At 41.2% G+C, this 124,344-nt stretch overlaps 2 protein-coding genes and 1 long non-coding RNA gene across 5 annotated transcripts; 2 read left to right on the top strand and 1 right to left on the bottom strand.

Annotated features, from left to right (window-relative positions):
* Positions 1–42,626: 42,626 nt before the first annotated feature.
* Positions 42,627–62,937, top strand: LOC124336921 (GATA-binding factor 2-like). Of its 3 annotated transcripts, none has more exons than XM_046790851.1 (6): positions 42,627–43,395; positions 46,083–47,270; positions 48,839–48,984; positions 51,562–51,687; positions 61,090–61,581; positions 61,818–62,937. In XM_046790851.1, the coding sequence occupies exons 1-6, from the start codon at positions 43,077–43,079 to the stop codon at positions 61,845–61,847; spliced, it is 2,301 nt and encodes a 766-aa protein (XP_046646807.1). In that variant the 5' UTR covers positions 42,627–43,076; the 3' UTR covers positions 61,848–62,937. The 3 variants fall into 3 exon arrangements, with proteins under 3 accessions (XP_046646807.1, XP_046646806.1, XP_046646808.1); XM_046790850.1 differs by having other exon boundaries at positions 48,839–48,990; XM_046790852.1 differs by having other exon boundaries at positions 42,628–43,395; positions 46,083–46,829; positions 48,839–48,990.
* Positions 62,938–81,968: 19,031 nt separating this feature from the next.
* Positions 81,969–83,644, top strand: LOC124337464. The gene is made up of 2 exons (XR_006917392.1): positions 81,969–82,296; positions 82,738–83,644. It is a non-coding gene; the product is annotated as an uncharacterized LOC124337464 (long non-coding RNA).
* Positions 83,518–85,428, bottom strand: LOC124337049 (O-glucosyltransferase rumi homolog). The gene is made up of 5 exons (XM_046791066.1): positions 85,135–85,428; positions 84,850–85,021; positions 84,428–84,629; positions 84,081–84,359; positions 83,518–83,992 (listed from the first exon to the last, which is right to left on the bottom strand). The coding sequence occupies exons 1-5, from the start codon at positions 85,307–85,309 to the stop codon at positions 83,573–83,575; spliced, it is 1,248 nt and encodes a 415-aa protein (XP_046647022.1). The 5' UTR covers positions 85,310–85,428; the 3' UTR covers positions 83,518–83,572.
* Between the last annotated feature and the right edge of the window lie 38,916 nt (positions 85,429–124,344).

The raw sequence follows: 124,344 nt of genomic DNA, 5'->3' as shown, positions 1-124,344 counted from the left end.
ACATTTTGTGATCATTTAGAAAAGTTGAGACCAACAACAACCAACAAAAAATTGAACCGCTTTTAAGTAATGACCTAAACATTTAATACGGACCTTTAGTTTACCGAAAACTAATTTCTTTCTTGGTTTTTGCAGTGTCGAACTTCACTAGCAAAAAAGGCCCAAGTACCCACGTTGTGCGCGACCCTCCTGTTAGATTGAAGGAATCGATAGCCAACATCCGTGTCCAAGATGAAACGGTTCCAGTTGTTCACGATAAAACGGTTCCAGTCGTCCAAGATGCAACTGTTCCAGTCGTCCAAGATGAAACTCATCCAGTCGTCGAAGAGGAAACTGTACCAGTCGTCCAAGATGAAACGGTTCCTGTTTTCCAAGATGAAACTGTACCAGTCGTCCAAGATGAAACTCATCCAGTCATCGAAGAGGAAACTGTACCGGTCTTCCAAAATGAAACGGTTCCTGTTTTCCAAGATGAAAATGAACCAGTCGTCCAAGAAGAAACGGTTCCAGTCGTCCAAGATGAAACGGTTCCAGTCGTCCAAGATGCAACTGTTCCTTTCGTCGAAGAGGAAACTGCACCAGAAGAAAAAGTTAAAAAAAAAAAAAGTGGAAAAAAAGAAGGGTAAATGCATAACTTGCAATTCCAAAACTCCCCACATTCGAGATTGCCCGGAACCACGTAAGAAAAAGAAGAAAATTGATGTAATGTCGAAGAGGAAACTGTTCCAGTCGTCCAAGAGGAAACTGTTCTAGTTATTCAAGAGAAAACTGTACCAGTCGTCCAAGATGAAACGGTTCCAGTCGTCCAAGATACAACTGTTCCTGTCGTCGAAGAGGAAACTGTACCAGAAGAAAAAGGAAAAAAAAAGTGGAAAAAAAGAAGAGTAAATGCATAACTTGCAATTCCAAAACTTACCACATTCGAGATTGCCCGGAACCACGTAAGAAAAAGAAAAATAAGTTCTCGGGTTGATATTTGTTCAACAACGATCGTCTCTGAAAAATTCAAATATTTGCGATTAAGTTTTGCCAGTAAGAATGGAAATAAAAGAAAAGTACCATAGTCTGAATCAATTTGAGCTTGGCGACGAGCTGCGCATTCTTCTATTTTCAGTTTGGGCAAGCCAGAAGCTACAGCTTTTGCCATACCACCCATTTGCTCCACTTCATCCACAATTCGTTTTACTTTGTGGTAAACCTCGTCAGTTAGGTTCTCCATCATATAACTTCCGGTCCATGGATCGATGATCTATTGAGAGAACTTTCGATGTATATTTAAAACAATGTTTAACAATAATAGGTCTCACCTTTGGTATTCCTGTTTCTTCTTGCAGAATGATTTGTATGTTACGAGCGACGCAGGAAGAAAACTTGAAAGGTAAATTCAAAGCTTCATCAAGTAAGTTGGCTCCCAGCTTCCACATTTGATGTATGGAAACTTCTTCTTCCCCGTCCTTATAATTTTTTTAAAATCTCGAAAGAGTGCTCTGATCCTCTCTAATTTATAATGTTATAATAGTGGTTGCTCCTTATAAAGGCGCTTATCAAGCTATTTCTCAAGATGAACACGTATTTAAAAGAAATGGGCAATGCAGAGAGGAAATGCTGAAATATCGATTGTTTATGAAGGGAGAAAAAAATACGAAATTTCACAATTGTTTATACATCACTGTACAAAAGGAGGGTTGGAGAAAAGTGAATGGTCAAATTATATAGTAATGAATTAATTTCTGAATTTTTTCATTTAAAATTGTCTTATTATTTTCTTATCTTTTAAAAGAAGAACTTGAACTCGTCATCCCAACTAACTTTCTTGACCCGTCTCGGTAATAAGGCGTCGCTCGGCCGAACAATTATTGGAAGGTTGTGGACAACTTGAGGCCTAATAGAATCCTTAGGCAAATTCTGCCGGGAAGAATGGTTGGCAAAATGCTGTCCACTTATGCGGTCCACTTATGCGGTCCACTTAAAGAGGATATCTTGCATCCAGCTGGAGGAACATCCAGCTTCATTACGTGATAGCTGTCGAGTGCAGGTGTTATAAATGTAGGCTCTTTGTCCATTGCCTCGCGCATGACTAATGCTTTACTGCAACATGCCGCCAAGCTCGTGAGCGACTACGAAAAGAGGAGATCGAGGACGGAATGAGAAAGGGCTGGCATTTGCTTAGAACTCTGTTTCCCACTCGAGTTCTTCACCTTGACGAGTGCCACACCACCCTTGGCTTTGCAGAAGGCAAAGCCTAAAAAACAAAGTGTGAGATTTGGCAGCGAAGCTCGAAAGAGACGCGTTAGCTCTCTTAACCCCGGAGCAAAGAGCCAAGATCGACGAGGACGAGGTCAAGATCCAAAAGGACAAAGAGGACGATACGAGGTTCACGTAGCTAAAAAGAGGAAGCGTGACACGATAGAGGAGGCTAAAGTAAAGATAGTTGAGTAAAACGCCAAGGATCAGCGCAAAGAGTTCGAGCGAAAGCGTCCACGGGTTGAAACTTCGCAGCGGGTCGTGCAGTGTAACACGGCAGCACTAAGTACCGTTTGTAACAGCAATCGGAAGCCCGACACTACCCGATGACCCCCTCCATCAACTGCAAGCGGCAAACGCCGAAGGAAAGTTTGCGATAGCAGGCACGTCAAGTGACCCGGTTACCTCAAAGTTACTGGCATTAATCTCTTGACACGCGAACCCAGGAACTCATCCCTCGCCACCGGCCTCGAAGAGCCATACACCAACACCGAAAGCGGCTCCCAAGCAACAAACGGCCAGTAGGAAAAAGACAGCGGCTTCCAAAGAAGTTGACGTTCAGTCCCTGAACGTACCGGCTCTGCTGAGCCCAATCCGGCCGAAGCCGACAAAAGGCAATGTGCTAGTCCGGCCGAAGCCCGTGACGAAATCCCATTCGCAGGGGCTCGACGAAGTAGCAGCTGCCGAAACAGAGAGGACATTGAAAGTGATTCTCGAGGGGTGCGACGAGAAAGCAACTTTTGCCACGCCAGCAAAAACTCCGAATCCCGGAAAGAAGTCAGTTTTCAACCCTCCGTCAAAAGACATAGTGAAAGCAGCGTCGGCGAGCCATCAGTTTCAAGGCAAAATCGCGAGAGTGATGATGTATGAGCTCAGCCACCCGTGGAACCGATTGAATCAACATTGGAAGTAAGGAATTTTTGATGAAAATTTATAACAGTATTTCTGCATTCAGTTTTCTTCTGTCAGCAATCTTCATTTGAAGAACCAAAGGAGCCAGTGTACAAAATTCACATTGGCGGATCTAACAAAGGAAAAGTCAAATTAACAAATTGATTAGGTAACCAATTATACCAAAAGTGATGATGTGATAACTTACTTTTGATGCCCCCTAGGTTATTTATACACTAAAAAAACGTATTAATTGTAAATCCTTCACTTGGCGTTGCTCATCCCGACGGCCTCAAGACCCATGCAAAGCGATAATAACTAAAAAAATTCGGTTGGGAAGAAATTACCTTGTTGACTACAGCCAAGAAGACCTTCAGGAAAAGTTATACAATCAAGACAGTGGAGTCCATCATTATCATCCGCCAGACCATGGGAATCACGAGCGAGTAAGCCTGTAAATTTCAACCAATCAATGAACTGATAATTAATTAAATTTCTATTTTCTTTGAAAGATTCCGATTTTTAAGAACGCTAACAAGGAAGCCTTACTAGAGAAGTTTAAGACTCCTAAAAAGATTATTTTTTACGAATTGAAGAAGAACAAGGAGATGGCAGGGCTAGATTTAAAAATGTGACTAGGCTGTTAAGGGAATGCTTTTTCCTATCATTGCAATCATTGATATAGTGAATTATAACATTTTTACCTATTGCTGATATTTGAGATCCAAATCTATGCCTCCTAATCCTAGGAAAGACGAGCCATTTTTTTAGATCCACGTAGAGTTCTTTACTCCTAACAATTTTCAAGGAGCGGTCTTCGCTGGCCATGGCACAAATAAAGCTCGCCATCTTCTGTTTTTCACACAAGTATGGAAGAGACCGTTGGAGGACTGCAAGACGTGGTTCCTAGATGCGACATTCAACTTCATCAGGGATCCCATAAAACAGGCATTTTAAAATTCGTCTTTTAAAGTGAATCATCTAAAAATGTTTTTTCTAACCTAGTTACTCTCTATCAACGGAATAATAAAGAACTAGGAAGGAGATTTAAAGCAAGTGCCGCTTCTTTTCTGTTGCATGTCTCGAAGAAGATCTATTGACTACATAGCGGTGTTCCAAAAACTAAAGGTACAATCAATTTATTTCAATTTATTTCTCAACGCATTAACTTATTTTGTTTACCTTATTCAGGTAATCATGCCCTTCCCAAGAGTTCAACGGATTGTGACAGATTTTGAACGCGCAGTTTTTGTCGCAGTCCGAAAACTGTTTCCTTCTTGCCTTTAGAAAATTTGATTTGTTTTAGAAAAGTTGAGACCAACAACAACCCAGCTGAGCATTTGGCCCGTTTAATGAAATTTTCAACATTAGCAGAAATGGTTAGCTTTGACCCCATCCAATGAATTTGACTTTTGACCCATTATATGAATTGATCATCTTTCATAACCCTTCTGGTAATTATTTCCCTTTTAAATTATTGCAAGTACACTGACATTGGAACTTGTACTAGACTTGTTGAGATTGGTATCTCCAAAAATTCAGAGATCTCGTGCTACATCACTTGTGACCGGATTGAGAAATCCATAAAAAAATAAATTGTTGCAAGTCTTTGACAGTCGTACTTTCCAAGTAGCTGGAAAAAAAATCTGACTTATTTAAAAAATGGTACTTAAATTTTAATCTAAATTTATAAACAGACCACTTATTAAATATTTACACCTTTTCCTGTAGAGATCACAAGTATATGAAGTTTATTGACAGCATTTATGTTATTACATGCTGTTCACCATATCTCTCTCTCTCCAACCACGTTGGCGTACGATTGTCTCGCACTCGTTCCTCTTCCCTCGCTCCTCGCACTCGTCCACGACTTTCATAGTTTTGACAATTTTATCTTTGTTGGCTAGTAATGAGTTCCCAGTTATCAGAAAGTGATTTTTGTCACGAAATTGCAAACTGGGGCCTTTACATGGCTGAAGGTGTGCTTGAATTGGCAGCTGTTGCGGTAGCCAAAATTACCATTTGGCCACCTTTGCAATACTACTTGATTGAGAAGTGGGACTGGCCAAGTCGATCCAAGGGTAACAAGAAGCCTCCGCATGATGAGGAAGGGGCACGTGTTCAAAGCTCTTCGGACGAAGCTGGTGGGCCAGCAGCTGGGGTACACTGTACTCGCTGTTTCTGCGAGCATGAGAGCGCCCCAATTGGGTTTAAAAAACCAATGAACCCTCGGCCATCATCCACAAGCGAATTTAATCACGACGAAACAGTTTCAGAAGAATTCTCAGTTATTCTGGATAGGAAAGAAGTCGCAGTGTTGGTCAAGGTGAACCAAAAAATTAAGAAAAAGAAAAGGGATCTGGCCGGCAGCCATTCATCAATTGGGCCATCAATTGATGAGTAGAAGAAAGCAGGGAATTAGTTCAAAAATCAGAATTTAATCTTCATCGCCATAAAAAAATAATAATAATATAAATGGAAAACTAACAGAATACACCAAGAAGAAGAAACACGATACTCTTGAAAATAAATCAAGGGAACGCATCAAAGTTTGAACCACTTTTAAGTAATGACCTAACCATTTAATTAGATTACATTTCAAAATTACAAATTTTCTCTGGGTCAAATCTTGGAATTAAGGGATAAACTGGGCTGTCTGGCCCTTCTTGTACTTCTTTGAATCTTAGAATTTTTTTCAAACATTTCCATGAATGTGCTTCGCTTGACTTGAGTCACTCGACTGCTTCCAGTGTTTTGTTTCAGTGTTTCTCCCACATGTAAGGGGTGGGAATTCCCTAGTTTTCTCACGAATACCTGCGCCACCTGTTGGACATCTTCGATCTATCGGGGCGGGATTGCTTTCAAATGGCTCAACATCATCAGATTCCAAGTATCCGAGTTCCAGCTTTTAAACCCTTTAGAGGTATAAAGAAAAATTAGTCTTCATAAACTTTAACTACAATTAAATGATAATTAATCCATTAGCGTAATACTAAACTGGGTCCGACCATCGAGACCATATACGCTATGACCGAGAACTCGCTAGGTGGCGTAGACGACGTAGTTTTGACGTTTGATCCAAAAGCGTTTGGGGTAGGCCTTTTTTTTCCCCTCTTGGCTTCCAAGAGGGTCCTGTGGGGTGTTATTAGGGCGGGTTTTCGGCGGGTTTTCGGACAATTTGCGGGTTTCGTGCAAATTGCCCTTGGATCCTGTCTGTGGTGGGCAGGTGAAGTCAGGCTTGATGAGACGGACAAGTTGACACAAAATAATCACTATCCGTTCAGCGGATCGTGAGCGCTGTCGATTAAACCGCTTTTTTTCATTTTTGCGGTTCGGATTGGGGGAAGGGGTCGATTTTTGTGGGGTGGGGGGTAGGCCCAATCCTTTGTTCGAGAACCGTCTGCTTGTCGATCAAAGGATTGGGCCTACGCTAAGTGTCAAGCGTAATAACAATCTTAGTTCTGTTATCGGCCGCTGTGGTGCGCATCGGCGTAAACTGCGCACGACTTTTTGGCATGTCTACTACTTTTTCATTGGAATAACATCTATACAATACACCTCATTTAAAAAAAAAAATACCTCAGATAAGAATGCTACATTCCGTTCCAAAATTGGTGGGAAATCACTCTGATCAGGGGTTACTCAGAAAAAAAAATTTCATAGTGTTTATTTGTAAACAAACGGAAACAAAGATTTTTTAGATTGTTTTCAATTGTATAACTTTCGAGCATGAACACTAGGTGGCTGGTGGCCAAAGCTTCCTTCTTTTTAAAAATTTCTAAACCGACTTTAGGCAGCGCTAGTCCGCCGCAAGGTACTAAATGCAACGTAAGAAAAACTTTTTCAATTTTCTACTCTTTAGTAGTAGTCGTAAGATTGAACGATGTGAACATGAAAAACAATAAATGTTTGTCCGCATGTTTTTGTTTTGTTTTTATGTTGCTTAACGTTTATTTAGGTGTGGCGGCGGGAATTTTACGAAATTTTCATTTTGGTGATTCAAACTCATTGCTTGATCTAAATCTGTGCTTTGGACTAAATCTAAAATTTATTGCACTAATTAAGGAAATCATTTTTAATTTGGCGATTATTTGACTTTTTATTTTCTTATGTTAGAATGAGCTAAATTTGTTGCCTATAAATCCGCAGCCAATCCGTAGAAACAAACGTCTAAACTTATTAAAAATGAAAAAACTATTGCTTATAAAACTTTAAGCTATCCTACTCTTGCGCTTTGACTTTGAACTGAATTGCGACGAACTGATGACTACGACCACAGCCAATAATTGATTAATTGTCATTAACGGATGCAGTGATGATGGTCATTGGTCAATTCTGCTCACTAATTCTCTCTCTACTCTCGTTCTAGTAAACTTGAAAAGAAAGAATAATCAACATATTAGAATCTGAAAATAAATTAGGCTACGCATTTCTGTAAAGACAGCAGAAAACTAGTGGGCGTTTCATTCCAACAGCACATTTCGCGCTAGAAAAAGAAATGGCACGATTTGTTCGGTCTGCCCGGGTCTGCCATCACAGCGTTCAATTTATTAAGCATTCATGAAGTATCCCATTGTGTATGGGTTGATACAATTAATGACAATGACAAAAGAACTCAACGTAGCTAATAGTGCGTATACAAAGCAATGACATTCAAGCATCGTCAATATTGGCCAATCGAGATAGGCATCGGTATTGCGAAAAACAACGAGAGAGTGAAAGCTAGCTCTGCTTTTTCTCCGTTTTTTAACTCCAAAATTTAAAAAATAAATAAAAAGGCAATTTGACAACGAGGTACATCGCAGAGCGTTTTATTATGAGTAGCCAACAGCAAATGGTTTGCTCTAGCACAGCCTAAAGTCTTTTTTGGCAGCGGCAGGAACATCACGGACCGATGCAAACGTCAACGAAATAATAAATTGAAGTAAAAAAAAAAGTCGAAAAGAGACACGAGCCATGTGAAGTGAAACTAGTTTTCCTCCGTCAATTCTTGACTATAGTTCGCTGCGTATTTTTACGTATTTTTATATAGAGGACGATACAACCGACGACGCGACACTACTATATACGGCTGACGGGCAATTTGCCGTTGGTTGGTTATATTCTCATCGGAATTCCGAAATGATATGATACTATCTATATATCTTTATTGCGCTGGAAGGAAATATGTGGCGCGTGTATAAATAACTTGTGCTCTCTACCCTCTCATCTTTCAGTCTCTCTCTCTCTCTCTCTCTATTTCGTTTTTTATGATATTGTAATGATACGTGGGGCATATAATTTTGTTTTCAAACCATGACCCGTGGTCAAGCGTTGGCACCAATTAGTCCAATCGCATCTATATTCTGGAAAATAGATAGAAAATTAATTTTTTTCTTAAATCCGACGAGAAAATATAGGTCGTAAAAATGTTGGCCGACTTGTATAGTGTTCATTATGATCCATAAGCTGCATGATCAAATATTACAATAACACCGCCATCCACGATAGTCATCTGTTGGTCCAGCAAGATGACACAGTCCCCCTCCGCCCAACGAATGGCCCCAATTCATTTGTATTCCACGTTCTATAGCTACAGCCAATTTGCGGAAAAAAACCAACAAACACAAGACCAGCACGCAGTGACTTTTGCTCCAAGTGTGAGACAGCTTTTTTTTTCTTTTGTTTTCTTTTCTTTCTATAGTTCCGGCGCAAAGTGGATTGACTAGTTAATTAATTTTCCCAGCCACGAACGCGCTTTTTCCCCCCGCCTTATTTGAAATTCACACTTTGATGACAAACGAGGTTTAGCGTGCTGGGCAACCAATTATTTTTCTCCTCCGCTGTCCATCGGGGATCGTCTCTCGTCCTCGATTCAAATTGTATCAATCTTAATTGCAAACTGGTTTAGGCTATGCTGACGTCTCCCATCAAGTGGTGTACACATGTTCAAATGGTCGAGTGTACAAGCCCTTAGAGCACAGCACCGGGTTATTTCAACGATTCCGAATAGATATCTTCTGCTGCCTACTCTCGCGTAATAACTCAGCCATCGTTTGACGTCTAACGTAGAATGGCCAGAATGAAAAAATGTAACAGAATTATATTTTTTAAATGAATTGAAACAATCAGAACGAGTCTAAAAAGGCCAGCACCTGTGCATATATTATCTACTAGCTCCGTTGAACGGCTGGACAGCTATATCGTCAAGATTCCATCACCATCGCAAGAAACCAGCTCAACGGTAATCGAAAAGCTTATCGTCGTCTCGGCTGCTGCTGCTGCTGTTGTTATAGTCGAAATCGCGGGCTGTTATTGGGCCGGCGGTGCAATGATTTCAAATCTCCCAATCGTCTCTTTCTGCGCTATGATGACTCGATGTATGTACTATGTCCCGCGCTCGTATGTGTATATATGGGCAGGCGACAATGGCGACATAGTCCCATCACATTGAGGCTCCGCTTACTTATGTAGTAGCGCGCATCAATCATCGTTCAGAACATGCCAACGGAATAACAGAAAGAATAACACGACGACGATCACATCGAAGAATGAAAAGAACTTTGAACTCCCAGCAGTTCTGAGGCATTTTTATTATTTAACGTTAGAGAAAGTGGCGGTGGTCACGACCGCCACATATTTAAAGGGTTATAACCGTTGGCCAACTATATATTATTGCCACAACCAGCAAACGGCTATAGCAATTCGGAAATGATATTCATGCTCCCGCCTATGCGTTTTTTGATCCGGAAATCTCCCAACATGCATACAGACTACGCAGCACAATGTGCAAATGATATTCTGAAAAAAGAAATGATATTAATCTGCATTATTTCCTTAGTTTCCAGCAGATATCGTTGGTCTCCATCGCTGATTTCGCGACCCAAGGACAGACAAAAAAAAGAAAATTATTCAATATTCATATAAAACATAGTGTCCATTGTGAATATTAAAAAAATGAAATGTGCATACATCCAGTGTTTATAAATGCACACACTTGGCAATCGATCACAAACTAATCGCTAGATGAAGACAGCTGATTGTCGCTTTTTTTTCCTCTCTCTCTCTATTATACTCTTCTCCCCCGTTATCGTTTTATAAATGCGCCGGTCTGCACACGTACCATACTATACAGCCTGTATTTTCGTGTTGATCTCGCTGAACGATGAAGCAGCGAATCTAAAAGAAAAAAAATGAAATTATACATGTAGGATACAGCACCCAAAAAAAGAGAGCAGAGTGTACGCGTATTAGAACGGCGGCGGGCGGAATCGAAGCGCCGGATAAGCATCGTCCATTGTGGAAGTGTGTGTGAACGCCATTGACACGCTGTCTCTTTTTTTTTCTTCTTTTCTCCTCTGCGGATGCTGTGTGTGCTGGCTGGGCTCACAGTCTCTCTGATGTATGGGGTTGGCTCTGACTCCGAGCTCTAGCACCGACTTGATGTTATGCGTGCGCATATCTTTTCCTAGTGATCTGCGCGCCATTTCTCCGTCACCCGGGTCCCGGGGGTCACGTGTTGGATAAATACGTCGCGGCTCTGCGTATGTGTGTATACGTGTGTATATATACCTTACGTCACACGTCGGTCGCGTGACCCCACGACAGTCAACTCTCCTCCCCCCTCCTTCTCATCCGACATCTCTCCCCCACCCGTCCTCTCAATGCCCTCATTGTGTAAGTGTAATCGAATTGGAATCATTTCCTATATACCACCGACACCCCATCCGCATCCATTCTCTTCTCACCAACAACGACATCAGCACAATAATAGCCCCGTCGTGTTTCCATTTCGAAATGTGCGGTGGCGTCGGTTTGACGTCATTTTTGTATTACATAAGGAAACAGGATTGCTTTGAGCTATAGTTATAGGCCTAACACCGGAATTGAATTGTTAAATGCCAATTTTTCTATAAAATCACAAAAAGGTTCATAGACATTTTTAATTTAGACAATCAATTATTGAAATGTCAATTACGTAATATAAGTCCAAAAGAAGAATGTAAATCGGTCCGCATAATAATTGACAGTCTAAAGATGAGTTCATTAGCGAGCGAGAGAGACGAGTTGATTGTGTGTGTCGTCCGTGTTTAATGGCTACCGGTCACAAAGTTCCAGAATGAATCTACCATTTAATGATCTTACGGCTATCGATTTCCCAGTCACTTCTCGTGTATGCTCAACTGCTACTTCTGCAGGCTGGGCCAGCCTCGCCTGTTGTGTCTCTCCTCTCTGTGTGTGTGCGTATATAGCCTTAATCAGAGACTTTGATTGATAGGATTTCCGTGCGATTAGCTCACTGCTCGACTGGATATAATCCGTCACCCTCTCTGCTCTTTCTCTCACACACACACACACATCAGCACTGCGCTGTGTGTGTGTGTCTCTGTGTGTTTGGTTATACATAAAACCAGGCGAGACGGGTCCTTCAGCAGCTCTTCGTTATGGTTTTGTGTGTTGACTCTTGACTCGACTCTCTCTCTCTCTCTCTCTCGTCTCTATATAGGCTGAGAAAACCAAGAGAGAGTGAGAGAGAGAGGAGAATCTAAGCTTATCAGCTCGTTGCAGGCCCGTCGCCGACGACGGCCCTCTATGCGCACCCATCGCCTTGCGCGCGGTCTCGCCATTAGATTGACTTGCTAATTCACAGCCACTCACGACACAAGATGGTGACAGTCTGGACTTTGAGTAGTTGCCTGCCTATTTTGTTATCGGCTAGACGTTGAACATCGCTGTATAGTATATGGAATCAAATGATATTCTATCCGCTGCTGGTCGTCAAATGAGTCAAAGATCTGATTCCAATTCCCATCATGTATGTTATCTTTTTTTTTCCATTTTCACTTTGAAAAAGAACGAAACCAGAAACTTTATTATCAGCCAGTCAAAACAAAAAGTGATTCTTTCGAAAATAAAAAATAAAAGAGATGGTCGATGTCAAAGTGGCGAGAGAATTTCTAACGCGCGGTGGGGGCGATCGGCGGATCTAATTGCGTTTTCCAGATCAGCGGAGCGAGTAGGTAACAAAGTTCGCACGCTCGGGATTTCATCTCATCGCCGACACCCCGCCCTCCCATCTATGGAGAGACACTTCCGCCATACATCCGACCCTCCCTCTCCCCCCCACAACCTCCCCCTTCTTATATATAAATATAGTGTGCGCTGTATGACACACGGAGCGAATCCGTGGTACCTTATACAGTTCTACTGTACGTCTAACAGACGTGAAAAAGCCCTTTTATCCGCTAGACAGCATCAACAAAACGCCAGAAATAATCATCATAAAAAGATAACCGAGCAGAACAAAAGACATGTCGTCGTCGTCGTCGTCGTCGGGGGGTTGGCTGCGTGGGATGGCACCGTGCGATATCCATTTAGAACGCCTGTTAGACGACTGCCAAACGCAAAAAAAGAATTTAGAAAGAGAGAAAGAAAGAACAAAAAAAGAGACACACGATTTCCACATTCGATCCAGCAGCCAGCGGGAAAGTTGCGAATACGTGTGGTGGCCTCATTGCTGTTTTTGGGTTGTTTTTTTATTAAACTAAAATCAATAGATGGCTCTGTCTTCCTTTTTTGTGTGTCAAAACATTTAATTTAATCAGGGAAACATTTTATTTTAGTAAGAGAGAGAGAAAAAAAAGAAGTTTCATGTTAATTCGGTTGCCAGAAGCTTTATAGTCCTACACACAGCAGAGACAGGCAGTTGAAACGACATTCCTCGATAGTGGACGACCCAAGCCTTCCGGGTTGATATATCGGGCGAGGGATTCTTCTTTCCTATTACATCTAGGCCTATATATATCCTTGAGATATTTAGATGTCACCCTCTCGAACAGGATAAGGACATGTTAGGCCTCGTCTCTCTTTCTCTCTCGCCTATAACAATAATAAAACTCGGATGGTTGTATATTATCAAGTATGCATTTAACGTATAGTTTAACCATATCATTCTCGAGTATTTGACCCCCTTGACATGCATTCAGACGTTGACTCTTTTGCGGCTGTGCTGCTGGCAGGTTTTTTGGCCATTCCGTATATAGTAAATACACATATACGAGCGCGGGGAATTCAAAGAATTTTCCCGATTCCTATAACATTCATGCCCGAATGTTTTCCCCTCTCAATAAATTACTTAGACCGTACGGGTGAAATGCTTGGAGTGTGTGTGTGTGTTCCTCGGTGATGGCCAAGCAGAATGAACATCCAAAAATATACTGTATATAAGCTCCTGGAGGTATAATAGCGGAAACAGCTGTTTGATAATATAACCCTGTCTCTCTTATTTTTATTTTTTATTTTGTATTTTTCTTGAATGTCCGATTCTTTCGTCGAACATCTTCATTCATGTTCATAGAGAGCTGATTTGCCGCAATGCCAGTTATGTCTAACCCACCGGGACTCAGCCCCGGCAGCGGCACGGACTGCACCCGCTCCCAGTGAAAAATGCCACGGGAAAAAATTCTTCCGCGTCCAGAATTAACAAAAAAACCAAACAAAAATTTCGTTGAGTGATCGGAAGAAACAAATCGTGAGAGAGAGAGAAAGAAGCTTAACCAAATTACATTCATCCCGTTCATCCCCCTCTCCCTATATGGTGTATAGTATAAAAAAGGAGACCATGATGGCGGCCGTTTTTGCGGATGATGGACGCGATTCTCCTCTAAATCTTTTTTCCCTTTCGTTGATGCTGGGGATGTTGGTGGGGGTTGATGGGAAAGCGACGGTGGCGCAAGTTCGACGGGGCTATACAACGTCACAGGCTGGCTGGTTGGGCTGGGCTGGGCTGTTGGTCGGTTTGTTTTTATCCGTTGAACACACATTATAAGCAGCTTAAGTGTTATGATAGGGATAGAATAGATACACAATGGCGGCCAAGTTGACGTTTGGTTGCTGGCCCCCGCACGGGTGTCCCCTCCATCCACCCCCTCGGTAATGGTGTCTTGTCTATAAGAGCCGCTGTTTCGCTGTGTGGGAGTCGTCGCCCCAAGGACGATGCACCGAGAGTTGTTGGGCTCCTCGGCGCGGCGATGATGATGCTGATGGCGCATCGGTCGAGCGAGCGGACAAAAGCAGGATTTGCACCAGCAGATCCTCTCTTATATATTTTTCCTTTTTTTTCTTTTATTTTTCGGAAGAGAACGCGCGTTAACTCGGGTCGTGTGCCCGTCGCCGATAAGCTCCTATCTCTCGCTCCATCCTTCCTCATTCGCCCTCATCTCCATCAACTTGTACTGCGATACACAACAGCCCAGCTCATTTATTATACACAACAACGTCGTCGTCGTCGTGAAAGTCTATTCCTTAAATCAAGGCATTTAGCCATTGTGGGCCTATAGAGGCCTAAGAAGACTCTCTCCCTTTTCATGCCGAAAAAAGTTTGTGCGCTTATAATACCCCCGACACGTGAGCCGTCGGGATCGTATGGGGGGAGAGAGTCAAGGAACACACACACTGTTATGTGTCTTTGAATATTGTATATAGTTATATACATATCAATGAATGATATATTTCCACGATATCGATTGATTCGACGCTCGAGCAACTCTCTCCATCGGACCGATTCTCTCCGTCGGGATCTTTAGGGGCGTCCCTATCTATCTACAAGGTTTCGATCCTGCTGCCTAGTGCAGATATCACAGCGCCAACAGCTTCCATGTTGTTGTTTTTTTTCTCTCTTTTCCTTTCTATCATATTTGTTGTTATAGGCCTACAAACATAGGGCCAGTATATATATATATCTCGCGCTTGTGTGTGTGTGTGTGCACATAATATCGAGAGGAGTATAGGTTTGATGTCGGCCATATAAGAGGCGAAAAGAGAAGAACCTTAAGGGAGAGAGATGGTCGGGAAAAGGAGTTTGGCTGCTGGCTGGTGCTGCTGCTGGGATGGCAAGCATGGCATGGCTGGTACTTGACTGATAAGAGAGGAAACGGGGGGAAAAGCCCAGGCATTTAGTGCCGAATGGCTGCCGTCGTCCAAAACGACAAGGAACGCGATTCGACGGGGTCTCTCTCTCTCTTTCCTCGGGTGAACGCGTGAATATCATTCCTCGTCCCCTCCTTTCTCTCTCCGGCAGCACCTCCCACGCTTCTCTAGAAGCGACACCACCATCATCTTTTGCCTATAGCGCTATACAGCTCTCGCTTTCCCCATCATCATCTCATCGTTCTAGTATTGTTGGCTGAATAGATGTCTGCTGCCTTTGTGTGTCAGACATCACAGCCAGCTAGAGGACTATCCAGCACACAACTCCGTGAGGGGGTATAGTAGGCTATATATTGCGCCATTCGATTCGGCTGTGTGTATATTACTATAGCCCTCCCCCCTCTGATTCGATCCCCCCAAACAACAGCAGCAGCATCACACTTATAGACATCACGTATAGTTATTTTATAGATTTACATCGAGAGATCTTCTTACCACCATTTTTCCCATGTTTTTTTCTCAGGATAATGAAGGCGATCCAAATGTGTTCAATATGCATATCGTATAAATTGTATAGTTCAACTTTGGCTGCTTTGGGAATTACATAATTGGGATGATATGCCCAAATTTCAAATAACCCGCGTTGGTTGTGGTTTAAGGACGAGAGCGGGCTCCTTGTTTTCCCGGGGTCCGCCCGAAATAAAATTCGATCCGGGTGGGAAAAAACTCTCGCCCGTCCCTCATTAGACAGCTCGCACTTGAATTCCAATAGATTCAATGCACACATACGTTTGATATGTGTATGTGTGTGTTGTGTGTGTACACACAAACGGGAGAGAATCGAATCAATATTGAATGAATAGGATCCGCAGCAGAGAAGAAAAGAAATCAAAAAGTTTGTGAAGGAGAAGAAAGAATCAAAATGTTTGGCTTTTGTTCCGATCACGGACGGAAACTTGATGCCAAAGAAAAGAGGAGGGGGAGACAGGCTTTTATTAATTATACGACAATAACCTTATTATATCCTCCCTTCCCCCCTTGTCTTCACGTTGCTGCTGGCGTGTGAAGGAGCTCAAGTTTGAGCGGTGCTCCAGAGGTCAAAACGGCCAAGGTTTGTTGATTTTCCAACCAATCCTTATTACTACTGGCCTTTTATTAGACGATGATGAATAATAGAATAATAACATCATTTCCATTTTGGAAATCTTTCTCACAGTCATCGAAGCTGCGCCAACTCGGAACCGAACGGAAGAGAATCGGCGCACATATAATATCAGCGGCTGGGCCGGCCGCGGCGTTATCGATCCTAGACGCGGGATTGGTGGCGCGCTGCCCAGTGTGAATCTCATATAACAGCAGCAGCAGCGGTGGTGGATGGAAGGATTCACGCATGTGCGGGGCGGGATATTTTCCAACAAGATGGCGACCGCTTCAATGACTTTTTGCTGTGTGTGTGTGTGTGTGCGTGAGTCACAGAGCTATACTCAATTTCCCGAGATGCCGAATATATATAAAAGAGACGAGCCAACATCAGACGAGTTACACGTAGGCGATTCTTATCCAATCTCTTTCGGCTCTCAATGATACATCCTCCCCTTTTTATTCAGCCCCCCGTTGAAGAAGAAGATCGTGCCATTTTCTCTCCAATAATACAAGGGAAAAAAATAGAGAAAATAAAATAAGTGCGCCGCACACATACACACACATTTATATATAGAGCGTAGTATATACTGTATACAGCCAAACGGCGAGCTCTCTTTCTTCCCATGGATCAAAAATCAAGATGGCGACAAATATACACACGTAGTATAGAGCCGCTATATACTGTCGCGAGTCTATATATCTCTTCGAGTTGATGGGCTTCATAGTTCATAGCGGAGTCGTTTAGATGCACATTGTTTTTCCCAGCGACAGTATTAAAAAGACGAAGAAGAGGGGGGTGTTCATATCCTGCATTGTTCTCCTAGATGTTTTGGCTTCCGGATGATGTATATTATACGGAGAACCAAAGAAAAGAATATAAAAGGAATATATAACACAGAGGGCCCCCGCCCTTATATTGTCTGTGCTTTTCTGCTCCTGCTGTCTGGGTTAGAATATCCTTATTATGCCAGTGGCTTCTGATGACTATTATATAGTTTCTTAATATATTATTGTGCGTATAATAAGTGTCTATGCAACTTCTATCTCGTCGACATCTTTTTGTTTATTTCCTTTTTTCATAGTTACAATTCTTCTGTCAAATAGACGTGGATCATTCCGGCACTTAGGGGCCCCGCTCTATGACGTGATCCTCCGTAAGACATTGACACTTCCGTCCGCGAGGCTGTGGCCATCATCGTCGACTCGCCCATCACTCAGCCTTATCATTTCCATTCTCATTCAAGCGTAGGGCGGTTTTATTTTCTTTCGTTCATTAAAGAATGTCGTGCAAAATGTGACTGCCATCATCTCTGAAAACTATATCGATATATCTGCTTTCGTCATTTGCATTTTCAATAATCACGAATGTGATGTGGTTGTGCTGCTGCAGCTGCGCTTTGATTGTGGCCTCATTACCACCATTTTTGGGGGATGGGTTTTTGTTTTTTATTTTTTTCGCCCGGCGCATTCGTGTCAACACGAGCAGAACTAATCGATTTTTCAAGTTTTTTCTCGATTTCGATGACGCAATTGCTTGGCCGTATGTACAGCAGCTGCTGAGTCTTGTGATATTCCCGCACGACCGATCCATTTTCCAAGCCATTTTCTTCTTGGCGTTGACCGTTGCCCAGCTATATAATACTATACATCCCGCAACTGTGCCCGGCTGCCGTTTTTTGACGCAAATGAGATGCTGGACGAAAAGGCTAGTTTATAGTTTTTTGGTGAGGTTTATTCATTAGCTCTACACCATCATGGCGGGGCAGGGTATATGGCAGGCAGGCAGTGCTGTGTGTGTGATGTGGAAATCACCTGAAACTGGCCGGAATTATCGGCCATCCGCGTGTTGTTCGCAGCAATCGGGAAACACGATAAGGAAACATCTCTCCCCACAATCCTGCGGCTGATTCGAACAGCACGTCCCCGGCTGATTGATGATTCCCGTCCGCCGTCCGTCTCTCTCTTCTCTTTTCTATATGCACAGTCCGTTTGCTGACTGTGTGCTGGACACACTGGCTTGGCTATAGAGCTTGTGTTTTCTTTTTTCTGCTTTTTACCTTTTGTTTCGACATTGAAAACTTCCGCTTTTGGCTAAACACAAAACGGAATTCGGTCGATTTACAACTCGGACACAAAATCGTCTCTCGAGAAACAAAACTAAAAGAAAAGAAAACACAGAATAATACAACCACGCAGAGAATAAGTCTAGTCACATAAGTCTTTATTAAGCTTGAATGTTTTCTTTTTTACTTGATCTTTTCACATGTCGAAGCTTTTCAGCTGTCGCAACGCCGTGTTGGATCACGATAATCAAACGAATAAAACTAGGAATATTGTAATAGAAGAAACAATAAAAGCGAATTTAAATTTCGGTTATAACCCCACCGAGTTGTGTGTGCATGGAGACTATATAGCAATCGATGGTGGACTGCTGATTTGTGTGTGAGATTAAATAGGATAGTTCGCATTAAAACCCCCCATTCCGTGCAACACGAAATATTCTATAATAGAACACCGTTTGTACTACATTTCGTGATATTAGGCCTAATTGATTTCAATTGGGTGCAAGCCTTTCGAAGCCTTTTGGAAATTGTAAGTGCATGACGTGAAAAGTTACGAGATATGCCCATAGGCTTAACGTATCACTTTTTCCTGTCGAATGGGAAAATTTCTCGGTATTATTATAAGGTGGTAGTATATCCGTGTGTTGGGAAATTGTGAGGCGATAGCCATCAGTTATGGAGTCGGTACGTTCATCTTTATCTCTGTATAGAGCACACACACACACACACGGGATATATATCGGCGTTGTGTGTATGAAGTCGACATGCCGCCGCTCGGTTCACACGCATCAGTCAGCGATTCGGATCAGAGTCGATTTATATTTTTAACTTGTTTCTTTTTCTTTTTTTCTTCTTCTTTTTTTCAAGTTTGTTATTGTTATTCATTTTGTTCCTTTCGGACCGGCAACATACACACACACACAAGACTGGCTGGTTGGCTCTACGACAGTCTATATAGTCGCTGCTATGAGGTCGAATATGGAACCGCGACGGCTCGTTATCGAACTATTGTGTCGGCAACCCGCACACACACACACACACACACGAGAATAAATACGGGAAAAATAAAAGAGGGGGAGGGGAATCGAAAAAAATAATAATTTAATCGAGGACGGGATTTCTCTCACTAGCTCTTTGATATAAAAGAAAAACACAAAATAAATAAATTTGGGGGTATTATACGTTTTACTTTGACAAAAGAGAATTCAACTGTTTGACACGTGCGAGTAAGCGCGCGACTCTCAAATCCGGTTTTAAAAATTTATCGGAAACGATTTTTTTGGGGGGGTTGGGGGCGGAGTATGAGTAAAGTTGATGGTGGAAATGGATCAAAAGAAATCTATATACATTTGCTGCTCATGTCGTTTGTAGATCAGGAAATAACCGGGGTCGTTATAGATTTTACTGCAGGGATTTTGAAATTCTTTTATGTGGTGGGGGTATAATACTAACAGAAAAAAATTTCACAAAAGAAATTTGAAAATGAATGAAAATATTTCGAGCGCGCGCTTTTTCGCTTTTTCGAAATTGTTATTTTTTTCTTGGAAAATAAAAGAATAAAAAAAAACTTTGTTTCGGCTTTTTTTATTCCTGCGACATTTAAACAAATCGAGTCGAAATAAATTAACAAGTCTCCTTTTCCCTCCCCCCACTTCTTGCCTATATATTCTTCTAACACAGAGCAAAACACACACACACAAATTTATGTCACCGCGGTCCCCCCCCCCTCTTCATTCTCTCCGGGCGGCGTGCCGCCGCGATGCCGCCCATTTTCCAAACCAACAAAAACTAAAAACTAAACAAAAAAAAAACCTTGAAAATGTGTATTTTATTTTTATTTGTATTTTTTCAAGTCTTCCCCCTTTTCTTATATAATATACACGGTAATATATCTATACGCGACTCATATGTTGTTGTTGTTTTTTCCCCTTTTTTGTGTGTGTGCTGTGTTGCACCGTGTGTGCCTTGTGTGTGTGTTTGAATTCAGTTTTCCGACCATTAAAAATAAATTCAGCCGGAGAAGAGAAAAGGAAAAAGAAAAGGAAAAAAAGAAAAAAAACTTTGGGGGGCTTGTGTTGCGCAGCGGAGGTTGTTTGGTCGAAGAAATAAATGACCAGTCAGAAGCTTCCAAAAAATAATAAAAAAAAGAAGTCGAGGAATAGAGAGAGAAGGGAAAATGTCACCCCCTATTTATACACATATATATATATATACATTTTTGTTTAAGAGGGAAAAAATAAAATAAGAAAAAAAAAGGGACGCATTTTCTTCTTCTTTTTCTTTACCTTGTGTGTATATTTTTTTATTTTCTCCCGGTATTTATATCGCTTGTCACTTGGGCTCGAGACCGGTTTTTTTTCCTTTTTTTCTTCTTTTTTGGGCTCTGCCTGTTTTATATATTCTCGGCTGTCCCCTTGTCTCTCGCTCGTTTCTTAGCCGGGTATATTAGCGTATGTGTTTTGTTTTAGATCTATGTCCTCCTGTAGCTCTTTTGCCCTGCACACACAAGAGAGAGACCCACCTTTGAGAACTAAACTCTGAAGACAAAAAAAGAAAAGAAAAGAAAAGAAAAGAAAAGAAAAGAAAAGAGAGAAATGTTTTCTTGTTTTCCCTGTGACTCGTTTATTTTTATAGCAGGTCGTTTTTGTTTTGGTTCCATCACCGGGATTCTTCTTCATCTCACAAGTCTCTCTCTGCTGGCGTCCAAACGTGAAGCGCCGGCTCATGGACGTCAGTCGGACCGCGCGTCATTCTCGTTCGGTATTAGTCATCGTTAGACGGCCCAAAAGAGTCTGGGCTGTTGCGCTTCAATCTCGGGAAATGATAAGTTGATAAGCTTTTAACCAGATGTCGCGGTGTCGCCCTATCAGGCTATCACACACGACGAGTTTGTCCCATAAGGATGAAAGCCTCTTACATAATGGCCTCCGAAGAAAAAAAATAAAACTGATAAGAACAACTGGACGGGTTCATTATCAAACAGCAACTGCTACACATACGCGCTACTCAATAGTTTAGCAGCAGCTCGACTGCTGCTGATCTATCATTCATGGCCCGGTGCTGGTTCATTTTGAAATTCATTTTGAAATGGAATGTCGATATAGTAGAGAGAGAGCCCCAGACGTATAGACAACGTCATAATGGGAGACCTGCCAATGACGTCCCATATATAACCGACGAATGCAGCTAGCCAGGAGAAAACTATTTCGCCCACTTGACATACCTGAGATCTGCTGTCCTTTTCTCCACTTACTATTAGGGGCCCCCTTAGATTGCCAGACGTCAGGAGCATTTTTCGACTGTATATGTGTGCACAGGTCTTTTTTTTTACTCTACACACCTACACCAATTTCGCTTCATATATACCTAGATGTTATAGGTTCGGTCCTTTTATTTGTTGACCTTTTTGTCAAAAGTCTTTTTCTCTTCTCTCACAAAGTCTGGATGGACCCTTCATCGTCGCATTGCTGACCGGACAGGTTTTTCTTCTTCTTCTTTTTTTTGGGAAATTTTTTCCAGAGTTTTTCCCACAGACATTCCCCCCTCGTCCTTCTTCTTTTTTTTTGTTTCTGCTGCCCCTCTCTCGCCATCAGCAACACAAATGCAAGCAACTCTCAAATGAAAATTTGGCGCGACAGTTCATTTGGAACGGTGTCACAGTGTCGCAAGCACGCAGCGCAACAGCAAGAGACGAAATGGATCACCTACCGTACATCATTCCGAGAACGCCCGTTCACTCGCCTTTCTAATTCTTCTCCTTCACCGATTTATCTTCTCATTTCCCTTTGTTTTCGCTCCTTTTCTTTTTGTCTTATTTTCTTTTTGGTTTGGTTCAGGATTTTATTTTCTTCTTTTTTTTTTGTTCAAATTTGCGCTGGCGATGATGGCCATCAAATGTGTACACACACACGCGCGTTGTTGGCAATGCAGCCGTTCCAGCGCCCGCATGCTGGCCGGTTTTGACTGGCTCCCTCCAATTATTAAAAAAAAAAAAAAACGAGATATCAAAGACAAACGCCCAAACGAATTGAATATGCTTGACAAACTCATCGCTTTATTATCAAGTGAATTCCTTTGTTTTTATTCCGTGTTCCAGTTCTTGTTGTCTTTTCTTTTCTTTTTTTTTCTATTGTTGTTTTATTCCAGACGACATAATAATAATCACAAGACATTTTGGAAACCTCCTGTCTGTCTCTAGTCGCAGTTCAACGACACCGAAATCAATTTGATGAATTGAAACGCCCCACCAAAAACCTGCCTATATACATTATTTATAATAGGCTTTTAGAAACAGAAAATATGTTGTCCTTTTTTATTTATTTATTTTATTTCGAAAGACACATTCTTGTTATTTTTCTTTGGGTGGACAATAGGCACTGGATAGGAAAGAAGAGCTCGCGCGACATGAGGGGGATGTTTGTTTGCTGTTGTTATGCAGCTCTAGAGTGTATACACACAGAGGACTATATAGGCCTGTTGTATATGCACACCCGAAACCAATAAGATGGAACCGAACCCCACACTCATCGAAAAGCGGTGGCAATATAAACCCTATAGACATACATACAATGAAGTGTGTTGCCTATTGTAATACATGGCCATGGCTGTGTGCTGTACACACTGTGCGAGGACACAGAATAGGCCAAAAATAACACGGGCGACCATCACACAAAATGTTACAAAGAACTCGCTCAATTCGTCGGCCCTTTTTTTATTTTTATTATTATTTATTTTCGACACTTCATGTAATAATCCGGACGCATGCACGGACATTCAACGGGCCCTGTGGCAAGTGTTGGCACACACCGCCGATTGGGGCTATTCAGTTTTTCATGACTATTATTATGTAATCGTCATTACGTCTATAATTGCGACGCCATTAGCACCACCCGCCATAGGCCTATAGATGAGGAGAGCCATTTGGAAACGAATCAAGTCGCCATATGTATAATAATTTGAAATGGATGTCTAAATAAATTCCCCCCTTTTGAGAAAATAAATAAATGGCCCGTCACGAAAACGAGTTGAGTCCGAAAGGTGACCATAGAGCCGACAGTTGGCGCTACAATATTTTATATTGCTGGACGTCTGTCCGCGCGCGTCCAAACAATTCCACGTATTCTATATATACCAAGTGTATAGGTGTACATCGAGCGCGGGATATCTATAACAGCTCAAACCGCTGTGTGTAACATTTATTATCCCGACGGAGGAGGAAGAATAAAGAGCATCACTATCAACCGCACCTATATACATGTATATTTATACGCATCTACATATTATATGTACTACTCTCGATTGCCAGCTGTTATCTTTTTTCTTTTCTTTCTTTTCTTTTTTTAACAGACTGGCTGGCCACTTTTGCCTTGTGCTGCTCTATAGTCCGTTCCTCTCTGACACGCAGAAACCCCGGCAGAAAAACCGCAGATGCTGTAATCTAAACGCTCGGGAATAAACACGTTGCTCTCTGTCGCCCATCAGCATGCAAGCTCGGCAGCTCGGCTATATTCCTGCCATTAAACACGTCCGCTGCGGAGACAGGCTCCATAAGAGAAGAGTCGACAGAGAGAGAGTCAAACTGCTGCTGTTAAAAAGAGCCGTAGAGCCAATATATATAGACAGCGGGCCCCCAAAACTATTGTACTAGACATCGTTTGAACGTTGAAAGGTACAGAGACTCTCAACTTATATATATGCGCGCGGTCCCAACTGGTACATCCATCTCCCATCCTCTTTCGTCCCCACAGCACCATGTTTCCTTTTGGTATGTATCGACACGAAAATATATAACGCACGAGGAATACATTTAAAATGCAGAGATTGGCTTGCGCTTTTGATTCCAGCCAATGTTCTTCTATTATATAAACACACACATATCCCAGCGATGCTTGTATGTGCTGCTGCTGTGTATGTGGTGGTGTAGTGGCTCCCGTGGGGCCATCAGTTAACCATTGGTTGGAGCTTTTGCCAGTTGCCTTTTACCATCGAGAGAGGACATCAGGGAGAAAGAAGAAGAAGAAGAATAAATAAATAGTAGTATAAATACACTATAGCTACACTCTATAGAGACACTGGGCTCGCTCTATTGTCTAGTCGTATCTCTCCGGAGACACGATGGTGCATTGCGTCATTTGACTGTGAGAGAGAGAGTCTCGGGACCCGGCAAGCTCTATAGCACCGTGGCTCTTTTGCTCATTTGCATTCAGAGTGTTCATCGCCAACAGATCGACAAGAGAGTGTACATATATATCCAGCAGTCGATCTTTTCGAAAGAAAAATTTCCGTCTGACTTTTGAAAAAAAATAATGTAATCACACAACCAGTTGAGGTTTTTCTCTAGCTGTTATTGTACGTGTGTGACACCGGTAGCCCTAACGTGGTGTCGGCAGCGCGAAAAACATCAGAAAAGAAAATGAATACATTACAAAATGAACAGAAAAAGGGAGGGATAAACATGCGAAAATTGACTGTTGCCTCCCGTATTATGGAAATTTCTTTTTTTTTTGTCAGAAAAATAATAAAAGGGGAGAATTTAGAAGAAAAAAAACAAAACAGGAGTGTCGCTAGTGTTATAGGAATAGGCCTACTCCAGAAGCGCAACCCTCCTTTTATTTTCGACACACAAAAAAATGTATATATATATGTGGGGGTGGTGCCCAGCTCGCAGTGGGCGGTATAGGCCTGCATAAAAAGGGAGACCCAACATTTCCATTCTTCTCTTTATATTCACCTTTTTTTTTCTTTCTTATACAGTATTTTATTTGGTTATTTTTTGGGGTGGCTGTTGTTATACTGGCCGTGGCTGGGGAGATTAGTAGGCCTATATGCCGGAGCACTCTGAATTGTTCAGCTGCTCATCGGGACGACACAATAGGCGCGTGGCTTGATGGCCATTTTCTTCTTTGGCCAATTTTTTTCTTTTCTTTTTTTGTTTGTTCTCGTCTTTTTTTTTTTTTCTTTATTCCTTGGAGGGAAGCCCAAAAAGGTGAAAGTATCTAACCTCTACGATGTCGATCGTGCTGTGCGGAATTGTTATTATTTCCCTAGATGCGAGTTGCAACAATGGGGCACCTCTCTGTTGACCTCTGTGCTGCCGAGTGAAGCGATTCGAAGAAGAAACGCTGGCTGCTCGGTGGGCGCCATCATTTTGACGCCAGCTTTATTTTTTTTATTTCTAATGTATAACGACAGAAATGAAAAGAATCCGTAAGGACCAATGCCCTTTTTTTTCTTCTTCTTCTCTCTCCTTTGAGAGTTGGAGGACCCCTCCGTGATGTTTTGATTATCGATCAATGACTGAACTTTTGGCCCTTTTTTTTTTCTCCCTCTCTCCCATTCATTGGGAATTTTGTTCAACAATTTGTTTGCGATGTCAACTCACCTGAATACAACAAGGCAGCGGTGTGCAATGTAACAATGATTCACCCATTTTTCCCTCGTTAGATTCCTCAACCCAAACATTAACAAACACAAACATTTTTCAACCGGTTGCCCGGCTCACAAAGCGGCAGGCCGGCAGCCGTCATAACACGGGTTATATTATTCCTTTTTTTCTTATTGTCTGCCGAGAAATAACGGATAGGCCTACACATTTTTGGTTTTACAAAAAAATAAAAATAGAAATCAGAATTTTGATTTGGCGCTGAGATTGGCAAACAAACGGCCCGCACGAAACCGTTGCCCGGGCAGTAGCCCGGCAGCAGACGGTTGTAACAAGATCTGTGCGCTGATGATGCGCTTAGACGTAACAACGTTAAATAGACCTGAATTAGATGGTATTAGATGTCTATACATAATGCGCTCGTCTATATAACACAGAAGAATAATATCTAACTATCGATTTCCTCTGGTGCTCTGTGCCCGTCTTTAATTCCTCGCTGAGCCTATACAGCACACCCCGTGGGCCAAAGTAAAGTACAGCATAATTGAAGGACGGAATCTAAAACGGGCCAGAGAGAAGCAGCGGAGCGGATGTAAACCCATTAGGCGGCCCTGTGATCTTATTCGGATTTGTTGCTGTTTGCGCTGCTGGCTGCTGGTGCCGGGCGGCGCAATATCTTTCGACTCACTCCCTCAGCAGCAGAACTAGTTGTTGCTATCTATCTCTTACCAAGCGTGTATAGTAGGGAGAGAGACGGATGACGGCCCATATTATTACGGGCAAGGCCCCAGCTATATAATACAATGAAGCTTGCTGGTCTCATCAAGACAAGTAAAGGAGGATCGCTAACGAGCCCCATTAGAAGTGTAACATCAGCGCTGGCTACTTGAAAAAATGTGATAGCCCCCCTCTCGTCCGTCGCCCATCTATATAGGAGAGGGTGGAGACACGGAGAATATAAGCGCAACAGCAGCAGTGGCTGTCTAGGATTTTGTCGGGGGGTGGACGAGAGGCTCATGCCCACAAGAGGAGAAACATAATAAGAAACTCTCGTGTTTGTATTTATAAGAGAAAACTTTTTTTTTTTATTTTTCCGCCGACTTTGATCCGAATGGCCGCAAATGGGATTTAAAAAAGATTCTTATAATCTACAAAAGAGAAATAGAGTTAAGAGAAGCGGAAGAAAATGGCGAGACTTGTGCCCCGCAGTCGATGGTCGGGGTCGAGATGAGAGAGAGTCGAACGCACTTACACACAGGGCAAGCGACAATATGCTGCTCAACATGCTGTACAGTCTAAATAATCTCAACTCTTATAGACTCTATTCAGCGACACAATGCCACCACCACCACCACCACCAAGTGCTCCCTGACATTTCCCCCCCATTGGAAATCCTCATCTCCATTCTTGTTTCACTTTTCTTCTTCTGGTTTATTTTCCACGAATCTATAAGAGTTCCCCTTCGGAAAAAGGTGTGTGCATACGTGGGCACGTATAGAAAACTATACGGCAGTACTGCTACATGTGCCAGTGGTGCGCTGTGTAAGTTTGTGCTGTGCGTGTCATTGTCGGGGTTGTAATCGCCGTCGATCGCATCTTTTTTTTTTGGGAACCCTCGAGCAGCTCGTCCATTGTCGACGTTTTTTCTCCATCAGAGGACAGCAGACAGGACTCGGAGCAGCCAGCGAGAGAGAGAGAAAAGGTCCGTATAGATTCGTATAGCTGAGCGTATAGCTGCATGAGAGAAAAATAGAAGAGCAAAGGCCAGTAGTTCATCTCTCTATCAGAGATCTTCAATCCTGATACATTCACACATATGGCTCTCTCTCTCGACTATACGAGACGACGGCCAAGGGTTTCTGCGTCTATCTATTTCCTTCTTCTTAGACATTTGATGGTTTCCCAATAGCTCTTGTATTTTATTTTTTTTCCTCATTCTTCCACACAGAGCAGATCAGCCGAGAGACACTAGAAAGGGGGAGGCCGAGAGAATAGACCAAAGAAAAGAAAAAAAAAAGTCGAACATAATAGAGTGACAACACACAACTGCAGCCATAGCGACACACAATCTAAAAAAAGAAACAAAATGGAAATAGAAAATCAGGAAGGAAGGAATATATGTATGTAGTTTTGAGTTGTATATGGACTCACCACTCCATCTGCTCCGTGCAAAGTCTTTTGATTGAATATAGAGGATCTTATATATGTAGTGTGGGCAGTATAATACAATGAATGAAGAGAGAGACCTATACTATTTGATGGTAAATAGACACCACAATCTGATTGCCATCGCGCCTCTGTGCTGTTGGCCTCCAAATAGAATCCGTCGCGCGCCCAGCACAACACCGTATACTACAATTCCAGCGGAACCTTCGTCGTTCCGGCTTTAATACATCAAATCTATGCTGCGATGTAGATCTTTTTCACCAGTCGCATTGGCTGTGCTGTGCTTGGCGGGCGTATTATTTGCAGACTCACTCGCTCGGCCGTCCAACAGTTGTGCATCCTGCGATTCCATTGGAGAGATGCGAGTTGATTACGACGAATTCATCTCTTTTTTTACTTGCTGGAAAAATTCATAGACCACGAAAAAAGGACAACGAACAAAAATCCATACAGCGGCCACAGCATCTGCCACACGACATCTCCGGCTCTCCCAAAATGTAATGACGAGTCATTATCCCTGGAATGTCTTCAACCTATAACAGGGCCGGGGGACCAGAAGAAAAGAATGAAAAAAATAAAAATAAAACGATAGTCCCATATGTTCCATCGAGAATAGGAGACGCAGAATCTCTACTAATGTTGGACAGTTGGTGAAAATCCCCCCCAAATTGGCCAGAAAACAACCCATACTAAACTTTTAAATAAAATACCGGAAATTTCGATTGTCATGGGACAAACACATCGTCAACTACTTAGTTTTGAGACGTAAAAATGGTGCCCACCGGTTATTATTAGCCAATGGGCTGCTATATAGGACTTGCGACTGGAATATTCCCACTCTCCTTGGGCGGCCTCCTTGGGATGTAACCAGCAGAAGGAGATTCTCAAAGGCGTAACATTTCGTGCGGGACCGAGCGACACAGGAAAGAGCTCAGAGAAGAACGAAATAGCGAGATGCGCTCGGCTGGGCATCCCGTTTCCGTCTCTCTCTCTTTCTCTCTCTCCACTTGGATTGAAACTCTACACACATCATCTCATCATCATCATCCAGTCGGTATATTGTTCGGTATTATTGCACGCTTGGCGGGCGCGGCGGCACAACGGCGGTCGGTCCCGCTTGGCTGAACTCCGCAATGCCAAGCACGACGACATTTCGCCCGAAAAAAAAACCCCAAAAAAGAAATAAATAAGAAATAAAACAAATGCCTAACCTATAACAGCTCAGATATTCCCGCTTCAATTTTTGTGTTCAAAATAAATTTTTTTATATTTTTATTTTTTTGAAAGTATTATTATGCGCTATGGAAGAAGAAGAAAAAAGAGAAAATAAGAATCAAATGGAATGAAAAAAAAGAAAAAGAAAAGAAAAAAGAAGAAGTAAAGAAAAGAGAAGGTTTGATAGCATCGCTATTTTGGCTTAAGCTATTGGCCCATAAGACAAGAGGGAGTGCTGCTGCTGCTGCTGTTGGGAAAGGGAAAATAAAAGACGCAGAGCACAACACACACATATATATATCGCTCTGTTGCTGGTCTCTCCCCCCATGTGCCCTTCAAGTCTGGCCGGCCCGTCGCGTCGGGCGAACGCCAGCATAGTCCCAGCACACAACACATCCACAGTATAGAGAGACAGCTAAGAGAGCACAGCACACACACAGGTTTCTCTCAATGGTTTTTAATCCCCCGTCGAGTGTCTTTTCGCCAAGAAAACCACGCACTATAACGCCCCATTGTGCGCCCCTGTCTCTTTATTGATGGCCACACGGCCACAGCAGCTATAGCTCAAGTTCTTAAAACAATCAATGGAATTGCTCGGCACCAGACTCCTCTATCTCGGAGAGTTGGCGACGGACCTTTCCACACACACACACACAAAAAAAATGAAAATACCCTGGCCGTCTTATAAAGATCTTTTTCTCTCTCTCTCTCTTTCAATCCTCTTTCCCTTATTCCCGGCCAACTTCCGATTTTCCCTTTTTTTATTTTATATTTGCAGGTTCCAAGTTGTGCTAGACTTTATTTAACCCCCCAATCACCGCCGAGACCAATGCACCCCATAAATACAAATAGTAGTCGACTCGAGTAGATTTCTTTCTATATGGACTTGTGTCCATCATCCGTGTAAAGTGACAGTTTCACTCACTGGTCATCACACAGCTAGGATCTTTTATAGATTGAGTCTCTGCCCAGTTATATGGTCTGAGACTACGCTATGCGGGATATGCGCAGCAGCATAAATCTATTTCCTTATCAAATCGGAGATTCTCTAAGCGGGACATTTGCTGCATCATATACTGCCGCAGTCGGATGACTCTTGATCCGCTCGACTTTATTGTCGCCTTATTTTTATAAGTCGGACTCTCTAACCTTATATATCGTATCATTGTGTCTTTGTCTATATAATAACGTAATATGTCTGTATTATATAAAGCCCCCGCATGGATTCTTGACTCTTTGAGCCCCGGCATCTCTCGCCATTCCTTTTTTCTTTCCGATTTTTACATCGGGAAAATACTCTTGGGCGCCATAGTATGGAAAAAAAGAAAGAGATGGATATCGCCGGCCAGCTCTCTATTTTATAGGCTATTTATTTATATAATATAAGATACACATATACACGCTGGGAAAGAACGTATGGCAAAACATCGGAGGAAGAAAATCATCCGCGCTTTTCATGGTCGAGTGTTTTATATGGACCCACACAGAGCCAGGCCAGCAGTGGAGAGTCAGTCGGACAAATTGAGTTGCTTGATGGAGCGGCGATATATTCCGTCCGGTCGCTTTCGCAAACGGCCGATAAAAGAAGAAGAAAAAGGAAGGAATGTGATCCAATCTCTCCTCTCGGGACGTGCCGAACTGATGCCGGCCAGCAGAGTTGGCGTGTGCATTTAACCCTCATCTAGGCTTCACCCAACTCTAAAAAAGAGAAGAAGAAGAAGTCAAAAAAGAAGAAAAGAAGAAGTAAAAAAAAGTCTTATGATGGACAATATAGGGACGACAGTTGAGACAACTTCCTCCGACTGGCCGAGTCGACCTCTGTCATTCCATGACCATATAAAGACATTAAGGCAGAGATCCCAGCAGCAGCAGCAGCGCATAACAAAGAAACGACATCAGAGAAATAGCGTATATAATATATTATTATTACTCAATAGCTGGATGGAGGGGACAAGTGTGGAGCAAGACACGGAAAGTTGACAGCCGTTACCGGTGCTGGACCTGGACCGGTTGGAGAGCGAGAGACACGACACTCCAATCGGCCGTCGTCTGTCCTCCTGTCACGACACAAAATCAAACAATGGAACAAGTCAAAACCCCCGGGATCCAGCAACTTCTTCCACAAAACAAAACAAAACAAAACAAAACAAAGAAGAGAAATTCTTGATCTTGTTGTTCATTCTTCTATCGAAAAGGATTCGTGATCAATTGACGACCACACACGAAGCTCCCGAAAACAAAATCTTCTTCTTCCTTTTCCTTTAGATATTATAATAAAAACACTCGCCTTCTTCTTCTTCTTCTTCTTTTCTCTTCAACATCACAAGCGGATCGATATTATATAAAGCCAAAACGAAATAAAAGAAGAAAAAAATTCGATTTTCCGTTCTTGTTCAAAACCTCTCCAAAGCTTTTCGTATAGGATAATACTTGGCACCGGGGCGGTATACCAACACTCGACTACACAGTCGAGAGGGTCTTCTTTTTTGATCCAAATCAAAAACTCTGAGCTTTATATTATTATGTTAAGTTTGATATTTACAAGAGGGTGAGAGGGATATAGAAGAAGAAAAAAAGAATGTTTCTTATTTCTCCTCAGTCCCCCCACCCAAAGGATTCTATTTGGTGCGGTTTATTTCTGTCGTTTTCCTTTCTCCTTTTCCCTTTTCATAGCAACACATTGTTCGGGTCACGAAGCGGGACGTGCTCTATCAGACGATCGGCGACGAACAAGCGCCCGTGTTTGCGTCCGTAGTGGTTGTGTGTGTGTGCGCTCAGCGTCGCCTTTGACTAAGATTCTTCTGTTTCTTCTTCTTCTTCTTCTTTCTGCTCTTGTTAATACAAACTTTTCGATTGTCTCCTAGGAGCACAGCAGCTCTACGCGTGTGCACGGTTGCGTCAATGGGCCGTCAATTGTTTGGTGGTGGTGGTGAGGTTTGGCTTCGAGTGCTGCGCTCCGATCCTTCAGAAAAAATCCCCCCGCAACGGCATCATCGGTATACGAGTCGTGGCTTTGACGGGATCCCCAATATAGCGCAGCAGCACCAATCGAGAAATGAAAAAGATGGAGAGCGACTGATTTCATTTGACTGGGCAAAAGAAACTGGGATTTTATATTTTTCTCGATTAATTTTTGCACGGATCCAAAAGGTGAGATGAGTGAAAAAACTAAAAAGAAGAACAACACACAAGAGCTAGCTGCTGCGCAAAAAGATTTTGACTTTAGGTCTTGGCGCTAACAAGAGCCAGTGTGTTTCTTGAAAGGCCTTTTTTTTTTCTCTGCCATTGTGTGCTATACTATAATCCAGCGTTTGTGTGTTTAGTATTACAATTTAGGCAAGAAGTAGCGCAAAAAAAGGCTCGGGGGTGGAAAAAGATAAAGGTATATAATAAAAGAAGAAGAAGAAGTTGTGAGAGCGTGCTTGGTGGTGGTTTTCTTTTCTTTTCAAATGTGTGTCTCCTGCTCGGGGTCTTTATGCACCAATATAGAGCCGAGGCCCTCTGCTGCGCTCCGTGACAGCAGAGTTGGCAGGAGGAAGCGAAGAATGGGGGTTGGACGAGACGAGGTTTCTCACCAGGGGGGGCTGGCTCCTTGTCACAATTCGCCCTCCCTCTCTCTTCACCCCCATCAACCCGATGTTATATAGTCGCTGCCAAACGTGTCCTGACGCTCCCTCTCTCTCTCTCTCTCTCTCACCAGGCCTATGTAGCCTCCGTTTATCTCTTTTTCTCTTCCAAAAACTTCGCCTTATAGGCCTCCCTGTTTTTGGACATGTCCGGCATGTAGGCACGGGAACGGACCCTAACATACATAGAAAAAAGGGAAAAAAACAAATAAAAAGAGAAAACAATGGGTCAGGAGTCTCAGGACCAGCAGGGCCATTAGTCACTATGGTTACCTCATGTGGTGTGTGGGAGAGTTTAAAACAGAAAATAAAAGAAACCAACAGTGGGAAATGGGCAGGAAATAAGACAAACAAACATACAAACATTTCACGGCAGAAATTGACCACCGACTATTTTTTCCCCCAACGGCTGTGTGTATAACTTATATAGGCCTTTATATGAGGTCTAATGTTTCTATTACTACAAATCTATGCATTTTACACCCAGAATTGCGCAATAATTGGAGGGTTTGTTTGATTAGAGCCCGAGACATATATATAAGCCGGCGAAGACCCGTGGGCAGGTGCTTTGGGGGTCGAGATGGACAAGATTCCTTGGAAATCATTTCCCCTCATCTCCTTGATCAGGGACAACTCATCGTCGTGTTTCGTCGAGGGGGAATAATACACTAGTAGAATTGCTATTAAAATCTAATCGATGAACATCGCACTTTTGGCATGGTCGATATCGCCAAGGATAAATGTTCATAATCAACCTCATCGTCACACATCGAGGGATTAAGAAAAGAGAGTCATCAGATATATTCGGCTCTCATCTTAATTGAAGCGGGGGACATCAACAGATCGCGGCGCGTTTTCCCTCCTGGATTTCCTAATCTCGACGTTCAATAAATCAAGTCGAAAGAGTGTCTAACACACACAACAACCATCAAGATCACCGGGCGAATATGGATTTACGACACGCTGTAAAAACAATCCAAACACGAATGGAGATACGCCAATTCAATTAGCAACAACAAATTCAAAGATAAAATAAAAAATAACACAGCCGGCCGGTTTGTTATTTGATTTTCAATTGAATTTATTGTTTCGATCGTTTATTATACTAGGAATTGATGGAATGAAATGGCGGTTGATCTTGATTATAGTGGATGACGTCTCCCAATCAATATAAAAGCCGACGAATTGCAAATGACAACGCGCAGCTCAGTGCTGTCTCAACATAAAAGTCAACGGGGTTTTAGTTTGGAGCTGGAGCGAACTGGCGGACGACGGCGACGACGAGAACGAAAGGGCCTTGATCAATAGCAGCGTGACTCATGATTAATTCATTCCTGTCCGGCCGTTCATTATGGAGTATAGACGGCGACGCGGTCTCTGCGCGCCCCGATGCGGTTTTTTCTGCGTTCGATATATTTATTAGATATTGCTAAATCCTAGAAACTATAGACCTGACTTTTCGATAGACGTGCGGTCTTGGAATAACGTAGTACGTGACTGGAAACAAAAGACAATCCCGCGCTCTGTGTGTCTGTGCCAAATAGAAAAATAAAATAACAAATAAAACAAAACAAAACTTGGGATGACTCATTTTCTAAAGGCGTTAAGGTCTAAGGGCGTTATATTTTATCCTTGTGTAAAAATGTGTCAACATTTTTTTCGGGAAATCAAGCGACTTGATTGAGCCGCGCGAAATTATACAGCCGGGAATGTCGTCATTTCTGTATTATATTCTCGCGACTCTCCCCCATTGAAATGTCTAAGTGACACGCGGCGATGACGTTTGGATATGATAAGACTTAATTGATATACGGGAACACATTGTGTCGACGACAGCGGTAGCTTCGGCAACAGCGCACCCTGTCCTCTGCAAGGCCAGCCGGAGAGAAAGAGAGAATAGACAACAGGAAAATATACTATAGCCCGTTCACATGTACTCGGCCGTCCATATCAACGTTCTAGAGAGCCTCGTAACAGCAGAGCTGGCCGAGAAGGCTCTAACTATATAGAGAGGCGACGGGCGAGCATTTTGGTCAGCATTGGCACGTTTCCATCAAGATAACGTTCGGCGGGCATCACCTCAAAATCCCGGAGCTGACGCTGCTGCTGCTGCTGCCGCTGCCGCACCGGAGCCCGCCCGCTGTTAGATACACCAGTGAGTGTTATAATACGCTGGCTGGACAAACGAATAACATAAGCTGCCGGCCTCTTCTTTAGTAATAGGCTACATTATAAAGAGAGAAGAAAGGTCGACTGAAAAGCGAACATCATTGGGAATTCATCATCGTGCTCACGAGGGCATGACAGCCAGCTGAGCGGAATATTCAATATCCAGTTGCTGGGCATATACGACCAGCAGCAGCAGCAGCAGTAGCCGGTCAAGAGCAATCATTATAAGTCGTCTCCTGCAGTGCTTTTCTCTTTTTTTTCTCTTATCTCTTTTTACAATTTTAATTACGGCCGCAGCCTTAGAATGCTGCTGTCTCTCTCTTTTCATCTAGCTCTTTATCTCTTGTTTCTCTGCGAGATCCCCGGGGTCGCTGCTTGTCTTCAACACCTTTCCACTCCAAATATTGACAGTGCGACTATCAAAGTATAAAGCGCAGGCAGCACAATCCCCACAGCGCCCGGTCCAGCCATCTAGAAACTGATTATAACTGTAAAGCTGTAGCAACGCAGACCCATACAACTCTATATATCCTCATCTGCTTTGATTCTTTTTTTTTTCTTTCCCCAATTGAATGTGAGGTTCAAGAGATGAAGAACACGGGCGCGACGAGAGACAAGACGGAAGTGATGGCTGCCAATATATATATCCAGCTATAGAGGAGGGTTTGTCCCTTGCCCATCTCCAGCCAAGAGCAAAAACACGGCAGCTAGGAGTAGCGACGTGGCAGCCAGCAGGAGAAGATATAGGCCCCCCCTTTTTTCCATCATCATCGTTGGGTTTCTCTTCGACTTGGTGGGGGGCTAATGCCCAGTGTCGCCGGGTTATATTTTCCCTGACACACTCGGCTGTGTGCATACATTCACCTGGAAAAGTGAGTTGAGAGGCCTATATAGACGGGCTCTCCTCTCTCTATGTATGCACAATTGTGCACAGTGTATACCTTGGAGACTGTATAGTCCTTGCCTATATCATTGGACACTGTAGTCTATATCCATTTGGATTTGCGAGAGTCTATGGCCTTTTATTGTAGTGATATTATAGGTCATAGACAACTATTGAAGGGTGTATAGAGAGAGATCCTTTTTGGCATCATATAGTACATAAATAGTGCATTTGAACAGACAATTCAAATGTTTTCCATGTTGGTTTTCGAGACTGACTTAAATCTGACTCTAATCCTTTTGTTTAGACCGTTTCTGGACAAGGTAAAACCAATAAGGCCCAGGTTATACACCTATATACACTGATATATAGACTCCTAATGCGCATATATAGCTGGCCAGTAACATCACAGACCCCCAATACATTGAACTGAAAAAAGCTGAAATATAATTTTTAAGTCTATATCCAGATTAATTAAAAAAATAACAAAACTTTGGGTCCACCCCCGAATGACTATATTATACGCCCTAAATGAATGTGCGTGGAGAGCAGTCTCGATGTATTATTCTCTACAGAAAAAAAAAACCATTCATTATTTGAAAGATTTATTCACGTTGGGAAAAAAAGCGATTGTCTTTTATCGACGACTCCCATCTCGACCCGAGTCGTACCATCACCGATCTACAAGATACACAGAGGGCGATAGAGGGGGTGCAAGTTGGGGTATTTAATGTAGACGAGAATAAACGTGCATTTGGATTTGATAGAAAAAGTGATTCAAAAATCACCCCCACCAAGCCCGCGATGCTCTATAAGGAGCCAAAGGAGCGTCAAAACAGCAGCACCACCAGCAGCAGCAGCAGCAGCTCAAAATGCTGGGAGCGAGGTGGAAGAGGATCCGGCGTTATCTCTCTCCCAGGACCTATATAATAGAAGTGGGAGACAAGGGCCGATGTAGGGAGAGAGAGAGAGAATTGTCGCAGTTTTATAGATCCGTGGTGCTCCACGTCCGACGAGTAATAGCTGCGTGCTGCTGGCCCTGCTCCTATTCTCCTCGCCAAACTGTTGAAAATTCAGGGACGAGGGAGCCAAAGTTCTCTTTTGATAGCCCAAAAGCATTTCATGCATCTAGCTGCCGTTTGATCCTATCTGATGGTCACTATCTTAGATAGATATATTCAAACTGCAGCCTATTATAGGCCTATGTATGTGCTAGCTCTGCTCCTCAACTGTTCTTCTTCCCTTTTATTTTTTTTATTTCTTATTATATTCCAGTTTTTCTTTTCTCTCTAGAAAGACCGGGGGTTGCACGCAGAACCCCGTGCAGCATATAGATTCTAATACGCGTTTTAGATTATATTTTCCATCCTGTATGGAACACCAGCTGCTCCTAGCAAACGTATTATTCAGCAGTACCAAGCTCTTTTAGAGATAGTTTAATTCGAAAAGAGACTTTCAACTTGACTGTGTGAGGGGGTTCAACACAGCCAAATACACACACACACACACGATATATACTATAATAGTGTCTGGAATATATAGAAGCGAAAGAATACAAAAAAAGTAAAAAGTAAAATAAAGTAAAAAAGAATATACATACAAGAATAAGATGAGAGAATGAGGGAGAATGAGAAAGGTAGGGGGAAACAGGGAAACGGGGAACTTTATCAAGGTTCGGGATCGGTGCTGCTCCGTCTTTTTCTCTCGGACAGACGGGCCAGCAAAGAGCTGGAACGACGAGAGAGAGAGAGAGGGAGAGAGAGAGAAAAAAAAAACGTGGAACATGTGCCATCTTTCTCCCTCATTCACCCACCACCCTCTTCTGTATATCCCTGCTGTAGCCTTCAACAGTAAACAGCTACGTGTATACGTTCCACAGGACATGTGATAAATGTTTTCTAGCTGTAACGTTCGAAATAACATTCGAGTTCTTCTTTTTCTTCTTTTTCTGACATGCTGCTGCCCTTTTGCCTTCGTCTTATATATTTTTGTAGATTTCCGTTTTTCTTTTTTCATTTTCTTTTCCTTATAGCCGGGGCTCTGCTGGGGCTGGCTGACACTGGTGCTATTCGATACAGCTTTCTCTTCCGCCTGACCGCTAATATTAATCGATTGCAATTGGGTTCAAACTGCTGATTACCTTCGCGATTAGATTAGGTCTTCGTAATAGATCAATCTGTCTCCGGGGTCCCAGTGTTCAGTCCCAATTCCAGCAGAGCAGGCTCGACACACAGAAACAATAGAAAATATATATGGAGCTTAAATAAATATAGACACCATACATATATAACACTATAGACAAAGACGTATGTTTTTTCAAAATCTATTTCAATAACTATGGGCGACTATATTTTCTTAAATCTATCCACTTTCCGTGCACTTTTATTTTTTTAAATAACATTTTGGAATTTGTCTTTAAATCTTTTTCTTTTTCCAGAGTCCATTTTCCATGATTTCCGTGCATATATAATGCTAATACTGATGAGGGGGTTGAGGAGGAAGGAGGGGGGGTTGAGTCAGAGAAGGATGGACCCGACGGATGGATGGATGGATTGAAACTCTGGAAGAGTGAAATGCCGCCGCCTTGGGGTTGACGTCACTCTCTTTCTCAAAGTCATACAAATGTAACGTAGCAGCGCCCAGCAGCAGCCCAGCAGCCCTATACTTCTCGCTCGACTTTCGGAATGGAACTTTTCCTCTTAATGGACGTTTAACCTTCTTCTTCTTCTTCTTCTTCTCTCCTTTTGAAAGAAAAAAAAGATCAACTGTATTGAAGAAAAGAAAAAAATGTTATACCTCCATTGGATAGAGGGAGCGGAGCCGGAAAGACGGGCCGAAAAGAAGAGTGTGTGTGCTCATCATTCTATACATTCAACCAAAGTATATGTGTACATCTTCTCAAAAGATGCGAGAGGAGGCCAATACAACACAATAGCAGCAGAAAAGCCGAGAGAGCAGAGAGAGAGAGATGGCCACTTTGTGACTGTGACTGCGTGTGCTTGTGCCTCATAAGCGCATGCATATATACGAGGGCCGGCCATGTATAAGAGTCAGCAGGACGAGTGGCACATCCACATTGACCTTGTGACCTGGCGGCGGCATCGGTCTGCCAACTGAGAGAAAAGAAAATAAGAAGTCGGACCGTTTAAGAAAGAAGAAAAAGAGCCAAGGGGTTTTGGTGGATATGTCGAAAAAAAAGAGAAAATGATGGGCGAGGAGGAGAGCACTTACTTGCCAATCATTCCAGCGGTGCAACATGTCAAAAGGCTACATATTTCTTCATTTCGACTTATATATTTTCTATGTAGCCCCACATACATGTGTGTATGTATAAAGGGGCCTATAGGCTACTGACAACAATTTTGACAAGAGGAAATACTCTCTCTCTTATTTCTCATAGGTTTATCTCTAAATATCCCCTCCGAGTTGATTTCCCGGTCAGATAAAGACGTTATATATCTTCCACCTCATCAACGTCTTTGCCCATTTGCCCATTTCGACATGACCTTTTCCCCATTTTCCCAAATTTCATATTTGTGTATACTGTACAGCCTATATATATACTAAGCTATACATCGGCCATTTAGACGGCTATATATATAGCCGGGCGGATTATTTATATCTATATAGACTGCTGGCAGATTGGGGTATAAATCGATTGCCGAACAGTTTGGGCTAGATAGAAAGCGCGGCAAGTCGCAGCAAGGGCCATAATATCCATCAAAGTGTTTGGTAATATACTGGCTGCTTAGCTATTATATAACCGGAACACAGCCCAAGCGCAGCAGCAACTGTTCTCTCTTATACACTACGGGAAAAAAACAAAATAAAAATAAAAATAAACCGCCGCATTCTTTGCGGGTCTATACCGGCCACTGCGCAATGACATTTACTGCCCTTATAGGCGGGATATCATCATGATGGATGTCAACTCTTCATCGTCGTCCTCTATATAGACGCGCTATATTTATATACATCTAAGCTATACGCAGCCCATGCGGAGGCCTTATATACAAGTAAACATCTAGCCGACTGATTTTGATTACAGATAATTCCGGCCATACACACAGAGAACGACCGACCGACTGCGTGCAGTACGTTTTATAATGCATGTAGTATAAGACTATGAAGAGAGCTAGCTGCTAGCTGGAGACGCGCTTGCATGGCAAGGAGCTAGCGCATATATACAGCGGAGAGGCGCTGGTTGGCGATATGCGATTCCTACCGCCAGATAAGAGATAATATAACATCCGTATTAAATTTTATGTGATGTTGTCGTTTCCTCCTAGAAACCCCCCCCCCCCTCTCTCTCTCTCTTCATTCCCCATCGTTCTTCTCTCTACTATAGCCTCTCGGTTGGATATGTGCGCGCTGCTACGGCTCCTGCTGCTGCCGTTGTTTCTGCTCTTTTGGCTGTTGCAGCTCCTGCTATGTCGCCTGATGGAACGTTGACATGATGCATGAGCCAGAGTTCGTCTTCTTTCCCCCTTCGTTATCAAGACGAGATATCGCCGTTTGCTTTGCTCTCTGTGTCTTCTTGCTATATAGCCAGAAGTTTCTTCTTCTTTTTTCGTTATTTCTTCTTTTTTCTGCTTCCCAGAGTTTGGCTGCTTTCCTTTATTTTTTTTCTCGCCCTCTTCTTCTTCTTCTGCCTCTCTTTCATGTTGTGTTGCTGCTGGACGCGACGAGAACTTTTTGGGCGGTGAGGTCCTCTCCTCTCTATCTCGCGTTTCTCTGGAACTCCGTGACACGCGGTGCTGGGTTGTTGTTGCTGTGGTTATAGTGGATCGGCTAGCACGCAAATCAACGGAGCCCGACAGTTTGATTGTATCCTGCTTAGCATCAGAGATGAGACAAGAAAACGAAAGAAAAAACAAAAGAATAATAACGAAATACAAATCTAAATATTTAAAAACACACAACAAAAACAAAAAAACAAAAATCGAAAAATAAAAAACACACACAGGAGAAATAACCGAGCGCGTCCCTGTTGGTTTCGACCCCCTCTGATCCTACCGACGCAACCACGACACATGGCGACGTGAACCAAGACGGAATATAAGCTATATTATAGACCACAGAGTAAATGGACTGATGTATATGCAACACAGCACCAGGAAAAAAAGAAATTCACTATCCAAAGAAGAAGAAGAAGAAGAAGAAAAAAACAGAAGAGAAACGCGGACAGGACTCGACAGTTTCTTCTCACGATCCCACCATGGTAAAATAGATGAAGCGCAAAGATTACGAGCGACAAAAACATTTGACAATCCACCACAAACCACAAAAGGGAGAGAGATAGAGAGAAAAAAAGAACGTCACATTCTCAAAAGTCCAGGATTAGTGATGTGTACAATATATAAACAGGCCAATCTTCTCTATGTATTTCAGCGATTCAATAACATACGAATCGAAAGGAATAACCAAATAAAGTTCTTTGAATGAATTGTTAATGTATAACCAGTCTTCTCTGTGGCTACATAGTCTTTATAAGGAAATATTTAAATGACGCAATCTAAAGGAAATGTTAAGGGTCGCATACTACTTAATATTATTTATATGGTACACGGTTCGTTTTGTCACTATGACAACCGTTTCTATACAGCAGGTAAGTTGAGCTTGTTCCTTTAGTTTTGTACAGTTCGTTGATTGTTCTGATCGATTCATATCAAAGCAACACCTTTCTTTGCACTATGTCGTTGTGTTTTATCTGGATTCAACGTTGGTTGTGTTGACAAAACAGGAATAGGATAGGCATTTAATGAAGCGCGACTTGTGTGTGTTAATATCAGATGGACCCAAAATAAGTCACCAACCAGGACACATTGATGAATCTTTTAATTTATTATCCGGATCGTCCATATAGATCTTACACGCCATTTATCACTTTAGGCCTATATTTGTGTGTGTAAAACAGAGATAAATCAATGAATGAAACCCAAAGTTATTATTAGATTGACTACTATACATTCACTTGATGCTACTGCGTGTATATATGAACTTGTGTCATTTCATTTCTGATGTTCATTTCTTGATGGATATCCCCGAGTGTCTTAAAGAGATCATCCCAAGATAGATATCCTTTTTTATTTCAGCTTGGAGTGTTTTGTCGACTGGAATCTCCAAACAGTTTTTTGTGTGCGGCTATATAGACTCCATAAAGCGGCTGTATATCCAGCACAGAGCGTAATGGAGGCTTTATTATCGAGCATTCAATCGGGCTCTGCTCTTGTTTGTGTGTGTGTTTGCTCTTCATATTGATCGACACATCGCGGGGGCTATAGGGCCGCGCACAGTGCAGTTCAGCGCATCAGAAGTCCACACGAAAGAGAAAAAAATAAATGGAAGAACCATCAGAATGAGAATGGAGAGAAGAAGAAGAAATCAGATGTGTTTGTATGAATCTTCCGGGAAAACCCGACGGAATCGAATGGCAGAATCTGTAACGATGCAGATAAGAACCGCTGCTGCTGCTGGTTCTCTTCTCCCCTCTCCATCTCTTCAGCTCTATATAGCAAAAGACTCGACTCGTCGTTCTTCTAGTTCTAAGCAGCACTGAAACTTCTTTTTTTTTCCTATCCCTTTTCCAAGGGATGAAGGATGGATAATATCCGTCCCGCTCCGTAGGAAGAAGGAGAAGAAGAAAAGCACCAGCTACGAAAGGGGAAGTAGAGAGGAAGGAAAATAAAAATAAATAAAGAGAGAAAAGTATAACCAACATGATGGGTCCCTCTTGTGTATAACGGAGAAGGAAGGAAGGCAAAAAAAAAATAAAAAAAAAATAAAATAAAATAAGAAAAACAGTAGGGACGACGGAGCGTTGCCATTGGGTAGGAGCGAAGCGAGTGGGTGTGACTTGGAGACTGATTGGGAGCCGGAGTAGGATAGTGGGGTTGGTTGTCTAGCCAAATCAGCCCCGCCCGGTGGTCAGGGTTAGGGCCAATGGCGGGAGGGCCGTCCATGGCCGTGCCAGGAGGCCGACTTGGTCCGATGGAGGCTGATCTGAGCTGGTCTCATCAGTTCGGCCATCGCTTCCGACAGCCGAGGAACGCACCGAAAGGAGCTCTCCCCATATTCTATCTCTCTCGACATATCCCAACAACAACATCAGCGCACAGTTAACCCTCTTGTTATCTCTCTCACCGCCACTCTTTTTTTTCACATCGTTTGACTTGATTCCATCATCTCCACATCTTGGAGCAGTTACTCGATTTTGTGGCTCATTTTCAAATCGCTGCAGTTTATTGACATCTCTCAAATCTGGTGACTTACTCTGGTGACTCCCGACCGACAAAATCGTGGTGATTCGCGCGAATTTTGATTACTCGACGATCGTTGGGTTTTGAGTTTGTTTTTTTGTTCCGACTCGCCCGTCACCGCGCGGCAATATGGAGATGAACGCTGTGGACCAGCGTTCGTGGTACGAATTGGCGGCCTCGCAGTCGCGCCACCAACAGCAACAGCAAGACAGCGGGGCCAACGGAGGTGCTGGCAGTCTCCAGTCGCAGCAGCAACAGCAACAGGAGCAGCAGGAAGTGCAGGATATGTTTTTCCCGGTTGCTCTCGATTCGTCCGGGGCGGTCGGCTCGTCCGGCGCCAACAACGGCTCGCCGCAGCAGCGCGCCCGCCAACAATACTACCAGCAGGTTCACCATCACGCCGCACAGATGCATTCCGCCTACAACTCGGCAGCGGCCGCTTCTCACGGTACGTTCGTTCCCCTCCAACCAGCCGACAGCCCATCTTGCGTCATATTTCCTTTAAAAAAAGAAAACTGAAATCATTTTTAAGGTTTTTTGGTTCATTCTTTCTCATATGATCGATGTGTCTTGACGTGACTGATGTGCGCAACGTCCCCCCTTCTCCCCTCCCCCACTCTATATAACTCACGTATCTAATTATAATGGGTTACATATTGATATGTGGACCACATCAAAAAAAGGAAGAGGAGGAATTCAGGGGGAGTCATGACACTTTGCGTTCACGTTTTGTTTTTTTCCTCCCCTGAAGGATTTGGGGAAGACACAAACACATCACGGTTTAGTGTTACTAGGCATCTCCACTACAAGGGCCTGCTAGACCAGTTCGGTTCGGTTTATATAGTGTATAGAGTAATATATAGCCTATGGTCTTCACCCGACTTTTTCATTAGTGAATGGTACAAAAATGAAATAGAATTTTGACGCTCTATAATATAAGGCAGTTGAGGGAATTATAGAGGTTGCGTGTCGTTCGACATTCAACGAATAAAATGCGAGAGGAAAACAGAAAAGAAAAGAAAAAAAATACCCTAACCGAATAACCGGGACTGCGTTTTTTGGGTTGATGTCCGCGAGCTTTCAGCAGCCCAACGTTGGGTATCACGCACTCATAAAACCATGGCACCGTGTCTCTTATTCTCTTCGACGTTAGCCCCATCGTCAGTATAGACGAGAGAGAGACCATCACCCCGTGGATGATGACCGGGAGTTAAAAATGGGGGGACGACGAGGAAAGAAACTCGACCAAACAGCAACGCAACAAAATATTATACAAGAATAAAATAAAATAGTGGGCATGTATATAATATAAATGAAAAAGAAGAAGAAAATATCGAGAGCCAGAGGAGAGATGTCGTATAAGTGTTTTTGTTTTGTTCCCCCCCCCCCCCCTTCTTATTCTTCTTCCGAAAAAAGGAAAAAATATTACGACGATGGCGGACGAGAGCAATTCCGTCGGAGCGCCGCCGGCCGGTCTATTCTATGTCCTTCTCTCGGTTGCGCGTTGAGAGTCCCCACACATCTCTAAAGCCTATAAAAACATTATAAAAATTCCCTGTGCACCGCCGCCGCGCGCTTATATTCTCCGCTGTATGACATGGGAGAGAGAGCCTCTTTTTCTCCTATAGCTAGAGAAATAAGAGAGAGGACAACGCGCGATCAGTTTATATTATAGGGTTCGTCTCCGTCCGTCCGTCTCTCTCTCTAGACCTCCTAATAGATTAGATCTAACAGTCTATCAAATTGAAATGACAATGGAATTGAAATGCTCGTTTCATTATTTATTTCTCACCATCAAACAATTTGGCAACGCAACCTTGAAACTGCTGAAACGCTCAATACACATCAATTACAAAATAACGTGAAACGCTGGACAGGGAAAACAAAAACCAACAAACAAAAAACAATACCAAAAAACCAGTTTTTTGTTTTTTTGTTTTTTTTAGCTCAACAACTTTAGACGATGGCCAAACGCGAGCAAAACATATATAGACTATAGGCTATACGTACAGTGTCACAGGGCTATAACGATGATGAATAATCCAATGTCGCCCATTGGTGTCCAGTCCATTCGTCAATTCGTGATACAAATCATCAGACCATAAACTGCAACATCTCCAATCCCTTTCTGGTGTTTCTATCCCAACAACAACAACAAACAAAACGAAACAAAACGAAAAATCAAGTTGAATGTTCGAGACTCGCCCCGGTTTTCTTTATTTCTTGTTTTTTTTCTTGTGAGACCAAAATGAATTGTAAAGAAGAAAAACGTATTAGGCAACGCGTATATATAGAGCTAGGTTGCTCTAGTATATAAGTGCTGGGAGAGGGAAACAAAATAGGAGAGAAATTGAGAGCGAGGGAAATGCGGGCGCCTGTTGGTTCCGGCGGCGTCGTCATCGTCCGCTGCCGCCGTCAGTGTGTCACACGTTGTGTGTGTGTGTGTGTGAGTGTTGTCTCCGGCAGCAGCATTTCACATCGTGCAAGTCTACATGCAAGTGAAAGGGGGGAGTGAGACTCTTTTCCGGATAGAAGGGTGGATTGTATATGCATGGGACTATGTGTGTGACATAATAGCCCGGCTGTATAAATTGTTGTTCCTCTTACTGCCGTTCAAAAGTGCGGAACAAAAAACACAAAATAAATCAACCTTAGTTCTTTCTCTCCATCTATGATATATACCACACAATACATATGTATCAGTAGTATATATAGGACTCGCATCATATCTAATACACAGAGTAGATACGCGTTGAATATCACGAGGAAGTTGAGAGGAAATCAAACTTCATTCCCAGCCGGAGATTCCATTTCCGCTCACGTCTCAGGCGCGGGGCTTTATAGCAACGGCATCTGTTCCATCTCAATCCTCATTCATTTCCAAAATGCCCAGCTCTCTCCCTCTCTCATCCAGAAAGATCAGATGATCTTATATATAAACGGCCATTCGCCGATATAGTTCAGTCAGTCGTTCAGATTAATCTTAAAACATTTATTTGCGATGCGATAGTCAATTGGTTATCTGTACCATATTTAGTTTTAAATCTTATTGTCACTATTATGTGCTCTAATTATTGTGTGTGTGTGTGTGTGTGTGTCTATTTGTGATGTTCATCGTTTATTATCAACATCCAGCCGCCCGGATGTCGAGCAGCCAGATGTGCCGGCCACACTTTGGCGTGCCGGTGCCGACCCTGCCGTGGCTCACGCCACACCCGTCGCAAGCCGACGCCAAGTCCATGATGGCGCCACATCATCCGCATCACGCCCACCATCACCACCACCATCCAGCCCATCATCCGTCGGCCTGGTCGCCGTTCGCGGCCAGCGCCGTGGCCGCTCAGGCCGCCCAGCAGCAGCAGCAGCAGCAATCGTCGACCTCCGGCGGATCCTCCTCTTCGTCGTCGAGCGGAACAGCCAAGCATCCGCACTCTAGTCCACACTTGCTGACCTTCCCGCCGACTCCGCCCGAAGACGCGGCCACCGAGTCGGCGGCCGCCGCTGCCGCCGCCGCCGCAGCCGCCGCAACGGCCGCTGCCAACCAGGAATTCCAGCAGCAGCAACAGCAGCAGCAGCAAGAGCGAAACGGCAACCATTCCGGTGCCGTGGCCATGGACCTGGCCGGCGGATCGGCCAGCCCGGTGGACAACAAATCCTCGTTGTCCAGCTCGTTCTCCTGTTTCTCGTCGCCCAGCGACTTGAAAATGATGAGCGGATTCAACAATTCCGGCAGCGGTGACAACCACAAGTCGTCGGGTCAGCACGGAAGCGGCGGAAGCGGAGCCAACGCTAGCAGCGTTTCGGGACTGATGTTCGCCGCGGCCGGATTCGCCGCCGGATCTTCCTTTCCGGCCTGTTCGGTGGCCGGAAAGCCCCGCGAAGGTAGCCACAGTCCGGTCAATAGTAACAACAACAACAACAACGGCAACGCGTTCGCTATCCCGGCGTCTGCCTCCCCGGCCTCGTCCACCTCATCCGCCTCCTCTTCCTCCTGTTCCACTCCCGCCTTGCCCACCTCTTCGGCCTACGGTAGTTTGCCGCCGCCTCCACTGACTCCGCACCAATCCGGCGGAGGTCAGCAGCAGGGCTCCGGCGGCGCCAATAGCGCCGGCTCGTACTCGTACGGCGGATCGACGCCGACGGCGGCCGACTACTCCGCCGCTGCGGTGGCGGCCTACGGCGCCGCCGGATTCCATTCGGCCGTCCATCACCACTCGCATGCACACCACCAACAGTCCGGCTCCGTGTTCAGCGCCAAATCGCTCCACCACCACCACCACCACCAGTCGGCCCGTCCAAGAACCAAAACGCGTTCGTCCGCCGGTAAAAAATCAAACCAAAATCAAAACCCAAAAAGCTAACACAAAAGATGACCGCCAAAGTCAATCAAAAAAATTATTTTAACCAACCAACTAATTTCACTCACTCCCAGCAATAGGCCTAAAATCATCATAATAACAATAACACACATGGGCTCGTTGGCTTATTGATTTGGCTGATTCCGGCTGTTATCTATATTAGGCCTTTGATATTTGTCTATACATTCCTGGTGGTGGATCGGTGCATGATGGCCTAACTCTTTGCCTTTTTTATTCCCGTAACTTTTATTTGTGCTCATATCTCCACTGCTAACACATTTACACTTATATAGCATCTCATTTAGGCCAGCTTATATCCGGAATAGCTAGTTTCTTCTTTCTCGCGCTTCCGGGGAATTTTCTCTCTTTCTCTTTCCGTTTGAGTCGCATCCATCGTTAACTTCCAGATGGATGACCGAGAATATATATCTGCAGTATTTCTTTCTTCTTTTTCTTTCTTTTTTGTGATGTTATTATTCGTTCAGCCCAGCGAGACAGAGCAGAAAACGAAGGGAGGGAGGGGAAGCCTGGCTTGCGCCTCGCTCAATCGAGCCGAACGCCCCTGTTTTTGTTTCAAGCTATTGCGCAGTGCACTAGACATTGTGTGTATAAGATACACACATTCGAGAGAGAGAGAGAGAGACAATGAGAAAATACAAGACAGACAGGCAGAGAGGGTTTAACTTCCCCTCCTCCCCCTCTTTCCTTCACGTCGTATAAACATCCAGAAAAAAGAGAGAAGCAAATCATCCGCATCTCCCGCACGAAAATCCGAGCTATGCGCGGCCCCGTTATATAATTCCATCTTAATACCTATTTATTCCTTCTCTTTTTTCTTTTGTTTTCCCTAAATATTCTCATCAAAAATTCCCATTTTCTATATAATCGCGCACACGCATCAGGCCTAATAGGAATGTTCGAACTCGAATCATTTGGCATAGAATGAATCGAATTTTGATTGGCGTCTTTTCAGCTTTCTTTCGACATAGATCTTAATTCTTAACTATACGTAGCTTCTTGTATGAAATGCTTTCCAGAAGATGGAAGTGCTTCACTGCGCAATTTTACCTGATATTCCAGGGTGGGCTAAGTAAAACAGAGCTGGATAATACTTGACAGCAGCAAGCTATAAGGCAAATTTGCGCACGCGAGAGTTAGCAGCAGTGGCTCTCCTCTAACCCTTGATCCCCTGAACTCTATCTTGTCTGCTCTTCTAACCTGAGAGTGTGTCTGTGCTGGGACCCTTTTGGCCTCTCTCTCTCTCGTCTCTCTCCTAACTGTGATGGCATCATAACCTTCCGCTTTGTGCATGGCCTTTGGAGTGTGCGTCCTGTGCTGTGTGTGGTCTCGGCTGTGTGTCGTACATCGTCTCTTTACATCTCCTTCTTTTCTATTTTATTGCTGCGTCCGCGCCATCATTGAAAGTGGTTTCGTGTTCTCCTCTTCTGGCTCGCATTTCAATTCTCTTATGGATTTTAATTTGGTTTTCTTTTCTTGTTTTTTTTTTTCTTGTTTGGTTGGGAAAAACAAAAGAGGGTCGCGAGTGCGTCAACTGCGGAGCGACGTCGACGCCCCTGTGGAGGAGAGACGGCACCGGCCACTACTTGTGTAACGCTTGCGGACTTTACTACAAGATGAACGGGCAGAATCGACCCCTCATCAAGCCCAAGCGCAGACTGGTAAGTGTAAGTCAAGTCCATTACTTATTCTCTTTTTTTTTAGTTAATAGTTAAATAGTTAAGTTCATATCTTCTATCTGTCGCCTTCTTTTTTCTGATAGTAGCCTATCTCCTCCTACTAGTGCTCCTATCTCTTGTCGTTGTTGTTCAATTCAATTCCTCTTTATACATCAGATCGCGCCCACTCCAAATGAATTGCGTCGACACTTTGGATTTTCCATTCAATTCCGATGGCAATGCGACTGCTTAATGGGTCGAGCAAACCCACGAATGCAAATGGGCAAAATCTGTGCACGCATAGCTAGGAGAAGAAAAAAAAGAAAATGAAATAAGCTAAAATATATATGTAGAAAGACGAAGCAAGTAGTAGAAAAACAGCAAGGATATAGCAGCAGCCGTGGCCTGGTTGTGATCGTTTCGACCTGATAAGCACATCCGCCGTGACAAGGCAACCAAAACTCTCAATCCCCCCTCCCTCCCTCCATGTCTCTGTCGTTTTTAAGTCTTTGGCAACGTTGTCGTTCATTCCCGTTGCCGTAATTCACGACGCTACGTTTGCTCGAACCGAAAAAAAGAGGAAATCAGATGAAATGGGAAAGAAGAAGAAGAAAAAAGAGAACGAGGTATAAGCCAAACTAGACAACGGGAATGAGAAATACAAAAAACTTGGCTTGGTCACAGACATCAGCAGCAGACAGCTCGAAAACCCCAGTTAAGAACTCTTTTTTTTTCTCTCCGACTATTTAGCTGTCTGTCCGGCAACAAAGCCACCATTAAGGGCCGAGAGTTTGTTTATATTCCTGATTCCATATTCTGCACCTTTATATAAAACCGCCCACCTTTTCTTTGGCCGTGTAACCACTTGGCCGGTCCATATAGCAGAGAGCCCAACAACTCGATACGTATATAGAGCCATCTGTTACGGACTTGTCAAATGCGTGATGGTCTCCTATAGTGGGAACGGGAGTTGCGCTGCCATGTTTGTCGCGTCTACCTTAAAAAAAAAAAAAAAAAACTCAACCAAAGCCTTTAACATGACAAACGCCCAACATGTGCGTAGCTAGTTAACAAAAACCCAACCAAAAAATGTGTTTGGAAGGGGCGGAACGAGACAATTTAAATATATAAAAGAAAAACAAAAAACCTGGCACCCGGAAAAAAAAACCAAATCCAAAATCATTGTCTCCTTTTTATTTTGAAATTTATTTGAAAGTTGCCGGGCGACCGTAGCGAAACTTGTCCAGTAGGAAGGCGAAGGTCGGAGCGATTGCCGAATGACGGGCGAGCAGACGTGGAAACCGGAAAATAAAAACAAGAGGGGGGTTTGGCTGCTGTGTCAATGTATATTATGCCGTTTGTGTTTCAGCGGGAGGTATAGGTCAGGGGTCAAGTGACGTTAACGATATGCCCAGGCTCCAACCCCCGTCTACCTCCCCCCCTCTCAGTGGCCTATGCGCGGAGTCAAATGTTTCAACTATTTTCTAGTAGTTCCAACCCGTCCAGCAGAAGTGACTACCTGTACGTATATATGCCAGCATAGCTCACTTCTTTGGCTGTTTACCATATAGTATAGCTCCTTTCTCGTACACCTTTCGGGTGAGATTTGTGGGGGGGATTTGCCACTCTAGGCCGGCTGGACCCAGTGAGTTGTGTCAATATTCTTCCAGGTGGGTGGCGCTTGACTCTCACAGCAGAGCCCCAAAAAACGACCCCCCATCATCTATGCCAGCGCTTGAGACGTTTGTTCCATGACCCTCTTGCTTGTTGTTTCTATTATACAGTCTCAGGAGAAAAGTCAAATTCAAACGCATTGAAACACAGCAGAAATCGACACGAAAAAGCGATGGACGTAATAATAAAAACGAAAATAAAACAGGGGAAATTTTTTAGATACATTGAAGAACACCGGGGATATGTGTGTCGAGTTTTCCCGACGGGTTCCAACGATCAGATCCCCCCCTCCGAGCTTATATATATTTTCTATTTCCACAACTGACTTGTTATGTTTATACAGCATTTGATTTCTTTTATTTGATATTCTATATATCGGTATTACCCAAAACAACATCTTTCCGTTATTATTTGGCAATTGATATCATTCCAAATGCTGTCGAAAAACATAACAGGGCAAACCACCAAACTACTAGTTTGAGCCTATATCCCATTCCAACTTATTCCAGCATCATCGTCATTGTTTTGACGAGGGCATCAAGCTTTTTATACTGGGATAATACTTTGCCGGGCAAGCGGTGCTAATTGGATCGACACTGGCGACGCTTAACATCCCCATTGTTCCCCCTCCAGGGTGGACCATTCAATTTCCCTTAAACGCCTTTCGTGTTTTTATATCTAACATGTGTGATTAAACTAATTCGTTTGAATCGATAACGACTATGACTGATGCGGAGAGGCTTCAGGCGTGACTCTATCGCGTTCGTCTTCTACGAACCGGACCCGCGCTCTCCTCCTCCTTCAGACCTTCACTGTCGTAATCGATTAGTTTTTGTGAGCGCAATCATCTATTTTTAACTAACTAGAAAATGTTTTTTCTTTTCCTATTTTTCCTTTTCATTATAGTCGGCGGCCAGGAGAGCGGGTACAACATGCGCTAACTGCAAGACGACCATGACGACGCTCTGGCGACGCAACCACAACGGCGAACCCGTCTGCAACGCCTGTGGACTCTACTACAAACTCCACAACGTGAGTCTCCTCCGCAATCATTTCGTCATATCTCTTTTATTCCTTTTTTTTTCCTTTTTTCTTTTTCAAATTCTGTACGTACTGGTTTTTATAGAAGAGACACACAATCGGAATTCAATTGACAGTAGACAGTATAACTCGCTATAGAGTTATCGTTAATGCGCATTAGAGATAGCGGCTAGATATCGCAGTCTATAACATCTCGGTAGTAGTAGTCGAAAGAATAGTCTACACAGCAGCGCTACTCTTGTCAATGCTGTATTTATTTATTTATTTGTAGTTAGAAAAAAAAAGAACGAAAGAATTGTACACACAAGAGTAGCCTCTCTCTAACGTCCTTATCTCATTTCGATAGAGATCGAGAGAGGGGGTTGCGCCCCATGTCGCATTGTGGTCGATTAATTGCTATACAACCTCCCGGTATTTGTTGAATGGCTATATACTATATGTATACGTGAATGTATCGAGAGCTTGTGAAACATTCACCAGCGCTATTCAATCTCTCCAGAGAAGAGAGACAGTACACACACAAACCCTGCGGATTTTAGATTCTTGTGCCATTCAGCAACATTTTAGCCTCATAGTGGTAGTGATGGTATATAGAGAGAGGGCTCGATGAAGGGCTATAATAAAAGCGATCTGCGACGACATGGGTGACAATCGGCGTTAGATACACAAACCCTCCCTTTGGCTGGGTTCTTTTTTTCTTCAATTGAACTCGCTGAATGCGAGGCCTATCTAGTAAATATATATCCATACATACTTTGGCTATGGTCAATGGACGCTAGGGCCAATCAAAAGCCGTATGCAGTGGGGGGTGAGCCGTATAGCTTTTCTTCCGAGGCCTTCTTTGTCATTGTTGTCCGTGTACACACAATTTCAAGTGCGCTCGCGCCGGCCGGATCAGTCTATATATATGTTGTATACATATTGCCTTATTCTCTTATATACTACTACTACAAGTAGTAGCGGATGGTATAAACGACACATAGTTTACTGTATAGATCTCGACGGGCTACCAGCTACCTATACGTCCTATTGTATGTGCGACGACTGCGACGTATTTTTCGGTTCAACTCATTTCCCCCCGTTATTTTGATCGAAACATTCGATTGTTTGTGCAACAAGCTTCCGAAAAACGGCCCGAGTCGGGTGGGAAACTTGGAGAGAAAAAAATAAATATCAGATAGTACAAAAAATAAAACGGGGACTAGCAGCTGTTGTTTGTTTGTGAGGGTAACTGGATGATATGACAAATCCAAAGTCGACATTCTTTGGTCGTACATCAATTACCAATATAGGCTTATCCCTAAACTTTTGATAGAAATTCAAACCAAAGTCTGAAAGTGTTTTTTTTTTTTTCTTTTCCCCTTGAGATTTCAAATCATTTTATTTTATTCATCGATTTCCCCTTTTGAAAAAGAAGAATATTTTGTTTTGTTTCAACTCTTTGAAAAACCAAAAACTCAAAAAGGAATTGAAAAGAAGTTTCAAACTGCGCGGGGGCCCGCGAACTGGATTCCCTTGTAAGTTTTACCCGACAAATTTAAAACAAAACAAAAAGGGAAGAAGGAAAAAAACACAACAACAACAACAACAGCTAGAAAAATATGTTTGGAATAGATACAAAGTTGCATTTCATGCTACACACACATGTATGTACAGATACGGTGGGTCGCGGCCTCGGTTTTTTGGTGTATTTCTCCTCTCTATCGTCTTCTTCTTTTCTATACATTCTTAATCGGGAAAGCTGCGTGAATCGCTGCCGCCGCCACCGTCGCTTCTCAGCCGCCGTGTGGGCCTGATTTATTCCGGCGAAATAAACAGAAGAGAGAGAAAAAACAGAGAGACCTCCTGAGGATTTTCGGTTCTTCTCTTTTGATTTTTTTTTTCTTTCTTTCTTACCTTCTCTCAGCCAAGAAGAAGAAGAAGGTGCGCTTGCGCGCATCTGCGTTCTGATTTATTATTATTCGCTTGTAATATCTTTAAGACGTGATTTATAATGTAGCGCGCGCTTGATAGGCAGATATTCTATATAGACGCGCGCGCGCGCGCGCACAAACACTCTGCGTGCGCTATATAACCAAGACACGGCGGAGCAAAGGGCAGCACAAAATCAACCAACAAAAAAAAAGTAGAAATTGAGTAAGAAAAAATAAAAGAGAGCGCGAGCGCGCAATCAAAATGACGCGACGCATTCCACGGAATGGTATTTTTTTTCCACCGTTCTTTTTTATTATTATTTTTTGGTTTGAAATTATAGAAAAAATAAAGTTATATTACTCTTTTTTTCCCTCTCTTCTGCTATATCTCGTTTGGTGTTTTTATTTTATTTACACGGAAAGGGTCAAACATCCAGCCGAGTCAAATAAATAGAGTAGTAAGGCGAAACTATGCAGAATCGAAATACCTTGTAAAATCAAAAAGAAAGAACCCAGGAAATTCCTCAAATCATTCGACCGCTAACTCGGGGAGGAACGCGGTGTGCGCTGGGGAAATGCCGGCAACAATTTGTATTATAAAGAAAAGAGAGAGAAACAGAAGAAAAGGCAGCCAATCAGAACGGTGACTGCGTGACGTGACCGTTGTGAATATCAAATAAAAAAATGGGAAAATATTATTACGTATACACAGAGTCCTATACTATAGTACCGGTAGTAGTACGGACTACTAAATTACAAGATAGATAGGATCGCCATCCGGTTTCCGGCTTCACTTAATCCTCTGAAAATTGGGTTTTTGTCTTGTCAAAGAGAAAATTTTAGAGAGAAAAGGGACACAGTGCTGGAAACTTGGAACATCATTATGATGTGTATAGGAAATATACCGGTGAAGAGCCGGATTAATCCACTTTCGACGGTCTATCACTAATCGCAGCCAAACAATCGTTAAGGAAAAAAGAAAAAGAATTGTTGGTTTTCTACTTTATTTAACGTCTTTCAAACATAAAATTTCCATTCTCTCTTTCCTTTTATCTTCTTTTGGCAACAATAATAACAATAAGGACCTATATGTTCCTTCTTCTCAAAACAAAACCCCCCAATCCCAGTGGAATGCGTGTTCAAAAGGGAAAAAATAATAAGAGCATCAAAATCAAGAGTTTGGATGTATTGAGAATAAGAGAGATAAAAGAAAAAAGGTTGACAGAGGTGGACAACATGGCGAGAGGAGAGAAGAAAAACACGAAATTAGGACCACTCACCTGAAGCTTTTCTCTTTTTTTTTTTTTTCTTTCAGTCCATCCACTCTTCTTCTTCTTCTGGCTCTTTAACATTTTATATTGTACTGTCAGAGTGGGAGGTATATATATATATATGTATGTAGAGAGAGAGAGAGAGGGGGGGGTCTGAGAGAGAATATCAAAAAAAGCAACTTGGAAGTGGATTGGCGCCAGTTGATACTTTGACCCCATGTATATATGTGTGCTGCTATAGCCCCCGTGCCGGAGAGACCTCGTATAGTGTATACATCTATACGGCGCCTGCTGCTGGCATGGTCGTCGTCGTCGTTCCCCCCCTATGATAGTGTGTATATATATATATTTTTTATTATTATTTAAAGCAGCAATGTCTGAGTCTTTCCTTCTCTCGACTTGGTTTCTTACTACCTATTTTTTCCTTTCTTTTTATGAAGCGTCATTTTCGTGAGCTGGGCACAGCGCACACTGCTATACACACGGAGAAATGTCAATTCATGCTTCAGCTGCGCCGGCGCCGAGCTCAGATATTCCCCCCTTGGCCTCCTCCTCCTTTTTATTTTTTCTCTCTGCTGCTCACAGTGCATATAGTCGCTGCTTTATATAATATGTCTAAATGTATAACAAGGAACAGCGGAGGTAGAAAAAAAAGCAGCCTGGCGCCCTCATCATTAGCATCAGAGAAACGCATTAGATCGTATTTTGAACAGACATTAAAAATTGATGGTTGGTTGTTTCCTTCTGATGGCCATATAGACATTAGATATTTATTTTTTCTGGTGGTTTTCCTAGATAGATGTATAGGCCTTGTGTGTGTATGTGTGTACAAACATGCGTATTGAGATGTCGCCATTCCGTCTTGTTTTTAATACGGAACGAGACGGACAGCAGAGAGAAAATAAAAAAAGAGGACAACCAGCAAACGACGGCTGTCTGGGTTGGAGACCTTATTGACCCCCACTGGACCCTTTCTCCCAAATATTTTTTTATTTTACAAAAAAAGGCTATGCATGTAGTAAATATTTCTTGTTACTTTTTTTCGGTAGCCCCCCGTCTCCCCCCTTTTTTTCTCTCGGCATGTCACTCTTGCTTACCACTGCATATATAGACACATACAGACTTGTCGTATGTCCCCCTTCATATTCATCAAGAATATCTTGGCCTAATGTTCCAAGTAGTTCAGCGACAGTGGCGATAATTAGCGCGCAAGCGAATTCTCTCGTCTGGGAATTCGTCTGGCCAGTTTTATTTTTTTTTTTAATTTTGTTTTCAAGTGGTGGTCATGTCCGTCAAATTCCAGTGGGGGATTTAACGGGGTAATGCCTGCTCAGACGTGTGTCTATTATATTCTTTAAGGTTCGATGTCTAGGCCTTTTATTTCTTTAAAAAATAAGGCCCGGCGCTTCTATTATAGTAGACGATATAGCGTGAGGATTTCGGAAGTTGTGTGTGTGAGCTTCATTATATCATCCTCTCGCCTTTTTTTTTGGATGTTGTGTTGTGTTTCATTTTTATATTGCAACGCTTTTTAAACGCATCACAATGTGATTACGACTAGCGCGCGCGCACTTTGGTCCAGTGGGTCTTTGGGAAAAAGGCGAGAGAGGGGGGGTCAAGCGCCATCCAATTAGCGGGCCCAGCGGGTTGCGAGCGCCCACGGTCCGGGGACCCCGAGAGAACCCCAAATCAAGTAGGAAGAAGAAGAAGAAAAAAAAAATGAAACGAAGGCAACAAAATGTGTATAGGCATCTATACAAGAATGAGTCGCCAGCACTTCTCTTTTTTTTTTTAAAAAAAAACCTTGTATAGCCATCAGCGGCCGACGTTATATTTCGTTTCATTTTTTGATTTTTTTTCTTTGTTTTATTACGAGAAAAAATTCAAAACTCTGGACAACAAAGGACTTTTGAAAAAAATAAAATAAAAACATTTTAAGAGTTGCCCAATAGCTTTTAGGGTTCGCTTCTCTCGTGTTATCGGCCGTGAGGCGCGCGTGCTCAAATTCAAAAATCCCTCCCGATCTGAGACTGATGACCCCCTTGGGTTTCTTCTTCTATTTTGGAAGGAAAGAAGAAAAAAGGAAAAAAAAGAAAAAAACTTCTGATTTATACAGTGAATATATAGATTCCTAAGCGTCTCTGGAAATTGCTCACACCTCTCCTCGTTTCCTTCCTTCTTTGTGTGTTAACACCTATTAAAACAAAAATCCAATCAAAACGGAGGGGAAAGTGTTTATACTACAATGCAGGTTCCCACACACAGCAAGAAATCAGAAATTAAAACCAAATTTCTTTCTGAAAATGTTCACCTCTTTTTTTCTTGATATTTCATCAACAAACACGTATAAAATTATTTTCAAAAAGAAGAAGGGGTTGGACCTGAGCGTGTCGTTAAAAAAATGGCCGTGTGTTGTGGTCACATCTTTATTTTGATAGAAACAAGTGCAGGCACGCACATCTTCAAAAAGGCGTTGACACCACATTTGGCTTTGTTGGCCTCGTCGGTCAGCAACGTGTATAGCATTCCACTCACGTCCCGCATGATTGAAACTCGTTCGCATCCTCAACGTCCTCTCAGTCCTTAAAAACCTTCTATTAAGTTGTTCAAATGTTTCTTCTTTTAATTTTCACGATGAAAGAATCCGCGCAAACAATTTTCTACTTCTCTTACAAGCCTCTGAAAATCAACAGCTTTTTTCAATTCTAATAGAATCGTTTTTCTTCACTATACAAATGGCCACATGATATAATAATGATCAAATGAATTAAAAAGAGGGTACAAAAAAAAAAAAACGAAAGAAATAGTTTAGCGATGTGTTTATAACCCGGTTGGGTCACGGGTCGAGTCACGCTCTTCCAGATATTTATTTATTCATTATGATTATTTTTCTCATTTTTTGATGGGGAAAATTCTCTTTCCGTTGTTATACCCGGTTTCCCGCACTTTTTTTGATTTATGATGATTCCCCCCTCACTGCTGGCGAGACTAGACACACACACACACGTTTCGTAAAAGAATAAGAAAACAAAAAACAAAAGAGAAAATCCCAACTGCCGATTAATCCGGATGACTGCTGAATTTCTGTTTTTTCTCTCTCCCCAGTTGGAGTATAACGTAGAGCACACAGGAGAGTAGAGAGAGGCCCCAGCTAGCTCGTTTGAATGTGTGTTGTGGTTATGACCGCGCGGCCACTGGCTCCTGGCTCCTGCGCTCTGGGTATATTTCCATTAGTTTGAGCGGCGGGAGGTCGCCACTGCCAGCTTCTCCAGACTTGCATATGTATAAATATATATATCTAGCAGCTAGAGAAAAAAAAAAGAGTAGGGAATACATAGAAAAACAGGGAAAAGATAAATTTCGAAGAAAAGTAAGCCTTTTCTAAGCCATTGTACGTACAGGCCAAATAGTGCCGGGGCAATAATAATCGAATCTTTATTGATTTCGTTGTCTCTTTTTTTCTTATTTGTTACATGGCCGTATCTATATATATCGTCGCGAAACCCCGCGCTCTATGTAAAACGATCGAATGCTCTCGGTTTGTGCTGATCAGCGCCGGGATTCGACCCACATTTTGTTTACCAAATTTCACTCAGACGAGACAGAGGCCATTGAATTTACGAATTCAATGACCCAGCAAGATGAGCCTATCAAACGCGAGATTTCTAGACGTTCGACTCTCTGTATAACTTGAATCCGTCAGCTATCGACAAGCTCTACTACGCTAAACCTAAACCGTCTGACTTATGAGGAAATGATGTAGAAAATGAAAGGCATATTACGAATCAGAAATTTGAAAAATAATTCGACGATTTCGTTTTTTCTTCTCTTTCGTCTCAGCGGGAGAGAAAGGTGAGAGTGCCACAGGGATGGCCTCGTATCATATCGAACTCAAATTATTATGCCAACCATCGGGGGCCATTGGTCTCTCTCTCTCTCTCTTTCTCCTGCCACCAACGTTGATACCGTTAAAATACATCCGACCAACCTCCAACGTTGGCGGGCCATTGACATTCAATTCAAATCGCGCGCGCTTGCGCTACACCAGCCAGATTCTTTCCCATTCCCATCAACCGTATTCGGTGTGGAGCTGGTGGGTGTGTGCCACGCCTTGAAATGCAATCGGAGTCAGCCAGTCTCTACCTGCTGCTGGCCCATAGCTCCTTATCTATACTATACGGGTCTGGCTTTTGATCTGTTTGGTTATTCAACCGATGTTCACGGGCGAAAAATGCAATAAGGTAGAAAGTGGGCGGGCTGACACTGAATGTCATACATCGTCGTTAAGGGCAAATGTTCACGTTGCGAAAGACTTTTTTTTCAACTCTTCGAGTGTCACCATTGGAGCTGGACAGACCACACACGCGCGTCGATTTTTTGGCCTGGAAATCGTATAGATATTCAAATTAATTTCAAATTAAAACTGACGAGAGAAAATCAACCCCCAAAATAAGCGCAACACGGTCACCGAGTTTTTGTGCAACAAATTCGACATGACGTGCAACAACTTGGCCACGATCCACACAGCAGTGTGTCTCCTTTTGTTCCCTTGTGTAACGGCTCTAATTGGTCCTCATCTCCCAATCATCTTTTGGCCGGACGATTATGATGTTGAAAGAAACGAGTCAAGAGCAGACTGAAATTTAGAATACGAAATACGTCAGGTGGAAATACCCGGAGAAGACTGGTCAAACAAGGTGGCAATTACTGGCGACACAAAGGCAAAAAGCATGCGGGAACAACCCAAAAGTTTTTTCCTTCTTCTTCTTCTTCTTCTTCGTCTTCTTCTTTCTTGACGTTTTCAATGGGGGGACACAGGGCAGCAGACGCCGTCGGAGAGGAACGGCGGCGAGCACCCGAGCAATCAAATTGCCTCTCATTCCAATTTCTCTCTCTCTCTCCTTCAATTCATTCTTCTCCCCTTTTTTTTCGTTGTTGTTGGGTTCCCCTTTTTTCTTTCTTTTTCTTTCCCCTCCGCGTAGGTTTAAATTATTTTGTGAAGAGAAGAAAAATAACACAACAGAAATGACTCTACACTTCACACAAGTCTTTCTCTCTCTCTCGGCAGCTCGGCAAAAGGCATTGGACAGCGGGGGAGATATAAACAAGTTTTTCCTCTATTTTATTCCATTTTTTTTTTGTTTTGTTCGTATTGGTTGACCTTGTTAACGCTCGGTTGAACCAATTAAGGGTTTTCATTCGTGTGGTGTATGGTGGGGGCGCAGCGTATATAGTGCGCCATATTCGTGTGTTACTCTTTATTATATTCGTCGTGTTTTTGTTGTTGTTTCTTTTTAAACCTTTTATCCTCTCTCTCTCTTTGCTCTTTGATATTTTTTGTGTGCATTGTCTGCCAGCAGTTGGCAGTTGGTTTGTCGGCCATTTGGTTGACAAGTTCCAGTCGTGTGATTTCCAGTTCTAAAGCCCTCCCCTTTTTCGCTCCAACAGAAAAATCTTTGTGTAGATTTTATTATCGTTTTTTTCTCTCTCTCTTTCGGGGGGGAAAGGAGCCGGGGAACCATTTTTATTATTTTTCTTATCCCATTTTGCGTGCGTCTGGATTGTTGGCTGCTGTTCCCGTTGAACGACAGTCACGCCGCTGTCGGCTCCACCACCAGCCGTCGCTCTAACGCAGCCGACGCCCGCCGCAAGAGAACAAAAGAACCGATAGATACAAAACGATTAATTGATTTTTCAAGGGATCGCATTCATCTTACTCGTGCACAGCTCTTTTTATTTTTTACATTATTCTCTCACGTTGGTTGTCCAGTTTTTTTGTTTTTTTTTATCTTCCTTTTGACTTGTTATTTTCCAGCTGGGGCATTCCGGCAACCTTCTAAATGCTATTATGTATTTATTTTTTCTTCTTCTTCTTTTCTTTCTTGACAACATAAAACAATGTGGATTCGACTCCAGTTTCCATGGCTTTTTATAGGTCACGCCGACTTTTCACGCATCAATGCATTCGGAATGGCTCCGACGTTGGGAAAAAATGTCGACCACTTTTTTATTGTCAAAGAGAATTTTCTCTCTCAATTCTCATTGTTATTATCGGTGACATTCTACCAGATGGAATTTTATAAGAACAACTTCTTTATTAGGCGTCGATCTTTTTCCTTTCGTTGCTGTACATCTCATTTTTATTTTGTTTTGTTTTCATTTTCACGATGAATTGAAATTTAACGGTTGATTTTCTTCGAATCCCACAGGTCAATCGCCCGTTGACGATGAAGAAGGAAGGAATCCAAACTCGCAACCGGAAATTATCCTCCAAATCCAAGAAGAAGAAGGGATCGATCTCGTCTTCGGCCTCGGCCTCGGCTGGGTGTCACCTGAGCAGTTACCAGGACGTCATGTCCATGGGAGCGGGAAGCGCATTGGACAAGGCGGCCGTGGCGGCTGCCGCCGCCGCTGCCGCCGGATTTCCGGGATTCGCCGCGGCCGCCGCCGTCGCTTCGGCGGCTGGCGCCTCGTCGGCCATGTCGCACTACGCCGTCTACGCCGGCAACGGTCAGATGCACCACCCTGCCCACCACCATCCGCATCACGCCGGTCTGAACCATTCGGCGGCTGCGCAGATGGGAGGCTTCCATCATCACGGCAGCCCATCAGGTCCGCCTCCGGGATCCATGGCCATCCACCACTCGATGGGCGGCATTTCCTCCTCCGCCCTCGGCCTGGGCTCTACCTTTAATTCAATGGTACGTTGTAATCAAATGCGATTGCTCGTCACGCTCCCCCCCCCCCCCCCTTAGTTTGATGTCTCCATTCAAACCAACCGGATTACATAACGATATAAGTCTGTTGTCCAACACACAGCAGTTGTCAGATGTCGAAATTGGAGAGATGAAACCCTTTTTAATTAGAGTTCTATTGATTTTGAAACTATCGAACCTTTTAGATTAACCATTTCATTTTCTCTCTGTTGCAATTTTAGGCTTCCTGGCGGACGGATTTCAGCACTTAATTGCCCGGTGGATAACGCAACTCTCTGCTGTCAGCACTGTGAAACCCACCAACCATTTTACTGGACGGACGGACGGACGACGTCGCCCACAAAAAGAAACCTCCACCCTTTTTTTTATTTTGATCGAATAATTCGCACATACCATAAATATAATGTTACTTTTTATTCCATTACACTACACACCGTATTCATCACGAGATTCGTCCTCCTCCTCTCTATACAAACAATAATGAAATAATAATAAAAAGAAATTAGAGTAATAACAAGCATTATCGATCGATGACTTAAAATGTCCTTCCTCCCCCGCGTGTAGAATTGTGCATAATATAATTCAATTAGTCCATCAGATTCGAAACAGACAAAAAAAAATTGAAAAAAAGATTAATGATGAGAACCATATACTATATAGTGGTCGGCTGTTTACAAAAAAAAAATCAACATGTAAAACAAAAACACACACACACAGACAAATGAAAGAAATACCAATTAAAAAATTTCAATCGTTTTTAAATATATCCCGAATGTTTTTGGTTTCCTTTTTTTAGTTTGATGGAAAAATAATTGGTTTCGAAAAATCTTGCGGTGTTAAAATCTTCCTCTTATTTGAAATTTGGCCTCCTCCGAAAAAAAAATTTGTTTAATTTGATTGGCTTTATTTTATTTTATTTTTGGCTTTCCCATTTACTCCCCCATCCCCCTCCTTCACATATATATTATGATATATTCTTCATTTGTATACGTCACACCACGACATCGGCATCACCCTTCGGAGGACTCTGCTGCCGGTGCGCTCCTCTCTCTTATTCCTTTTTACCATCAACCATTATATTATTATTATGAATAAAGCCGTGTGTATGTACGTGTGTGTGTGTGTGTATCTCTGTGTGTATGCCTGTGCATATGTGTGTGTAATATAAACGTCAAGAGCTTATCGTTAGTGTCTGTTCGGATCCATCATTGTCGAATTAAATTCAATAACACTCAAATTATCAGCTGGTATAGTGTCGCAATTTTCGGCGTGACTGGGCAATCAACTTTGGGAGAAAGTGGAACGGACCAGGTGGGCACAATCGCAAATAAACGAAGGGAATGAAGAAAAAAAAAGAAGTTGACAAAGAACTAACACGAAAGCTTGTCGAAACAAAAGAAATTGAAACCAAACAAAAAAGAAAAACCCATAGCTGATCATTATTTAATGGTAATCATTCGCTGGCACATATAGTATGCAGTATGCACGTTTGTTTTTTTACAAGTGTGGCCGTGTGTGCATGATTTCCCCAAGGAGCCGCGCCCTTATGCCATGCCCCACAGATGCAGAGTGGCAGCAGTACATAACAGCACGAACTTATTCACGTATAGCATTGCATTATAGATCAATACATATTCTGCGTGAATAGCAATGGTCATTCTTACACGTCGACGTTATTAATTTATAAGCCCGCATGTATATCGGTTTTTGGTTTCTATTCTTCGAATGCTATTATTACATTTTGATATTTCAACAGCTGCGACAAAATCTAATAACTTATTAGTAGGTTGCATATTAATAATATAAGAAACTCGACTTATTATGCAAATGCCAGAAGAAAAGGGGCGATGCCACCTGTTTGACTTTTTAAAAAAGTAGTCTCGTTAGAAGAGAATCATTCGTCATTCTGGATCAGCTGACGAACCAATTTAATATGTTACGACATTCCGACATGTTGCTGCAGTTGTCCCACCTAAATATACAGTTACAATCTAATTCATTCATACTTCTTCTTCTCCGTTCTTCTCATTTAAAAGCAACAATTTGAATACGGAATGAATATACGTCTGCACCTGCAAGTCCGCTTGTCGCTTTGTTAGCATACAAAAGAGCCAAAAAATCAGATAACCGATTGTGTGTGTGACTTTAAAATGTTCAGGGCTGATGCTGATGTTCGTATAGTATACATCTCCGTGTATAGAGAGAGTACTTGAACGAGTGAAACGGCGACAGTTGACACCATCAACGACGCCATAGCTCAGCTCATAGCCGCTATCCAAACATGCCATCGCCCAGCAAACCTCTCGATAATGGAAGTTTTCCAAGCTCTCGCAGACGTGAGTCACGGGCTTATTGTGACCAAAAAAAAACAAACTCGGGGGGGATAAAGAATCGATGGTGCCACATAGTATGCAATGCGACAATGACGATGTAAATACACTTGTCCCCGTGCCGCATGATTATGTAGAGAGCCGCTCTCACATTACACGGCACTGCGTGTATAGTTCCATTGGGTTTGGGAGAGAAAATGGAGATGGGCCGATGTTGTGCGGACACACCGACAGTTCATTACTCGTCGAGGGCTGTGCAAAGAAAAAGGAACGAAAAGAATTCCAATAGCAACAATAATACATCATACGACACATTTGGAATAATAAAAGAAAAGCAGCAGCGAAACGGTGCACCATTCAGAAGGGAAATAATAAAGAGTCGGCCGTGCATTATGTAAGCCAAGTTGACAATACGTCAGAGAGGCGCCTGTTTTCTCCACAAAGAAAATGTGTCTATAAAAACCCTCGAACGTCTAGTGTATGTAGATATCCTTATTCTCCACACATGAATATCTACCATAAGAAGGTGATTCCTCAAGTGCCATCGAGCAACAGGTCTTCGACGTCTTCGAGGAGGAATATATGCCATTCAAATGTAAATGTCGTCCGCTTTTATATTCTTCCCTTTTCTTTTCTTACATATTTTCCCCACTTGTGCGTTGTGGCTGTTTTTGTGGGTTGCTGGTACTATATATATAAATCGAATGGAACACGACCGCTGTGTTTTCTCCGAAAAACCTTTATTGTAACCAAAAGGGAGGAAGAAAGGAAAAATAAAGAAGTTCGGGTTCACTTTGGCTTTTGTAAAATGCAAAGGGTCTTCCAGTTATTTCACACAATGCACAGTCCATTATTTGGCGAGACATTACTTATGTTCAGCAGGAGATGTATACAGCACCGCGAGCACCAACCTGTCACCCGGTGCCATTATGATACATTTTCTCGCCCTTTTTCGACATTGTTGTTGCTGTTGTTGTTGTTAGTGCGCGGCTTGCGGCGCACAGTTCCATTGTTTGCTGCGTTTCTTTTCTTATTTTCCGATCCGATATAGAGGTCCGACACACACACACAAACCCACAACACGGAGCGCGACAGCGTCGATATAATCCGCTCTCTCCCTTATTTTGATTTAGATTTGAGAAGAAGAAAAATGAAGTGATGGAGACAAGAAATCGAAATGGAGATGTTATAAACTGATTTGGTGGAAAATACCAAAATAAAAATTTTGAAAAAGAACCCGGCGCGCTTAGAGATCTTTTCTCTCTTTTGGGTCGGGTCCCACTGCGCGTCATCTCGCGGCTCCTTCGTCGACATTCAAAGGAATGAGAGTTACGAGAGTTGCTTTTTTCCCCGAGATTCTAATCGACGTCGAAATGGTGTTGGAAATGGAAAGCAGTTGTTACACATTTATTCACACCTTGTAGGGCCCAACAGACTAAAGCGGCGCGCGGTTTGATAAACTCCCACACACCCCGTACGGTCTGGGCTGTGCTCTGTGTTGTATTTACAGACAGAGCGGAATCTGACACAATTTGGCGATGAATGAGCGAGATAGCAGATAACAAATGTACAGGTTCGAATTGTATAGAATATACATTCCCGTAATCTTTAATGACCTGTTTTGTTGAGCGAAACTCAATCGCGATGCGGCTTATCTTATAAATTTTTCGAGTTCCCAACTTGGGCGCAGAGGAAACAAGGGAAAGAAGAAGAAGAATGGAAGCGGAAGTTGTTATTCTTCAAAGAAACTTTCTTCAACTTTTTTCGGCGACAGATTGAATGTCATCGCACTCCCGTTCTCCCCCCCCCCCCCCCTTCTTGGCCGTCTTCTGACAAGCAAATCCAACGCAACACAAGGCGCCCGCCGTCCAAACGTATACAATATGGGCGACATATAAAAATAGAAAAGACGAGATGTCGCCATGTATTACTCGCCAGCAAGAAAAGCGCTGGTGCTGGTACTGTTTGGAAACGAGAGGAATTGTCACCGTCAAGAGCGAGTGCGTTATCTCTGCGGGTAGACGGCGACGACGTTCAAAAGTTCAATACAAGAAAGAAAAAGAGGGAAATTGTATTGAGGGCCGGTTGGGTTGGTGTGTATTGAAGACGGCGCCACAATCTTGAAATCTCTTCTTTATTTGGTGCTGAACCGACGCCAAGATCGCGGTAAATCGGTTACTGCGCATTTCTTCAATCCACCTTATTGCGCTTAACATTTAATCGATAAAATTAGGAGTGGAGACAAAGTATCAGAGTAATGAGATAAAATTGTAGGAAGATTTTCAAAGAAATTAAAAATTTCCAGTTAGTTTGTTCTTTCTCTTCTTTTTTAACCATTCATTAGTTTTTATCGCGATGTAATTCTATAAAATGCATTATAATTTGGACAAATTTAATAAAATTGTCCTTAAAAAAAAATAATCGTCACGTGCGTGTGCGTTATCTCCGAGGGTAGACGACGGGCACAGAATCTCAGAAAGAAAAAAAAGTAAATTGAGAGTCGCGGTTGTTATTGAAGACGGCGCCAGCAATTTTTTCCCCTTTTGGCTTTCTTTTATTTGGTGGTAGTGCACAGCAGCGCACCGACGCCGTCATTTCTTCTCGGCTTCATCTTCATCTACTTGTTCTTCTTTTCTTATCGCATGTCGACCATACAGCAGCAGCAGCGGCAGAGGAAATTCGACACGAAGTGCTCCCCCTTTTTCCCTCCTCGTATCTTTACTTGTCTCGTCCTCTACACTCTTTTCATCATTTCTTTTCAATAGGTGCTGACTGCTGCTGGTTATAGCCCGTCTCCGTCCGTCCGTCCGCTGTGTCTCCTTGTGCTGAGCTCTTCGGGTCCCGGCCATTTGTTTCCAAACAAACACTGTGGCGCCATCAGCAAGTGTATACAGCTAAACAAGAATAACACACTGGCCCTCGTTATGACTTGTTGCGGGGGCTTTTTTTAAACAAAATTTTTCGCCCTTCTTATTCTTTCCTTTATCATTTTTCCATTTTCCTTTTTCCTTTTCTATTCCACCTCTTTGAGTCCATCTCAAATTCATTTCTCCACTTTGTGTTTAGCGAAGAAATTCAGATAGAATATAGAACGGAATTGTGTATAGTCTATTTTCGACCGGCACGAGATGACAACACGACGCCAGTGTCCAAACAAGTGCGCCAGTGTCCAAACAAGTGCGCCAGACGCCATAGTGTCGACGTCGTTTTGCGCCCATCCATTCACAGCATTTAGCACCACGCCGGCCTCTTCTTTTTGATTATTAACATCCCGCTGATGGCCCTACTACTCACTACATATTATGGGCCACTATACAAAAGTAGCAGCAGCAGCAGCAGTCTGTTTGTGTTCCCAAAATATGACGCGCGCGTACCCGTCGACACGGATGCGTCAATTCTCCGATTCACTCCTCCTCTTTAGTCGTGCTCAATTAACTCGATTGATCCTCCTCCTACCGAATTTCGCAGACAGGCATGCGCTATAGAGTCCTTGTTAATGTATTATTTGTTATAGTGGCGTTGTTGTGTTACTTTTTCCTCGGCCATTATCGTCAGTCCCGATCAAAACACAACCTTTTTGAACGGACGAGCCTAAAATGGCCAGGAAAGATGATAAAATGGTATTATAATAAAAACGGAGAATAGTACGTGTATATACACACACACAAGCTAGACACAAAGCAAGTAATAGAGGGAAATCTGATGTCTCATTCACTTTAATGGCGATAACCGCATCATCGTCTTATATTTCTCGTGTGCTGTTCGGAGCGTCAAGAGCAGCGCTCTCTAGCACGACTTGGCCTTTTTTTTTGAGTGTGTGTTGTGGCTGTGTTACCAAAGTTGAAAAGATATCTAATTATCTATCGATTATCGTGCCCAATTTATTCTCGCCCCGTCCATTCGTCCAAATCTACTGTGTGCGCATAATTTTGGTTATTTCTATTTTTGAATTTTATTTAGCTTCCCTTTTTTTGTGTTGTGTTACATTTCGTGAGTATACGTGAATGAAATAAATATTTTTCCAACCTATGGCGCCGTCCAATTTTTTAAAAAATTCTTTTTCAAATCATGACTATGGCGGATTCATGCTGCGTAGTAATTCATTTTTTTTTCTTCTATACTTGCCGTAAATTTGAAAAAAAAAAATCTCGCGCCAGTTGTTGGCCAATCGGCCTCGGTAATCAAGACACGCGCGCGTCTCATCCAACTTAGATTTTGCAATAAATCTTTTTCTCGCCATTCTCTTGTTTCAACTTGAACTTGATTCATTTCGATTAGAGTGAGGGGGGGGGGGGGCTGTACATATGTGCCTGTCACAACTCTATCGTGCGTGGAATGCGTCATCCGGTAATAAGATGCAGACCGATTGGGTGGCCGTGAGACCCCATCAGTTTTATTATTCGGCGCCGCCATGAAACTTTACCAAAAATTAAAAAAAACGGGATAATATGTACAACAGCCCAAAAAGAAATGAAATAATGGACGATGCTGTGTATAGTAATAATCATCTTGTGTGTAGTAGACCAAAGGCTAGGCAGGTGGGCCCCCGTTCGGTCCAGAGGTCCCGACAGTTTGGGTCGTATTTTCCAACACGATCGTGGGGAGTTAAACGACCGATGGTACATATAACATACGGTTCCGATCGACACTATAGAAGGGGTGAGTATCCCATATTGAGAAGTGATTTGCATCATCCGAAAAAAAAATACGAGGCTTCGAAAATAGGCGTTATTTGTAACGAGCGAAGCCCACCACTGTGACGTTGATTGGGACTCTAATACATTAAGGGTGTCTTATTATTGCCTCCCCGTATATACATATATAACCAATCGTTTCCTTATTTTTCCCGGCTGGAAGAAGCTGCTGGCGTAATAGAAGGATATAACGACGCTCCGAGAATGTTTTTATTTAGGTTTGGCTATTTTGTCTTCCTTTTTCTAGCCTCAATCGAAATCCCGCGGTTTTCGGACGCGCACATCTCCTTTGCAGTAAACATAAAGCATAGCGCGTTGGTATGCAATAAATCTACGGAGGGAATAAACAGGAAAAATAATATCAGGTCAATCAACATCGTTCGTGAGAAACGTGTTGAGAAAGAAAAATCCGGCATCAGAAATTCCTCAATTTTGATTACGATGATCAGAATGAAATGTATAAAATAATCGCATAGTTGAGCTCCCAAAAACAAACAAAAACATCCCCGGAAATTTTCTTTTTTTTTCTTAAGTAGAGATGAAAATCACAGAGTAATCGTTTCACAAAGAATTATGGACAGAATAAATTGAAGTGATGAGAAAAAAAAAATAAAAAGTTCTTAAAATGAAAAAAAAATTAAACACAACGTGTAACCATTCATGTATCCTGCCGTGCTGGACAAGCGGAGGAGGAGACGGATTGTTGGACAAGCGAAGGGGGGATGGAGCGTGTGTCGCGCAGGCGGAGTCAGCCATCCGAAAAACTGACTGATGAGGTGAGCCAAGGAACCCACCGACAAGTCCGATGGAAAAATAATAAAAAATCTTGGGAGAAGAAGAAAAAAAAAATACAGAAACCAGTAACATAACATTCGAAAAACATCATATTTGAAGAAGACGGTAAACAGAAATAACGACACACAAATCAAAATGGGAGAGAGAGAATAAGATACGAGGCAGCCAACAAGACGACAAGAAATAAGGCGAAAAGACAAGAGAAAAGAGAAGGAAAAAAAAAAGGGAAAAATGTCCACGAAATGTCAAAAAAAGTAGGTAGTAGTAAAGGAAAAAAGAGAAGAAAAAGACAGAGAGAGTAGCCCCCGACTCCCGCTGATAGGGAAGCCATCAAAAGGAATATACGTAGCTGAGCGTCAACCGTATAAGGCACATATAGACAGACACACACACATAGGTTACAAGGTTCTTGGTTGGAGTCGATTTTTTTTTTGTTTTTAAGAGAGAGAGAGAGAGGCACATCGACACGAAAACGGACTTCCATCACCGGAGCGACCGGTCAATTAAGGTTAAGGGCGTGAGAAAAGATGGGCCCAACACGCCAACCCCCTACAACTACTATACACGGTAAACGAAAGGGCAGCGTACCCCCCTTTTTTTCTGTCTTTAGCCTCCCATTTTCTGTATGTACGTTCCATCGGTCCAACAACAACAACACGGGGCGAAACAAGAGGGAGAGAGAGAAAAGTCTGAAATACGTAGCACATGTATATTAGAACCTCCCGTTGTTCCAGCCCACCCCCGTGCTCCTATGGCTCCTAGATAGCTGCCGAGGCTACCTATAAGGTAGGCAGCAGCTAGACAAGCTCGGCCAGAGGTCTGCTCCGTCCCTTTCTCCTTCTTTCTTTCTTAGCCCTTCTCGCGCTGTGTGTGTTTTGATTTCGAAAGAAAAAATAAAACATTTTGGCTCTTTATTTCGCTGCGGAATTTCCATTAAAAACGCACAGAAGAGCAGACAAAAAAAAATACCTTTCTCTCTATGTTTTCCGTTTTATTTTATTGCTACTTGAAGACTGCACGCTGTTGTCCTTCTGGGCCCCCTCAAAGACGTTTTGGCTGCGCAGTTATTATTGTCGTTTCTGCTTCTATATGGGCGCTGGGGGGAGGTGAGAAGGGGCGACATTTTGCCAATAATATGTGTCTAGTGTGTAGATATCCCCCCCCAACAGGCCAAAACCATCCATCATTCCGGGTTTTTATTTTTATAGTACGTCATTAATTCCCCCCTCCGCTTAACCATCGCTGATGAATCATCATTTCGGATAAGTGCGCTAGCTAGCTGCTGCTATAGAGCGCTCAGCTCGGAAAGAATTCCGGCCGCCTGGAATGCGTGGGCAGCCCGCCGTTTATGATGTCTCCGCGCTGGTATAAACATGTAACGCTGCAAAGTTGAAACTCTCTCGTCGCGCATATAAAAACCTGCCTGCTGGTGCCTATACAGACGACTTTTGGTGATCTTTCGCTTGTAAAACACGACAATAACAAAACACAAGTCACATAGAGTGCTGCTGCTGCAACTGTTTTGGGTTTTCTCATTGGATTTGGACTTTTTTTTTCAAACGGCATTCAGTTAAAATTCTTGGGACAATAACAAAACCCAAGTCGCAATGCTGCAACGATTTTCTCATTTGGATTCTTTTCTTTTTCAACTCGGGGAAAAACTAACAAGGTAAAATTATGAATGTTTTCGGATGGATAAAACTGGTATAACACAAAAATAAAAATAAAGGGCAGGTGCCAAATTACCTGGAGAATTTGGAAAGCGAATATTATTCAAACTAGAAAGAGGGAAAAAAAAAGAAAAAATGATGGAAAAAGAAATAAATGTGCGCGGCTGCCGCCCAGCAGGTCAGTGCTGTGTGGTAAAGAAAAAAAAAAGGGCCAGCGCGCTTCTATATACAAACATCATATCGGCGCATGATTGGATTGAGCGCATCCCCTCCATTCCATGTTAACCTGCCGCCTCATTAGTCGCGGCCGCTTTCGCTCCGACTCAACAAACAGATGAACACGCAGGATATGATTGCAGTTGCAGAGCCTATAGCCCAGCACTACGCGGGTTATATTGTACACAGCACAGTCTATTTACCACTATAGACCATACAAGAGAGAGAATAAATACATTTTTTAGGTTTCCTTTTTTTGCATGCGGCCATAATTCGCCTACATAGAAGCCCCGGCGCCCCCGTTACTGTGTGTAGTACTAGAGGTGCTGGAACACTGTTGAACATGGCCGGCGCTGGGGCGCTAGCTCGAGTTGATGGGCGCGCGGCGTCGCCGATGATGAATTGCTCTTAATCACACGTTGCGACCGGCTAACAAGGTTTTCCTGAAAAAAAAAGAAAAAAACCGCTTGACCTCTTCTGCATCACCTCTCCAATGCTGGGGGTAGAGTATAGACGAGAGTCCTCCTGGATGCTATAAGGGATAGAAGGAGGAAAAAACATAACGAACTGACCATTTTCTTCTTTTTCTCGGCCGGGCGGTACGCCCACTAAACGGCATATACCCCGCTGGGTAGAGTGTGTGTGTGCCCATCATCATCAAATAGCATTGTTTTGTAATCATCTTTTTTCTTTCCCCATTGCTTTTTATTTGTTTCTTTTCTTTTCGGTTTTCTCCCCTTTTTTTACGTGGCCACTTGTTTGCTCAACTTATATATTGGTATAATGGAAATGGACGAATCTTTTTCACCGCAAAAGTTGATTATTCTCATATAGAAAAATATAAGAAAACAAGTTTTCCCGTCTGTCAAATATAAGTGTACACAGATATTTTCAGCAGAGTCATCTATATACTGTTGCTCCGATACATTTGACCGTGAGGTGAAAAGGGGCGAACGTATCATTTTTGGGTTATTTCTCCTTTTTTTTTTTTTTTCTTTTCTTTTTTTTTTAACCAATTGATTTGCATATCAAAAGATGGTGGTGGAATGCTCCGATCACCTTTGGTGGTGGTGAGGAAACGAACCAGTGTGAGAAACTGAAAAAAAGGAGAGAAAGAACGAAAAGAGAGATAGATATATAGAATATGAAGAAATGATAATATGGACGGGCCAGCCCGGCTTTTGTGCTGTGTTTTCTCGTCTGTGTTTGCATACGTGTGTGTGCGTGTTGGGCGGGGTGTCCGGCTATTTTCATCTGTGTGTATATTCCCGCATTTTCCGTTTCACAACGGTCACGAAAACTGAAAAGAAATCTATCGCCGTCTATCGGTTTCGGACCGGGGCGAAAAAGACGGACACTTCTCCCCGACACATATAAATAAATATACATATATACACACACACTTTTCTCCTTAGAATAGATACACTCATACACACATGCTGGCGGACGGAATTCTTGGCCGGCTTATATGTGTCTGTTCACCATTCAACAATAGACGACAGAGAAAGGGCAAAAAAAGGAAAGAAAAGAACAGAAAAGATTTATCATGGGCTGTGTATAAGAATGGAGAAGGGGGCAAACAACAAACAAACATTCAGGATAACAATGCCACTCGTACCATTTGATTTCTTATATATTTATATATAGATATAGTATATTTTTCTCGCTGTTCTTTTCTTGTTTGTAGTGTTATTCTTTTTTTGTGTGTGTCTCTCTCTTTTTTCTTTCCAAACCAGATTCGAAAAAAATAAAAAAATACGCCCGACAGTTTAATTGGCCCCTCTCTCCATGTGCATTGCTAACATTCCAGAGGACCTTTTCGAGTCCCGTTGACAGTTGGCCAATGCAATCATATACGTATACAGAGGATGACAGTCGCTGATAAACACACGACCGGGATGATGCGAGCAAGTGTGACACAGCCAAAGAGAACTCGTCACACGCTCTGATGGGTTTCGATCGATCCGATAATTGCCGGAATCGAAATCGAGAGTGAAACAAAATATAATCTTGTACATCTCGGCATATAGTTCTAGTAATACTCTAAGCTATAATCTGTACTCTGTTGGCCAGAAACTATGAGCGTTTTGTTCTTTTTTTTTCAAAGTGGAGGCATAATTTAGCCATTCATTAGAGGGCCAGCAGGTAATAGACTGTAGGCGCATGCAGCCCATCTGTGCTCTCCCGCTCATATCCATTGTAATCCTTTGGCGACGCGACCTGGGAGCATATCTAACATAAAAGAATAGATTTTCCTAAAAAGAAAACGCCAGGCGCGCGGGTAGGAAAGGAAAAAACGCGCACACAACAAACTAGGCGATTAATATGAACAACTTCTTTTCCCCCCGCCGTTGATGGTATGCCGCGTACGCGCGCTATATAGCTGTTAAATTCTTTATTTATTGGAGGTGTGTTGTGCAGCTCTGCGGCTGCTCCTGCTGCTGGCCTTGTGTATTTATTCCGTCCTGCGCACAGGATGCTGCCGCTGCTGCTGCTGCTCACGGTATAGTAGAGGTTAAAAAGAAAAATAAGAAAATGAGATTTTTGGTTTCTTTTTCTAATTTTTTTTCCCCGTGCGTTATAATAGTATTACTTTTTGTTTTTCTTTTCCGTCCCGGCCATTTTTGCAGCTCGTTATGAAGCAAGTATTTTTATATCTATACATTATTCGGTATATGGCAGCAGGTTTTTATTGGAGACTGCAAGTGCTGGCGTTGCAAGTGGCTGGTCCTTCGTGTGTGCGTACACTCTATAGCATACGCGAGTGACTTATATGTCAAGTCGTCTCTCCTCATTACGGATTCAAGGCAGGTGCGCTGCTGCTCATTGTTATACCTCTCTTATATTCCTCATTTTCTTTCTTTTTTTTCCCGTTTCTCTTTTCTATATTATTTTTTCGTTATTCTTTCGTAGACTGGGCGCTGTATAGACGTGCTTTCCATTCGTTTTATTTTCTCGGGATAAAAAAAAGAGAGAGAAGAATAACCGGGTGAAGAAAAAAGCGGCGGGATAAATCCGAATGGTGTAGGCGTTGCGCGTAACACACAGGTATACAACATGCAAACAAGCGGACGCGTCTTTCATCAGGTCGCAGCACTGATAATTGGATCCGTTGGCTGGACCTCTGAGAAATCACTGGACCTCTGGTCGACTAACAAAAAAAGAAAGACGGAGAATAATATTCATTTCTAAATTTCGTGGAACGCGGTGAGCTGGCAGGGAAAAGAGAGAGGGTGAGGAAAGAATATTTATTCACATAGTCCTGCAGAAGTGAGCGGGTTTATGTAATAAAAAGAGAAAAAAAAAACAGAATTGATAATTAGCTTTGGAGTTCATTAATCGTTGCCGGACCCTGATGCTGGCTGCTGCTGCTGCGACGCGCTCGATCGTGAAATTCACTAATGAACTTGAATAATTGCATCGGGTATAATTATGGCGCATAGATTATGATTCTAAGAAAGCGGTTAGCGCGGTGCCTATAGGCCTATTACAAAGTTGGGTGCAAGGTATGCGCTTGACCCTGTTTGTTGACTGGCAACAGTAAATCCAAGCGCCAGAAGAGAAAAAAAAAACACTTACACATAATGCGGAGAAAAGGCCACAGCCAACAACCAACTATCGTCTAATATATTGTTTTAATCAGGGCCTATAGGCCAGCGGTCCGGTAACGAACGGAGCCCAGCATTGCATCAAATACGAACGCGCAGGACATTTCCGTGTATGCATATTCCATGAAAAAAAAAATGGGTTGTAAATTTCCAGAAGAATCGACTAGCTAGGTATATTATATAAGATGCCGATGGTGGGAAACCTGTGCATTGAGCAATAATAAACCTGATGAACGAAAATATGCGGCCATCGTTTTTTCGTGCTGAAGGTGCCGAGTGAACGAGCTGATTGAAATCAGGGAAATTTTTCTCTCCTTTTCAAACTGTCGCTTCAAAAAAACATAACACATAAACAAGAAATAAAAGTAAAAGGAAAAAACAAAACAAAAAAGATTAATCGATATACCTGTATAACTGGCATTTATTCTGAATGACACCACAACAGCTTTTCTATATCGTGGCTAACATTGTATAATAATACAAATTCGGCTTTAAATCGGATATAATTAATTTGCCTGTTTAGCGGTGTGATCCATCGCTGTTAGTTCTTTAGTGAAACTTTTCTGTATAATAGTCCACTCAGCGACGAGTGACGCAATTCGGTCGCCCGACGTTCCCCAGTCTTCCTTATGGCGCTATACAGTGATGATGAAGCACGAATAGAAAAAAGGCAAGATGAAGATTAACGGCAGTGTTTGTCTTGTGTGTGTACACAGCATTCAACAGCCATAAATTACGCCGAAGAGAAAAAGAAGAAGAAAAAAAATAACGCCATAAGACAAGTGGAGAGGGGGGGAAACCCTCTCGATCAGGAGAGCCACGCCTACCGGTCCTCCTCCTCCTCTTAGAGCCCGTGAACATATTCCATCTTTCTTTGCTGGGTCCCTTTTCTTATTCTTTGCCTTTTTTATTTTATTTTATGACTCTATACTTTCTGTACGCACGGGCCTATAGACGTCGTCCGTTCCGTCCCGGAGAAGACACACAATATACATGCAGACCCAGCCAAACGTAGGAGTTGTAAGTCACGAAAAGTTGTACAGGATTGGCGTGACATCGAATCGCGCACGCTAACGCGCACTATTTGCATGCGAGTGCAGACATCACACGGCAGAAAATGAATGTTGAAAGTCAAAGAGAATGATGAAGAATATACACAACAACACATCAGAAATATGAAATGAGAATTAAAAAAACAAATAAATGAGCGAGAGAGAGAAGGAGAGAGAGAAGGAGGAGGGATAGCAGCACGAAATGGGCTCGGAGCGTTTCTGCGGCCGGCATTCGATCAAGCGTAATGGACGGGCAACGACGTTCTAATGACAGCCTCGTTCCAATTGGATTATTATTGATACATTTCATCATTGAAATGGACCGTGTTTGTGGTCGTTGGGCCCCTTTTGAGTTTTTTCGTTCGTCTTCTTTGCCAGCAGCCACGGCGCACGCAGCCGAGCTCGTTGGTTGTACATCTTAAATGCAACGGACGGACAACTAGAAGAGGCGAGACCCAGTCGGAGAGTCACGAACAGGTATTAACGTGAAATTAACCATTGTTTCCCACACCCAAACAGCAGGTCAAAAGTAAAGAAAGAAAAAAAAAGGGAACAACCCCTGGACGTTTACACAGTTTACACAGAGGAGAAACCTATAGCCAAAAGTTATAATCATCTCTGACGTGTAACCATCCTTCCTCCTCATAGCCTTCTTATTCTTCATTCCGTTTTTTTTTTTAAACTTTTCTTACTTTCATTTCGGGAATGCCATTTATTCGTCAATGAGGAAAACATGATGGGATTAATGAAAGAACCCATCATGACGTGCGTTATCTGACTTTTTACTAGCCTAATTCATTTATGAATTGAGTTTTAATCATCTTATAATAGCCCCACTATATACCCCAAGATGATTATTATATTGACGAAAATACACTGATCTAAAAATCGATAACGCCGATCGATATCAAGGCCTATAAAACACAAAAATTTCGATACGAAATAAAGTGTCGAAGCTTTTGAAAAGATTGGCGTGTCTTCATCAACGGCGCGCGCGCTCCAATTAACCGCCGATAAGAGCCGGTAAATAATTGGCGACTACACGTCCGCCCTTATCAAAGAAAGGTATATGTAAGATGCAAACTAGATGATTCGAAACGTGGTGCTGCTCACGGGATCTAATCAAGCCATGAAAGAAAAAGGGGGAAGATGTGGAAGGCGCTATGTACAAGTATCAAAACCGAAATCTCGATAAAAGATGAGGAGAGAGAGAAATTTTCCAACTGCTGACCGTCGTCGCCATGATCTTTCGCTTTTCTTCTTTTTTCCACTCGCTTAATCTCTTTTTTCTTTCATTTTTTGAGGTTTTGTTTTATTTTATTTTCCCCTCCCTCCAATGCTATCGTCCCGACCGGGTGATGGTGTAATGATATGCAAAGTTGCGGTCCATTCTTTAGCGCGCGGGATTGCCGTATAGACACATACAACAGCGCGCGGTCTCTATCTCTTTTCCAATTGTTTTTTTTTTCTTCTTTTTCTTCTGTTTCATCCACTTCTTTCATTTTTTTCTTACACCAACCCCTCGCGCACGAACGAAAAGTGTTGCTGGCGCGCGGGAACGTGCTCTTATAACAATCACGACAAGCTCTTTATTATTATTATCATTTCTCTATAGTCTTTATACAGCGCTCCTTCCAGCACTACCGATTCTCTCATCGCAGAGAGTCCATTTATTTTAATTCCTCTTCTTCTTCTTCTTGTTCTTCCCATTTTTTTTTCTAGATGAGAGGGGGGGGGGGTTATTTGCTGGCCCGTTTGTGGCGAGGGGCTGTTAGTGCTGCGGACTGTGCGGGAACAATGTCCTCATATAATACGGTTGGATTGTTCTTCACTTTTTTTTTCTTTTTTCTTTCTGTTCTGTTCTGTTCCTTTTCTTTTTTCCTCCCCGTCAAGAAAAACAGAGACTGTTCATTATTCAAACGACCGGCACGTTTCTTGTTTCTTTTCTTTTTGGTTTTTTTCCTCATCACAAAACGCGCACGCAACACTTGTCCAGCTCAGTCCCCAATAACCGCTCTATCGCGCTCTATTCAGTTGCCATGAGACGGCCATTGGCTTGACGCCTTGACCACAGCATCAAAAACCAAAAACCAAAAAACCAAAAAAAACTAGAAAAACAAGAAAAATGTTCAAATCACTTTTGAAGGAAACTCGAAATTCCCGGTGCCAAACTTTTATGTATACATTTCACATCTTAGACATAGCCTTGTCGATGCTTTCTACGAGAGGACAGTTGTACGTGGATGGAAACAACATTCCAATCTTTTTGTTTCAGGGTTCTTCTTCATCATCATCAATTGTGTGCAGTGCTGCCTTGTTACTTTTGATTCCTCTCTTCTCCAATGCTCCAATCCGAAACGCGGGTGTCCAAAAACTGTCCACCTTGCCAGCATCATCAACCAGAACCACTCGGAACGGGCGAAAAAAAAAATAAAATGGAAAGGAAGAAAAAACTGAAGATGCATCGAGTTGGACATGCAGTAATCTTGTCTGAGCGCCATCGCCAGCCCATCGATCACGATTGGAAAACTGAAAGGAGAGTAAAAAAAGAAGAAGAAGAAGAAGAGGCGGATTATGGGGTGGAGGAGTTCTTAAAGACAACAGGGAACGTGTGGAATATAACGAGAGAGGAGAAAATTGGGCTCTCCCAGTCAGAGGAGAAGGATATGTCGTGCTATGGATCAGAGCGTTAGATATAACGAAAAGGAAAATAAGAAACAAAAAAGAAAAAAAAAAAGCTATAGCACGGAAACAAGTTCGAAGACCCGGCGACATTCTCCAGCTCTTTGGCCATCATCGATCATCGTGCAACTTGCACATGACCACACACACCAGCGACCGAGCCCTATACGCGCGTATATTCACAGTGCGACCGTCTCTCTATATGCAGCGTGACATCTATACCTTCTGTCTTTTTCTATATTTTTTTGTCCCTTTTTTTTTTCTTCTCCCCCTGATGTCGTTCTTCTCTCTCGCTCTGCGTTCTTTTTCAGATGTTTATCTCACCTGGGCACAGGAATTATATGCACTCTCCACGCCATAGTGCCATCGCCGAGCGCTATTCTCTTGAGGCCATTGGCTGTGCCTGATGTCAATTCTCTTTTTTTTCTTTCCTTCTCTCCGTTATGTTGTCTCCGTATTCTTTTTTTTCCTCCTCCTTAAAGACAGCAGCAGCAGCCAACAGCAGTTTTTCTGGGGGTAAAAGAAAGCCAAAGCAAATGTCTCTTTTTTGATGTTTTTCTTTCGCCATGAAACAAGCCAACAAGCTTGCGCGCATAAAAGCAGAAAAATGGATAGAAAACAGGTTGCTGTGTGCGCGCGTTTTCGTTTTCTTCGTTATATGTTCGAGAGATGAGAGAGACCACCTCTCTCTCTCTCTCTGCCCACATTTGAATATATAGCAGACCGTAGAGTGAGGAGCGAGGAGGTATATAGTCTCTCTCTTTCTCTCTATGTGCGCGTCGTATAATTTTTTTTTGTTTGTTTCTTTTTATGATTATTTTAACTGCTCCGTTGGGCTGTCAACCCGACATTCTGCGCGCCCGACTTCACCGCCCCAAAAAAACTTTGGCAATACACGCTCCTTTGCAATTCTCTCTCCTTTCCAGTGTTTTCTCTCTAGCTCTATCCCTATATATTATATTAATATTATATACCTATAGGGCGCTGGACCAACGTACCTTTTTTTGCGCTAGAGTGTCGACCGGAGAGTCACCTGGTCGCCTACAGCGTCCACTCTTGTATAAGTGGCACTGTTTTGGCACGGCCAAAAAAAAAATATAGACTATATTCCGCAGTCATCTTCTTTTTGACTTGTGAAAACAAACAACAGGAAAATTCAGAGACCAAGGCTCCAAGAGGGAGAAGAGGGAACCTGGAACCTGTCTGGTCGACTATTTCGTTTCCTGTTTTTCCCTTAATGAACCAGCGCAAAGAGCGAGCGAAAGAGAATGAAAAGTGTCTTTTTTCTCAACGTACGGTCCAGCAGCCTTGACAAGCCAAACCCAGACAGCAACTTGGGCTATTCCGTGCCACTGGCTTTGCAACAGTTCAGGTCAAAACTCAAAAGGAAACGTTGAGCATCAGAAAACAAAAAACAAAAAACAAAAAAGAAAAGAAAGAAAAATCAATGAAAAACATCAGGGGGGAAAAAGAAGAAGAAGAAAGAATATAAAAGATGACGAGCGAAAGAGAAACACGAAAAAATGGCGTGCACAACACGCATGCACACTCACACTCTGGTATATAGAGGGGGAAAAATATATAAGTATATCTATAAGGCTAAGTGAGTGTGTGGCGATATAGCCTTTCTGCTCTTGGACTCCTAATGGGCGAAAACAGGAGACAGAAAATGTCACGCAAAGAGAGATAGGAGAGGTGAAACAGTCGTGGAACCCGCCCTCATTATCTTTTTGAGCGAAAGACAACCAACCGGAACTAGTTTTTGTTTTCTTCTTCGTCCTTGTTTTTTTTGGTTTGTCCTTCTTTGTTTTGTTTGCCCTTTTTTTTTTGAATTATTATTCCCTTGATATTTTCCTCCTTTACAGAAAAACCACTTCGGGCTCCATCTCTCGTCTAACTCGGCCACGTTCTCGATTTTTTTTAAAATTATTCAAACTGAATTTCACACGTTTGACGCAATCGAAACAAGTGCCGGTTTACAGACGAGACCCATTATACTGTTGGTAATTGCCCGTTTTTTGTTTGTTTTTACTATAAAAGTGACATTTCTCCACCTGTTTTATTTTGTTCTCCATGTTTGTTTTTCTGAAAATTTTGTTCTTAATTTGACTGGACGATTTGTTTTTTCCGCTTTCCAGCCCTTTTTGGATCCCACTAGTTACGCGGTTCCAATCAGGCTATATGCTAATGAAATATTGATTATGCTTTGTTGCTATTATAACTTTCGGTTTTGGTTCTCTCGGGGTCTTCTTGATCATGTGGATATATGTATGTGTGTGTGTGTGTGTGTTCAGAAATTTTCGCTTCTCTCTCTCAGACTCTCACACAGTTTTCCCTTTTTTTCTTTTCTTTTCTTTTCCAATTACTTGTAATTGCGGCTCGTTACCACTCCGGCGCCAGTATTGCCTGCGCCTAATCCATCCCCATGGACCCTGGCCTGGCAGCAGAGAGGCAAAGGTATATACATACATACACGTAGAAATGGTAGGTATATAGAGGAAACCTTTTGGAATAGAGTGAGAAAGAAATCCATTAGGACTGCACAGGCCTATATAGAGAAGAGTAGTCCATTTCTACCATGCACATAGTGTTGTGTATGTACTTTCCCAGCTTCACACACACGTATGGGTCCCAGTAAATATCTCCGAGGATGCAGTGGTAGAGTCGACCTTTCGGACCTCATCTATGTATACCTTTAGTCCGTCTTTTGGTTCAAGACAGGCCCAAGACTAGAGGAGAAAAGAATAATGTCGTGCTCCAGACTGGCTTTGCGACGGGGCTCGAAGATGAGCAGCAGTAGAGATGCAGGTAATCAGACACGGCGCCCTAGTCAATTGTGTCTGAGAGCTTGCAATGAGTCTCTCTCTTTCCCCATTTCTTTCCTTCCATCTCTCTCTCTCTCTCTCTGCTCACTCGCGAAAAAAGGGGCAACATAAATAATCGTAAAAATATAAAAAAAAAAATGTTTCAAGAGTCCGACTACATGGGAATCTGTACCCCAGTTGACCCCCTAACGCATGTAGGTAGACTTATTGTTCTACCTTCTGTCACAATTACAATGGTGACCAACTTTGGCAATATATGAACAGCTAAAAGAAGAGATATCGTTCCAAAGCGGTTGGCGAACTTTGGGAAATTTAGGAACATTCTTCTTCGCATTTATGCGTTAATATTCAAATTTTCGATTCCGAAGGTAGACCCGAGGCGATACTTGATGAATAAAAAGGAGGTGCTACTTGCCGGCACGGTCTCTATCTCGTTGCGACGGGTTTCATTTTGTGTGTGTGTGTTTCTCCCCTCTTCAGTATTTCATTTATTATTTTTTTTTTCTTTTTCGTTTTCGCTTTTCTGTTTTTTTTTTGCTCTTTCTAAACAAGAAGAAAATGGAGCGCCGGGTTACATCCCACCTTTTGACGTATGGAGGTGGAGGAGAGAGAATTCATAACGATGTCTACGCCTCTTTATCACGAGCGCTAAGTGGGCTCTGTTGTGGCCGTACGCCTCTCTCTCTCTCTCTCTCTTCTTCATCGGCTCTTCTCCAGCTCTTTTGTCTCGAACACGTTTCCCGTTGTCCGGATATTTCAGAAACGGACCGTCAGAAGAGTTCGAAGGATCGCGCGCCAGAACATTTTTGTCTATGACAGAAACGGCCGGTACCACCTCTTCTTTCCCATCATCTTTTTTTTTTCTTTTAAAAAAAATTCCAAACTAATCCAATTCCATAGCAAAATCATTTTTTAAACAAATCGAATTAAACTAAACAGAAGAGAAAACACAATATGATCATTTCTCTCGCCGAGATAAAAGCGCGTATAGGCATTTCTGACCTATCGGAGGAATCAGAGATGATGGCAAAGTTGAACAGGATAAAGCAAAACACCAACGGAAAATAAAAGTATGCTTGTTTAAAGAGTCGTAAAACAATCGTTACGATAGGAGATCAATCAATTCAATAAGCATCTGGCTTGGTTTAACTCGTAACATCTTTTTCTTTTCGAGTTTGTTATATCTTGTATGCCGTATACACAGCCAGGCAGCAGCCAGTCTTCTTTATATACAATATTTATTTGTCTTTTTCTTTTTCGTTTTATCAGGTGTGGGTCTCAACGATCTAATCAATTATGGTTGCGCGAGCGCGTGCGTGTCGGTGGCTAAAGAAACGTTACAGCGTGAGAGAGCCGTGGAGAAGGAAAAAAAAAAGGAAAAGAAAAAAAGAAAAACAAGAACGAAAAGAAGAAGAAACTTGAAACGTCGATGAGAAAAAGCGATTGGGGCGCTCGATTTCTCTGGAAACTGCTGCCGCTTATTATGAACGCTTTAAAGATTTGTCGTCTTCCCGTTTTCTCATTGCCCGTGCGTCTTCATCGGAGTGACAATGCCTCCGGCTCACATAATAAGCCTTCCCTACTTCTTATTCTTGTCTTTTTTTTTTTTTTTTTTTTATCTTGGCCCCTCTTCATTTCTCTTTTTTTTCTCTCTCTCCTTATTCCTCCTCATGCCCGATTGTTTTTTGTTTTTATCTCGACATGACACTCCCAAAGTCACAGACCACTCCATAGACGGACGACTCTATCGTTGGCACGCCGTCCGTCGACCAGCTTGTAGATTGACGCAACTCGACGTCTTCGCTGGGCCGACACGACACGACAAAAGAACAAAGACGACACACAAATAATAGACGAAAGAAAAGCTAGGCCACAAATTAGATCGACACTCTGTGAGTCTCAGGACGAAAAAGCACAAATTAAGGGAAAAAACAAACTTACGTGAATTGTGGTTGGTTGACGCAACTCTTTTTGTTAGACATCTTAATAGTTGGGGTTCTATGGTTCATAATAAAACTTGCACGTATATAGAAAAAAAAACGACGTTAGTTCAAGTTAATTACTAAGTGTATTGTACAATGAGGACGGAAATAAAAGAATCAGATCAAATGGTAATGAGTTGCCGATCTAATTGAGGCTTAAATCGTAGAAGTTTGGCGTATTCGGTCAGTAAAAACTTCCAATAGCACTCGACGTCGCTCAGTTTCAAATGATTCCAGACCAGCTGATGCCCCCTGGTGGCGATTTTAGAAACTAGGCTGTCGTTCTCCTTGGCAAAGCGGATCAGCCGGGCTAAATCACGCTGCGTAGCGGCACTCGAGACGGGGATGTAATGCACCCATGGTTTTAGCGCTGGATAGAAGAATTCAATCCACTCGTCACCGACGTGAAATACGAGTGATTTGCACAAGAAGAGATGTTTGAAACGGAAGCTTGCTGCCACACCCCTGTAGTTGAACAAGTATTTGTAGGAGCAGTGGCTTTCTAAACTTACTTCTTCAGCCGGCGGAGCACCAAGAGTATCCTTTAAAGTTTGGAATAAATACAAATAAAACAAAAGTTATATGTAGAAAAGTAGAAAAAACCCTGAATAAACATTATTCTCAACATACTGAGTCTGACTTCCAGGCCTGATTTTTCGTATACTGAGCATCGACCAAGTTCAGGTTTCCTCTAGAAAGTAAAATCAATGGATCTCTTTCAGAGCTGGTCCTGGATCCTCTAAAAAAGGCCTTTGATTGTTTTTCATTCCAGGGATAAGTAGCAGCCACTTTATCTATTGAGATTCTGTGCTGGTCCCAGCGCCCCAAGCCTCTAGGATACAAACTTATGGCAGGACCTCCTTCCCAAAATGTCCATGCAGGATATGTTATGTCCAAGTATTCTTTTGTCTGTGAAAGTAGATGAAACGTTTATAGAATATTTACAATCAAAAACTGAATTTGTCTACTGTTGTTACCTTACTGAACGAAAGAATCGGCAAAACTTCCCCAAAATGACGACTAACTTGAGGCCAGTCCCTGTTATTAATAATCAACTCCATATCAGGCAATTCCTTTATGACTTTCAGTATGAAGTGTTCAATGCCTGCACATCTTGAAGGAAATAAACAGAAAGATTCCCTGTAAAGCTTCTGTCCAATGATTTGGTATTTTGTACCCCTGTATATTTTTAAAAGAAAAAGCTAACTATTAGTATTCAAAAAATCATATTATAAATGGAGCAGCTGAATATTGAGAAAGTGTCATGGTCAATTGTAACTCAACCATTAATACACATTTTTGGACTAACAACAAAGAGATGAAGTATAATATAGCTAGAGTATTTTAACATTATTAACAATATCCTTACAATTATGAATGTATGAGTGGATTAACTGACCTGTCTTTTGCTTTATCCAACATACTCTTGGTTATTCCAACGTCTTTAAAAGCCTTCAAGTCTTCAATAACAAGATTAGTAAAGCAGGAACAATTTTTGAACAAACACGGTTTATAGTCTAACAATGATTGGGATATATGTCCTTTGAACTCAACCCAGTTTTCATTATTTTCTGTATGGAAGTTAAGTAAAAAATTAAAATAAAAGAAATGATTTATAAAGATAAAACAATAAAAAACCTTTTAAAGAATATTCTATTATTAGCAGTGATTTTACCGATTTTACCTTGAGTGTACATATTTTCTTCCACCTCATTTTGGTTGCAGCCATTCAGTTTGGTGCAATATCCAAATTCTTCGACTGTGCCTGTGCATTTCACTCCGAATATGAAAACCAACAGGCCAATATAGAATTGCAAACATAATTTAAAATCAACAACAATTTGACACAAGCATTCCATTGTTTTGAAAATCTTTGTCCAGGTCCAGTCGAAGTGTCATAATTTCTTTACTTATGCAGTGTTGCCAGATAGGGATCTATAAAAAAAATTACAAAAATTAGAGCAGTCAGCAGAGCTGCAGAGCCATGGCAGAGTTAGTCAAATTGGGCCCAACAAAGTGGTTAACCCCAAACAAATTATACAGGGCTGTTCGACCAGGGGTATGGAGAGGTGGTTCCCAATGACAGTGTTAAATTTCCCATAAGGGGATTCGACGGGAAGCTACTTTTTTACTAACGAGTAACGACTTTTACATGGAGGCATAGGGAGGTCTCTCCGACGGTGGCGCTATCTAGGCTCTCGCGGCATATGGACATACCGAGAGACCTTTTAGTAAAAAAAGCGGACAACCTCTTATGAGAAATTTAACATGGAGACTGGAAACCATAGACAAAGACCACTGGTTGATGCTGTCCATAAGAAAATTAACATGGCCAACTGTCGCCAGAATTCTTGCTACCCTTCCTCCGATTTTCCCGATTCTGTTTTGCTTGTCCTGCCCTCTAGTGTACGTTTTGTTCTCTACACTCTGCTTAAATCTATTCCATTGCAATCATTCAATTGATTTCTCTGCTTTTGCAATTGGCAAACGTCAAAATTTAATACAAAATTACTTTTAAGTAAAAATTTGTATGAAAAAATTACCTAGAACTTTTAAACGCCGGCAAAGAATTTTACCAAGACAGAAGGAAAACAACTTTCGTCTGCAACACCCTTGGTAGCCACGGTGCAGTACAGCAGTTTATCCGCAAGGGGCAGGACAAGCAAAACAGAAACTCGGGGTCAGTAGGGATAGGGCTAAAAGGATAGGACATGCGAAACCAGTCTTCTTTATCTATGCTGGAAACCATCTCTCCCTGCCCATGGTTCGACATCTTTTTTGACATTTGTTGCCATCGTGGCAACGCAGCAACTCATGTATTTTTTCGTCTGCTACGAGTGACTTGTGTATTCTGTGAAAGATGAAAAGTTAGTATTCAGATGTAAACATCCACCAAATTTTAAATTATCTAATTGAAAGGTATTCTGCGTAATTTGGTGGATGTTTAAATCTGAATACTAACTTTTCATAATTTCATATTTCACAGAATACACAAGTCACTCGTAGCAGACGAAAAAAATACATGAGTTGCTTTTTTTAAAGACATAAAACCTAACCTGCACTCTCTGTGAGCGGCATATGGACCTGCATTTTACCCACCAACCTACACGCCGCACCCTGCACTCGGGACTCCGCACTTTCCTCACGCGTCCACCGATACCCTTTTTTTCAGCGCTAAAAAGTGTTTCTGTTTTTTTTTTACACAGCGGCTTATGGGAAATTTTTTTTTTATTTTTATTTTTTTTTAAACATTATTTCCATTACATCTTAGCACATAGAAATCTCCCCTTGGGTTCATTCAATAGCTAAATAATCATTCTATCACTAATATTCGTATTTTTTAAAAGGGGACATTCGTTTAGAAGTTATAACCGATATTCTAGGCCTCAATTTTGCATATTTTCCCAAGTGTTTTGCATTAGTGAGTAACACTATTTTTAAAATATCGTTCGTTTCGTTAAAATATCGTTTCCCCACCCCTTCAAATCCAAAACCGACCTCTTCAAAAACCGTCGAGCTCCTCCCTTCTAGTCTTTGTTCGAAATCCCCTGTGGTGGTTTTTCTCAACAGGGGAAAACGGTTTTTGAAGAGGCTGGTTTTGGATTTGAACCAATTTTCACAACAAAAGTTTGTTTAAAAAATGGCCTTACCAGTAGATGATGAACATCTTACTTGCGTATTGAGAGAGTCCAACCCAGCTGAAAAAGAACTGCAGTATTTTGCCGAAAACTGCAGTATTTTGCAAAAAATGTAGTTATTCTACATTTTACTTTAGTTTTCCATTACTATATTTATTTTACTGTAGTTTATCCTTGTAAAACTGTAGTTTTACCATGGTGGATGAGAAGAATGGTGGAGTCACGCCATACAATGAAACTGAAACGTATGCTGAGGCAGGCCACTACGGAGCCACCGTCGTTTCTCCCGGTTTCAGAGCTCTTATGGCACATTTACATGTAAGGGAATTTGGAACATTTATTTTTAATAGTTAGAGAGTTATGTTTGTAAATGTACTTAACAAAAAGTAAGTTTATTTATGGGACGATATTTTAAAATTATCATGGAAAGATATTCTCTAAGTCCTAATGTAGAAATTTAAGTTTGAAATGTCGACGTTCGAGGCAGTAATAGAAGGGATGCTGTTTAGAAACAAGGGAAACTGACAGCTGATGAAACAAGAAAGGGGTAGAGAAAACCAAAACATAGGTGATTAGATGGTTTCTAAACAGCATCCCTTCAATCAGTCTTTTAACAATGATAGTAATAAAACTGCATTTTTTATTGAAGAAAAACTACAGTTATTTGAACTAAAAAAACTATAGTTTTGCGGCCAAATTACTCTAGTAATGGAAACTATAGTTAAACTACAGTTAAACTGAAGTTCTTTTTTAGCTGGGAACCGACTCTAAAATCAAGGATAACGAACAATTCAGAACGATATCGGCGGAAGAAGAATTTTTTTATGGAGTCTTGCATGTGTCTCATATAGGGGGGAGGGCCTGAAAAAATAAAGAGCTCGGTTAAAAATTTAAATGAATGAATTAAATAAAAATGACAAAATTACTTATGGGCTCTCACTCCATTTGGTGCGAATCAGCGGGAGGAAATCAGTGACGTGGAGTATAGCAAATCCAGAAACGCGAACGCCTTTCAAAATTTTTATAGCCGCAGGCACGGCAAAATCAATCCACAATAATTGGCACAATAATTTTTAATTTAATAAATTAAATCAAACCACCTTCTATGGCGCGCCCGCCCTTCAATAACCCCAGTGCTGACGGATTCAGTGTCAAAAGTTCTCCAAAATCTTTTGCATTCGATGAATTTGACACATTAAAACAAAATTATGGAAGAGGCGTGAATCATTACAATTTTTCAATATTACAAAATTTCAAAACTACTTCAAATATAGTTGGTTTGACACGGCGAATACAAAATGAAATACCCAACAAACACACAATTTGCCTCCACAAAAGTTTTGAAGATGGCAACCGTAGTTCCGACAAAAAAAGACAATACAAGCATCTGGGCCCCTACGGAGGGGGTTGGAAATAATAAAAAAAAAACATTTTTAAAATTTTAATTAAATACAGGTATCAATATTTGAAACTTACTTCTATCTTTATCCATGGCTTCCACATTTCTTCCGGAGAAACAAGTGGTGCAGGTTGGGTTTTTTATCGGTTACAAAATGCGCGATTCGCAAAATTTTTAGTCCCACATCCAAATTTCTGACTGGTGTCTTAAGGGGCGAGGGAGAAAAGACTTCTCACAATTGTTGGTTTTGAGAGAGATTGTTGAGCGGCAAACCCACACCCGTCAGATGGGATGTTGTTTACCATCACAGCTGAGTTTTTCTTCTGTTTTGTCAAGTCTGCTGCTAGCTTTCTTCGTCTGTGTGTCCCCGTCAACAAGGTATCATGAGTAATCTTGTGTAATAGAATGGGATGTATGTTGTATTAAATTGCCGAGCATGTTAAATTGCTGAGCATATTAAATTTCTGATTATGTTTATGTTACAGTACCTTGCAAAACACTTTGAAACTCACTCAATCTGATTCAAAATATCCAGAAATGTTTCTTGAAGTTGCTATCCCAAGAAAGAAAGAGCAGATGCTGAATATTTTTGGATCTGGGCAGTACGAAGCTTCTGCGTGATTGGCAAGATTTGATGAATGAGTGTACGGAAAGTTTTTTTTAGATTCGCTGAAGTTTCTTGATGAGTAAGTTTGCAAAGCAGGTTTTCATTGCCAAAGTAGCTCTAGATAATTTTGGTCTCCACTGCATCCGCGCCATTAAAATTGTGAAATTTTTAGTATTCCAAAATTGAGAGATCAAAACCTAATCGAAACACAACTCTTAATTTTTAAACCTTTTTTTTTCTTTTTTTTTGTTAAATGACAGTACAGTCAAAGCAAGGAGTAAAGGTGAGAATAATCACATGTATCAGTTGTTGTTAAGAATCTTGATATACTAAAGAGCAGTTTTTCTACTTATACGCGATACATACATTTGAGTAGAAAACACGATACGTATAATACAATAAAGATAGAGATACCACTTTGATCGACATTCGCTATTCATTTATGATTTTTCCACGCCGAAGGGCTTCACTAAAAATTCGGGTGAACCTAAAAAGTCTCTTGACCACTCTACACTAAAATAAGTGGCATAATGGATTTAGCTCATACTTTTTCTCTGTTGGATTCGACTGCGATATCTGAGACTGATACTCCAGTTTTTGGCGGAGAATGGTGATAACAATTACCTTCACCTTCGGGATTTCACATGGCTGGAATAAGTTGACGGTTATGTTGCTGTAGCAACTCGCCACGAAAGATGAAGTTATTTCTTCTTCTCAATCCGGTTTACCGAAGTTTTCTTAATCTGAAAACAAAAATTATATGCTTTGATTTTTTCATTTTCATACCTTTTTTGTCTTGATATCCTTCTGGCCAGTCCTGAGAAACCGAGGATGATATTTCTTTTTCTAGTCGAGTGATGGAGACTGGTGTCTCAATTCCTTCTGTCTGGATATTTCATTTCGACTGCGATAAATAAATGTTTAGAAAACTAAAGCATTTTGTCGCAAGAGACGCACGACTAGTAGAGTCGGGTATGAAATGGATACTGCTGCTAGCTGAAACGTTGTTGCAGGGGTTGACATGAGCGGTTTTGTTTGAGGAGCTTCTGGCAGTGGGTTGAAAACTCCAGGGTCGGTGGGTGCTGAAATGGCTGATGATTTGGTGGCAATGCATCACTGTAATACTGCTGTACATTTTTAGATTGCTGCTTCACTTCAATGTTGGAGGATATTTATAAATATGTTTTCCACGTTGTCCTTCTCCCTGCGCCATTCTGCTTCGTCAGCTTCTTTTTACTTCAAAGAAGATAGCCACTGCTGGCGGTTTAAGTTCGATGACCTTCTTGGTGACTTTGACATCTTCCCGTATTTGAATTATGACTTACTTGGGCCGTCATACTCTGCTTGACTACATCTTCCACGTCTATTTCTTGTATTTTTTGGAAGACTTCTCTGAAAGATTCGTAGAACCCCAACGCTGTTGGAAGTAAAAAATTACCAACATTCACTGCCGAAAGTCACCCGCCCAAGAACTAGATCATCCTTACATGATTCCAATTCTTATAGATTTGGCAATAGTCTGTATTACAGACTTGTTCCAAATTTTTTCAGAACTATTTTGCCTTGTGAAGCCGAAAATAAAATCATTACGGGAAAAGAAAATCAGGGAAAAACAACCTTGTCTCAAATCTGAAATACAGCAACCCTTTACTAGAAGTAACCTCAAGGGACGAGACTGTGGGTTCAGGGGTGGGTTAAGTGGCGGCTAATGACGCTACAGTAGCCCGGTAAACCCAAAACTTTAAAGTCGATTCACTCAGAGATGCGTTATTTTGCACAAACTTTCCCTTATGTCATTCGAATCGGCTTGACAAGTTCTATTGAATGGCGTTAAGATTATATTGGAGATTTCGTGTCACTGTAGGCCACTGCCCAACAATCCTTTAAATTTGATGACATTGTAAATCGTTTATTTTTCTTTTATAGACTGGACAAATTTTGAAACATCCGCCTAGGTTTCTGCAACAATTTTTAATTATCTTAATTATTACCTAAATTGGTCGTGACAGACTTTCATGGCAAAAGTCTTTTTTTTCCGTGAGTTGGTAAAGGGCGAAAAATTTCAAATGAAATCAAAAGAATAAATAAATGCTATTCTTTATTAGTCCGGGATCAATTATATACTAACTACCGAATTTACCATAGGAAAAAAGGATAGTACTGTATGGTAGTCGTCGTACAGAGAGAGGTTTTCCTCCACGGGGTTTTACGGAATGAGGGTTTTCATTTGTGACTTCATTGGAAGGAATAAATAATATGGGTCTATACCAATTTTTTCACGCAATTTTTTTCGATGTCAAAGCAAATTCCAACTTTTTAAGATTTTTGAAGACGTTTGGTTAGCTTTGACTTAGAAGGGCAAGCGAACCACGAAATGGCAAGTCTGATGAGTTTGAATGGTAGGGTTTACGAGTAATTCATTCATGGAGTTGGCGTGATTCGGAAAATCATAACAGTTTATGAGAAGAAATTTCATAACTTTTATTATTAGCAAACGGATTGTTGCAGGGGCTGGTGCAAGTACTTCTCTTTCCTAAACGAGTGGGGGAGGTTTTACTCTTACATAAACTTTCCATCAGCTTTGAAGATTGACGTTAATATGTGAACGGACCAAGTTGAAAAATTTGTCTTTTATGTAGTTGCTTCCATTGACTGATGCGTAAAGCTACTTTTGCTAGAGCCAATTTGCAGGTTTAAGGCTGCCAACGATGCAGTTTTTACTGAAGCCAAACTGAACCGAATCTTTGTGGAATTTGCAGAATAAGATGATTCGCAAACAGTTTTGGTTCTTTAACGGGCTAGTCGAAATTTTTGTAACTCGAACTGAACCATTTAATATAGAGGCATATTGTATTTAATTGAAAAATATCCCCTGTTTTTCATTTATTTGTTTCTTTTTTGGTTAGGGGTTTATGCAAGAAAATGTATTCATAGGCATAGAACGTATATTTCATTGTTGCAAGCCGTTTTTTTATTATTATGATATAGTTCTGAAATAATAAATGGTTACATATCCATATTTTTAAAATTAGTTTTAGAAAATTATTTTTTTTCCGAATCGTAAAACTTATTTGCATGATGGAAACCATTAGAGAATCTGCAAATTGGTTTCGTTGGATTTGGAGGAGAGATTAAGGGAGAATTTGGAGATCGAGCCACTTGCTTTCCTTTTTCTTTTTTAAATAAAAATAATTGTTAGAGAGCTAAAGACACGAATTAAAGAAAATAATACTATTATAAAAAATACTTAATTCTTTTTTGGGGAGCTTTAGCATTGTTATCTTTATTTATAACACATTTACTTTTTCACTGGAGAAAAAATGTTCGGTTAATGATTCGTAGGCGCGACTTTTACTTTGTAAGTAAGTAAGTAACCCTTTCTTCTTTTAGCCAGATGACCAGTGTAGCAGTCTTGTTAAACAACATGAAAAGCAAGTCCCACATTGACAGTTGTAAGGGGTATGAGTGTAAGGGGTATAAAGGAGTCGTATGGTTAAAACATTTTTAACTTTGATAGAACAAAAAAAATTGCTTTCTGCTGTTGAATTCTCGTGCGACCATTTTACGAATTTAAATTGTTTGTCAGTCACTGCTTTACCTCAAACCATTAATATTTCTAGTGGCCAGCAGTCAATTATTTTCAAAATGAAAACTTATATAGAGGCAATTTATTTCGTGGTTTCGCTTGTCAATTGTTTAAAGAGTCCATTATTTTGTATTGTTGTTTACATTTTTGTGTCTTATAGAGGTATTGGCTAATAGCACGATAGTTTAAAAAAAGTTTTAATATCACCTCTGCGGCACTGTGTCAGCACTGTGAAACCCACCAAATATATTACTGAACGGAAGAACGACACTAATAAATGTCGTATTTATCTCGAGATTCGTTACACATGTAGGGATTCATGTGAACCTTAGAATCATCCTAAAGGAACACATTTTTTAAAGGGGAGCCTCTTAACGGGAATTTCCCCCTTGTTCCGTGATCTGTCCGGGCGTTCACGTCCTGGACTACAGCCGTAGTCAACACACACTGTTAAATCCCCGCCCTTTGGATTTTCATCATCAATTTAATGTTTTTTTTTAATATTTCGGACAAAATGTCTTCCTCACCGTCTCCAATCCCAATCCATCACTGGAGCTTGTAATGCTTCTTTTACTTTGGCGCAGTTTGGATGTCTCACAGGATCATATCCAGTATCTGCAACTATATCTGAAAATAAAATTTTTTGAAACACCAACCGGTGAAAATCTGGCTTCTGAGCCAGTCATGGAACCAGCACAGCCAGTGAAATAAGCAGCAAATTCTTCCTACTGTAATTCCATGGGACATCAAACAAAGATCTCTTTCTAAATACTGCAGTACCAAATTAAACACGCTTCAGCATAAAGAAAACGTTAGAAAATTCACCGAAGCCCTAGTTAGTCGGGTATCCGAAACTCTGAAAGACGAAAATCAAGACTTTATCGGAATTCCGCAGTGTCAAATTTTGACCGAACGTTTTGAAACAAGCCCAAAGTATTATTATCTAAGGCTCAACAATTGATTCCCTCATCGGAAAAATCGATAAGGATTTTTTTTTTATTTGGCAAGCATTTTCGTCGCTTCATGAAAAGAAAACTGGACATTTATCAGCAAGACAAAATTCAGGATAAAGCTCACAACCACCGTACCAAATCTCATATTGATACCGACATGGTCAATTTAGAATTTTACCTGAGAGTAATGGCCATCCAGGCCATTTTTTTTTAAACCCAAGACTGTTAGCGTTCTACTGGGTTCCGATAAACAACTATCATTCCACCAGTCGAAAGCTGGAGGATGGAGGAGCAAAAAGGAAAACAGGCGGATTATTGCGTTTGCTTTGGGTTGCATAATATGATATGTTTTCGTTTTAAAACGGAATTATTGGCAGCACTGTTCTTAGTATGTAATCCTGCACGCCTACATAATTCGAATTTGATTAGTGTTGATCTCTCAGGGAATTAAATCGGTCTTGTCCTGCAACTTAGCTCGATCACCAAATCCCTTTTCGTCGTTGAATGTAACTATGTAAGTCTTTTCGCATACTTAAACAAAAGACTAATTTTCTAATAATTTTTTTGCACAAACCAGAGATTCTAGTGAAGATGCTATTTGAAATTAACGCAAATCGACCAATCTCATCGTAGCCTTCAAGGGCCGTGCCTGTATTTTTGGGGTGCCTCACATAAAAAAGCCTCCGTATGAAAAATAGCATTCAACACACGAATAAAAAGTTGGAAGTAATGTCCCCATTTAAAAAAAAAGATGAACTGGATACTAAAAAATTGTACTTTGTATCTATAGACAATGAGTGACATCGATCCAGAGTCCCTGATCTGAAACTGAGTGAAGCTTCTGGAAAAGTATTGATCATGGGAAATTATGCGCTATTAACTTATCTCTTATACGCACTGTTGATTTAACTTAAACTCAAGCATGCATCAGCATGCATTCACCTCTTAGCCACTAAATTCATCCTGACTAACGTACGTGGTTGAACCTCGGAGACCTGTCTCTAGAAGCCAATGTAGTAGGGCGACTATTGATTTTTGAAAGAAGAATTTAGACAAAAAACATACAGCGTTGGCTAAACATACAGCGCATTAGTTAAGCAATTTCTGTTTTGTTTTACCCAATGAATTACTTTAAATGTTGGTTGTGTTTAATTGAAACTTGAATTTAGTGAAATTATGTTTTGAAAGATAAAAAGTATTCAAGAATTTAGCTTGAAAAGGAATTCAATAATTGTTACGACAACGGCAAAATTGTCTAATTTTCCCTAAGCGTCGGGGCACATTTTGCGCTGATCAACCTAAATTTTGAACGGCAAAGGCAAGTTTTTTTTAAATAATCGATACAGAAATGGTTATAAAGATTTCTGATAAACGAACGTTGTGTCTAAGAAGCACAACACAAAAATTAAGTTGATAGTTAGTAAAGAAAATCTAACCAAATGGCCTTTAGCAACTAGGATACTCGAAGCATTTCACAAAGCTATTTGTCATAGAGGCCAGAAAAAAAAGATACTTCATTTTATGAATAAACTTTGATAGTCATATCATCTGCTAATAGTGGTACATTCCCATATCGTTGCACATGCCAAGGAGTAAAGGAGTTTGCACTCTTATACAGCCTCATGGGACAACGAGGGGACAATCGTCTATTCGCTTGGCGAAAAAACGGTAAAAACTTCTATGGGAATACACCCCTTTTCTCAAGGCAATTGAGTTGAACGCCAGATCCCTCACCATCTGGTGGGATAGCCAATGGCAATATAATTGAAGAGTACACAAATTTAGGTTTGGCATCTGTTTTCCCACATAAACCGGTATTTGTGAAATCGTTTGAGATCTAAATTAATATTGCTATTAGCAGAAGAATATTCTTTAGCTTTAGCAGACATTTTCACCTAGTGGTTTTTGGCGCGAAATTCATTTACCGAGCTAGCGTGAATCCATCAACACACACTGTTAATTTCCTACCCAGGTATTCCAGCATTTTGGGTAAACTACAGGAACTATTTAAATTAGCCTTATTAATTGAATTATCTACCTTATATATTACTATATAGCTGGTCAGATAAATACAAGTCAGAAAGATTTTCATCCGGAACGATTAAATTGGTCTCTTATTTTTTTAAGGAGAAGTGTTAAAAAAAGCACGGAATTTATCAACAATGCTGTCAGAAGTAAAAGAACGTCAGTGTATCTACCAATACTGCTGGTCCGACTGAAATGATCACCAGTGTTTCTAACAACACTTTGGGCCCAAGTGGAAGGAACACCCGCGTATCTATCAACACTGCAGGCCCAAGTGGAAGGCACGTCAGGGTTTCTCCCATCACGAATAGCCCAAGTCAGAGGGGAAAAAGTGAAATAAGCGGATTTTAATGAAGATAAGAATATTGACATATACGAAGATCCATCATTTACTCACCAGGGAATTTTATTGCTTCTTACTACTTAGAAAATATAAGGTGAAATGGAGAATAGGTGAAACAAAGAAATACAACGTTCGGAGAATATATTACGCATTAGATTAGTATTCAAGTCCAATCACGGGAAAGCTTTTTATTCCTCTACTGCCCGATAGTTCGCCGTGCCAAAAAAGCAAAAGCTACCTGTTAGTTGTTGTTGTACATTGAAACTTGGACAGCCGCTACGGGTTCTACACAGGATACTCGTAAGAACCACCTAGCGGTTGTCCCAGTTTCCATGCAAGATACTGTACGTAGTGCGTCGGAAAATTCAAAATAACCGACATGGTTTTTTAAAGTTGTTTTCACCTTCACTAGAGTGCGCTGATCTCGATAAGAACTTCACTTAAAAAGAGGTGGAGACTGCGTAAAGACGAAAGCACGGGAGAGATGGGGAAGCTCTAGGCTTGAACTGTTCAATCAAGTAGGCTATGTTTAGACACACTGCAGAATTTGGAATGGAACAACTTATTAAGGCAGCGTTGCAGAAGAAAAATATATTGATTATTAAAAGTCGTGTTTTTATATTCATATTTGACATTGGCATTGCTGTATATTCAGCCTGCGATCCTGTATCTCAGTCAATGAGGCGACAGCGTCGTGAGCAGATAGTTGCCAACAGATAAATGCAAAGAATTGAATCCCATTTTTTCGTCGTTGTAGGGGAGGGATTCACAAACTCAAATGCATATAAATATTATTTCTTATCAAATTCTGAATAGCAGAGTTTTCAGCGGAGCTGCCTGAGCTACCGGAGCTACCGGAGAAAAATAATTTTTTTTACTGACCGTTTTCAAAAATGTATCAGGGAATTTAGATCATTCCGTTGAAATTTGGATTAATTTCCTCCCTGGCATCATCGGCATAGAAGCAAGTGAGAACAAGTCTCGCAACGTTGAGCAGCCACTGTTTCTGGAGGGGTTTGAAATGAAAAAGAACATTATTAAATGTAAATTTAAAAAAAATATTCTAATCTTAGCCTACTAATGTTTCGCCACTCTATCGGCTCAGTGGGAGACGAGTTGATGGATGGATACGAGGCCACGGCAGAAGGAGAAGCACCAGAAGAGACAGCAGCAGCAGGAGTAGAAGTAGTAGCAGCAGAAACACCAGGAAAGCAGTAGCTGTAATAATATCGGTGGAGAACCTGCAGCTAAAGCTGCCACCAAAGCTGCGGATAGTCCTGTGGATAGTGCTGTGGACAGCGCTGTTTTTCATCTTCCTCTCCCTTTCCTTCTTCTTTATGACTTTTAAAATTTGTTTCTCCATGGTTGTGAATTTTTGTGCTTACTTGCACATTTGGCAGATCCAGCGTCCAAATGGGGGGGGGGCACGGAACAGAGGACAGGAAATCGCACGGGTTTGCGCTATACACCAAACATCTCGCGGAGCACTAATAAAAAAATATATTATTAAAAATAAAAAGAAAAAAGGGGAAAAAAAATTACCTAAAATAGCATCCATAACGATACTTCTCGCCCCAAGCGAGTGGATGCCTATTGCGGTTAAGTTCTCTTCATTGAGGGTGAGGAACATTTTGGTATCAATATGGTTTCTTGAAAAAATTTCTAAGAAAGAAGAATTAATGTATAAATGGGACTTTCGTAATAGAGCAAACCAATAACGCGTACCCCAGCCATGGCAACCTCGCGGCGGCCCATAAGAGCTGAGAGAAAAAGTATACCCAACATGGCCGCACGCGTTATTGGTTTGCTCTATAACTAATTTTTTAAATATAAAAAAATTTTGCTTACCGGAAAATTCTCCAAGTCCGACCGCATCGAGAACGTTGGTCAGGATTCCCGAAGATTCAATGTTAAATCTTGAGCGGAAATAGACCGTTTGAGTAATGCATAGTGATTTGGCCCCCGAAGAGACCTCTGATGTTTCTAGCTGTGGGGTTGGAACTGAAGATGGAAAGGACGTAGACGTTTGCCAATCCATGCAATCTTCATCAGAAGCATTCCGGCATGCTCCGCAGTTGAAGCAAACCGTGCGCCGGACGAAATTCCATGTGTTACAAAGAACACACAACCAGTCATTAACTGTAAAAAAAAAAAAAATTATTATTTAAAATTATTATACGATAATTAATTAAAAATTACCTCTTTTTACTCTTCTGCCTCTTCTACCGCCGCCCCCGCCGCAGCCACCATGTATAAAAAAAATGGAAAAAAAATACCTCTAATGGCATCAACTAAAATTCTTCTGGCCCCGAATGAGTGTACTCCAAGGAAGTGTAATTCCTCTTCGGAAAGCGTCATAAACATTTCGACGCCAACGTGATTCCTCGAAAATAAGTCTAAGAAAGAGGAAAATTAATGTATAAATGGAAGTCCCTAATTTGCGCGCGCGCGTACTCTAATTGCGCTTTGCGCGAAATATTATATTTCGCGCAAATTAGAGTACGCGCGCGCGCAAATTAGGGACTTTCGTAATAACTAATTTTAAATTTAAATATAAAATAATTTTGCTTACCCGTATATTCTCCAAGCCCTACTGTTTCCAGAACGTCAGTCAGAATTCTAGAAGATTCATCGGTGTACCTCGTGGGGAAAAGGACACTTCGGAGGATAGTTTGAGTTTCGGGCCCCGAAGAGACCTCTGCTGTTTCTTGCTGTGGGGTTGGATCTGAAGATGGAAAGGACGTAGACGTTTGCCAATCCATGCAATCTTCATCAGAAGCATTCCGGCATGCTCCGCAGTTGAAGCAAACCGCGCGCCGGACGAAATTCCATGTGTTACAAAGAACACACAACCAGTAGGTATCTGTAAAAAAAAAAAAAAATTATTATTTAAAATTAAAACCTCTGCCAGGTTATGTGACGATTCAATGCTGAATCTTGTGGGGAAAAATAACCTTCGGGCGATAGTTGGAGCTTCGGGCCCCGAAGATACCTCTGATGGGTCTGCATCGGTCGTTTCCCACTCCATCCAGTCGTCGTCGGAAACGCCCCGGGGTGCTCCGCACTTGTGGCATACAGTGCGCCACACGAAGTTCCATATGCGGCACGGAACACACAACCAGTCTCCAACTAAAAAATAAAAAAAAATAATTATTTAAAATTTTATGGTAATTAATTATAAATTACCGCGTCCCCCATTCGTCTGGCCCCGAAGGACTGAACGCCAAGGAAGAAAAGTTCTTCTGCAGATAAAGTCATGAACATTTCGACATCGATGTGGTTACTAGAAAACAAAGCTAAGAAAAAGGAAAGTTAATGTGGCAGTCCTTATTACTTTCATAACAACTAATTTTAAATTTTGATATAAAAATTTTTTGCTTACCCGAGTATTCTCCCAGACCTACGGCCTCCAGAACGTTGGTGAGGTTTTGAGAAGATTCAATATTGTACCGCGTGCGGAAAAATACTGTTCGGAAGGTTGTTGGAGCTTCGGCCCCTGATGAGGCCTCTGATGGATAGGAACTCGTTTCCCACTCCATCGTATCATTTTCGGAAACGTTCCGTGGTGCTAAGCACTTGTGGCATACAGTGCGCCACACAAAATTCCATACATCGCAAGGAACACAGAGCCAATCACCAACTAAAAAATAAAAAATAATAATTATTTAAAATTTTATGGTAATTAATTATAAATTTCCGCGTCCCCCTCTACGCCCACCACCACCGCCCCCATCACCGCCCCCACCGCCGCCGGCACCGCCATCTAAGCAGTCACGGCCGGCACCGCCATCCTCTTCATTAAGGGTCAAAAACATATCGAGATCCACACGGTTTTCCGAAAAAAGTTCGAAGAAAGAGGAAAATTAATGTATAAATGGATATAAATGCATTTTTCTTACACCGTCGAGCGAAAACGCGCCCATAAAAAAAGTTAGAAACGTATACATTAAAAAGGAACAAGGTGCACACAGAAAAACAAAAATATAGGGATCTCGCCAGTGACGAGGAATAAAGAAAAAACTTTCTTACACCGTTTCATCTATACATCATTAAACACAAATGAGGAGGAGCTTGAATGTCCGGACTGGCGGAATAAAAGAGTGTGATGAACTTGAGTGAGAGAATAAGATGCGGAATTAAATTGTGATTGCCTCCCTCGAAAAATGTGCAAGGGCGAGAACAATTCTCACAGCGTGGGGCTACTGGAGGCGCTGAAAATAAAAAAAATAAATTATAAAAATGTTAATTTTTAAAAAAGTTCAAATTTTAGCATACTTATTTCCATCGGCGTCGGCGAGTGGAATGATGACGAGGATTCAACAAAATCATCAGCAGGTAGGGCTGCAGCAGGAGCAGGAGCAGGTAGGGCTGCAGCAGCAGCAGCAACAGCCGTAGCTGCAACAGCAGCAGTGGGAGATACTGCAGCCATAGCTGTAACTATAGCAGTTGTCAAGGCGGTAGTGGCATTCAAATTTTTTTTTATTCCTTTTTTTCTGTTTGATGACCTTGAACACCTTCTTCTCTTCCTTTGTGAATTCCCTTGTTTATTTTGCAGAATGCTCGATCCGCCCATGCATGTTTTGCCTATTAAAATATAGAAATCTTCAGTCAGTTGGCTCATCAGCCCCGCCTCCACTTCCCCCAGGGTTTTGTCCCCCGCCTCCACTTCCACCTATTCCTTAAAATAATTAAATAACTAAATAAACACAAAATTATGAAAATATATATTACCTTTTGATACAACTGCCGGTACGTCTTTCTAGGCCCTTTGGGAAGCAGAAATTGCTTGCAGATAAGGTCTGTAGATAAGTCTCTAAATAAAGCATCAGCATTTGAGACTATAAATCGAAAACTAATAAAATAATTGAATGGGTTCATGTTTAGCATTGCTCTGAGAAAATGGAATGACAAATCGTTTTCTAGAAAATGTAGTTTTAATGTTAAACAATAGCTATTCAATATTTGTCAATACATAAAAAACAATTCAATTCGAATAGAGTTATTTAAAAAAAACAAATCAATAGTGTTCGATGTATCCAAAAATTGAATTCTATTGAAAAATATTTACCTCATTCGTTGTGTTAATTAGTGTATAGTATAATTTAAATAATTGTTTGTTAAAGTGTAAAAAGAAACTCGTCTGCTTGTTTATATGTAAATTTAAAATCTCGAGTTTGTGCAGAGGTGTCTGCTTTATTGTTGCATTTATTTTAGTAAGAAGCGTTCTCATTTTCCCTTTTATTTTTCTAAGTCTAGTAAAGAGAAAAGTCTTGTTATGTGTTGTTTTCTTAAATGTAGCAGTTTTGGTTAGGTTGGGTTAGATTTAATTCGGAATCGAACTTAATAATAGTTTTTGAAAAAAAAAAAAATACTTTGGGTTGCTTTAAGACTAAATTTGAACTCAAGGAAACTTACACTAATTGACTTGATGATATGAATTTTCAATGAGTCGTATTCTTCTCTTTTTTCCTTTGTGGGGTGTTGACCAGGATCGAGATCCAAACGTAGGTTTTTTTTAAAACTGATCTCTTATCCGGCAATGATCGGCTTCTCTTTCGGAATGCAGTGGAATTAAGTTTTTTAGATTTTTCATTCCTCACACCAATGAGAGTTTCTCAAGCAAGCACATAATTGCAACGGCCGCACAGGAGCGATACCTTTTAGGAAACTGCTGTACCAAATAGTTTCTTAAATGACCCTGTACGATAATTACCGGATTCTATGCCAAAAGACACTTTTTTCTTTTTATTTTATCCATGGCTTGAGTATATGTTGTTAGATGATGTTCTGTGTAAGCCGTGCTTTCAGTAGAAACAATTGTTTTCTTCCCATTTTCGCTTGTCCAAAAATGCTTCCTTCCTCAAATTTGCATTTTTTAGATTGTTAACAATTTTATCAACAACCACGGATCTCTGATCAAAATTGGATTCGTCAAATTAAGAACTCCGCTCTTGACGCAAAGTTTAATCAAATAGACCATTCCTGAAATATCTGCCTCTCATTATTTCCCTGTTGTAAAGGTTAGAAGTTCAAAGAGACTATGTGCCATGACGTCAATTCATTCTCGTAGTCATTCGGCGTAGCTTCCTTCAATTCATTTATTATATTCAAAACAGCATTCAAACTTTCTGACTAATAAAAGTGGTGATTTTGCTGTCACCATAACAGGCTCAAAACCCCAATTTGTCGATGACGACATGGATGCTTTTGTGATAATAAGAAGATAATTGCGAAGTCCGATTTATTTGAAACCTAGTAGGTTCTCTAAGTACACCCGTCTCCATAAATATGTGACCCACTCGAATGGCGGGAATTTTTTTAATATTGCTGCAACTAGTCTTAACGCTGAATATCATTGTAGCGGCATCTCAAAATTTTTTTTTGTATTCTTTGTCTTGTATAATGGGGTGGGAGAGAAAACAGGCAAGAAAGAATATATCGATATCGCCGATGAAAACTTTGTCTTGTAGAGCTAAAATGTCAAATCTGAGGTCTGCGAGTAGAAAGAGAAAGTGTTCGAAATTACCGGGTTCGCCCTTTTCACCTCTCAATCCCGGCTCAGCACGAAAATTGAGCAATTTTATGGAATTTGAGCTTTACTTTATGATTCATGGGCTTTTCAAAAGGTTTGTTGATTTTCAATGGATTTTTACTGTTTCCTCCATCCCTCCAAAAAATGCAGCTGATCTTTTTTCAATAAATTAAAAAAAAAAAAAATTACACTCTTGTTTCTCGATAGGGGAAGGGTTTTTCTACAAAAATAAATAAAAAAGGGTTGTGTTTTACTGTTTTCTACACTCCGCCCCCCCCCCAAAAAGGCAGCCGATCTTTTTTCAATAAATTAAAAAAAAAACACTAACACTCTTGTTTCTCGATAGGGTAAGAGTTTTCTAAAAAAATAGTTTTAATTTTGAAGGATATGTCTTGCAAACCGTCACCTTGATCTGCCAAGAAGCTTCGTCAACATACTGATTGTATGGACTAAAAAGAAATGTTTATGCTTTGTCCCAAAATATTTACTCATTAATTCAAAAGACATCATTCCCTATCATTCTCTGATTTTAATTTGTTTTGCTCTATTTGGTTTATTCAGTTATGCAATTGTTCTTCCTTTTTTTTAAAGTTTTCTTTCGTTCCCCAACTATCCTCAAGGACAACTATGTCTTTAGAATAGTATCCATACCTCTCTTGTCTTTTTTTTCGAAAATTCTAGTCTATCCTGGTTTTTCTAAGGATGGCTACGCGTTTGAGCCATGGCCCTTTTTTATTTATCTCATTTGTAAACGTGTGTGTATTCCCCATACATTTTTCGTAGTTTATGGGCGGCTATATCTAGAGGGTATAACTTTTTTTATTCTTGGTTACCACTTTGTCCACTTTTCCCCTTAATTTCAGAGCGTTTATATTTTATTTTTGTGTGTCATCCCTTATTGGGCATTCGAACACTTGTAATGCAACTTTCTTTTCCCTGAGTTACGTTACTTCAATGACCCTACACTTATAAAGTTAAAAACAAATTGTCTCATTTTAGTTAGACCTCACTCAACAACCATTGAAGGCGTCTTTGGGTTCTGTGTAAAAATTGCTTGTCTTACACATTTTTTTCGATGTCATTGGCCCTGATCATTTATTCCCTATTCAAAGCATAGATGGTTAGGTCTATTGCACCGTCAGTCTGAAGGTGCTCGAATGAAGTTTTGCACTTTTTCACCATCAGGCCGCTAGTGAGCGCTCTGACGGCTGACGGTTACTTCAAATACAACGGCTACCGTACCTTCCCCTTTCCTGCCGGCTTGGGGTATCCTCCTTTTTTTACAGCTGTGTCATAGCCTACTTTATGGTTAAGAGACTTGTTTCTTCTACCATGAAGGCGAGAGGTTTGGCCAAATTCTCTATCACTTCTCCTATACATAGGATTGGGTTATTAAATAGCTGATCCGATGAAAAATGGAGGTTGCAACTTCGTCATCTGGCGTTTGAAGTTACCACCCAGTTGGTAAGTAAATAAACAATGCTGAATTGTCAGCTACCTGCGTTACCAAGATACCCAAAGCAGTGTTTCCTATTTTTATTAAAATAACGCCTCATTTAAAGAAATTTGGCGGAAAATCCATCTGCGTTAACAATAAAATAAAGCGCCAAGCTAGTAGACTTTCCGCCAAAAAGAGGCGTTATTCTCAAAAAGATACTATCTTTTTAAAAAGATAGATAACACTGACACAAAGGGATGCCTTTTTATTTTTTTCTATTGAAAAAAATTCAAATAGTATATCTGACCTATCAAATTTAATAACAAATTTAATTAAACATACAAGTCGTAGTAATCGTAGTGATCGTAATCGTATCGTATCAAGTAGTTCAGTCATTACCTCACCAAGCGTGTTCAGCGTCTGCAAACATTTTTGTCGACGACATACTCTGAAAAGCGCCCTTCTCGCAACACGTCCCCAAACAAGATAAACATCCTTCCCAGCATGTGTTTACGTCATCATATGTGCCAATCCATTTTTTAGTGAACAGGTTTCACGTTTCTGGCAATGAAATTTTCGAGCGTAACAGGCGACTATCTGTGCTGCTTTGGTAAACGCCCTCCGTCCTCTTCCTATACACTTGCTTTTAGTCTCAAGGATCTTTTTTCACGAGATCGTAATTGTCTCGTTGTTTCGTCGGTGGTATAATTATAATCACTCAGCAATGGTTCGAGTGGTTCTTGGAAGCATCGCTCACAAATTTCGAAAAGTCCCGGAATTCTTCCGCATTTGGACGGTAAGTGACGACGTTGTCATTCATCATCAAATTTATAAATTTTATAAAATAATAAAAAAAATAAGTCAACAACCAGTGAACAATTGATGGTCGCTGACTGACAGCAACCATGTGAAAAATAAAAACAATGCTCACAGATTTTTTGTAGCTGCTCACGCTCGCCCATATCCTTGGTCAAATCCCGCCATTTTTTTCGGGATTATTAGACACTGAACTGGTGACTGTCCGTGTTGCAAAAGCTACACAATTTCTGGGTGGGCGGAGGAATTATTTTACGTAAAGCAGTCTGCTGCTTTTGGGCGTTTGACCAGTGCCTGCTGTATTTACGATAAGCAGTTACAACTTTAACGACCAAGAGCCCCCAAAAAGAAATTCTCCCTAACCTAACCTTTCAATTGAGCACAACTACACACATACCGGCTTTGTTACTTGTTAAATAATGAGTGGCGCTGTAAGATGGTGAAGAGGGCCATCGTCAATCGCACCGGCAGCAACGGAGGATACCTCGACGTGCGCGGTAGAATATTTTTGGTCCCTTTTGAACATTATTTTGCGATTTGCGTTACATTATTTGCGTTTTACATCGATTATGGTAGATGGCAGCAAAACTTAGGGGTAAGAGCCAACATCGGCTGCAACGGTCGCAGCAACTGATTGGCCAGATCCTGAGAACATGAGCACAAAAGTTATTGACATTGAAATGGAAAAATGAAAATCTTTACACACATTTCCACTCCACCAGAAAAAACACGTTAAAAAAATATTTCTTTACCCTGGCCAGCGGTAGTTGTCGAGTCAGTTTTTGATGAGCATCTTCGGTAATTAGAGAGGATGGACATCGAAGTCCACATTGACTTCGGAAATGGATGTGCCAACGTCGGTTGCAACGGCCGCAGCAACCGATTCGGGGAAACCTGAGAACACGAGCATAAAAGCCATAAACATAGAATTGGAGAGAAAAAACTTTTTTTGCTTTGTTAAACTATCGATTCAACGTTGGCCAGGTAAATTACCTGAGGTAATTGTGAACTGCAAGATTTGCATGTCGTTAGAGGCTTTAACCCACAACATCCAGGAAACCGTAATGCAATTCACTACAGCTGAAAGGTAACAAAACATGAAATAAAAAAGAAACTAAGAAGTTATTCAAGCCATGAAGAATATGATTGTACAACCAGTTGGAAAACGCTACGGTTACTACAGCTAATCGAGACAACGACCCTCTGCCCTTGTATAAGCATCAACACGTCTGAGCGTAAGAAAAATGTTAGATTGGTTGCAATCAAGTCCTTCGACTCTAACACCAATAAAAAAAGAAATGAGCAAAAGGAAAAAAAAGAGAGAGTGGTCGGCCCATAAATAAAAAAAACATGAGGAATAATAATATTTTTATTATTAAGAAAATTAATACTCATTTTTTTTTCTAACAACCCCAACACTTCTGGAACACTGAGAAAAGATGCTATCCTGGGAAAAAAGCCAGGCCGGCTACTCCGGCCGCAAAGGCTTCACCGTCTGGGATATTAATTGTTTTCATAACAGCTAAAGAAAAGTAAAAAAAATTTATATTACAAATATAAAAACAAGGTGCATGAAAAAAGCTAAGGGAATTCAAAGATAGAATCCGGCCAAGTTTATTTAAAGATTTCGAGAGAGAAAATCTACGGGTGAATTGATGAGGCCTTCAAGTTCTTTATAACTATTTTTACGAAACGCTATTGGAAAGATTTGTTCGACCACTTGAGCGACAAAACTATTCAGAAAATACAGGCTTTCTGATTGACAAGGCTTTCTAAACTCAATGCGGAAAATGTAGAAGTCGTGAAAGAGCTACTCGCGGTCAATGATAAACAAGGGCATGGTGCCATCATCATTCTGGCTGCACATTAGAGGGGAGAAGAGTTCGTTAAAAAGATTTGCGCCTCTTCGGATTTCTTTTACAACGCCTAGGATTTTTTCTTACTAGCTAGCGGAGCTTCCGGAGCCGGCGCTGCTGCTTTGAGAGCTGCTACGAATATTTTCTCTAAAGCTGCTACTGCCTCATCTAGTGTTACCGGCGATCCTACTTCAGATGCTGGCGATGATGCTCCTACCAGAGCTGCTGCGAAATTTTGCACCAGATCTGCTGAAGCTGCTGCGAATAAATCTAAAAAAATTTGCAATAATCATATTTTAATTATTTTAAAAAATTTATACTCACCTTTATCCACATCCAAATTGAAAAATTCCGATCAAGACAAGGCCTAGCATTGATGGCTTAAAGATCTTCTTTTTTGTCTTGATTACATCCAGGAGACATCGGTCAGGTCATCGTTTTTTTTAAATTAATTAATTTATTTTTTGCCCTCATCACCAAATCACATAATCAACGCCCAGACTATTGTAACATACAAGGATAAGGAGTGTATTGTAACATACAAGGATAAGGAGTGTATTGCTAATACTACATTCTAGTACAGTCACTGTTAGACAGCCAAGGACAGCCAGGGAACAGCCCCGATCAGTCCGATGCTCTACGCTTATATACCCGGCTAGGCCGGCACAGTCATACAGTACGTCCGGTTGGACTACATACCAGACGTATCACATAGCGTGGTCATTGACCACGCGACACTATCACAGAGTTTCCCGTAAAAAACAGTGGTCGCAAACACGAAGCAATCACTAGGTTTCCCCATACCCCATTGCTATTAGTCCATGGTGTAGTGGTTACAGTATTCGACTATTGATTACGTGGACGACAGCGTAAATCCAAAGTCAGTCAAAATGATTTATGTAACAAAAAATTTAATTCGTCTGTCTTCGACGTGTAGTCTTCAGTAGGGAAGACTGGAGTGTGCCGGGACACTATTTTCTATCTACTTGTTGACGCTCTAATCCACTACACCCCACATCCCACATCTTGGCGTGAGTGACGATAAGAGATATTTATGAGAGATCCATAGGATGTCCAAAGGATGTCCTATAGACTAAAAACTTACGACTTGGTATGAATGTGTAAATTGGATGTCCAAAAAACATCCATAAGACATCATTTATTGGGATAAGCCTAAGACCATGGATGGACATCCACAGACCATCGTGTGCCACTAGGGCATTAACCATGAGTTTCACTTCAGCGTCCCCTACTCTATGGATGCATGAACTAGAAGGAACTTTCTTATCCCCAGTATTCCCTTATATGATAACGTGGCGTCATCACCTCATCAACCCTCACACAACGGCCACACCATCGAAGAAACGGCCTACACCTGAGCCGGGAACGGTGGCAACTTATTGAGTGGAACGACGGCAATCAAACTTGGTTTGATGTGCATGGCTCAACATACATAAAATGTTCCCTTGGCTCAACAAACATCAAAATTCCTTAGTGACGCCAGTAACGTCTTCAAGAAAATCTCAAAATTCTACCGCTGGAAGTTACCTAGGAAAAAGTCAACATTCCAATGGACCCTCATCAGCTTGTCCGTGTGTTGCGTGTGGCGAAGCCAAACAACAATTGAGCAACAGTAAACAGTCTTCCAACTGTACAAATCTGTGACTCTGGAAAACGCTGCTCGAGCCTCTCCAACACCTGCTCTTCCAATTCGAAATCACCCTCTGCCGGATGCTGTCGTCACGTTCCATGGAAAAATTGCTGAGCAGAGTCGACACCACAAGACGGAGCTGATTTCCACTGAAGGCCGAAAGCTGAAATGTTATCTCCCACAATACACAAAATAGAGTCACTAAACGCCGACGACTACCCTCCTCTCCCGCCCGATGAAGACGAAGACGAACTGAAAAAAGCTAACCCAGAGCGTCGTGGACCGCAACCAAAAGATGTCAGGACTCTTTTAACTGTGAGGGGAAGGGCGCATACAGAAAGAAGAAACTCAGTAACAAATTTAGTATTCCCTTAAATGACAACGTCAACCCACTAGCCTCTGGCTGAGGGCAGTTGGAATATAGCCAGCCAGGAATAAACAAGCTGAAGTTATCTTTCCCCATCGTCTAAGTTTTAACCTTAATTCATAACATAGCACCTGAGTTAAGATACTACAGTAGTCTCATCAAATTCTGTCCTTATTTCTTTCTCCTTTGCCCTTTTCACGCAATCTGCTTTTACTGCTGCCTCCTGTCCATCATGGCGGCATTGGATGGGCTCATAAACGACTGTCCCACCACGCGCAGCTTTCTTCACCATCTCCCCGCAATTTGTTGACACGAGACCAAAAAGTCATACATAACGGGAGCTTTTTAAAACGTATTTCCATACTTTTTCGGGATTTGACGTGACTAGCTGTCCCCCTATCTCTTTCCCCTCCCTCCCAGGATATATTCAGTTGGCCCCCAATATTTCAATTGAAGTGCCTACCATGACCTTAAAAATGCGAAAAACTTCCAATATAGCGTGCTTAGAGAGGCAATATACACAAAGTAGACCTCAAAATATATCTAGATAAAGCCCGGGCTAAAGAAAAATTTTGCTTTCAACAACTGTTATGTGAATGCAACGTTAACGACGGAAAACAAGTTGTTTTCCGTCGTTAATATGCCGTCGCTGAAACCAAAAAGATTGTATACAAAATTCTCTAGTGTAGCCCAGGATTAGGGAATAGCCGGGGAACAGCAGAGCTAGAAGGTTCAAAGAGAATAAGCGTCGTCTTTATGTATTCTAGAAATTTTTTCACCTTATGAATAGTGGCTCGACTCTGTCCCAGTTAAAAGTCTGTTTTAATTGAGACAATAAACCTCAGTAATGGCTTAAACTTACTACAAGAGAATCGCCGTCGATATAAATACTGGACAAGCTATCAAATTACTTTGAATCAGACACGATAAGTAAAAGAACAGTTTTATTTTGGATGTTGTTTAGAATCCAAATAAAGAATTTATGGAAGAGATTCGAAAAACTCAGACAGATAAAATGAAAATACATTTTAATTAATCTGAATTTATAATTATCAACCGGAAATTCTTTGTTGTTGAGCCTTCTATAGTCTATACAGAATCGGATTGATCTGTCCATTTTCTTGACCTGTGCGACTTGCGAGGACCACGGGCTGTACGATGGTTGTTCTCTTGCATTTCTTGGACGTGTGGGTTGACCCCCCTGAGAAATTCTACGTGGTGTGAAGGAAATAAGGGTCTACTATTTCCAATGTTAATTACGTCATGTAGCAATTTCACACGCGGAACCTCACTGACATTTTATACTTTCGATAGCGGTGGTTGCGCTTCGAGATAATCGCTAGCAGTCTGCTTGTGGCTTTCTTCGAGGGTAACATTCAGTACTAGCCCAAGCTTGTTGTCTTCTATATCCGGCTTTTGGAGGGCCTGTGTGGTGTGGTCACGCAACGTGACGAAAAATACGTTTTCCGCCTCGTCGATGGAATTAAGCTCTTTTCTTTTCTTTGAAAATACTGGTGATTGTCCGATATTTGTTACCTAAATTTCCCTATTCCCCTACCGATTTTAACGGTGCATCTTTGAAAGAAAGAAGGTTTTACATATATTTTTTTTACAACCGTTAAAATATTATTTTCGTTTCAACTGTACGTCTAGGGAACAAGTCATAGGTTTTATCTTTAATCAAATGACATTATTTTTAATGTAAAAGGCAGTTAACCATATTTTAAGTTAAGTATTCTGTGTGTGAAGTATGTAGGCTACCATGATTATTGCAATTGTTCAAAAAACAATCTTTTTGGGTCTAAAAACTAATCGATTTAACAAGTGGCTATGTGAAGGATATTTTTGCAAATATGTTATAATTTAACAATATGTGGATAACTTGTTGGAACTTGAAAATGAGTTTTTAATATAATAAAGCATTATTATAATGACAAATTGTTTTCTAGAAGAATATAGTTTGAATGTCATACAATAGCTTCAATATTTTTCGCTATAGGCCTACCTAAATAAAAATTTAATTTCAAATAGAGTTATTATTCAAAAAACAAATCAATGTTGTTCGATGTATCCAAAATTTGAATTCTTCATAATTTGCTATTAAAGTCTAAAAACAAACTCGTCTGCTTGTTTACATTAAATTTGGTTTAGTTGGGTAAGGTTTTGGTTCGAAATTGAACTTAAAAATAGTTTTTGAAAAAAAAAAGACTTCAGGTTGCTTGAAGACCAAACTTCAACTTAAGGTAACTTACACATGTAGACTAGCCAAAGTGAATTTTTCAGAATTAAACCTCTGAACAAGATGGTATCGCCGTCTCAAATTGCGAGTGAAGGACGCATGTTTTAAAGCAGCGCATAGTTGTAGATATTCTTCTTCTTCTTCATTGCGACTAGGTGGAGGGGCTGTGGTGATTAACTGTGGAGTTTGAAACTTTCTAACGGAATGTCTCTGCTGCGAGGTTACCATCTTTATACGTTAACATAGGTAAGGTGAATTCGACCCACCCTTTGAATAGAACGGCAGAGTGTGTAGATTTCAACATTACGGCAGTGGAGGTGTTATCCGTAGAGTTCTAAAAAAACACCGTTACGTTGATTGTTCCTATCGGCATTGTGTCTTCTTCCTTAAAACTCATTAATGGTTCACCCTCTTTGGGTGAATGAACCCGTCTAGTTTCTGTGAGAAATTAAAATCGATCGTAGAGATACAAGCCGTTGACCATTGCTTTAACTGTACCGAGCGACGGGATATTTACAACTATAACAGGAGGGTATGTGAAGGCAAGACTATCTATTTTTACCGAATCTACCTCTATGAGTCAGCCATGAAGTTTCCAGTATTTGAACTTGTTTTAGGGATAGCCTCTGTTATTACTCTTATTTCCGGACAATTTCAGGAGACTTGGCCGGTTAGCTCACTCGTATAACAAGCTTGGGCCTTCAAAATATGTGCTGCAGGAGGGAGGGGGGGGGGGGAGGGTTGCGACTTCTCTCGCGTTAGCCTAAGTTTAATTTATTTTACCATGTTATCCAAAAGGGTGTTGAGACTGTTAACATTTCCCGGTTATTGTGAAACTAAGCCTCCGCCCCCAACCCACTTCTCAACGCATTATGATCTTCAATTTCTCCAAGAGATGCCTCGTCTAAACGACGGATGAGATCGAAGTAAAATTCGTCCGACGTTGAGTTGCTCCACAGCATAGCTTCTTTATAGGACGGGCTTTTAAGCCCGAACACTATCCTTTGGATCACTTGCAACAGCATTAAACGTACTGGATTGTGTGATTACGAACGACGAATAGGAACCGGTGGATATGGCGCGGTAAAAATTGATAAAGGTGAAATTTGGAGGGAAGAAGGGAAAAAATTCATGCGTAGGGATAAAAATTGGCTGCGAAAGTTAGCTCGCCCACCAAGAAAAAAAAAATTGGCCAAACGTAGACCTGGCTCTTATTTTTTTAGATCATGGGAGGAAATACAATGAAACTTTCGAGTGTCTCAGGGAAATACTGGAAACAAAGGCTGCGAAAGTAAGCTCGCTCACCAAGAAAAAAAAATTGGCCAAACGTAGACCTGGCTCTTATTTTTTTAGATCATGGGAGGAAATACAATGAAACTTTCGAGTGTATCAGGGAAATACTGGAAACAAAGCACTTATTTCGGATGTGTAGTTGCAACATGACCGCCAGGCGGGGTGAAATTACCCAATACTTCCTGCTTTGAAACATTTGTAATTCGTAAGGGACAGGATGAGACGGACGGGACGGAATGAGAGAGAAGGCGGAAAAAACAGTTCTTTTTCCGTCACCCTTTATATAAGATGCCGTAGCTTAATCCACGATGAGTGAAATTCACATATTTCCATGTCGTTATTTATGTATTAGTTTCCGTATATATTATTTCGTAAACAGTTTTCGCTTCAAATTAACTGACGTTATCTAAAAAAATGAACGAATTTCTGTGTTTTCTTCGCCATTTTTTCGTACATTACACGTTATTTTTTACGTTACGTTTAAGAAAATCATTAATGTAGATAAGAAAAGGATCTTAATTGTTACTTTTATTGTGTTTTTTTTTGCACAGTTTAGGTTGTTAAATTAATTGAATAGTATTACTGCCGCTAACGTTAATTACTGGCCGATGAAGATGAGAGTACATTTTTGACAGAATCTCCCCAGTTATGGGTGATCTGGGAGAGTACGTCTAACGGTGCTCAATTTGAAAACCGCGGAAGAGGAGAGATATTGTTTTGTAAACACAATAATGCCTGCCTTTTGTTTCCTTCTCGGATTTTTAGATTTCCATCGCTTGCCACGTTTACTCCAGACGGGCCCGGCGTGACCACCAATCGCTTGGTCGCCTCCTGCTTGAACCAATTTATGTTATAAAAGACAAAGTTCATAATTACAATACGTTTGTAATTGGATTACGTTAATAAACGTAATAGAAAAGTACACTTTTCATAAGTGTCATCACTATTGAAACGAGATATTCCTTTACCACATTTAAGGAAATTCCACAAGAAGCTTGGAAAGTAAATGGGGATGGAGGAATATAGCTTGAAGCACGAGGCATTGGTAGCAGCAATGTAACGACTTTCATTGAAGGAGATAAAACAATAGGAATCTTTTAACTCGCATGAGTGTCAGTCTAACTCTAGATGAGGTTCCCACATACAGTGGTCATCCACAGTGGTGTGGGCTTCCATATCTCTATGGGACTCCACTGTATATGGGGAGTAACGTGGCGTGACAAGCAAGCTCACGTAATTGACATATATACACATATACATATTAGAATCTCTATGTTCGACGTACTATGAACATTGTATCTCCTGATATTATGGTTCTTAATATATGTTAAATGATGAAACAAATTATTCTTGAGGGATATTTAATTAGAATCGGAGATCTGCTATACTGTTCACATGGAATGGTGATACAGCAGAAGATGGATTAGAGGGTTCTAAAAACTTTAAAAGTATCTGGCTATTGCTACCCAGAGTAGTGTTGTGCCAATTTCCAACAGGATTGGCTACGGAAGCTGGACTGGAAGTTCATTTTAAAAGAATAAAGGTAAAATAGGATTTAACGAATTCTCTTTGATTTATATTTATGTATTATTCAAATCTCAGGCATCTTTCAGTATAAAAAAATACCAACGTCATGATTGGAGAGAAGATCGGGGTTTCTTTTTATCAGTTTAGTGTGCTAACAGACAACTGTAAAACACGCGAAGACTTTCCCGCTGCAGCTACCTCAACAGTGTCTGTCCACATCCTTCATCAACAGTAAGCACGTGCAAATTGCAGTGATGTAGCCAATCAAGTCAAAAGTTGTCAAGGATAAATGTTAACCCTGGACAAGATAACACCGCCAAACCGTGCAACAGCTACATGTACGGAAAAATGCACGGACTACCCTCTCCAACTAATAAATGATAGAGAACTGAGAAAGTTGGTTATCTATCGGTGGTCGAGGTGGTCGAGGTTTTATTTTATTTTATTAATAATTAATTTAAGGTAAATAATTTTTTATTTGGAGATTGGAAAATGCTTGCGGTTTTGAAAATGGAACTTTGCAGGCGTTTTGTTTGCTGTAAATGCGGGGCTCCCCGGCTTGTCTCAGACGAGGACTGTAACATGTAGTGGGATTTGTCCATCAGGGCATCCACCAGAAAGTAGCCCACAGCAGGAGCTGGAGCTCTCTTCGGGGGCTTAAGCTTCATCTTTGCCATCACCGATCCTTTTGAGAAGACAGTTGAACCAGGAATCCTAACGTATTTTGATGGATGTTCTGCTAACAGTAGGAATCGGTAACTATGCAGGTAAAACAAAATTGTTTTTATCATAATTAATTTATCATCAAAGTTATTTTCTTCTCTTTTTTAGAAATTTTTTTACGCAAAAATTTGGATTTTAACATGTTTATTACCCTTTCTGATGCAGACCTGTACACAATTGGAATTGACTCGTTCGGGTCGAGACGAATCCTTATTGATGCCATTCCTGTTTTTATTGTTATTTTTAATAATATATGTTTTTATTACTGTTGCGCCAAGTGTATGGTTTATAGTTTAAGCCCGATTTCCCTTCCGGTGAAGCGGAGGATTTTTGAAGCGACGGCAGTGGGATTCATCGGACCTCCATCAAGGCATGCGACCCTGCCATCCACGAGAAAGTAGCCCACAGCAGGTGCTGAAGCTCTCTTCGGGGACAAAAGCTTCATCTTTGCCATCAAAGATCCTTTTCAGAACACAGTTCAGCCAGGAGTCCTCGCGTTTTTTTACGGATGTTCTGCTAACAGTAGGAATCGATAACTATGCAGGTAAACCAAAATTGTTTTTATCACAATGAATTTATCATGACAGTTAATTTCTTCTCTTTTTTAGAAATGTTTTTACTCAACAATGTGGATTTTAACATGTTTATTACCCTTTCTGATGCAGACATGTTTACAATCGAAATCGACTCGTTCGGGGCGAGACGAATCCTTATTGATGCCATTCCTTTATTTATTGTTATTTTTATAATATATGTTTTTATTAGTGTTGCGCCAAATGTATGGTTTATAGTGTAAACCCGATTTACCGTCCTGTGAAGCTGAGGCTTTTTGAAGCGACGGCATTGGGATTCGTCTGACCCCCATCAAGGCATGCCACCCTGCCATCAACCAGAAAGTAGCCCACTGCAGGAGGTAAATCTCTCTTCGGGGGCTGAAGCTTAATCCTTGCTTTCACCGATCCTTTTCAGAACACAGTTCAGCAAGGAGTCCTCGCGTTTTTTGACGGATGTTCTGCTAACAGTAGGAATCGATAACTATGCAGGTAAACCAAAATTGTTTTTCATAATTAATTTTATCAAAGCAGTTATTTTTCTCTCTTTTTTAGAAATGTTTTTACGCAATAATCTGGATTTTAATATGTTTATTACCCTTTCTGATGCAGACCTGATACAATCGGAATTGACTCGTTCGGGGCGAGACGAATCCTTATTGATGCCATTCCTTTTATTATTGTTTTATTAATAATATATGTTTTTATTAGTGTTGCGACAAGTGTGTGGTTTATAGTGTAAGCCCGATTTCCCTTCCCGTGAAGTGGAGGCTTGTTGAAGCGACGGCACGTTGTCAAAATTGATTGTTTGTTTTTCTAGTCTTTTTTCTGTTTCTAACTGACACTTCTTCTAACACCTACTGAAGCAGATATTTATACAATTGGGCTGTTTGTTTTTTATTATAAAACGTGGTGATGTCGTAGGATTCAACGTTTTTTTTTCTTTTATCTATCGATCTGACAGTTATCTCTTGATCGGTTAACGTGTTAGTTTAAAATGTTCTTTTGCAAAAATTATGGAATTTGCTGGAAATCTTTTTTGAAAAACTACCAGTTCCACAATCATTACAAAAACTGTTTAATTCACAGAATTTGTCCGATGTGTCCTTCACGACCGGTATTCAAATCTGAATCTGGGTTTAAAAGTCATGCAAAAATGCATCGTGTATGTTTTTTTCTTGTTTTTTTTTTATTTCTAATTTTTGTTGAGGGAAATTACTGTTTGTTGTGCATTAGTGTTACTATACATTTGTGTTTTGTGTCGTTGAATAATCTTTTAGGTGTTTGTTTTTCCCGAAATCATTCGTTATGGTCAAGAATTGGAGATGGCGTTGGAACCTGATTCAATTCTTACGGATGTGAATGTCTCTGAAGTTGCTGAAGTGGTTGTCGTTCGTGATGGAGAGGTCGATGTTGCTTTGCAATGCGATCGACGTGAAGTGAACGTCGGTGAAGATGAAGAGTTGGTCAGCGAAGTACCAGTCGGTCTTGTGGAGAGTAATGTGGCCCTTGTTTGTCATCAAGAGGTGGTCAGCGAAGTTCAAGTTGGCGTTTCGGCGGTAGATTCTCTTGTTCTTTGCAATGAAGAGGTGCCGTTCAGCGACGATCAAAACGGCGATGTGGAGGTTAATTTGGAGATGATGTGCGACGGAATGAGTGATAGAAGTGAAGAAATAGAGGACGGCTCCTTTGTAAGTGTTTTATTGTTGTGGTGTGTGTCCTTTTTTTCTGTATTGTTAATTTTTTTGAATGTTTTTTAGGCATTGGCTTTTGAGAAATTTTGCGAGGACTCTTCTAAGGTCACTAAAAATTTACGTCGTGAAGAAGAACGTTTTGTGGAGTTAAATCGACGTCTTGAGGATACTATTGAAATGTAATTATTTTTGTTTTGCTTTCGTAAATATTGAATTTACAACTGATGTACGCCTGCTTCGGACGCTTAATTTTTGTTTTCAAAAGTAAATGCAATAAAGTGATGAATCACACCTGCAATATCAATGATCACCAGTGTTTTTACCAACACTTTGGACCCAAGTGGAAGGAACACCTGAGTATCTATCAACAATGCTGGCCCAAGTGGAAGGCATCCCGGGGTTTCTCCCATCACGAATGGACCAAGTCGAAGGGGAAGAAGTGAAATAAGCGGATTTAAATGAAGATAAGAATATTGACATATAGGACGATCCATCATTTACTCACCAGGGAATTTTATTGCTTCTTACTACTTAGAAAATATAAGATGAAATGGAGAATAGGTGAAACAAAGAAATACAACGTTCGGAGAATATATTACGCATTAGATTAGTATTCAAGTCCAATCACGGGAAAGCTTTTTATTCATCTACAGCCCGATAGTCCGTCGTCCGCAGAAAAAAAAATTAATTGGTAATAGCGGCGTAGAAGAGGAGTCATGTTGGCAGCGGACTGTGAGAATGAAGATGTCATTTCCAAATTGATGGGTGATTCAAATTGATTCAAATTGAGTGATTGCGAAATAATACACCATTTACATCCAATATGTTGTGGCTTCTTACTGTCATGGAGGACGAAATGAAATATTTAAAAAACAGCAAAACTAACAGGGTAAATCATTTGTTCAGGAAACATTTCTGTATTTCCGTAATAAAGGTTTTCCTTTTTTGAATGCTATTTTAGGTTTTTCCATTGCTGATATGTAATTAGCATAATTGCTTATTGCAGGAGCAAGAAATTTGTCTAAAACGCAATCGACTAATTTCCCGTTATTGAATGGGAATGTCAGAAAAATGGCCTTCCCCACAAGACATCGTATCACATTTCAGGAGGTGTGGCTTGATAAATTCAACCAGTTCTTTCGCGATGTGCGTTGCTCCGTGTATCAATGGAACAACTTTTAGCAGGAATTTTTCGATGGTGACGAGCCGGGAAACAAAACGCCAACTTGGGTAAAACAAACCTCCTCTATCTAATATGAATGAGATTTAGAATGTAGTCTAAGAGCAAAAGGTAAAAATAAGTATTACCCGTTTCGAAAACCAGTTTCAAGAAATCACTCTTCTGTTGACTATCTTCATTGATTGTTTCCAGTTTTTCAATGCAAATTAGGCATACCTGTCGTTCGTATAGACATCTTATTATAAATCCACCAACTCTTGCGACAGCTGCAGTTCCCGTTCCTTTGAACGGGTAATCTCGTAAACAAAGTGAGGTATTGCAAATTTAGATGTAAGTAAGGATTATTTTGGTGGTCTCACCTGGGACTTTAGTTAGTTCATTAAGAATGGCTAGTGTAGAATTCTCCAGTTGTTTGAGAACAGTTATAGTTCGTACGTTTTTAGGTGATTTTCCACTCGTAGGTTCCTTTAGTAAATTTGCCGTTGTCTCCTCGTCTTTTTTTATTGGGACATTGCTATGGATTGAACTGTGACAAATATTCGTGCGAAGAATCTTTTTGATTGCGAAAGTGGCAGAAGCGACGTCGCATTTATTGTTCCCCTCTCCCATTGAACGAATAGCGCCAAACATTCTTTCAATGTTGTAAGTGGAAAAATTTTCTGGTCGAAACGAATTGCAAGTTACGTTCCAATAACAAATAGCGGACGCATGCTGCGGTTGATGCGCAAGTACCAAGGCCCAGGTAGCACACAGACTCTGTTTCAGGTCTGTTACAGATCTGTTTTTGAGAGTCTGTAAATTGTTTGGAGTGGCACACTTTTACAGACTGTCATACAGTTCTGTGACAGATCCGTAAAACGGGATCACGATTTACAGACCAAAAACATATTTTCAAGAAAAAAAAAGGTTTGCCTCCCTCTGGAATCGAAACATTAACCCCTGAGTTCACTACCCAGTACGCTAATCACTACACCATAACTCGATAATGATATCCAGATATAATTCATAATGATCTATATTTCACAGTTGTACACTTGTTCATTCAACAAACAGTCTGACATGTCTCTCTCACGAAACTGATTGCTACATATGACTACCACTGGTCTCTTCCGATAGTAACAAGACCAAGATTGGCCCCACGCCAATTACAAGTCTTTATTATACCTATTTATGTATAATAATACTTCTCCGTCCGGTGGATAAACAACTATTGTTGTTGTTCGAGTAGGCCTACTGAACTAAACTCATAGCCATTAGCTGCATTGACTATTAGAGTGTAACTTCTTACTGAATGGTATTGCAGTGATATTACACATATAAGAAACGTTTAATTCAGTTTTCTATTGGGATCCCAACATGTACCATACTTGGGATACAGACACAGATACGATGATTACTGACTTATAGGTGTTACAAGGGAAATAAAGACCCGTACATACCTGGGGCACAAACACAGAACAGATAATCACTGAACTAAGTTTTACATAGAAAATACAGACCTGTACCATACCTGGGGTACAAACACAGAACAGATAATCATTGAACTCAGTTTTACATAGAAAATACAGACCTGTACCATACCTGGGGTAAAGACTCAGAACAGATGATTACTGACTTATGTCTTACAAGGGAAATACAGACCCGTACCAGACCTGGAGTACAGACACAGAACAGAAACATATTGTACTCGGTAATACAGAGTAAAAACAGACAAGTGACAAACATGGGAAACAGAGCTAAATCAGAAATAATTTTCTCAAGTAAAAAACAGATCTGTAACAGGTCTGTAGTACAGTTAAAAACCAGATTTATGTATTACAGAAAGATAACAGATCTGTTCCAGATCTGTGAAACAAACTTTTACCAAATCCTGTAAAATAGAGCAATTCCAGACAAATTTCCTGTAAAACAGAGATGTAACAAGCCTGATACGGACCTGTTTCACAAGTATGTGAAACAGATCGGTTACATGAGTCTGTAACAGCTCTGTGTGCTACCTGGGAGGGTATTCTTTGTTTTCGTTGTGTGTTCCTTCCATTTTTTGAAGTAATTGGGAAGAGTTTCTTCAAGATACTTCAATCGCGGATCATTAGCTTTTGTGCAATGCTTTTTTATAGCTAATCGCTTGCGGATATATTGCGTCGTATTACTCACATCGTGAATTTGAAAAAAACGTGCTTCATGAATGTGATCGTAGCGTTAACATTTGCTTCATTTGTAAAACCCTCCGCTCCGTATTTCTTGAACATTTCAAATGTTGCTATAAGTTCGTCACTGAACACATCATGAGCAAGTCTAACTTTCATTCTGTCCAATGTGTTTGGGTTTGTGTGCTCGTCAGTAAGATTGCGATAGGGACGGAAGAAGGGAATTTTTTTTTGAATTTCTTGAACTCTTCTTACCAATTTAAAAGGAACAGGTTGACCACATATGTCAAATATCCGATCTGCCTGCAAATTGCGTATGTTTTTCAATGTATGTGTGTAGTCGAAACTGAAAAATAACAATTGATCCTCATCGAAAGGGTGTTGAATGAATGGGAAGAGATTGCCATTAGGGCTCCACATTCGAAACATCTTTTCGTTGGTAGAGGCGTTGTCACCAACAATCCTTGCAACATTAAATCTGTATTTTTCCACACCTTCAAGAACAAATTCGGTTAGATTAAAAAGATCCTTAGCTGTTAGTTGCCGTACAAAAAAGTAAGCTACAGGACATTTGCAAGCCGTCGAAAGTCCAGGTATGTGAAAGGCCAATAGACGGTTGGCTAGAATAGGTTTTCCATCTTGAATTACCAGTACACCACCATAGTTAACTTTTCTGACCATTCTGTCCCATTGCCTGATTTTCTTCATTTTTGGATCTAGTGACATTTAATCAACTTCTATACTGACATCTTTTTCCTGTTCGCTCAGGTTGATGGCCAACGATTTAAGTCTTTTATCGGTAAGTGGAGTAAAGCCGAAATCTTCAGTAGATTTGCCTATGTAGCTCTTTAAAGTGGAGACACTCGGGAGAATCATAAGTTTACTCCGGCGGATGTACTTGTATGTCCCTGGGGATCTAGCATGAAGAATAAAGCAAGATGCTACAACCTCAGGTTCCCAGGAGAATTTTTTTTCATCATATTTTCCGCCTGTTGAAATGTGGGTAATTAAGATTTCATAACACAAAAGAAACATTTGTTTTGCATATCAAAAACCTAATTTATTAGTAAGATCGTCATCAGTTCCTTATCGGCGCGTCGGTCATGCAATTTTGACACCATTAACGTCTTTTTAATCTAGATCTGTCATGTCCTTTTTATACTGTTTGAGATTTCCATTGCTTTCCAATAATTTTACTTGGAATCTTCTTGTTTGTTGCTGTAGAAACCTTACTTTTTCACAAAGCGATTCTACGTAATGCGCACCTGTGTTAGTTAAACGATAGTCATATTTAAAATGTCCCTTATCGTTTACAAGCTTTCTTTTCTTAGATGCTGGTAAGTATGACTCGGCTGGACAGTAATTCGAACTGGATGGACTTTATTTTGCAACCACCGGAATCGGTTTAGGCGGTGGGGAAAACGTTGCCAGCGGAATAGCCGGTATTGGCGAAGGAGGTAGCAAAAGCGTTGCCGGCAGAAGATCCGGAATCGGCGGAAGAGCCAGAATCGGCGAAGGATCAAACAAGGCCATTTGCGGCGACGGAACGGACGGTGCCACCAACAGTCTGTCACGAAGTTTCCCTGTGGCAAGTTCTTCTTTCATTATTTGCCTCATGTTTATCATATCGTTCTGCTTAAAGTTGAATGCGACTCCTTTTGAAATACAGTAAGCATATTGACAGACGAAAACGCCACAGTCATATGAATTATTCTGCCTTGGTATATTTTTCATTATTTCAATTTGCCATTCGTTGTAACGGGTATTGGTTATTTTTGAAAATAAATTGGCAATAAATTTGAGAATTTCTCCCCCTTCTCCGCCGAGAATGTCGTAAAATCGAAGGGCTTTCTCCTTGCATGACAGAGAAACTAGAGTCCAGTGAACATCGTTTTGGTTTATGGGAATCAATATGTAGTCTACCACCGAAAGGTTCAGTTTTTGAACAGTTTTCTTTATCACTTCCTAGTTTCCATTATCTTGTGCCCTTAGCAAAGATGGAGAAAAAAACAGCTAAGACTCTTTACTTTCGGTAGAGTTGATTCAACAACAGTGGACTCCACGAGTAATGTCAGGTAATCATCTATTACCTAATTTGAAAAAAAAATTTTAGTCACCTAGTATGTAAGCTTTTAAAAAATGTTCTTCTTTACTCACACTATCATTTAACCAGTGTGTTCCCTCCAACGTTTGAAGTTTCGTATTACGGTCAGTTGAAACTACTGGATAACTTAATTTGACAGACGGTCCAATATTTGATGCCCGTAACTGCACCTGATTAATTCTTTATAAATAAGTACCTACTCCCTGAAATAATACTGTTTGACAAGTTAATTTTTCTTTCGTTTTTTTACCTCGCTATTTTCTTGTGTTGTGCATGGAATTGCACATTTATAATTCAAACGTCTAGTCCCGGTGAATCAAGTTATGTAGTAGCTTTCTTTAAAATGTTCACCGCACACGCAAGAAGCATCCCCTATAGCCTTTAGCTCTGTTTTAAAGCCAAAACTTGTCGGCCCATTTCTTACGCATCACTTGATCTGAAGGTAAATGATGAAACATTACTCTTTTTTCTTTTCCAACTTTCCCCCTGGAATTCCCACAGTCTTTAATTATACTCGATACCCCTATTTCGTATTGATATGTACCTTTTTTCTTGAAATGTTAAAAACTTGGAAAATGGCTCCGTATACGTTGCGCTAATGTAATACCTGACAATGCAATTGCTCCAGGCAAAACAAAAGGCACGTTCATAAATTGTTTCGTGATTTTATTCCGCAATCACAACCCCCCCCCCCCATTTCCCCACCAATAACAAACATTTATTCAAAAAACAACGAAAGATGATGTTTTTTTAAAAGTTATCGTATTCTCGACTTTTAAAAGTATCGTTTTCTCGACTCCTAGATGGCTCCCATGGCTTTACTTGGGAGGGGCCTAAATAGAGGAAGGGTGAGCGAAATCGGCTTCAACTTTCAACACGGTGGGGATGCCAATCCTTTCGGCTTCCTTGAATATAGTAGGCTATGCTGGGACGTGACTCACTGACCATAACGCTATTTGGCCAACATGTCGCTACCATCCGTTTCGCTGCTGAGTGTCATTACCAGTTCTCTACGTTTTCACTGCATCAATTTTCAAACAAGTTACCAACAAAAGTTAATTTCTTTTTGGAACTGTTTGCTAGGAAATTTTGTTCCACTCGATATATGAAGAAAAACAAATCCTAAACATAATTTCAATGGAAATTCGTTTATTTAACTTCTATTGGTACTTGTCTTCCATCAGTAAAGAAAAAATAGGAAAATATATGCTGGTTTCTTCCGCCTCTTCGAAAAAATCATCTAATGGCTAGGATAATCTAATTTACAGGATCATCTAATTGCCATGACATAAGAATCGCATATGCTTTGCATTTTACATTTTAAATTGGGCAGCTTATTAGGGGACTGATTAGATTAGTATTTACACCGTTTGCATCAAAAGGAGGTTCTTAAAGTGGTTCTGGCTCAAGAAAACGGAAACCAACCATTTCTACATCATCCCCAACGTGCATGACATTTTGAATGTATACAATTGTTCTATCGTTGTTGAAGACACAGTTGTTGTGGGCTCTAGTAGTTAATCACCAGGAATCAAGTTCAGAAGTTATATACTGTTTTGTTTCGAAACGAACATCGTTACCATCAGGTTAAAGGGCCACGACAATGGGGATGAGACAACATTCAAAAAGGAAATAGCTGAAGTTTTGACAGGGCCGAATCGCAGTACATCATCCGGAAGTTGGAACAAACAACAAAATCAGGACCATAAAGTTTAAGGCTTTCAGATACAAAGTGGTGAAGTAATTGCTTACTGTAATTGTTGTAACGAAGACATAATTTTACCGATACCAAAATTTCCGTTGCCAGATGATTAAGGCAAGGAAAATGATTATATAATGAAGTGGGAAAGACATCTTTAAAAATAACAGCGCCGTAGTAAAGTAAGAACTGTCTATAATCGTTGGCTCTTTAACCTTGGAAGGTCGACCAGAGAGCGTGGCTGCCTAACGAATTCGCTTGGAACTGAGTTTCGCATCGCAATTACCCTGCTAGAAATTTCTTCCAGAGTTTCTTTGCTGATGAAATGGACAGATGTTGATGGTTTCACCCAGGTTTTGAGAAGCTTCCGCATTACTCTCAGACAGACAAGGTGTTGGTAGCCAATTGGGAAATCACGAATAATATGGACTGAAAGGTCTTCTAATACGGACAGTCTAACGTGATGATCTAGTTGTTCGCATTCTTCAGCATCAAGAATTAAGTATATGATTTGAATCCAAAGTAA

Source organism: Daphnia pulicaria, chromosome 4 (genome assembly GCF_021234035.1).
Source record: "Daphnia pulicaria isolate SC F1-1A chromosome 4, SC_F0-13Bv2, whole genome shotgun sequence".
Taxonomy (NCBI): Eukaryota; Metazoa; Arthropoda; class Branchiopoda; order Diplostraca; family Daphniidae; genus Daphnia; species Daphnia pulicaria.
This window is presented reverse-complemented; position numbering and strand designations above follow the sequence as displayed.

Bases quoted from the DNA above. Each gene is read 5' to 3' on its own strand.
- LOC124336921 (XM_046790850.1), top strand. From the start codon at position 43,077: ATGGAGATGAACGCTGTGGACCAGCGTTCGTGGTACGAATTGGCGGCC. The intron at 43,396-46,082 runs GTACGTTCGTTC...ATCAACATCCAG, and splicing joins GGCAGCGGCCGCTTCTCACG to CCGCCCGGATGTCGAGCAGC. The intron at 47,271-48,838 runs GTAAAAAATCAA...GAAAAACAAAAG, and splicing joins CAAAACGCGTTCGTCCGCCG to AGGGTCGCGAGTGCGTCAAC.
- LOC124337049 (XM_046791066.1), bottom strand. From the start codon at position 85,309: ATGGAATGCTTGTGTCAAATTGTTGTTGATTTTAAATTATGTTTGCAA. The intron at 85,022-85,134 runs GTAAAATCGGTA...ACTTCCATACAG, and splicing joins AGAAAATATGTACACTCAAG to AAAATAATGAAAACTGGGTT. The intron at 83,993-84,080 runs GTATGTTGAGAA...CAAACTTTAAAG, and splicing joins AGGCCTGGAAGTCAGACTCA to GATACTCTTGGTGCTCCGCC.